This window comes from Equus asinus, chromosome 7 (genome assembly GCF_041296235.1).
Source record: "Equus asinus isolate D_3611 breed Donkey chromosome 7, EquAss-T2T_v2, whole genome shotgun sequence".
Lineage (NCBI taxonomy): Eukaryota > Metazoa > Chordata > Mammalia > Perissodactyla > Equidae > Equus > Equus asinus.
In genome coordinates, this window is record NC_091796.1 from 79659268 (window position 1) to 79784379 (window position 125112).

Consider the following 125112-nt stretch of genomic DNA (forward strand, 5'->3'; position numbering starts at 1 on the left):
CACAGAATGGGAGAACATTTTGCAATCATATGTCTCATAAGATACTTGTATCTAAAATATATAAAGAACTATTACAACTCAATAATAAAAAGACAAATAATCCAATTTAAAATGGGTGTACCATCTAAATAGACATTTCTCCAAAGAAGACATGCAAATGGTCACTAAACACATTAACAGATACTCAACATCACTAGTCACTAGAGAAATATGCAAATCAAAACCACAATGAGATTCCACTTCATACCCACTAGAATGGTTACCATCAAAGAGTCAGATAACAAGTGTCAGTGAGGATGTAGAGAAATTTGAACCCACATACACTGCTGGTGGTAATCCAATATGGCACAGCTGCAGTGAAAACAGTCAGAAGTTCCTCAAATGGTTAAACAAAGAGTTATCCTATGACCCAGCAATTCTACTCCTAGGTGTGTACCCAAGAGAACTGAGTTCATATGTCTACACAAAAACTTACACACTGATGTTCATAGCAGAATTATTCATAATAGCTAATAAGTAGAAACAATCCAAAATGTCCATCAACTGATGAATAGATGAATTAAAATGTGGTTTATCCATACAATGGAATAATATTCACAACAAAAAGAAATCAACTACTGACACATGCTACAACAGGATGAAACTTGAAAACATTAGGCTAAGTGAAAGAAGCTACTCACAAAGTACCACATATTGTATAATTCCATTTATATGAAATGTCTAGAACAGACAAATCTAGAGACAGAAAGTGGATTAGTAGTTGCCTAGAGCTGGGAATATGCGGGTGGTGGTGGGAGGATTGGGGAGTGATGGCTAAGGGGTGTAGGGTTTCTAGCTGAAATGTAATAAAAATGTTCTAAAATTGATGATGGACACAGCATGTGTGAATATACTAAAAGCCTGTACATTTTAAATGAATGAATTATATCTCAATCAGACTGTTAAAATAATATACTTTATTTAATCCAATACATCTAAAATGTTACCATCAAAGCATATAATCAATATAGAAATTGTTGATATATTTTACATTCTTTTTTCATAATCCAGTGTGCAATTTACACTGACAGCACATCTCCATTTGGACTAGCCGCATGTCAATCGCCCAATAGTCACATGTGGCTACTGGCTACCATTTTGGATAGCAAAGTTCTAGAACATCAAGGAACATCCTACGAACTAAAGAGTCACCAGATTGGTGGGGCCTTCCTAGTTATTTTAATCCTGCTCCTTCATGGAGTTCCCATGTCCCCAACCCCAGACTCTTCTACCACTGAACTCTCTGCCACTGAACCAAGGCAGAGGCTCAAGGACTGCAGCACTGTACGAGAGAGAGCAGTAGTGGAGAAGAGAGCTTAACCCTTTGCCCATCTGCTCCCTAGGCCTCCACTTCTGGCCCCACACTGGCTCACACACCGTTTGTATTGTGGGTCACAACAAGTTCAACTTCTGACTTTAACACTTATTAGTTGTGTGTCTCGTTTCTGATACTGGGATAATAACGGTACCATTCTCATAGAGTTTTTTGTGAAGATTAAATGTGATAATTAAGTAAACTGCTTTGGACAGTGTCTGGCATAAAGAATTCTTTAGTATTGGCTAATTATTGAATAATAATAAGAGGAAAAGGAAGATGGAGAAGAAGAAGAGGGAAATCATTATTCTTAATTTTGTCCTTAGGTTTTAGCAGAGTGCCTGGCACGGTAAATACTCAGGAAATCATAGTTCTCTGTACTGGAAGCTTACAATATGTCCAACAGCTGGTTCTCTAGTCTCTGCCTAAAAACTTCCAGGAAGTCCTATATCAAACACAACCCATTTCATTTTTCAGTAGTTCTACTCGTTAGAATCCACCTTCTTTTTTGTTTTTTGTTTTTTTTTTTTTTTGAGAAAGATTAGCCCTCAGCTAACTGCTACTGCCAATCCTCCTCTTTTTGCTGAGGAAGACTGGCCCAGAGCTCACACCCATGCCCATCTTCCTCCACTTTATATGTGGGACACCTGCCACAGCACGGTGTACCAAGCAGTGCCATGTCCACACCCAGGATCCGAACCAGCGAACGCCGGGCTGCCAAAGCGGAATGTGGACCTTTAACTGCTGCGCCACAGGGCCTGTCCCAGAATCCACCTTCTTATACTGAGCTGGAACCTGTCCTTCAGTAGCTTCCATCCACAACCTACCTTTGGTCCTCATCAGGGCAAGACAGTCTTCTCTTCAACATGACATCCTTCCACCTGGATTCTCTTTAAAGTCTTCTATTTTTCTAGCCTATTATATTCCAGTTCCTTCAACTGTTCTTCCCCTAATAGGTTTTCCAGCTCTGGCCCTTGTTTTTCAGTTTATTAGTGTCCCTCTTAAAAACGTGACACACAGAAGCATACTGGCCAGCACAGAAAACAGGGGACTATCTTTGTCTACCTCTGGACTGCAAAGGTGCCTAGCTTTTTCATTAGATCATTTCACAGCTGGCTTGTAGTATGCTTGGGTCCCATCTTCTGCTTGTACTACTGATCTTTAAATTTTTATTATTGAGTTATAAGTATGTACTATAAAGTGCACAGATCTCGTGTCAATTGGTAAGTCCTAAAAATGAATACACTCCTCAAACAACGCAATCACCTTAATATAGAACATCACCTCTCATGCCCCTTTCCAGTCAATCTCCTCCCTGAAACACTGGAGGTAACCGCTATTCTGATTTCTAGCCCCATAGATTAGTTTTGCAGAAAGAAAAATTATTTTTGAAATTCACATAAATGGAATAATATGGTATTGTAACGTTGCATTTTTATCTTAGTGCACAATGTTATTCTTATTAAACTTAATCATGTTAATTTCAGTCTTTTCTTACAGCTCGTCGTGAGCATTTCCATCTTGATTCCATCACCCATATCTGTTAATTTCCCAGGTTCATGCTATCTACAGATTCGATAATAATTCTTTCTGTCCTTAATCCAACATAAAACAAGAAGGATGGAGTCCAGCAGTACTTAACTAGAAACCTCCCTCAATTTCCAAGCGTAGGAGAGGAGAAACATTGTGGAAGCACTGGCCAAAAGGAAGCACAGGGAGATACTCCATGTTGATGGAGAGCACTGAGTTCTACTTGGAATGCATTAAAAGAGTAAGGTGATGACAGGACACCTGGAGGCATTGTGTGCTGGGGAGAGGGCTGGGCTGCAGAGGAAGGTCTGAGAGTCACATGCATAGAAATGAGCCGTGAGGTAGAGGGAGGGGTAGAGCTCCCAACAGGGAGAAGCCAGGGCCAGGCGGTCACCAGAGTTAGAGGGCCATGAAGGTTTCCACCATCATCTCAGGAGCCGTGAGTGAAAGTTACTGTTTGGTCTGGTTTTATTTTTGTTTTATTTGTTTTGATGAGTCCTAAGTGGAGTCTGGCACCCTATGAGGAAAATCATTTTCCTAGATTTAGAATCTACTGAAATTGTTCAGATTATGGAGGGCTCTTAGACTCTCTGCTCACTCCCCAGCCTCAAAGCAGTGGGGCTGTGGGGACAGGCCGAGTGTGGGGCTGGGGGAAAGAATGGTGGAACATGTTGGTTCTTGTCATCTTTCAGTCAGAGCACAATTCTGGTAAAGTAAAACTCACCTTATCAAAATGTTCCTTAAATGTTTACTTTTTGATTCAGCATCATAGGGCTTCTGATTTTTTTGACACATATATGGGCTTAGAAATGCAGATAAGCACACAACCTGTGACTGAGGAAAACTGAACCTCGATCTGCCATCATTGGCTGTGGGAACTTGAGCCTGTGGCAGGCCTTGTTGACCTCATCCTCATCTATAAATGGCTGAAGGCGAGTCAGAAATCTGTGCGGGTATCAGAATCACCCTGACAGCATTTAAAAAATACAGATGGTGGGGTCCTAGAAATTGCATGTTTTAGAAGCTGAAGTTCTGATACTGGTTCATAGACTGATATTTGAGAATTGCTGAATTACCGTAAGGCCTCTTACAGTTCTAATATTCTAGAAATATGTGGTAGGATATCCTAGCTGACCCCAAACAGAATTGATCCATGCATCTCATTTATTTGCGTGAACTAATATGCATATCAGTCAAAGGTAGAAAGGGCTTTTTGAGGGGGCAGAGAGCTTTAGAGAAGATGAAGGAATAGAAAGAAAGACAATGGGGATGGAGTGTCCGAGCATCAGGCATGGCTACAAGTTCATGGTAGACTGACATTTGATGGAAACTTCTATGATAAGGAAATGAAGAAATTAAAAAGACATGCTAGGGCCCCATTTGGCACATAATTCAGTGTAAGCAAGGTACTGACACCTCATCCCCAGTGGCTTGAACTGTGTAACCTTTGAGCATGAGGTAACTTAGGGCTCTTAGGTACCATCAGAGCTGTCATTGAGCTTGTAGAAGGGCTACATTTTTTAGCTTCCTCCATTCCCTTTCCACTTCTTGCAACCACAGCTAACTTTTGAGCCACTAAGCCCTGCTTTCCTAGCCTGGCCTAATCTTACACCTGCCCGGGTTTGCTTCTAGTTAAAAGAACCTGGGGTCTTTGTTGAAGCTTGTCCTGAGATCCAGAAAAGGGAAGGAGAAAATAGAAGAGGAAAAGTAGCTGACAGTCTGTCTGATAAGCTAAAATTCTTTGTCAATCATGTTGCTCACTTTGCAGGAGAGAAACTGAGGCACAGAGCAGTGATGTGTTCAGGGAACCACAATGGACACACAAATAGCATTGCTAACCTGTCCTTCAGTCCTTCTGAAATTCACTGCACAGAGACCTCAAAGTCTCCCTTCAGGACTGCTGGAGGTTGCTTGAATTGATTTCCTGCATCTGTTGCCAGGTGGCAATAGGGGAATTTTAAATAAAACTATTAATAGAAGTTATGCATTAAGGAATGTCTAGTGAATTCACGAATAGAGGAATTATGTCTGGTGATTAAAAAAAAAAATTCCTACTGAACATTGCTGATGTTAAATTGTGTATATATGCCAAGGCCAGGAATGTTTGATATGTCAAAGGCATATTGGTGATGTGGTTCCCTCTTTCTATTGGTCGATATACAAAGACTTTATTCAAATATGAGCCCAATAAATTATAAAGATCATTTAAATTTACAATGTAATCCAGTTCTTAGCACCAGCTGTTGGCATTCTGTCCTGGTATAAAGAATTTAAAAATCCCAGCAGCTCACACATCCCCCCACAGACAGCCTAGGACCTGGATGCGTGATTGTGAAGATCAGTGATTCTCAAGCTTTATGTGCCCGTGAATCACCTGGGAATCTTGTTAAATGCAGATTCTGATTCAGTAGGTCTGGAGCGGAGTTCAAGATTCTGCCTTTCTAACAAGATCCCAAGTGATGCTCTGCAGCTGGTGTGTGGACCACACTCTGAGTAGACAGAGAACAGAGTAGCCTGACTCCTGAGCAGGGGCTGACAGCCTGCAGAGTCAGCTCGTTCCCAACCCTGTAGCCAGATACTCATGTGACCGTATCTTTATCTAGTCACTCATTGTTTGTGAATCAATTACTATATTCTTAAGTGTTGCTGAGACTTTGGGTAATACACCACTCTAAACATCTTGGAAATCAGGATAAGAGCTCCATACCCCAACTCCTCCTGCCAACCTCTAAGTCCCTCTGTACAGTCACCCCAACTCATTCCTTATAATCCACACTCACAAACCTACCATTTAGTCCCCCATTGTCCTCCCTCTGAAATGATTTGATCCTATAATAGGAAACGTGTTGACTTTCATGTGCCAGAACTGTGTTGTGTGATCCTTATTGGGTTTGTAAACGTCACTTTATGAGGTAGTTATTAAACATCCATTTTACTGATGAGGAATTTGAGACTCAGAGGGGTTAAATAAATTCCCCAAGGTCACGCAATTAATAAGTGGAAATACCAAGATGTGAACCCAGGCCATCTGACTACAAAGCCCAAGTTCCTGGCTGCTGTGATGTGGGAAGTTGTCCTGGGAGGGTCAAGGGCTCTCACATCCTCTTCTCAGCCTGATTGTATCTGGTCCTAACCCACTCTGGCTACTCTCATCTCTCCTTGACCTGGAATGAAACTTCATCAGGTCCTGAATGTCCAAGATGAAAGTCTGGCTTAATCTTTGAGCAACTTCAGTACGTGAGAAGTTGGCCAGATTGATCTCTGAGATCCCCAGCCTCCCCTTCCTGGACCTCACAGTTCCCGTCTATGGGACCACCTTATAGCCCCCTCCTCCCACTCACTCCAGGAACACCTGTCCCCCTTTGTTTTCTACCCTCCTTTCCGCACATATCAAAGGTGGTCTTTAGAGAAAGATATGAAAACACTTATTAGCCCCTCCACATGTGTGAGTTTTTTAAGGCAGTTTGCATTTGAAGCCTATCACTTAATCAAGGCTGGAAAGTCTCAGGGAGCTTAGGTCTAAAGGGTAGATGGTTGTTGATTAGGAACAGGCCGGAAAGGGAAATGGAAGGAAGGGCATTCTGGGCAGGAGGCCCTATTCTTTCATATCACAATTTCTCAATAAATGTTTATTGCTGAAACACTGAAGAGGAAAAGGGTGCAATTATGTCCGCTGGGACAAGAGAGAGGTTTCCCTGCAAAACTCTGCCTCCCCTCCTGAGCCTTTTATGCAACTTGAAGAGAAGAGTAGTAGGCAAAAATGCTTAATATATAGTGTCTTCCCTCCTCATCTAGCCATACAGCTTCGTTTATCCTTTAATTGAGTATTTAAAAATAAAAATAGGGGGGCGGGACCAAGATGGCAGAGTGAGCGGTCTTCTTTGTCTCTCCCCCGTCGAATCCACAACTAATTGGACATTCACCGATTAACAAAGGATATCCAGATAGCATCTCAAGACGGCTAAGAGTCTCCTGCTACTATACATCAGAAGGTGGATGGACTTGCCCCTGGGAGGAGGTGGAAATAGGTGAAAACTCTCTGACCCCCGACCCCCGACCCCCGGACAGCCTAGTTCCTGCAGGAGGCTCTCTTCCAGCAGACTCTCCCTTAGCATCACCACACACCAAGGGCAGGAGTGTGCACTCACCAGCGGAGCGACGGTGGAAACAGGTGACAACAGCCCTACCCAAGCCCCCTGCGATTACACCTAAGCCCAGGGGGAATCCCCAGGGTCCCGCACCCACCGGCAGGGAAGGCCTCCGCTCGCCATTAGCAGGGAGGCCTCACCAAGAATCCAGAAGAAAGGGAAGCTCCCGGTGGGCGGATTCCCCAGCATGACACCAGACTACAAGCTACTGCCGGGCCCACAGTCTCCAGCGCACGGGTCGGTGCAGGGGGCACCCGGACTTCCCGTGGCCGTGCTTGGGGACACGGTTGGAGCTCCAGTGCCTGGCTCTGCAGCCCGGGGGGAGGCTCCAGGGTCCTGCACTCCCCCAACCCCCCCGCCAGGGAAAGCCTCTGCTAGCCATTAGCAGGGAGGCCACGCCCGGAATCCAGGACAAAGGGAAGCTCCAGGCAGGCAGATTCCCCGGCACAGCACCAGACCGCCAGCTGCTGCTGGGCCCACAGTCTCCAGCGCATGGGTCGGTGCAGGGGGTGCCCAGACTTCCCGTGGACATGCTTGGGGACTGGGTGGAGCTCCAACACCCAGCTCTGCAGTCCAGGGGGGATGCTCCAGGGTCCCACACCCCCCCAGCAGGGAGGGCCTCTGCTCGCCATTGGCAGGGAGGCCTCACCAAGCATTCAGAACACCAGGAAGCTCCCTAGAGCAGAGTTCCCCACAAGGCAGCAGCTTACAAGCCACTGCCAGGCCCACAGACTCTGGCTGTGTCCCAGATGAGGCAAGGGGCTCCCAGAGATCCCGTGAGAGTGGAGTGGGGCAGAGTGGAGCTCCGATGAAACGGCTATGTAGCCCAGGGGGGAAATCCAGGTTCCTACAGCAGCCTCAGCGAAAGCCTCTGCACAGCACTAGTGGAGAGGTCCCAATTGGCAATTGCAAGGCAGGAAGGCCCTGGGGCAAAAGTAGCACAGCTAGGTGAGCTAACGACAGACTACAGAAGATACCCATAGCTCTGCTGGGACCTATAGTGGACAAGTGTGATCTTGTGGGCTCCATTAGGGACAAAGTGGCAATTATAGGTGATCCTGCTACTGGCTGCTGGGAAAGCCCACAACACCGCTGCAGACCACAAGGAGGGAGCGCGTCTAAGTGGGCTGCAACAGTAGGCACCAGCAGCCTGAGGCCCCCTTGCAATTGCCCCCACAACTGACGAGGGACCCCACAGGACCACTGTGAATATGAGGAGGGGTCCAGGTCCAGTCAGTAACAGCTGACAGGGTTGCTGGTTGGTGCAGTCTAAACAGCTGCCCCCCCGACACACACCAGTCACAACAAGTGGAAGCAGCAACTAAACTCTATCTCTATGCGGAGGCACAAATCCACGCCATCAAGCAGTATGAAAAAATATATTAAATCTCCAGAACAGAAGGAAAATGATAAGCACCCAGAAAACAATCCCAAAGACAATGAAATCTATAACCTAAATTACAATGATTTCAAAACTGCCATTATTTAAAAACTCAAGGAGTTAAAAGAGAATTCAGGTAGACAACTCAATGAGTTCAGGAGCTATGTCACAAAAGAGCTTGACACTATAAAGAAGAACCAATTAGAAGTCCTGGAGATGAAGAACACAATGGAGGAGATTAAGAAAAATCTGGACTCTCTGAACAGCAGGGTCAATAATATGGAGGGCAGAATTAGCAATTTGGAGGATAGGAATATAGAAATGCTGCAGACAGAGGAGGAGAGAGAACTAAGACTAAAAAGAAATGAAGAAATTCTCCGAGAATTGTCCGACTCAATTAGGAGATGCAACATAAGGATTATAGGTATACCAGAGGGAGAAGAGAAGGAGAAGGGGGCAGAAGGCCTGTTCGAAGAAATAATAGCTGAGAACTTTCCAAACTTGGGAAGAGAGATGAAACTTCATGTGACAGAAGCCAATAGATCTCCAAACTTTATCAACACAAGAAGACCAACCCCAAGGCATATAGTAGTGAAACTAGCAAAAGTCAATGACAAAGAGAAAATACTAAGGGCAGCCAGGCAGAAGAAAATAACTTACAAAGGAAACCCCATAAGGCTATCAGCAGATTTCTCAGGAGAGACCTTACAGGCTAGAAGAGATTGGAATGAAATATTCAAAACTCTGAAGGACAAAATCCTGCAGCCAAGAATACTCTACCCAGCGAAAATATCCTTCAAATACGATGGAGAAATAAAAACTTTCCCAGATAAACAAAAGTTAAGGGAGTTCATCGCCACAAAACCTCCTCTTCAAGAAATGCTCAGGAAGAACCTCATTCCTGAAAAATCAAAAAAAGGAAAGGGGCTACAAAACCCAGAACAAAGGAGATAAGCAGAAGGACAATATCACAAAGTAACAGCTCTCCATCAGGACAAAATGCAAAAGAACCAGAAAAGAAGTGATAAAATGGCAACAGTAGGCCCCCACGGTTCAATAATCACTCTAAACGTGAATGGATTGAACTCTCCAATCAAAAGGCACAGAGTGGCAGGATGGATCAAAGAACAAGATCCAACAATATGCTGCCTCCAGGAAACACACCTCAGCCCCAAAGACAAACACAGACTCAAAGTGAAGAGATGGAAGACAATACTACAAGCTAATAATGAACAAAAGAAAGCAGGTGTTGCCATACTTACATCAGACAAAGTAGACTTCAAAGCAAAACAGATAAAGAAAGACAAAGAGGGGCAGTATATAATGATAAAAGGGACGCTCCACCAAGATGACATAACACTTATAAATATGTACGCACCTAACACAGGAGCACCAAAATTCATAATGAAACTATTAACAAAACTAAAAGGAGACATCAACAGCAATACAATAATAGTAGGTGACCTCAACACCCCATTAACACCAATGAACAGATCATCCAGACAGAAAATCAACATGGAAACTATAGAATTAAATGAAAAATTAGATGAGATGGACCTAATAGATATATATAGGACACTTCATCCAAAAACAGCAGGTTACACATTCTTCTCAAGCACGCATGGAACATTCTCAAGGATAGACCATATCTTGGGAAACAAAGCAAGCATCAATAAGTTCAAGAGAGTTGAAATAATATCAAGCATCTTTTCTCATCACAATGCTATGAAACTAGAAATCAACTACAAGAAAAAAGCTGGGAAAGGGCCAAAAATGTGGAGACTAAACAACATGCTACTGAACAAACACTGGATTATTGAAGAAATTAAAGAAGAAATCAAATATTATCTGGAGAAAAATGAAAATGAAAACACACCATACCAAATTATTTGGGACACAGCAAAGGCAGTCCAAAGAGGGAAATTCATTCCAATACAGGTTCACCTCAGTAAGCAAGAAAAATCTTACATAAACAACCTCAAATGGCACCTAACGGAATTAGAAAAAGAAGAACAAACAAAGCCAAAAGTCAGTAGAAGGAGGGAAATAATAAAAATTAGAGCAGAAATAAATGATATTGAAACAAAAAAGACAGTAGAAAGGATCAACGAAACAAAGAGTTGGTTCTTCAAAAAAATTAACAAAATCGACAAACTCTTAGCCAGACTCACTAAAAAAAAAAAAGAGAAGTCTCAAATAAATAAAATTAGAAACGAGAGAGGAGAAATCACAACAGATACCGAAGCAATACAAAGGATCCTAAGAGAATACTATGAAAAACTATATGCCAGCAAATTGAACAACCTAGAAGAAATGGATAAATTCCTAGACTCATACAACCTACCCAAACTGAATCAGGAAGAAATAGAGACTCTGAATAGACCAATCACAAGTAAAGAAATAGAAACAGTAATCAAAAACCTCTCCAAAAATAAGAGTCCAGGGCCAGACGGCTTCTCTGGAGAATTCTACCAAACATTCAAAGAAGATTTAATACCTATCCTTCTCAAAATATTCCAGAAAATAGAGGAAGATGGAGCACTCCCTAATACATTCTATGAAGCCAACATCACCCTGATCCCCAAACCTGACAAGGACAACACAAAGAAGGAAAACTACAGGCCAATATCACTGATGAACATAGATGCAAAAATCCTCAACAAAATTTTGGCAAACTGAATACAGCAATACATCAAAAAGATTATACACCATGATCAACTGGGATTTATACCAGGGACACAGGGATGGTTCAACATCCGCAAGTCAATCAACGTGATTCACTACATTAACAAAACGAGAAACAAAACCCACATGATCATCTCAATAGATGCAGAGAAAGCATTTGACAAGATCCAACATCCATTTATGATAAAAACCCTCAATAAAATAGGTATAGAAGGAAAGTACCTCAACATAATAAAGGCCATATATGACAAACCCACAGCCAACATCATACTCAATGGACAAAAACTGAAACCTCTCCCTCTCAGAACAGGAACAAGACAAGGGTGCCCACTTTCACCACTATTATTCAGCATAGTACTGGAGGTTTTGGCCAGAGCAATTTGGCAGGAAAAAGAAATAAAAGGAATCCAAATAGGCAACGAAGAAGTAAAACCCTCACTGTTTGCAGATGACATGATCTTATATATAGAAAACCCCAAAGAATCCATAGAAAAACTATTAGAAACAATCAACAACTACAGCAAAGTTGCAGGGTATAAAATCAACATACATAAATCAGTAGCATTTCTATATGCTAACAATGAACTAACAGAGAAAGATCTCAAGAACTCAATCCCATTCACAATCACAACAAAAAGAATAAAATACCTTGGGATAAATTTAACCAAGGAAGTGAAAGATCTGTACAACGAAAACTACAAGACCTTCTTGAAAGAAATCGACGACGACATAAAGAGATGGAAAGACATTCCATGCAGATGGATTACAAGAATAAACACAGTTAAAATGTCCATACTACCTAAGGCAATCTACAGATTCAATGCTAGCCCAATCAGAATTCCAATGTCATTCTTTACAGAAATTGAACAAAGAATCCTAAAATTCATATGGGGCAACAAAAGACCCCGAAATGCTAAAGCAATCCTGAGAAAGAAGAACAAAGCCGGAGGCATCACAATCCCTGACTTCAAAACATACTACAAAGCTACAGTAATCAAAACAGCATGGTACTGGTACAAAAACAGGTGCACAGATCAATGGAACAGAATTGAAAGCCCAGAAATAAAACCACACATCTATGGACAGCTAATCTTTGACAAAGGAGCTGAGGGCCTACAATGGAGGAAAGAAAGTCTCTTCAACAGATGGTGCTGGGAAAACTGGACAGTCACATGTAAAAGAATGAAAATCAACCATTCTTTTTCACCATTTACTAAAATAAACTCAAAATGGATCAAAGACCTAAAGATTAGGCCTGAAACAATAAGTCTTCTAGAAGAGAATATTGGCAGTACACTCTTTGACATCAGCTTCAAAAGAATCTTTTAGGACACCGTAACCCCTCACATGAGGGAAACAGTAGAAAGAATAAATAAATGGGACTTCATCAGACTAAAGAGCTTCTTCAAGGCAAGGGAAAACAGGATTGAAACAAAAAAACAGACCACTAATTGGGAAAAAATATTCACAAGTTATTTATCCAACAAAGGGTTAATCTCCATAATATACAAAGAACCCACACAACTCAACAATAAAAAATCAAACAACCCAATTACAAAATGGGCAGGGGACATGAACAGACATTTCTCCAAAGAAGATATACAGAGGGCCAATAGACACATGAAAAGATGCTCATCATCACTAATCATCAGGGAAATGCAAATCAAAACTACACTAAGATATCACCTTACACCTGTTACAATAGCAAAAATATCCAAAACCAAGAGTGACAAATGTTGGAGAGGCTGTGTGGAGAAAAGGGAACCCTCATACACTGTTGGTGGGAATGCAAACTGGTGCAGCCACTATGGAAAACAGTATGGAGATTCCTCAAAAAGTTAAGAATAGAAATACCTTATGACCCAGCCATCCCACTACTGGGTATCTATCCTGAGAACCTGAAATCAGCAATTCCAAAAGTTCCATGCACCCCTATGTTCATCGCAGCATTATTCACAATAGCCAAGTCATGGAACCAACGTAAGTGCCCAGCAACTGATGATTGGATAAAGAAGATATGGTATATATATACAATGGAATACTACTCAGCCATAAAAAAGGACAAAGTCGTCCCATTCACAACAACATGGATAGACCTTGAGGGTATTATGTTGAGTGAAATAAGCCAGACAGAGAAAGACGAACTCTGTATGACTCCACTCATAGGTGGTAGTTAACATATGGACAAAGAGAACTCATCGGTGGTTGCCAGGGGAAAGGGGGGTGGGGGGAGGGCACTAGGGGTGAAGTAGTGTACCTACAACAAGACTAATAATGACGTACAACTGTAATTTCACAAGGATGTTAACTTTCATAACCTTAATAAAAAAATAAAAATAATAATAATAATTCCACCAGGTACCACTTAAAGAGGAGGAAATCTATAACTTTCAACGGAAAGGCACTTGTTAGGAGAGAACAAGTTGGAGTTGCCTCCTTTACCCTCTTCTTGGCTCATTTGGTTATTTGGGCCTCTACACAGTTTCTTCTTCTTGCATTGTCACATAGTCATTTGGAGTCTGGCCTCTGACCTCTGGAGCCCTATCCGGAATGGGAACCAGAACGCAGAGCTTTGCTGGGGAGGCCACACATCAACCCAGTGCGTGCCCTGGCAGCTCCACCCATTCTCACTGTGTGGCTGATTTTTTTTTAATGTTTTTGAATTTTCTTCACTCCTCAACCCCTTGGCTTGTCTGAGTTATGGGGACCCCTGGCTGCTCCTCTAAGAGAGAAGTAAGCAAGAAGACAGTAGCAAAATCAGCTTTGGGGTGAATTTCAGGCAGCTGGAGGGATCTAGGATTGGTTGATGCCTTTGCACCTCTGAACAGATGTGTATTAGACTAGAATAGAATAGAAGAGAGAAGCGTGAAGAATGGGATCCTGGGGATGCACTGGGATCCCAGGTGTGGGCCAAGGAATAAGGGCCCAGACAGTTAGTTCCTCATCATCTACTGAAACATCTCCCCATTATCTCTTGGGTTGGAAACCAGGGCCACTTGACTGATAAGGGCCTTCCCTATAAGAACAAAGCACAAGGGGCCGACCCAGTGGTGCAGCAGTTAAGTTCACACATTCCGCTTCTCGGGGGCCCCGGGTTCAGATCCCGGTTCAGATCCCGGCTGCGGACATGGCACCACTTGGCACACCATGCTGTGGTAGGTGTCCCACGTATAAAGTAGAGGAAGATGGGCACGGATGTTAGCCCAGGGCCAGGCTTCCTCAGCAAAAAGAGGAGGATTGGCAGCAGATGTTAGCTCAGGGCTAATCTTCCTCAAAAAACAAGAGCAAGACGAACATGTTAGCATGGACATTTAGAAGGAAAATTCTGAAATTTTACATCGCAAATGTGGAATAAGAGTACAGTAAGCATTTGAATCAAGTCTTTAACCAGTAGAGCATCTTGCTAGAAAAACGAAAGTTCTCATTCATAAAATGTTTGAGCAGGGGCTGGCCCCGTGGCCGAGTGGTTAGGTTTGCGCGCTCCGCTGCAGGCGGCCCGGTGTTTCGTTGGTTCGAATCCTGGGCGCGGGCATGGCACTGCTCGTCAGACCACGCTGAGGCGGCATCCCACATGCCGCAGCTAGAAGGACCCACAACGAAGAATACACAACTATGTACCGGGGGGCTTTGGGGAGAAAAAGGAAAAAAATAAAAATCTTTAAAAAATTTTAAAAAAAAAAAAAAGTTTGAGCAATTACCTGGAAAAGAACTAGCTTAGTCTAGAAACAGCCAGGTTGAATTTTTTTAAAGTAATCTCTAGCTGTTCAGTAAAGTATTAATCATCTAGTTATCAGTCCCTGTGTTTGTCTCCCTCATTAGACACAAGTTGTTCAAGACCATGTGTCGTGCTCACTTTTGCATCTTTGATAATAGGCATACAATAATATTGGTAACCCACTGGCCTCTCAGCACTTAATAGCCAGGGTAAAGAGTTCACAATAAACATCAAAAGCAAGACAAAGTTGAATAGCTAGAACTACTTAGGCACAAAGCTTATGTCAAGGGAAGACCTATGCCCTGAAGTTGCCCTAATGAAAATCCAGCCTTTGCTCAGCCTCTACTGCTCTCTCTTTGCATTTCACCCATCTCGTTGTTGTCTAAGAATTGTAGCTTTTGCATCTCAAAGCAAAAATCCCTAATGAGCTATAATTCTGACCACAGTTTGGCCACTGAGTGTCAGTTGGGAAAAACTATATGGTCTATGACTCCTCCTCTGATAACCCCATACAGAGTGACCAGCAAACCAGTGTCGCTCATTCAGGGGTCATTTAGGAAAGACAGTCTTATGAGCAATGTGAACACTTCAGGAAGATCGGAGGGAGAATTGGGGCTTTCACATCACTGGCTTGAAGGAGTAGTTCCCAAGCTGGCTTCAAGACTGCTGGTAGGCCCTGCAATGCCATAAAAGAGATTCCTTCTGTCCAAAGCGAGGAGAGCTCAAATTCTTTCTCTATAGCCGCTCCTACCAGGCCAATGACCCCAGACAGAGCTAGTGAGGGAAGAGTGACCTGGCGACACCCAAGAAATGGATAGGTTCGCTGCTTCACAGCTAAAAATCACCCTTGCCTTGTCATGCATATAGCCCTGGAGTTGACAGAGGAGTTTCCTTTGCTCTCTGAAAGAGAACTCACAAGAAACATGAGAACAAAGACAGCTGGGAACAAGGAAACTAAACTCTGCAGGCGTCCCCTTCCCTTGCCCCTCATTTCTGCTGACTCACTCCTTCTCGCCTCAGAGATGAGCATCTTCAGCCCAGGCTCCCGAGTGAGGCTCGTTGACAGGAGGGTGATGACCTTCCCAAGCCTCAGCCTGGTAGTCTAGCTCGAAGGCAGGCTCTCTGTCATCAGGCCATTTTGGGAAAATGTAATTCACCTAGCTCTCTTGATTTATAGGAAGCTAAACTTAGAAGAATGAGCACTCTCAAGAAGCCAAAGCCAGAGAAGTAAATATCACAGACAAAATGCTTTCATTGCATAAACTTCCCGGGTCTGTAGAGCTTGAAAGGAGCTCATCTAATTGAACACCCTTACAAGGAGACTGAGGCCCACATTGACAGGGCTGACACTCAAATCCATTTCTTTTGGAGTCCAAGTTCAGTACTTCTTAATGGCACTAGTTCTTCCATGCCCTTCTAGATTGGCAACTTGTTTCCTGGGTTGGAAACTCAACCTTGGGACCCCTAAATTTGTACCTCAAAACTAAGAGAAGAAGGAAGGAGTGACTTTTGGGTTTCAACGTCAGGTCACTAAATTGAAAGAGAGCTGCCGCCACAATAAAAATTCTTCATGCCTCCTCTTTGGGGACTTGGCTTCAGAGCTTCCTGACCCCAGGAGCCATGGCTCTGACGTTAGAGGTCTTAGCACTCCTCTAAGCCTTAGGTCTCCTTGGAAAGGGGGTGACCCCGAGCATGTTTGACGGAGACATGCACTGGAAGAATTGGCAGGCAGAAAGAAGGACTGTGTGCCAAGTTATGTTTGGGGGCCTGGAACTGGAATTTTTGTCACTACTAGTAGAACAAAGCAGTAGTTAATCTGAGCAGATTCTGTCAGTTCTACTTGAGAATTTATCTAGAATCTGACCACTTCTTTCCACTCCTACTATTACCACTCTGGTCCAAGACATGAACTCTTGTTTCTCTAGCAATACTCTCTAACTAGACTCACTATTTCTGTCCTTGACCCCCACAGCCTGTTCCAAAGTGATTCTGTTAAAACTTGATCCAGATCATGTCACTTCTCTGCTTAAAACCCTCTAATGGCTTTTCTATCACTCAGAGTAAAAGCTGAAGTCCTTACTATGAACTACAGGATGCGACATGATGGGGTCCTGTGACACTCTGACTTCATCACCCACCACTCTCCATCTGTTCCAGTGACACTGGCCTCCCTGTGATTCCTTCACGGTGCCAGGCAGGCTCTGACCTCAGGGTCTTTGCCCTGACTGTTCCCTCTACTGGTAATTCTTTTCTCTCCCTATCCCCATCCCAAAAACCTGACTTAGCTCTTTCACTTCTTTCAAGGTCTTTAATCAAAAGATACCTTCTCAGTGAGGCCCTCCCTGACTACCCCCACTTAAAACATTAACTCACCCCACCTGGCTGACATTGTATATACCTCTTTCTCATTTTATTTCTTCTCCTTAGCACTTGCCAGGAACATATTACAGATTGCACTTATTTATTGTCTTTCTCTCCCACTAGAATGCAAACCCCACGAGAGTTCACTGCAGGATCTCTAGTAACCAGAACAGTACCTGCACACAGTAGGTAATCAACTAACATGAGTTAAATGAAAGAATGCGTGAAAGAGGGTTTGAGTGCTTAAACCCATGACATAGTAGCACTGACCTGCCCTCCAACTGGAAACTAGGAGTCAGGCCTCCTGAAATAAGAACATTTGAGCATCCCCGTCTCCAACTGTTTACAACTCTGTTTCCCCCAATAGGTGACGAATGGAGACACATTCCCCATACTCACAGCCCTTCATCCTGTCCCTTCCGAGTTTCCTTCCCCACCGAGGCCCATCCCAAGTCAGAGGCCCTCCTACCAAGTCCAGTGAGCCTCATCTTGCATAAGAGCAATTGTTCAACAAGTGGCAGCACCTACTGTGTATCAGCCACTATGCTAAGCACTTTCTATGGAGCACTTCATTTCATCCTTATGAGGTAGGTAATATTGCCATTTTCACATGAGAAAACTGAAGACAAAAGACCACATCGAAGACCTAACTGGGTAATTTCCCACTTTTTTCTCTTCTCTGAGAACTTTCCACCTACCCACAAAGGTGGGTTCTTGCTGGTGTGTTGGTACCAAGCATACACCACCACTCCTCAGGCCACAGTAGAAACTTGATCCCAGTGGAGCAGGTCAGTTTCTTTTTCCCAGAAATGGAGATTTGGTTTTAGAAACATTTGTCCTCACTGTTGGGCCCTTCACAAAGGTGGGACTGGAACATCAGTGTGTGGTCATGTGTACCATGAAGGCCAATTGAGAAAGAAGAAAGAATCAGATGCGCTGAGAAAAGCGGGAGCAGAGAACTTAGAAACTCCAGAGAAAGATAAAAAGGAAGAAAGAGGCCATGCCATGGTCCACAGTGGCTCTTCCACAGCTCCCAGATTTTCTGAGAATCTCTCTTACAAGAGTACTCCATTTTGATAAAATGAACCAAGTGGCTTTCAATTATCTGTAACCAAAGGGGCTTGACTCAGAGAAGTTAAGTAACTTACCTGATGCCACAGAGCTCCAGAAGGATGAAGCTGGAGCTCCAGGGCCCACACATTTCTGTAACTGCTAAAGCATTCAGACTGTGTCTTCCCCACAGAGGATGGCAGGGCAGATGTAACGCGTTCCCTACCAGATCATACTGTCCCCTTGTACCTTGTTTCATACCCAATACATTTTCCCAAGGGAAATTGAGGTATAGTAACCTCTGGGGCAGCTTCAAATGGGAAAAGAAGTTACTTAATGATGAGAATGCGCAGGAAGGAGGGGAGGGCAGCACCATTTTGATGGGTAAGGATGGGGCACCATGGGGTAAGTTTATGTTTTCACCGTGTCTCAAGTCTTTGGGGGAGCAAGTGGAACCATCTCCTTCCCTCCGTGAGACCCAGCTAGCAAATGGTGAGGAGGAGAGAGGCCAGGAAGGAGTATGTGGACAGCTTAGCCTTTGGAGCAGGGACTTAGTCCATGAGGCCTCCAAGCCCAAATGCCTCATCAGGGTAACTGCGTTCAGATTTGTCTCCAACGTGCAATCAAGCCAGGTGAAGCCCAAAGAAAAATGGGCCAATGACTTCTCTGGGCAGATCCATTAGCAGTAGCTGCTCCCTCGGAGCCACCTAAAGTCTGCCGCTCCTGGAGCTCCGTTATTGACTCTGTTTATTTCTCTAATTTGTCAAGCACTGTCTGCAGACTCGAGCTGGCCTAAGTGCTCAGCTTCTAGCCCGCCTCACAGGCTTCACCAATTTGATTAGCATACTCTGCACTCCATCTTTTGAGTCATTAATGAAAACACTGATGAATACTAGGCGTACATCAGACCCCTGGGAGACCTCTCTTCAGCTGTACTGTCTTCTTGCCTGGCCAACAACCTGGCAAGGATGACCCCTCTTTTTAGGCAGCTTTTGCCCATTGTTCAAAGTTTTTGTCCCCTATTTCAATTCATTAATTTATTCAATCACCTATTCCTTAATTATGCTAGGGCTAGAGGTTACCACAATTCCTGGAAAATGCGAATTCCTGGAAAATGCTTAACAAATGCAAGCTGTTACTCCTACGAGGTGCATGGAGAAACGAAGATGCACAGGACCGACCCCAGCCCTCAACATTAAGAATGGGAAGAAGCATAACACCTGCCACTTGCCAGTGCTGGGCTAAGTATTATACAGATACTATGCCACCTGTGCTGGACATTGTCCACCCTAGGGAGGCAGTCATTGGTAATGATTAAGAGTAAGGATTCTTAAGTTTTTATTCTGGTTCATCCACTCGCTGGGTTAAACATTTGCTTTAGATTTTCCCTCTGTAAACTTACCCCTAGGGTTGTTATAAGGATTTAAATTATTAAATAAGATAATACAGAAAAGGTGTTTGGTGCACTGCCCAGCACATAATAAGCATTCGGTCAGTGCCAGCCAGTGTAATTATTTCATGCAATACAACTGTCTGATACAAAGTACTGTTGCTGTGTTTTACCAACAAGAAGGCTGAGAGTTAGGGAGACTAACTAATTGCCCAAAGTCCTACAACCAATAACGGAACCAGGGTCCAAGCCCGAGTCTGTTTGCTGCCAAATCCCATCAGCTTTATTGTTATAACCTGGAAAGGAAGAAAACATGCATAAATAACTATTTTACAAGATAGAAAAGGAAATGAGACTATACAGCACAGAATATTTTCAGGACACACAGTGGATCCTCAGTAAATACTACCAACTGATAATGACGATTGCAAAATTATAAGTGCCATACTGAAGTTTTGGAAAAAAGCATTCTAAGGTGTCTGAGGAAAGAGAGACCATTTCTGAACAGGGGACTAGTTGGGGACCTTCATGGAGAAGTGCTCTTTGAGTAGGCAGATGGTGTGAGTTGGACACAGTGAGTAAAGGTCAAAAGGCACCCTGTGTAATGTCACTCACTACATGAGCAAAGGTGTGAAGATAGCAATGTTGAGGGTGTGTCTGAAATAAAACCAGCATGAAGTTCCATTTAGGTAGTATGTGGGATATGAAAGGAAATGGCTGAGGATGAACTAGAAAGGAAGGAGACACACTGGTGTTCATAAATGAGGCCTTGACCAAAAAACCAACCAATGCAGAGATATTTCTCCGAAGAGCCTCCTGCAACTCACACTGGGGAAAGAACACAGTAGGGATTGAAGCCGAGGTTGGGAATGAAGAATGGGATTTCTTTAATATTCAGACAAGAGTAATTTCCAGAACTCCTGTGCAATAGGGTTTACCTCTGAGGTGGAGGCCAGGCGGGGCTGACATGCAGCCAACACACGTGCGCAAACACAGGTTGTTAAAATATTAAAGTGTTTTGAACCTCGGGGACATTATGCGAAGCGAAACAAGCCAGTCACAAAAGGACAAATTCTGTATGATTCCACTCATATGAGGTATCTAAAATAGTCAAAATCATAGAAATAGAAAGTAGAAATGTGGTTGCCAAGAGAAGGGAAGGGAGAAGGGGGAATTAGTTTTTAGTGGGTGTAGAGTTTCAGTTTTGCAAGATGGAAAACTTCTAGAGATGTGTTGCACAACAATGTGAATAAACTTAACACTGTGAACTGTACACTTAAAAATGATAAATTTAACGTTATATGCTTTTTACAATAAAGTAAAACAAATATGTGTGAATACCCCCCACCTCCAGTATATGAAAGTGCTTTCTTTCCTTCCAGCTGGTAAATGTCGCTGCCCTGAGCCACCCAAGGCCCCTTCCCCTGAACCCCTAGACCTCCCTGACATCCTGCTATAAAACGATTAATGTCTGGCACTATTTTGAAAATCACCCCTGGGGCTGGGGGACTTGACTTGAAGATGCTTTTGCACAGCATTTTTCTTAAGTTGGAAAAACACAATTGTATCAATGAACGGGAGAGGCGGGCAGGGCGGTTGCTGGAGAGTGTTGAAAAAGCAAACAGACCCAACCATACACTCTGGCCTCAGATATTCCTCAGGCGAGATCCCTGCAAAAAAGAGTAAGCTCTGCCGGGAACTCTCTTCCTGCTGAGTCACTGGGGCGGCAGCCCTGCCCAGCCGTGCGACTGTGTTGTTTGGGAGTCTGGCGGTGCAGACCCTGAGAGGGTTCCCTCCTGAGCCCAGGGAGACCATGAGGGTCCATATCAGGACATCGGGCTCTGCCACCACGCTGGGCCCACACCTGACCATTCACCTTGTGGGCACCTGGTTTTCCTGTTGCTCTCAGCGTCAGAGATCCCTGATCCCTCCATTAGCTTGTCAATGCTGTGGAAGGTGCCAGAAAAAACAATCCTAAAGAGTAAGCTCTTGGCAGCTTTGGCTCAGTCATTTCTCTTCCTAATGAACCAGTGGAGAGCTGGATCTCTTGGTACATTATTGCTCCTTGCCCTGCTCCCAACTCATCATCTGCAAGGCAGTGCAGCTCCCTCTGAAGCAGGAGAGAGGAGGGAAGGCGAGGCAGAAGCTTGGGGCCTGTTCTCCCCTCTGCTGCAACTTTTCTCCTGCTGCCCCCAGCAATGCCCTCTCCCAGCCCTGCATTTCAATCTGATCACTCCCACTCCCCACAGTCACCTCCCCCAACCCCCAGCCCTTCACCAAAGAGAGCCAAGAACAGTGAGGATGGGATCCTGAGGCAAAGCCCTTGATTGGGCCAGGTCCATGGAGCAAATCCAGAGGTCAGACGTGAGTGGTGCTCCAGGATGATCGGTGTCCCCGAGCCTGGAGTGCAGGGCCCTGCGTGCAACGTGCCGCTGCTCGTTGAGAAGACGGCCCCACTCTTGAGCTAGGAAGCATAGGAAGGAGATGTTGGACCTTCACCACCTGCCCTGCTGCTGGGTGAAGATACTGTTTCTTTAATAAAAGTCAGAGCCTTTCATCCCTCCCATCTAACAAAAACTCAGAGGTCACCTGGAAGACCTTAACTCCGTCACCCTCAGGAGTGGCCGCCGTCAGATGCTCTTCCAAGGGGCTTCGCCTGGGAGGGGAATGGAGAGTCCATGAATTGCACTGAGGGCCTGAACAAGGGAGAAAGGGCACAGGAAAGGGAGGGGAGGGGGTTGTGAAGATTAATATGGTCCTTATTGGCACATCAGCCCTCCACGTGCTCCCCAAGACCTGGCTCTCACAGCAGATGGCACGGGTGGGATGAGAGTGAGAAGAGGAAACTCAAGAACTGGAGAGACAGGAAGTAAGCAGAGGGGCCCTAGAAGCAAGGAACACATGGAGGCTGAACTGAGAGAAGTGGTGAGCTGGACATAGCACGTCAGGGAATCATGATGGCAGGAGGAGCTGGGGAACCAGCATCACCCCCAATAGACAGCAGACAGTTGTGCTGACCCCTCCACTTGGATCGCTGATTCAAGGCCCACCAGGCAGTTGTCACTGACTTAAGCTGCAAGGCCTTGTAGCAATCAGTTCATCATCACAGCCTTCTTATTGACCAAGTTTTTCCAAAGGCATGAGATGCCAGTGGCCTCTCAATAGGACTCCCCAGGTGCTGGGGAAGAGAGGGCCAGGGAAACAGAGATGGAGCCCAAACACTAATGCTTCTGCCAGCAGGGCTCAGGGCACGCCTGGCAATGCTGGTTCTCTGGCCCTGAAGCAGGCAGCAGGCTGTCAGGCCAGGCACAGGCCAGGGGCCAAGAAAGAAAGAAGGCCACCCTAAGGCCCTGGGATCCCTTGTCAACAGGCCAGTGTCCTTTAAAAAACACTCCAAAGAAAACAGCAAAAGTGAGACAGAGGATTTCCTTCCTCCTCTGGCATGTCTGAAATCCCCTCTGGGTTCTTCCGGGAGCCATAGGTCTGTCTTTATAACAATCCTAGACATTGGTCAAAGTTTTTAATCCACCCTGAAAACAGGAAATGGAGAGGGAAGCAATATCGAAAAGATGCGTCAGAGTCTGTGGCTGTGGGAGCTTGCTGGTTCTTGTTACGGGGATAAAGCTGAGGAGACACAGATTTTTCTGCATTGCACATGATGGGGGTGGGAGAATGAAACCCACAGCCTAGAACTGGGGGTCAGGGGAGAAAGGGGTTAGTAGGAAGGAAGGCAGAGAGAAGCAGAGGCAGGTGAAGGAGGGGAATGTAGGGAAAAGGGAGAGGTGGGAAAGGGGGAGACTGGAGAGGGAAGGGGAGGTAGAGGAGAGGAGGAGGAGGGCGAAGGGGAGGTGGAGGAGGGCGAAGGGGAGGTGGAGGAGAGGAGGAGGAGGGGGAAGGGGAGGTGGAGGAGAGGAGGAGGAGGGGGAAGGGGAGGTGGAGGAGAGGAGGAGGAGGGGGAGGAGGAGGAGGGCAAAGGGGAGGTGGAGGAGAGGAGGAGGAGGGGGGAGGAGGAGGAGGGGGAAGGGGAGGTAGAGGAGAGGAGGAGGAGGGGGAAGGAGAGGTGGAGGAGAGGAGGAGGAGGGGGAAGGGGAGGTGGAGGAGAGGAGGAGGAGGGGGAAGGGGAGGTGGAGGAGAGGAGGAGGAGGGGGAGGAGGAGGAGGGCGAAGGGGAGGTGGAGGAGAGGAGGAGGAGGGGGAGGAGGAGGAGGGGGAAGGGGAGGTGGAGGAGAGGAGGAGGAGGGGGAGGAGGAGGAGGGGGAAGGGGAGGTGGAGGAGAGGAGGAGGAGGGGGGAGGGGGAAGGGGACGGAAAAGAGGAGGAGGGAGAGGAGAAATGGAATCATCATTGACTAGATCTGTCTTCACTTCTCCCTGCCTCTCTCATCCCCTTTATGTTCTGGGTCAGCAAGTTCTTGCCACTGACACTTAAATTCTCTTCACTTTATTGGCTCCACCACCCACCCCTCCAGGTCCTTCCTGCCTCCCCTCTTACTGTTCAGTGGTTTCCATTAGTCTTCTTAGTTTCAGTTTCTTCCATCTCCAGCTCATCTTTTCACCATCTAGGTTTACCTTCCTAAAGTAATTTTTCCATGACATTCTTCTCCGACTATACTGTTTTTGTCATAACCTTCTCTTCAACTCCCACCCTCCAATTTGGTGTAATGGACCCATGGGCTATTCATAGAGTAGATTTCAGGTTTTCAACGTCTGCACTATTGACATTTTTGGCCAGATAATTCTTTCTTTGGGGGTGGGGGATGCTGTCTTGTGTATGGTTGAATGTCTAGAAGCATTTCTGTTACCCAGTAGCACATCCCTATCCCTCTCCACTCGTGACAACAAAAGATTTCTCCAGACATTGCCAAACATCTCCTGGGAGACAAAATTACCTCCAGTTAAGAACCACTGACCTAGATTCAACTCCTGACTCTGTCATGTACTGTGTACCTTTGGGTAAGTGACATAACTCCTCTGAACCTTAGCTTCCCTAACATCAACACAGGGCTACTAATATCTACTTTACAGAGCCACTGTGATAATTAAATAAAATAATTCTAATAAGTAACACACACGTAACACAAGACCTAGCACATGGTAAGCACTCGGTAAATATTTGTTCCTTTCCCTGATCTCCATTCTTTCCTCCAAAAGACATTGGTAGCTATCATTGTGTACAGTACAAACCAGAGGTTCCACCACCATTTAGCCTCACCCTGTACATGTTAGTTAGAATATCCATTTGTCTGTTATTGTAAGGGATAAAATAATAGTGGATTAAACAAGATAGGAGTTCCTCTCTCAAATAACAGTCCAAGCAAAAGCAGCTCAGGGCTGATAAGGTGGCCACATGTTGTCAGTATCCAGGCTCTTTCTATCTTGTGTTTCCTGCCATCTTCAATACAAGGCTTCCATCTTGTGGTCTAAGATGGCTGTTCCAGCTCCCAGCACCGCATGTCTGTACTTCCAGCCAGGGATAAGGAAAGGGGGAAAGGGGAGAAGGCACCTCTTTCCCTATGTGGGCACAACTGGGAAGTTGTCCACAACACTTCCACTCACATCCTGTTGGCCAGAACCTAGTCACACAACCACACCTAATGGCAAAGGAAGTATCTTTGGTTAGGTGGCCAAGTGCTCAGCTAAACCTACTGTTACCATGGATGAGAGAACAGACGTTGGGAGGACGTACAGCAGTGTTGGTCTCTGTATATAGCCACAATTCTACTCGAGGAACGGCCCCTTTAGTCAGCCTGTCTCCCTCAACACCTCCAACAATCTCTCTACCCTTTGCTAGCCTTGTCTTTCACAGGGGCTTCCCCTCCCCCTTTTCCCTGCCAACTCTAATCCCGTACATCCTTCAAGGCTGGGCTCAATCCCACCTCCTCTTTGAGATCTTTCCCAATTACCCCAGCCCAGAGCAAGTGTTTGCTTCTCTAACCTTGGAAAGCACTAGTTAACAACCTAATTACCCAAACCTGAGGATTGTATTGGCTAGCATGGCCAGTTATTAATCTATGTGCTTCATCTCCTCTTAAAAGAGTCCTGAATTCCTAGAGGGCCCTAGCCCATGTTGTTTGCTTTTTCAAATTCCTACGCAAAGCATTGTGTTAGTTCGTTAGGGCTGCCATAAGGAAGTACGATGGACTGGGGGGCCTAAACAACAGAAATCTATTTTCTTACAGTTCTGGAGGCTAGAAGTCTGAGATGAAGGTGTCAGCAGGGTTGGTTTCCTCTGGGGGCCTCTCTGCTTGTCTTGTAGGTAGCTGTCTTCTCGCTGTGTCTTCACATGGTCATCAATCTGTCGTGTCCCAATCTCCTCTTCTTATAAGGGCACCAGTCATATGGATTAGAGCCTACCCATATGACCTCATTTTACTGTAATTGCTGCTTTAAAGGTCCTATCTCCAAATACAATCATGTTCTGAGTTGCTAGGGGTTAGGACTCTAACATATCTTTTTGGGGGACACAATTCAGCCCTTAACAACCATACTGTAGATGCTCAGGAAATATTTCTTATCTATTTGATTAAAACACACAGAAAGAGAAGGAACAATCATGCTCTAGTTAACTCCTGTGCCTGGGACCTCTCCATAATGTTTGACATGGTTACTTCTCCTCTTGCCCCTCTTAACTCAATATTCTCTTTGGCTTCTGTGACTCCACTCTCTCTGAGTTCTCCTCCTTCTTCTCAGGCTAACCCTTCTCCATCTCCTTTGTGAGTTCCTCCACCTTTGCCATCCTTTGAAAAGTCAGCGTTTGTTGGCATTGTTTCCTCTTCACTCTAAGCTCTTTCCATGGTGATCTCATGGACTCCATTGCTGCAATCACCATTTGCATGCTGACAGTTCTCAAATCCATAGCTTCCACCAAGACCTCTTGTGAACAACTCGTTCAAAGCACCAGCAGTTTTATTGGGACATCGTACTGGTGCCATCACTTCAGTATGCCCCAGACTGGATTATTTATCAATCCCCTCATTCTTCTCCACCATAGTGCACTATCGTCCCCAATGCACAATCACACACACTCATATTCTTCCTTCTCTGAAGATCCTTATCTCAGTGAAGGATATCATCATCTCTCTAGGACTAAACTCTCCCTCACTCCTACATCCAATCCCCAAATCCCATAAATTTTACCTCCTTAATACTTCTTTCCATCCCCTCTTCTACCAGTTGACTTTGGGCCACTGTCAGCTCTCACTTAGATTATGAAAATAACCTTCTTTTGAATCTCCCTGCCTTTAATCCACTCTCTCCTCTTCAACCAAAGGGAGTTTCTAAAGCAAATACAAAGATATCACTCCCCTGATAAAAATTTTTAAGGACTTATCACTGGCCTTACACAAAATTCCAAATTCCTTAGTCTGGCAAAAGAATTTTTCATGCTCTGGGCCCTTCTTCTCTGTTCAGCTTTATCTCTCAGCCATCTTCCTGTACACTATTATATTCCATGACCTTAGTATATTACATTACTTTAGTATATTACATTACTTTAGTATATTACATTACTTACAGTTTCCCAAAGAGTCCTACGCTCTCTTTCAGCCTGCTGCTTTTCTGCATATTTTTCACTCGGCCTGGTCTCCTTATCTTTCTCCTCATCCCCTGGCTAATTCTTATTCATGTTTCAGGTCTCAGTTTAGACATTACTTCCTCCAAGAAACCTGATCATCGTTTGAGAAATAACTCTTCTGCACCCGCTTCTCAGGAACCAACCTCCTCCAATCTTCACACACGTTAACACCCTCCCTGGCAGAGTTCATTTCCTAAGACCTGAGCATCTCTTGTACATATTTTTATTAAAGCATTTATCACACTGTCATTTACTTTTGCACTCCTGTCTCCCCTGCTAGTATGCAAGCTTCTGGAGGACAGAGGCCGTGTCTGACTTCTGTGCTGGAAATCTGTTTGTCCTTCCAGATCTCCACTCTACTCTTCTCTGCCCTGCCATGAGCCCCAAGAAGCTGACCCATACCGACTGCATCAATGGAGGTCAGCCAATGGACAGAAGAGAGGGAGGTCAAGGTTTTCACCAGCTGGACGAGTCCCTCAAACATAGGTCACACACAGCTCCTGCCAGGTGGCCATCTCCACATGGCTCTCTCCTTCTGGATTCTGGGAATTTTTCTCTCCTCTTGTCCCTTTAGCCCTAGGTTGATAATATCTTCCTGATGTTACCAGCTCTAGGGTACTACACTATCCTTGTTTTCCTACACTCTGTCCTCACCTTTGAATATAGTCTCTTTATTAAACTCCCCTCAAATTACCAATAACCTAATTTAAGTTTGCCAGGACCTGACTAATTTCCTCTTTGAATCCCTTGCAAAGAGTCTTGCACATAAATGTTGAATAAATGAAATGGGGAAAACAACCCAAGCCATTGGCTAGCTTGACTTACTCAACCACCATTTCACAAGGAGGGAAAAACAAATCCCAGTGGAGAACTTGGAAGTAAAGTGAGACAGTTTTAGTGTTGGCAATAATGATCCTTGGACTCTTGGCAGGAGGTGTGGTGGGGAATTGGAACGGTCTATAGGGCAGATGCCCTCTTACAAAGTGTCCCCAAGCCCACTGCGAAGCTGCCAGAGGGCTAAGCATAATCCCCCTGTGAGCCCCCTAAGGGAAGTCCATTTCCTGCAGTGACTGTGCCCCAGGTTGTGGGGGGAAGGCCTCTCAAACCTTCCTTTTCTTTCTTGTGGTCTCGACCCTAGAGAAGTGCTTAGAAAATCACTGGAAATGTTGCCTCCTCCATCCTCCCACTCAAATCTGGCAGCCTGAAATTCAAGCTCAAGAGGTGTGGGAGGGGATAGGCCAGCAGTCGTCAAAGCAGATAGACTGCACTATTAAGCAGAGTAGGGGGTCCAGGCCACAGCCTGGGGGCAGGATCCTCCGAGATGATTCATACTCTACACAACCCTGTGGTGTCCTCCCCTGGTCCAGGGCTATTAGAGCTGGAAGAGACCTCAGTGCTCATCACACCAGTGGAACCTGGAGCCCAGGGAGGGGAAGCCATTGCCCAGTAAATTATTGGCAAAGAACGTGCCAGGAGCTAGGTCTCCCAATGAACAAACCTATCGTCTTATACGCCACACAGTACATACACCACACTGCCTCCGAGGACAGGGGATGCTTCCAAGATGTCAGGTTTCAGTGGGAGGGACAGGTTCACAAAAGAGGAGGGGCAGACAGACCACGGGTCTTCCACTGGGTGACTCAGTGAAGGGAACTAGCACTGACTGAGCCGTGGCTGCACATCAGGCCCCGTGCACCACGGTGTCGGGCTGAAGGTGCTGTTCTGAGCACCAGCAAATGCGGACCTGACTTCTGTGTGACCCAGAATAGGTGACTCAACTTCTCTAAGCCTCGGGTTCCTTTTCTGTAAAGATAAAAAGAATACCTCACAGGATTTGGGGAGAGGATTAAATAAAATAATCCACATAAAGCACTTTAGCACATTTGAAAACTGGCAGTGAATAAGCACAGGATATATGTTGGCTATTATTTTTATCTACAGCAGTTGTCTTATTTAATTCTCACACAATTCAAGAGAGGGAGGACATAGGCTCAGAAAGTGAGTTACTTGCTCAGATTTGTCTCCATCCACATTCCTTAAACTCCTGCCAAGGGCAGACTCTGCTCCAGGCACTGGGAATCCAGCAGTGAACAAAGGCAACAAAAGGCTCTGCCCTCATGGAGTTTATATTGTAGCTGGGAAGACAGACAATAAACAAAAATCAAAGTGAGTTGCATGATATGCTAGAGGGTGGTAAGGGCTTCGAGAAACAGAGCAAGGAAGGAGATGGAGTGAGGAGTGGAAGTGTCACTGACGACACTGAGTAAAGGCTTGGAGAAGGCAGGGGTGCAGGCATGTGGATCTCTGGGGGAGGAGCATTCCAGAGAAAGGGAAGTATAAGTGCAAAGGTCCTGAGGCAAGTGTCAAGTATCAGAGGGACAACCTGGAGGCTAGTGCTCTGAAACAGAGGAGTCCAGAGAGGAGCAGTAGGAGAGGAAGATAGAAAACACTGTAATTTATGGCGCTGGAAGCTGGGATTTGAACTCAGAACTGATTCCCAAATCCATGCTCACGCATACCCCCTGCCTTGTTCAGCCCCATCACAGGCTCCCTAGATGATCCACTGATGTGGCTGGGAGGGTTGATTCTGTTCTTTCTAGAGAGGGCTTTGTGTGGTTCAAAGTCAGATACCAAGAAGGGGGTGAAGAATTCCATTTCCAAATAAGTGTAATGTCTCTGTCTTCGGAACAAAAAATCAAAATGTAAGCTTCAATATAAAGAGGGTAGGACAGAATATTTGCAATCAGAGCATCCAAGACATCCAGGACATGGTCACCCTAAGCAAGCACCAGTGCTTTTCAACCCAAAAGGTCCTCAGTGATTTAACCTTTGTCCACCTCTAATAAGGAGCACCTGGGAAACTCCTCCTTCGCTGGCCTGGAGAAGGGCAAATGGGGACTCTCAAATCCTCTATCAGCTGCAGTAGCAGCAAGGTCCAATGGGCCCAGAGCCCCGTCCTGACTCCCGGTCACTCTCAGGACCTTCCATATGCCTTCCTTTCTGTCCTGTAGGAAGAGGACCTCCATCTGCACCACTACCTCTGCGGGTATTGCTAGGAAGGCTCAAAGAGAACCTCTCGAGAGGGCTGGCTCCCACTCCAGATAATTGCCAGGTAAACACACAGTGTCCCTATGATGTAATGGGCCTGTGCTGACAGAGCTGAATGCAGGAAATTGCTCACTTTGGGAGGGGCAGGGACTCTCCCAGGCCTTTACGGTCCACTAAGTTGCCTCTGCCAAGGTGAAACGGCTCCCTCGTGACTTGGAAAGTGAACTATCTTCTACCATTTCACAAAGCATTTCACTTACCTGGACTGCGACGTTCCTCTTCTCTCTCCATGAAACCTCTGCAGCAGGGTCGTTTCTGCAAAAAGACTAGGAAAACAGCATGTATTTCAAAAAGGGTGAGAATTCATGTTGAAGGAGGTTGGGGGTTGGGGGAAGGTAGAGAAGAAATTCCTCTGGAGCTACATTAGGGCCTCAGGGTTACACCAGAGAGAACCCTGTGCCAGGGTCCAATACCGGTCATTTCCTGAAACCTCCATCAGCTGAGTGACCTTCAGCAAGTCAGGTCACGACCTTGGCCCTCAGATTTCTCATATATAAAATGAGAAGATAACTGCTAAGTTTGCATTCAGCTCTAAAATTCTGTGATTTCAGAAGAATAGATGGCATGGGGCCTTTGTAATGACTGGGATGGCTCATGATGGGCCCAAGATGATCCATCTTTGTTTCAGATCCAGAAACCCCTTTAGCCAAACATTTGCCACTGGCCAGACTGAGACCTAGACTGGGATTTTCACATAGGCAGCAAAACAAACACATTAAGAGGGGCTGGTCGTTTTTACTTGGAGCTTGGAGGCCCAGAGCAAAAACATACAAATAGGGCTAGGGACACACACACACTCAGCCCAGAATTATTTAATACCAGAAGATCACTATCATGAGCTGCATCAACAACTTGGCATCCCAGTTGGTGCCAACCAAGCCCTCTCGCTTAATTACATGCCTGGAGCACTACAATTTAAAATACTGGCAACCACATGCTACGCAATTAAAAACGAACTAGTAAACAGGCCTTCCTTGCACCCCTAATATTTTGTTAGAGTTTGTCCCTGCTGTTCTCCCACTTCCTTAGTAACAACGCTTTTCATCAAACAGCCTCAGTCCCCTGATGCCTGAGCCTGTGGATCACTCTCCAGCTTCAGTCAGGAGGCCCATGGTCAAGTGCCACTCAAACCAGTAGCTTTGCTTCCTCTCTGCCTGAGCTTCCAGGTCACTGTGCTTCCACTTTCCCCAGTTGAGGAACACAAGATTCCTGGACTGAGTTGGGGGTGGTGAGTGGATTTTGCATCATCAGTGCCTTTGAAAGTTGAAAGTGAGACTTCGGCATTCAGCCTCGATTAGCCTTCGTTTGTTGATTAGCTCCGCTTTTTCTGCCTTTCCATGTTTATGTGTGGAAATCGGTGCCTAAGAGACACTCACTGTCAGCCAGAATCACAGGAAACAGAGAACCAATTCTCTACATCATTCCAAGCAAACATTAGCCCCAGCTCCATGTTCTTATAAGAGCTACTAGCAGGCAGTTCTATGGGTGGCATGAAGATGTCCAGATTTCTTCAGTCTTGACTTTGTTTTTTTCAAACAAGTCCACCTAAGGGTAGAAACCATGTCTATTTCAGTCTTCACTGTAGACCCTGCATAGTGCCTAGCACACAGATAGTAGGTTCCAAACAACGTTTACGAAGGAGTGAAGGAATGAATAAATGTCAGAGGAGGACACACAGGAACCCCAGTCTAGAAGGGAGGGAGGGTTGGTACCACATTACACCCAATTCTCTAGCAGCTTGTAAACCCATTCAGAGAGCCAGCCCCCAGTTTATGTTCCAGCTCCTCTTATTGCTGACCCTTGAAAGAGCATTGCCGATAAAAACTTCACCTATGGAAGAGTCTTCTATCCTTTGTCAGCTATTTCAGACTGAACTTGAAGGAAAAATTAATTTGGCTTCAAGTTTTTCCAACACTCATTTATAACTCCTCACACAAAGCCCAGACATTCATACCATTTTGTCACCCAGATGCCAGCTAACTCTCTCAAAGGTAACCTTCTCTCCACCCCCACCCCAACAACTCCCAGCCCACCTACCTCCTCCCCAGCTCAGGGCTTCCGAGGACCCACAGGAAGAAGCTGCAGGCTGGGAGGTTTCTGTAATGTCCTCCTTACTGGAATGAATCTGCCTCAATTTCACTCGTACACCCCAGAGATTAATGTTATCTTATTAGCAACACAAAATGGGAAAGACTGAGCTGTTTCAGCTTAATCTGCTTAGTTTCCAAGGCTGCAGTGAGTTTCTCCAAGGAATGTGCTTGGCTTTTGTTAGAGAAAGGAAAAAAAAAAAGTCCAACGTATTATTTGGCATAAATCTGCCTATGTAATTTAGATTGTGAAAACCCACTGATTAAGTCCTGGTCCTGTCACTTTTTTTTCCTATGGAGTCTACAAATATCATTGTTATTAGGAAATCTCATGCTGTAAAACTCACCATTGCAAATCCCACTTTTATTCTTTCTCTCTCTCTTTCTCTTTCACACACAGTATCTGCTCTTTATTCTCATTAGCACCATCTGGTGGCAACGCAAATTCTCCAGTACTTTTTAAAAAAGTATTGCAGACCCCAAAGAGTACCTGTATATGTATGTGTATTATATCTATTATATTTATCTATCACCTTCAAAAATAAAACCAATAAAAATGTTTAAATTTATTGATTCATTTTAAGATAATTATAATAAACTCATTAAATATTTAACATAATGTATTTTAAAGAAAAATAAATACATTTTCCAAAACAAAAAAAACTCTATGAAAAAAGTATCATTATTTTACATTTTTGCACATCTCTTTAATGTCTGGCCAAATTCTCATATCTGCTTCTGCATTCAATCTGTTTCAATATCTCGTTTTGTTGATACATAAAGAGAATCTGGGCTCACACAGACATGTAGTTAGAAAAGGGAGGACTATTTTAATAGCTTTTTCGGACAATTGTGGGCATTCTTCTTTGATAACATATTGAAACTCGACAGTTATAGTTTCTTAAAGTTTAGTTGGAATGTGGAATCTGAAATCATATCCATGAACTTTTCATTCTATGTTATATGAAAATCCATTGGTCTATCCTGGACTTTGAATGGATTTTTTAATGCATAATATTGTAACTTCATTCTTGTCATATGGAAAATATTAGTTCACAGGGTTATGCAGAACTCCCAAATGTTGACACATTTCATTATATGACACCAAAAAATCACATTCATTAATACCACTACCAATCTCATCAGAAAAGTCTTTTAAGTATCAGGAAGCTGTCAAGCTCATGACAGACTCAAGTTTTCCAAAATTCTAATTTTCAATTGAAAGCTCGAATTTATCATTGAGAACAAATACTGCCAGTTGTTTTCACTCCATTCATTTTCGAGAAAATATCTGCCAAATACTCAAGCCCGAATAGCCATAGTTGGCTTGACAATCATTCTTTCGAGTGAAAATGGTGTTCTATGAAAAAAAAAAAGCAGCTAGCTGAGCTAGCAACTCAATCACATACGTGCTTTTCCTCAAGACAACCCTGTTGTACTTCCACAGAGGGCAGAAGCGCTTTGTGCACACTTCACATTTCATCACACAGAATGTTGGAAAGGTGTACTCATGAGTGAAGATGTAATTAAATTAGTAATGTTTGCTCTTTCATTAAGGACGTTCTTAAGTGAAACTGGCATCTCCCTTCTGTGAGCATATGGTGCTGAAGAACACAAGGGCTACCATCCAGCTTGGTGTCACTGCCACGACCTGTGCTAAGGTCCCAGGAGTTTTGCCCACCATAGTTTCTGTGCCACTGGTGCAGATACTGACATGGTGGAAAAGGGAAACAATGGCTTAATATTATTGGGAAAATAGTTTCCAAAAATGGTTGGTTTTCAATGTGGGTGTATGGACCACGTTTTGGAAACAGTTGCTCTACTGGGACAAACCCTCCATATGGGAGGAAGGAGGGAGGGACTGCTATATTCTGACATTAATATCATTTGCTCAGAGATGGAGCCAAGAAAAAGATCCCCTGTGCCCAGAACCGTCTCCTAAGCCTCTACCCCGACATGTTACTTTCCATGGTACATACCCTTTTCTGATTCCCCACAGACACATTTCTTTTCCTCACCCCAGGGTGGACTAAGTTGCACAGGTGGAATCCAGCTGGAAGCACCCACTCCACCTCCACCTATGCTAAAACTTTTCTGTTTCTCTCCCAGTTATCACCCAACCCTAACCCTTGTAATAAAGAAAAGGCTCCAAGAACAAAGTACCCTGTGAGGTGAGGAACTCAAGATAAGCAATCCGGCAAAGGATAAAAATCCCCTCTACATGGGCTGCTCCAAATACTTGGAAACCCCATTACCATCACCACCCAGTGACTATTTCCATCTTACTCATCTTTCAGGTCTCGACTTAGATATCATTTCCCACCTCTCTCTATATATATATGTATATAGTCATGTGTCAATTAATGACGGGGATATGTTCTGAGAAACGTGTTAGATGATTTTATCGCTGTGCGAACATCATAGAGTGTACTTACACAACCCCAGATGGTACAGCCTACTACACGCCTAGGCTACGTGGTACTGATCTTACAGGACCACTGTCGTAAATGCGGTCTGATGTTGTTGACTGAAACGTCATTATGTGGCACATGACTGTAGTCTCATAGTGCCTTAATTGTTGCCTTACCTGATTTTTCCCACCAGATGGTAAACTCCAAAAAGAGAGTAGTCATTTTCTGTTTGGTTCACTCTGGCGCGGGGCGGGGGGCAAGGGGAGGCTGTTAAAACACAGAGGGGATGTGTTTACACATTCTTTTTTTAAGTAGATTCCTCTGGGTGGTACATCCCTCTCCATTCACCACAGTCCCCCACTGTATCCTATTGTCATAAGAATGCATCACTGGATGACCTGCCTGGCCCCAAACAGAATTGGAATTTGCCAGTCACACTGCACCCCAGACCAGAGTAGGCCCTCAGTAAGAATTTACCCCAGGGACGATTCTTTCCTTGTCAGGCTGGGTAAAGCACAGAACAAGATAGGAGTCAGTATTTCTTTAGCAGGCCACCCTTCACTAGCCATGGCCCTCAGGACTGCCTTTAGCTGCAGGAGTTCCATTGTGCTTGGTAAACAGCTTCAGTGATCCCAGCATATTTGGTCTCACCAAGGAGACTGCGACCTTCTAGAGAGAGGAATCCAGTCTCTCTTCCTTTCTTTTCTTTCCTTCTTTCTCTTGCACAACTCTCTCTTGCCTCCCCCCACCTCAAATTTGACCACTTAATTTGTCAACCACTTAATTAGGTTATGGTCAGCTTAGACACCTGGGTAGGATACAGTCTGCTCATAAAGAAGATAATGCTCTCTCAAGCAAGAGGCCTCTTTCCTGGAAGATCAAGTCTTACAGGGAACAGGGAAGTGTACAGTATTAAGGGTGGGGAAAGGCTGCGGGCAGGGAAATTATGGTAGGAGTTTGGGAAGGTCGGCTGGGACCAGATCATGCTGGGCCCTCAAGGCCATACAGAAGAATGCGGATCTTCTCCTACAGACATTGCGGTATAACATGACCAGACCTGTGATCTATAAGCATATTTCCTAGGGCTGATCTTCCCTCCCCCTTTCCTACTTATCACAAAGAAGTCTCCAGTGCCTGTCATTGAGACTGCACAAGAGGCCCTCCTGATTAGGCGGCTGCAGTGTGACCAGTCTGAGAGGAGGAGCAGGGTAGAGCTGCAGACACCCACCCTTCACCACCACCCTACTCCCTGTGCCAAAACATGTTCTCCAACTTGAGCTGGTCGGACTAGATGGGGTGGGGACCGGAGGGCTCAGAGCATTAGCACATCAGTCCCAACCTTGAACGAAGCACATTCCGTAGTCAAGTTAACAGGGTGTGGTGTACTAGGCCCAGCCCCGTTCCCTTCGTGGAGGGGCATGTACCTGCGCAAGATCACGCTGCACACCCGCCCAGGACCTGTGTCTAGGAGACATCCATAGCACCTCCTCTGTTCACGCACCCTCACTAGGTGCTGCCTGCATTCTGCAGGTGACTCAGCATTCCAGCACCATCTCTCAATTGGGAGGAAGTGATGAGGAAAGGGGTGAGGAGGAGATTCCATTAAGACAGGGGAGCTGGACCTAGCCCCAACCCCAACTCTACCTTCCAAGAACAGGGCTTCTGGAGTCCCCTGCTGTGTTGCTGGGGGCAGGGGACGGCCTTGAAGCAAGTGGCCTGGGTGTCTGGATCATGGGCAGAGGAACCTGGTATCATGGGAAAGCACTCCCAAACTACTTTCACCATGGTTTTGCTGAAAGTAAAAGTAACACATATTCACTGTAAAAAAAAAGTCAAAAATTCTAAAAGAAGATTTTTAGATCATCTACAATACCTCTCCATAAAAAAAAAAACTGACTTATTTTCCATCTTTTTCTTATGCCTATCAAGGTGTAGATTTTTTTTAAAAGATGGAAAGGAAAGAAAATATATTTTCTGTATATAATTGAGATCAAGTTGTTTCTGAAGTTATTTGTATCCTGCCTTTTAACTTATGAACATTTCTCTATTTCCTTAATTATTCTTGAACAGTCTCGTTTTATTGGCTACATAGCATCGCGTATGGTTTTATCATAAGACCAGAGATAGGAAACTAGTGTGAGGTATCACCGGGGTCACTTTCAAAATAGGAAGAGACAGAAGTGCGCTGTGTGATATGAGAGGGCACCAGCTCTTGCCTTTGTGCCCCTCCATCCCTGAGGACTCAGCTCAGGTGTTGCCCCCTCCATGAGGTCAGTGAAAACCCCGCTCAGGCTAATGCCAGCCCACATTGGTCCCCTAGCACCATCATCGCACTGACCACATTGTATTCACCCAATTTCTTTACATTTCAGTCTCTCCCACCAGACCATAAGGTCTTTGACAACTGGCTTTGTCTGAGCAAGCTGAGACTCTCCAGTGTTCAGCTGGTACTTGGCATATAGAAGATATGCACTAAATTCCGCGCAAAGAAGCAAAGTTTAAGAAACCCCCTGTTGTCAGGCATTTAGACCATTTCTAACCAGTAAAGAGAGGCTTCATGCTCTCATTTTCTCAGATTCTATGTTGAGCGAGGAAGAGGGTGGAGGATGGAGAGGAGGTAGACCAAAAAAGTCTTGTTTGGGTCATTTGTATGGAGTCACTTGAACCCTCCTGCAAGTAATGTTGGGATGGCTTGTAAATAAATCTTTGTATCTGACTCATGATACAAGCACAGATGCTAGAATCAGACAAACCCCCAGCTCCACTCTTTGATAGTTGCGTGGCCTTGAGTATGTCACTTGACTCTCATCCTCATTTTCCTCAATATAAAAATGGAGATAATAAGGGGATCTACACTTATGGATGTTGAGATGTAAATGAGATAATGCAGGTCAAGTCTTAGAGCAATGCTTGACATACTGCAGCTAGTTTTTATTACTAAATGTTATTTCTGGGCCCATGCTATAGAATTAAAGCTGCATGGCCCAACTGCTTTCCAGAGACACGGGCCAATTTATATAAACGCATACAGCATATGGCACCTTTCATGGCATGCTCTCCAGCAAGAAGCTTGGTCAGTTTGCCATCTTTGCCCAATCTGCTTACAAAGGTTATGTGGGCCCTGGTCAAACCCACCTTGAAGTTCAGCAAAAGGCCATCTTTCTCCTCATAGTCTAAGCATCCAGCACAGACCTCACAGTCCCCCCTCCCCAGGAGGAAGGGGCTAGGAGGTGCAGAGTGACATGAAAGCTCATGGTATTCAAGCATGAGGTGTCCATATAGAAGTTAAGATGCCATTTTTCCACATGCAGCTGAATGATGAAATAAGGGACTAAAGTGGCAAAAAAAAAAAAACGGCCCCAAACAAGATTTTTTCTGTCTGCTTTCACTCTTATCCCTACCCAATACATAATCATGGAAAGTGAGAGCACAAAGGCTGCTTTGTGATCAGCTTGTCCCAGAAGAGGCCCAGAGAGGTCAAATGGCTTGCCCAAGGTCACAGAGCTGACAAGCGGCATTAAGAGTATCAAGACCACAAGGAATCCATGACTCACAACCGGAAAACCTCATCTACAAGCTACAACTCCAGTTGTGATTGTCCTCTTAGCCCCATTCTCAACTTCACCAGGAACGTCAGGGTGGATAGTGATAGGAGTGGGAGACAGCACATGCTTGCTAGGGGCCCTGAACGCCAAAATCCATGACTGTGCGAAAGTCAGTGGTGAGAAGAGACGAATCACGTGGGCAGGTGCTGTTCAGCACCACGCTTCAGAAGGGCCCTTGTGGTCCAGTGGGGGCTCCAGGACCTCCAGGGGGGCTCCTCACCCAGCTCCTCTTTCCTGCACCATAACTGTCTCTCTCTCTAGTTATTTTTTTCCTACATATGGAAATTCCCCAGAAACAGCCAGTTACTTGGACATCTTGTTTAAAGAAAAAGAAAAGAAAGGAAAGGACAAGTTTACAAAGCACCACGGCAAACCAGAAGTCATTGTTATAAGTTTTATTCAAGTCTGTGTGTGCTCTGGTGGTGAGACCAGGCTGAGATCAGCATTACACTGTAATACGAGAAGAGGTTTAACCATTGAACCAAGCCCGCTTGGCACCCCTCGTTAACAATTTACAGTACCTTGGAAAAAAAAAAGCCAAAGAAAAGGACCTGATAGAAGTTTCCTTCAGGACTTTTCTATTTTTAAATATTGTTGACAAATTACAATAACTTAAATCCCAAAGCAAAACGGGAATTCAAGGACACAGGGTCAGGACACATGGACAAGACACTGGAACAGGGAAGGCCCAGGGAAGAAAACTAGTAGCTAATCACAGAGGAACAAAATGGACATGTCTGAACTTTTGCTTCAGCCAGACTCAGGCTCTAATGGGGAGGAAAATTCCAAAGAAAGCTTTTCCGCGAACTAAGGAAAAACCATCTCAACCCCTTTCCTTAATCCTCTAGAAGATATAGATACAGTCTTAGACTAAATCTGTGTGAGCACGTGAGCGTGTGTGTAGGATGGGCAATGAGGAAAATTAGAGGAGAAAGTTGACAAGCTCATCATCTCTCTTCTTTGCTACAACTGGGTACCAAGGGCATGTGGCTTGATAGGACAAAAAGGCAAAAGCCTGCTTTCAAGTTCCCAAGGAGGAGCTACAATAAGGCTTCCAAACTCAAGAGACCAGGAGGGATGTGGGTTGAATCTGTGGCAAAGAGCCATAATGGGGCAACTGTGTGCTGGAAACAGGAGAGAGGCCCACAGGCCCCCAGGCCCTCAGTGGTCCTGGGAGAAGAGCTACAGAATTGACACATTCAACCCCTGTGCAGAACAAATCCCTGAAAAACTGTGGAGAGGAAATGGTGGAGGAGAAAGCAACCAGGAACAGAGAGGAAGTCGACTGAGCTTTGGGGAGGTTGCAAGTCCTGCTGGGTATGCCCAGTCATGAAGGCAGATGACAGGTTAGCCACGGGACACACTCCTCCTTGGACAAAGAGCCATCTCAAAGCCTAGGTGGACCTACGCTAGCCCGATTTTATCCCAGGGCTTCTAAACAGTGGCCTAATATGTGCCCAGAAGAAAATGAGAGACTGCATTGTAGTCAAGTAGATCAGCAATGTCACTTCCTAGCCGTGTGATCTTGGGCATGTTACATAACCATCTGAGCCTCAGTTTCCCCATCTTTAGATGGAGGTAATACCCCCCCAACCCCAGGATTATTGTGAGTTAAAAAAAGAATACAAACCTCTAGGATAGCACCTCCCACACAGAAGAAGTGCCATGGTTTCTCATAATTTATTATTAGTCCCCATCCCCAGGCCAGGATAAACCCATGCCTCATTCTGACAGTGAGGAAGAAAAGAGCCACAGCCAGCATGGCTTCTGGAACTGGAGGATGAGGCAAATGATGAGTAAAGACGACAGAGAATAGTAAATGTAGCGAAAAGGCTCCCGGGGGAGGTGACGTGCTGGCTGACATTACAAAGGTGACTGGGGCAGGCACAGTGCTTGGGGCTGCCGCCCTCGGCATGCAAGGGAGTGAAATGCCTCCGTCCACTTCAGTCCTTTCTGAAATCTGGAGAGAGAATGATTTATTCACTTCTCTGGAAATTCAAAGATGTCCCAAAGAGGATGAAGATGAGAACCTAAAGGATCCTCTTCAATGTAATCACTTTCCTTTCCGCTGAAACAGACACCCCTCTAAGTGGCCTCAGGGTTTCAAAGAAGCCGAATGGAACCTGGAGAACATCAAAGAAAAGTCAGCCCCCCCACCCCGCTACAGGTCCAAGTCTGCAAACTGTCCCCCGGCTTCACTGCTGTAAGTCAGCACGTCCCTGTTTAAATGCAAACACTCCCAGAGAGCTCCCACCTCACTCAGGACTGGAGGGGAAGGGCAACCAGAAAAGACCTAAAACCCACTTCGCCATTCTGACTAAGCACCACAAATGCATCACAAATGCAGCTGAGGGGCAGGGAGGGTAGAGACCTGGGGCAGGTGAAGGAGGCACTCACCAAGGACGCAAAATTTAAGGGGACATCGAAAATCGCAGGAATCAAGAGAAACCATATTTCAATGCAGCATTTTAAAATATTTAAATTAATGAAAAACACCACGATGAACACAGTATCAAAATTTTAAATAAAGGCAGGATCCATCAAAGCAGGTGTCTGGGTGTGAAGGATTTCAGGAATGTGGGCAACATATTACTTCTGAAACTCCGCCTTGGACTTCAGCAAGTACAGAGCAGGTAACACCATATCCATGGGGCCATCACGCCCCAAGACCCCTCTTCATAAACCAACCTGACCTCTGGGGGCAGAATTCCCGGATGCCCATCCCACACATCCCAGTAGAAAAGATCCATCTCTAAACCTCTGGAATTGTACTCCCGCTGTCCCATCCGGAGTAGCTATCTAGTTGCCAGGTCCACGCCCACCAAGCAGACTAGTAAAACTAGGCTGTGGGTGTTGGCAGGGGGGGTGGGTCAGACCAGCCAGGAGGCAAGACGGGTGAGGGAAAAGGTGAGTCTGTTTCCAAGAGAAACAAAGAGAGGCGTGGAAAAGCTCCTGGCTCTTATCCAGCTAGGCCCCGAGGCTCTTCTCTACTTCTAGCTGCAGTCTTGAGCTAAAGACCCAAAGCGAGGCCACAGGCAGGGGATGTAGGGAACCACAGGCGGTAAGGATCAGGAAGGACCAGTCCTTCTGGCTCCAGATTAAGAAGTGAGCCCAACCTTCGGAAGAACAAATGCGAGGGCTCCAAGGGAAGCCTAGGAAGGCCAGGGTGCTTCCAGAGCCCAAGACTGGAAATGGGCAAAGGAGGGGGTGGGGCCCGTCAATGTCTCATCAGGATGAACAAAAATAGTCAAGAGTCTGAAAAGAAGTCAACGGAGGCCCACCTGGCCTGCACAGCCAACCAGAAGCCAAGGCTCCCCCTTCTGCCTCTCGCCCTCCAACATCAGTGATAGCGAGTGACCAGGCAAGGAGGCCAGGAAGGGTCCAGGGACCGAGGAGGACTCCTGGAAGCAGCAGTGGGTTTTCCTTTCTGATGTGGATTTTTATTAATTTGAATTCCTGATCTAAGAAAACAATGATTTGTCTGAAAGAAGAGAGGCATTGCGAATGTGTTCCTAACAGTAACTGTAGCTTGACAGGGAATTATCCTCAGGCCTGAAGCCAAGGCCTGCAGCGGGTGGTCTGGTAGCTTGAACCAAATGAAACTGCCGACATTCGACTGGTTTTGACCTACAGCCACACACATACAAACACACAGCATTTTCCACAAAGGGCAACAATCGAGCAAGGTGAGGCTCATCAGTGCTGGACCTGGGGCTCCGGGACCACCCATTTAAAGTCAGAAGGGCTTCATGCTTCAGGGAGGGAAGGCAGCCTCCTTCTCAGGTCACGGCTGGGCCCAGAGGTCCAGAGGGGGGAAGAGACATGTGTGACTTCATACAACTCGTATGAGGGCAGCTCAGATCACCAGATTCCTGCCACCCCTGCCACCACGTTCACCTATGATCACAGTGTGCTGCAGGTGGCTCTCACCTCTGACCCAGGTCTACAGTCTCTGGCAGAGCCCTCAAGAGAAGTCTGGCATCTGCTTCTTACCCTAAATCCCTCAATAGGCAAGAGTGTTTCTGACCTGCCTGATGGAGCGGGGCCCTCACACACTTGAGTCCGAGGCACAGGTCTAACTAAACCCATGAGGAAAATCCACAGAGGAGCCTGCCAGATGGCCATCTCAACGCTGAAGTGTACCACTCAGCATCCAGTCTTCAGCAACCGCTTCTCTGTGCTTTGTTAAAAGCGACCTTGGAGAGTTAGGAATGTTCAGGACGTGTCTCCCTCCTCGTGGGGGAGGGATGTGTGAGGGGGCCTCTCATGTGGGGACTGTGGAGCAAGAGTGTTGACAACGTCAGGCCTAGATGCTCTTGGGGTGTCTCATCATGTCCCTGAGCAACCACGGTCTGAGGGAAAAGGTGCCTTGTAAGGAACCTTACACCATGACACATGTCCCAAGGGCCAGCAGACCCTTTCCCAAAGATTCTTCCAGGAATTGGCCTGATTCCAGTCTCTAAACAAGTCAGATCCTGGGAATGACTCCATGAAATCAGACCCCAAACTGTCATTCTGACATCGCCCATTTCCTCCTCTATAAGAAACTAATGGTGGGGATGATAGGCCTGACAAGTTAAGTGGGGGAATTAGGAAGGATGCGTTTAAACACCAGGTGCTACATAAACGAAGCAGAAGAGCATGTGCCTGACGATGGTCCCCATTAGTCATGCTAAGCCAACTCCAAATCACTCCTCTTCCAGAAGCCAAAGGAGAAAACAGTAGCTGAGTCCCCTAGAGGCAGAGATGGTGAGCACCACACAGCCAGCTTCAGCAATTTGTCCTTGTCGCTGGCAGAAAGCCACGGGCTTCACTGACCTGCTCTGATATGTACCCTCAATGCCCTTTCAGGGAAGGAGGTTATGGTTGCTTTTACAGGAAGGAAATCTGAGAGGGGGTAAGAGACAAGCCTGAGGTCAGACAGCAAAAGCAGAAGAGGGAACACAGCCAACCCGTTCAGGTCTCAGAGCCTGGTGCCCGATTCAGCAATCAGGCTAAGTAGCTTTTCCACTTCTCCTTACTTGAATCTTCATCTTTAAGCATTTCCCCTTCTCTACTAGCAAGTATATCTAATGTAGAAGGAAAATTATGTAATTTTGTAAAGGTCAGGAGGAAAGGTTAGGTTATTCTGGGTTGTCCAAATCCAAGATATCTTCCTCCTCCTCCTCCTCCTCCTCATCATTACTACCAGACCCTCGGGACACAAAAGGATGAGAAGCTAAGAGCATTCACCAAAGCCTCTTAGAAATAACATAGGAGGATAACTGGGACATCAACTCTGCCTCTTGCAGGGACCTGGATCCCCAAGGGGGGTAACTGGAGGATAATTGTGTTTAGAGTCAGTGGGAGGAGCCGAAGGATCCAAGGAGAAGAGGCAGAGAACAGCATGTTTCCCATCACCATCTTCCACGCAGTGAGCACCTGCGAAGAGCAGAAGGAAAGTGTCTTTGAGGAAAGGGAAGAGGGGAGGCCAGCTACTACCACTGCAGAGGCTTGATCCCCAGCTTCAAGGCTGCTCCTGACCATGATCACAGAGGCACGGGAACCTGAGTGGACAGAAAGCAACACAAACCTGTTACTAGATGGAGCCTTATCCCACCCCAGCCTTGCCCCACAGAGAGAGTGTGGCGGGCAGAGCCCCATCAGAGACCAGGTTTGGAGGAGCTAAGAGATGGTAACTACTCCATCTTCGTGGAAACTCACAGAAGCATCCAGAATAACCCTGCCTCTGCCTCTTGCAGGTACAATTCTCTTCACAGAGACCTAGCCTTCCCTTGTCTTTCTGCCAGATGGAGGAGTAAGAATTGGGTTCAGCTTCTCACTCAATGACAAGTGGCTGTCATACAGTTTACACTACATCAGTGACACTACCACTTCCAAGACAGATGGCTACAACCTAATCAAGTGACAAAAAGAAGAAAATGAGCAAAGGAAAAATCCCTGCCTCACACCACAGAGCACTGTCCAGAGCCAGCACAGTTTGCATCATGCTGTAGGCTGCACTCCACCAGAGGGCCATATAGCGGAGCCAAGGCTTTACACCTGTGTTGGTGACTTAGGGACTGCAGCCATGGAGAGTCCAGGGGAAGAGCGAAGAACAGACCATTTGTGTCCCTCTCCCCATCAAGAATGAAGAGGAGTCACTTGGTTGGCTGGAACCGCTGACAGGATTCACATTTTTTTCCCTCCAACCTGAGAAGTGGGGGATGGGGGCAAAAAATCACCTCTTACATATTGGCTTCACAGAACCAAGAGGAGAGAGTCAAGATGCAGTTACAAAACCCTGGGCAACAGAACCACTAGTGCCTTCCCCCAAGACTAGGTGGGGTCCTTGAACCAAAGTGCCAGTAGGCTCATAAATCAAGGAACAATTTGAAAACCAAGGTCACCCTTTTTTCATCCCCAGGGTGGGACTTCTGTCACAGTTAGGGCAGTGACCAAATCCCTCACTTGTGTCAGCTTCCCTGCTCTCCCCATTCTGGCATCCAGGCAGCAAACACAGGGAACCTGCAGGTTGGCCTCCAACATCTCCAGAGAATATTCCACGATAAAAGACAGTGGAGCAACACTGAGAGTCTGGAAGGGAGAGGAGCGTGACCTAAGGACTCTGCTCCCAACCAAGCTGTTCTTCCCACCCAAAGACAACTGTGCACACCCAACCCAGGAGGCCTCAGAGTAAGCGGAATAGTAAAGATACATATGCGAAAGCTCCAGAAGAAGATCTACATTCAAGTTAAGGAAACATATTCCAGAAGAGGTGGGGTTGGCCTCTGTTGTCCTTCCTCCCAGCTCATGGTCCAGAGCCCAGCACTAGGGGCTATCTGTGCACAGAGACAAGAGGCTGTGGTCAGCTGCCAGCACCTGGGACTTGAAGGTCACTGTAAATCAGTAACTCACTCAGCACCTTACAAACATCATTGCCTCACCATATCCACTTATGGAAGGGACCACTAAATGGCTCTGTTTTACTTCAAGGGCATCCCAGAATGGACGGCCTGGCTGAGAAGGAATCCCTACAGTTCCACCTCCCGGTGTCCAGGACTATAGTGGTGCAGGCTATAGTGCTGCAGTGTAGAGACATCTCCCAACCAAACACATAACCCAAAGTCCACTAATTCCAGGGACTGGAGGAAAGATCAATGAAGGGTATAACACACAAACATCAGACAACAGAAGAGACAAGCACAGGGACTTTGTCTCTGGCTTCCGAACGGGCACCAGTGAGTGAGTCTCCCAAGAAACTCTTCCTGGGATGAGCATGTGTTTGTATCAGAACCTGGTCTGACCATGGTCGACCCTAGATAGGAGATGGGTGATGTCAACACGTTTCTGCCCTTCTTTGAGTGTTTCTAAAAGGAACAAGGATAAACAGACCCTGTTACCCTCCTTACTCCAACTCGACTATATTTCTCCTAACTCCCTCCCCTCCCCAAGTTCTCACTAAGGCAGGTCCCCCTACCTCTGGTAGGCTCAAATAAGTAAGTAGGGCACCTGGAAGGGCAGGGAGGGAGTGCCAGCTCCATCAATTCCTATGCCCCACACTGGGGCACTATGCCTTCAGCCCTCCGGCTGGCACATAAGGGCTTAGGACACAGAAAAGCTCACATCCACACCAACAAGAGTCTGATTCATGGGTGTTGGGGAAGAATGTGGAAGAGGAGTAAAATCAATCACAGAACATCCACTCCTGGTGTTTGGGAAAGCTGAACTCAGCACTAACAGAGGGACCCAGGACAGGCTCCGGGCACACCCAGGGGGCTGAGGAGAGGGAGCAGCAGACAGATTTGGCTGAGTGACTCTGCAGGGTCACCCTAAAGGCGAGGAAGACTGTGGAGGATGGGGACATGCACGCACCCCTCCCTCCCCTACAAAGCCAGAGCTGATGGCCACAGTCCCTCCAGTGGACTTGGGTAGAAAGGCCCTGCAGGGCAAGAGACTCTCTGAAGTGGCCCTGTTTCCATCCCTTCCAACTTCAAAGTGCATTATCAGTGCAAGAAGTAGGGCTGGATCCCAGGGGGTCCAACTCTGAGAGAGGGCTGTGCCAGCCAGCTCCCCCAGCTCCTCCTGCTTCCCCCTGGCCCACCCCTGACCCTTTCATGCTAAGACCAGAACTCTTGCTGGATCTCATAAGGAGCAGGCCTGTGTGTGTTCAGTTCAGCTCTGCACAGTGGCACAGTGCTGTCCTGACTCTGGCCCTCTGCGTCCAGGTCCAGAAGTGTCCGCTCGGCTGGGGGCACCGGCCCCGCCTGGAACGGGAGCAGGGCTGGAAGTCCAGGCCGCTCCTCCACAGTGCTGCTGCTGCTAGCAAGGCAGGAGTCCAGGTTGCTCGGCGTCTCCGTGCTGGAGCTGTTGGCTGGGGAGGCGCTACGGGCATGGCTGGGGGACACAAACCACCAAGGGTCCAGCCGTTGCCGGTTGGCAGAAGGACGTGGCCGAGGCAGAAACTCCAGGGTCTTGGGTCTCTCCAAGGTAGAGTCCTGTTGTGTGTTCCAGCGCCTTGGAGTTGGGGGAAAGACCACATTGGGGTCAGGCAGACGGGGGAATTCACCTGGGTCTCGGCTGGGGCTGGGGGTTTTCAACATTCCTGGTCAGAGAGACAAAGGGAGAGGCATCAGATGATGGCATGTTTCTGGGCCAGATATACTCTGCTCCCTCCCTACCTTGCCATATCCCCTATTCACTTGGGAGAATATGGATGACAAATATTTAATGAGCAGGTACTATGTGCCATGCGGTGTGTTGGGAGGCACTGGGGATACATACAATGTGAACTAGAAGGTACCTGTATCTGATGATGATAATGGGACATATGGAGGTCACGTCTGTAATGAAATAACTTAAGGCAGATGTTGGCAAACAAGACCCATAGGCCAGCCACCTTTGTTTGTAAATAAAGTTTTATTGGAAAACAGCCACAGCCATTGTCTGCTCTCCCCCTAAGTCATCAGAGTTGAGTACTGTAGTTACAACGGTAATGACCCACAAAGTCTAAAATATTTACCATCTGGCCCTTTACCAAAAAAAGTCTGCTGATACCTGACTTAAAGAAATGTCTGTTGATTTGCGATTCATCCATTTAATAACCATGTGACAGGAACAGAGCTAGGTATCAGAAATCTAAAGATGAGTAATATAGAGGACTCTATTTCCAAAGAGATCACCTATTTGAGTATAACAAAATATTTAAAGATGGGAGGGCAAGCTGAATGGTAAAATACAATTGTCATTCACAGTCAAATCTTGTTGAAAGGGTATTGCCATCCCCTCTTCTCCTACTGGATTAGAGACGGTTTCTAACTGAGACCTAGGTCTTCTAGGAAGCAAAGGACAGTGGTGGGAAAGACCTAGGATGAAAGTGTGTGTGCCCACCTATCGCAGGTGTCAGAAGGAGCAGGTAGGCAGACGCACAGGCAGAGCAATCTACCTGGACACATCTCCAGATCTGAAGAGTCAGGCACGAGCAAGGCAGGAGTGGTGAAGGGCGTGATGCCCAGGCGGAAGCTTGCCTTATGAGTGTCTGTACTAACGCTGTAACGAGAGGCTAGAGCCCAGCTACATGGCAGAAAATACCCTTCCTATGTCAGTGTAGGATTCCTTCTGGTAAGTTTGGTTTCCTCTTCAGGGAACAAACAGAGCTAGACTCCTGCCGTTCCTGTACCCTGAAAGCACTGCACCATGCACTCCAAGACCCAAGGCCTGAACATCCCACAGAAGTCCCAGGTATGATTCTTCCTGGAACCTGCTTGTCTTCTTTAACTCCTCAGGGAAGAACCCTTGAGGCACACGACAGAAAGAAATTGGCCACTTCCTCTACCCCAGATGAGAATGTGTTGACTGGCTAAGTCAGAAGGGGAATGGAGTCCACTCCAACATCTCTGCTCCTGGGGAAGGCACAAAGGCAGGAAAGAGAAAAGAGGAGGAGGACAGGACTCACCTGCTCCAGGGCTGGGGCTCAACCCATTGCTGGAGGGGCTCCTGCTGCCTACAACAGCCGCTGGCTTGAGGGCCCCATCAGAAGGAGTCCTCCGGTGACTACCAGGCTGCGACGGGGCCGTAAGGGTGACATGGGTGGGAGTCAGAGATTGGTTGGGGTCTCGCTTGAAGCGCTCCACTCGGACATTGACCAAGGGGTTGTGTGTGCAGGGAGTCAGGGGCGGGGCTTCAACCGGGCTGATGGGCATCTCATACACCACAATCTCATCGCTGTCTGAACGCAGCAGGGAACGGGTGGAGTTGCACTCAGAGATGGAGGAGAGAGAGAGCAGTGTTAGGGAGGCAGAGGGGTCTCCTAGCAACAGCATGGGCTCTTCCTTCTTGAAGAGCTTCCGGGATGGGGGGCTGGTGCTCCGACGAGGACGGCTGGCCCTCTGAAAAAGACCCTCACGCCTCTTCTTCTCTTCCCGGGCTGGTGGCTCAGGCTCCTCCGGGGGAAGCGGCTGGCACTTGCCAGCTTCCAGAAGGTCAAACCCTAGGCCTGTGGCTGCGAGAACAGCCCCGCAGCCAAGCAAAGCCACCTCACAGCGGCGGTGGTGGGTACCACCCCGCTTGAGGCTGTTAGTTGGTGTCAGCTGGGGGGTACTGGTGGCTGAGTTGACTGGAGTGAGTTCCTCATGGACTCCATCACTGCAGGGGCCATCACCATCCTCTCCACGAGGGAATGGGATACAGAGGTAGGACTGGTTGGCTGAATGCTGTAGACGACTCTCTCCACTTCTTGGGCCTTCACTGTCCTCATCCTCTGCGAAGATGAGGGGAATGGCAGGGAAACAGGAAATGGAAATTAAGCAGCAAGAATAAGAATCTGGTCCTTCCCCTCAAGCCCAGTCCCCCTGGCTTAGCATTATGGATGCAGAGGTCAAAGACTATAGGGGTGGGACAAGGAATTGGGCATTGAATCAATAGGGCTTTACCCCTCCACACTCAACTGTGGCCAAAATGGAGAAATCACTCTCCACTCCAGAGCCTGTTTTCCTGTTTTCAGAAAAGAGGATCTGCTAATTGGCTACTCCTTTCACAGGGAGCCTCAACACAAGACATGCAGTGTGAGTTTCCTAGAACATTGGATAGAACAGAAACATCTCTAATTTTTCCACCTTAAAATTGGAAGGGACCTTGGATTTCTAAAATGTTACTCTAGAGACTTGTTTTAAGACTAATCTCCTATAAAGCATTAGAATCCCCAACATGGGTGAAGGCCCATCTACTCTACAGACTGACCTACTATGACCTTGGAAATCTACAGAGATAAGAGTACTAACTGAGAGAGAGCCTGAAGAAGACCTTACCCATCCAGTAATCACAGACAACACTGAGAAGCTTCCTTAGAGGAAGACTGTGGTGTCTTCTACCACCATCTCCTGTTTTGCAGACTCCCCATGTTAAAATCTGAGGAAATGGAGCCAGAAAAGGGAAGTGCCTGATTCAAGGCTTCATCCTTCTGCACTGCCCTAAGGAGACTATAACTGGCCCCTTAGGATAGGAAGCCAAGGGCAGGCTCTATGGCAGCAAAAGTGATCAGGGAAGATTCAATAAAATGGGAGAAGAGCAAACTAAGGGGGAATAAGGTGGAGGACCAGGAGCTGAGTAAAAGGAGAAAACCCCCATGAAGTAGCACTAGGGGTCTTCAAACAGTCCTAGAAGCTCAGCCAAGAAGTCCCTGAGGGAGAGAGTCAAGACAAGGGCAATGCTTACCCATCTCCATAAGGCTGGTGAACCCTGGCAGGGCTGGGCTACTCCTTGGGCCCTTCCCCAGGTTGGGGGCACTGGACGACCACTGCTTGTATCCATCTACCAGGGATTTGAGGCTGAATAGAGGAAATGAGGAAACGGTTAGAACTGGTTACTTATCCTTATGCTACTCTCAGCTCCATGGGCCTTTGGAAATGTCTCTCCTATCTGCTTAATTACACCAAAGCCCAAAAGCCTTGGGATACAGGCCAAACATTACTGAACCCACCTGCTTCATTAACAAAAGTGCACATGCTCTAGGGAAAGAAAAGCAGTGGCATGGCCCATCCCCTTCACATGATGCTCTGGAGCAGTGGAAAGATCTAGTGGGCAGGCTGGCAAGAAGACAGAAAGAGTAAGGACTGCCCAGCACTGGCCAGGGTCTTACCTGAGGCAATCAACCCAGAGACACTGAATACAACACACAGGTGACCTCAAAAATACTGCAATGCAAAGACTTGCAATGCAAGGCAAGCATTGGACAGACGAGCTAGCAGAGATGGGCCAAGCTACTCCACTCACCCCATTTATTAATTTCTCCTTCCAAGCTTATGGCATGCTTAGGCAACTTTCGAAGCCATCTACTTTTCAAACACAAAAATCAACCAACAAAACTGCACCAACCCAGTGCACTTTGGGCCAGACCTATGTGGCTAGTACACAATGCTCTAGTCGAGCCCTCGGTTTGTCTGGGAATGGAGAGAAAAACGACAGCAGCTCACTTTCAAACCCCTGTAATCAGCTCACAGTGACAAGCCAGTACTCTGAGGATATAGACTGGGGACCCCAACAACCCGCTTATAGGATGCGGGAATCAGAGACGCAGAGGCACTGATCTTTTCTCTGAAGGACAGTAAGAGGGAAGACTGAGGAATCTGTGAGTTCTGGTTGCCTTGGAGCTATCAGATTTATAACCAGAAGTGGCTCTTATTTTAGGGCTAGAAAGAGCCGTTCAACTAAAGCCCACTCTTCCCAGAGTCCCAACCACTCTTGAGGGAGAAGGACCAACTTCTTCCCTGACCTCAGATCTCTGTTTCAAGTGCTACCAGAAACACCAATGAATTAAAATACATTCCAGCCACCATTGGTTTCAACCAAAATACAGAGCCAGAGATAGGCAAGGTGCTAAACCCTGGAACTTCCAAGTGATAATCTTATAACCTCACCTCTAACTCTGGATCCAAGGAAATCCAGATCAGCAAAGTCAAAGCAAGTGCTAAAGATCAAAGGACGAATAGCCATGTCCTATCTCCCTAAACCTAAGGGTGCCAGGAGAATGCCAAAAACAGGAGCGGCCAGAGAAGTGAGGAGGCAAAGCCAGACCAACACAGGACTCTTCCCAAGGTGCACAACAGTATGGCTTTAAAAAAAAGTCAGCACAGCCCAGGCAATGATGAGGCGTGGTTCTACGGGGTGCGCTGTGAGAACAAGGATGTGGAAGGGCGACTATTACCAGTACATGTGATGAAGGGTGAGGAGTAGACTCACCCCAAGTGGAAATGTGGAGATTCTGAAGGGGTACTGAAACCATTAGCTTTCTCACGTCTCTGAGGGGATCTTCAACAAATAAAGAGAATCAACAGGTAAGCAACAGCCATACATCCTCTTATCCTCTCCCATGTGAGAACCTTCCAGGCTGGACTCTAGCTATGTCCCAGCTGCCCTTCCCTTGATCAGTCAGCAAAGCCCACATCATGAAGGAATCTGAACACGATGGCCCTGCGTGAGCTGCCACAGGCCCAGGACCTCCCAATCTGTGGGACAAAGGTCCCTTTGCAGCCACAGCCTAACTGCAAAGGGCCTGAGAATCCATAGATACCTGAGCTGTCTACAGACAAGTGCATATTTCCTAGAGATATGCACAATTTTTTCAAAAAGATGGAGATTCAAATTCACTGAACATTACTGAATTCAATATAGCTTTTTGTGATTACGTATTTTCTTCAATCAACAGGGACTAAAATTAGAAATATTATCATATAGAGGCTCTCAAAAATTTCTAAGATTAAAGAGGTCTTTATTCAAGACTGGAAGGAATATACGTTATTTCTTCAATAGGAATTGAGAATCATGAAAAATTGTCACATATTTTGAACTGATTCAAAAGTTTCGAGGGCAAATCTACATAAGGAGGACAAAAATTCCAAAGTTAATATTTTGTAATGCAAAATAAAGTCAATTTAGTAGCAAGACAAAAAAAAAATACCTTTAAATGAAGCAGAACCATAGAAACTATTGGGACCCACAGCCAACCTGGTAAATCCTATTTGGAGTCACACTAATGTCAGAAATATCAAGGGATTCATGGTGACCGAGTTTCTCAGCCCCAGCTCAACCCGATGCTAGCTCAGGGCTCAGACGACAAACTGAGCACCTCTTGCTTCTATAGAGCTTAGTACAGCAGAGCAATCTGCCATCCTCAGAGGATCCAACCACTGAATTCTTCCATAGCTTAGACAGTCTGCCCTACACATCTAAATTTTCTATTCCAAGGTATCTAGTGATTTCCAAAGCCTGGTTTCAAAGAGTCAAGCCTTTGTGACCCAATCAGTTATTTTCACCTCCAGCTCAGATCTGATATGGGGAAAAAGATTTTGGACATGAAATCTTAGTATTCAGAGAAATACCAAGGCCAGTTATAGGTTCAGGGCACCTATAAGGTTAATATTCAACCTTAGAAGCTCTTTGAAAAGCCACTAATAAAGGTGAAGGGTGTTAATGCCTGTCCTCACACTTGGAAAAGGAAAAAAACATGGTTCCAGATTCTAACACCAAGAGTAAGAAGTGTAAACCATCACTTTCACTCTTCAGGGATGAGACAGAACTGCACGAGAGGCATGCAAGAATCCTCACAGTAAATACTGACATATGCTTACTCTGCGCCAGCTAACCTGCTATGCGCTTCCACAGAGGAACTTATTTAATCCTCACGTCAACTCCACGACATAGGTACGGATATGAGCCCCAATTTATAGATGAGAAAACATAAGGTCCCACAGCAAGGCATGGTGGAGCCAGGCTTCACACCCAGGCAGTCTGGGGTCAGCATCCAAGCTCGTCACTGTTATACTACAAGTGACTAGCCTATGAAGGACCAGGGCTCAGGAGAATTTGGCCCCTATAGGCCACAAGACCACAGCGAGAACACAAGCACATCCACAGCACCAAGGCGTGCCTTGTGCTTTGCCCAGAGGGGGCGCTCACAGACATCAGTATGGGAATGGGGTGGGACCTGAAAGAAGTTCTGGTGGCCCTGGATTTACACCCAACTGCAGTACAGGTATGGATTATTCTGCCTGCCCCTGCCTCAGGAGGAGCCTCGAGTGAAGAGTCCCGTGAGGCCTGCTCCTCCATCTCTTTCCTCTGAGTAGGCGTTTTCAGGGGAGAAGCCAGGTTTAAGCAGACACACGGCAGAACTCTACATTTGCTTAATGTGTGGGCTACTTACTGCTCTGAAGAGGATGCCCCCAGGGACCAGCAAGCTATAACCCGTGGGCTCAATCCTGCCCATCACTTGTCTTCATAAAGTTTCACCGGAACGCAGCTGTGCTCATTCATTACACATCGCCCATGGTCTGTGGCTGCTTATGCACCACCACAGTAAGTCGAGCACTGACGACCCAGACCACAGGGCCCATAAAGCCTAAAATATTTACTATCTGGCCCTTTATGGAAAAAGTATGCCGATCCCTGTCCTAGGAGGTTCCAGGGAACAAGGAGATTGGGAAACTCTGTTATAAAGATCAAGAAACTTGCAATTTCTCAGAAAGCAGTGAAACACACAACAAAGAAAAAGGTATTATGTATCCTAGTGTTAAACGGTGCCCCCATCTTTGCGTGAGAAAGAATTTGCCGTCATCTGGCTCTTACCCTTCGTCTCCGGAGGCAAGCTCCCTCTGACCCAGTGTGCCCGGCCCCCACGTCCGTCCCTTCTTCTTGGGGGCCCTTTTCTCCTCCTCCTCTCCCTCCTCCTTTGGGATGACAGAGTTCCGGCCCCAGGTTTTGCTGCTTTCACCTGGTGTCACTGTGAATGACAGAGGTTGGATGGGATCTGGAAAAGAGACAGACAGGTCCCCCCAAAACTAGCCTCTCCCCCACAAGACACACACACACACACACACATACACACACACACACACACACACACACTTGGAACTGCAGAGAAGAAATCAGACCTCTTCAAAAACTCTGTGATAGAGTGGAGGCTTCCAGGAAAGCAATGGAGTTCTCAGCCAACAATCGTTTAGCACTCCCAAAGTACCAAATGTGGAAAAACTTCCTATAGTTTCTTAACTGCAACGTAAGCTGGAGCTCAGGCCAGCTGGACATCAGAGTTCGAAACAGATCTGACTCAAGGAACTTGTTTCGTTGGGTGGAATTCAACTGGGGGTGGCGGGGCGGGGGAGGAGGGAGGTAGGAGGAGGGAGAGAAAAAAGACAAGGGGCAAGGAAGATGTGGAAGTACAGAAGTTTTGGTAAGAAAATGCTGGAAAGGAAGAAAATGAGGATTTCAAGATCATGGAGAAGGAAGTCAGGAGTGGGAGAGGGGGAGGGAACAGGCCGAGAGAAATACAATAGGTGAGAGAGGAGGAACATTCTTCTGACACCGATACCTTTGAGCAAAGATTGAAACCCAAATGTATCAGACATTAGCCTATATTGTAAATGAGTTAAGAGAGCCAGTTACCAAAAACAGGGAGCTCTGAGGACTGAGGCAAAATACTGAGCACAGGGAAAGGGGACTCCACTGATTTGATTTGATTTTTCAAGGAAAGCCAGAATCCAGTTTTTTTTAATGAAATCTCTCTATCCTCAAATTAGGAAAACTAATTTATTCCTACACACATATACATATGTATGTGTATACATATAAAATTCTTTCAAGAAACACTGCCATAAAAATAAAATGAGTCCACAAAATCATTCCATTTGCAATAACATGGATGGACCTTGAGAGAATTATGTTAAGTGAAATAAGCCAGTGAGAGAAGGATAATCTGTGTATGACTCCACTCATATGAGGAATTTAAAATTTGGACTAAGAACAGTTTAGTGGATACCAGGGGAAAGGTGGGGTGGGGGGTGGGCACAAAGGGTGAAGTGGTGCACCTACAACATGACTGACAAACATTAATGTACAATTGAAATTTCACAAGATTGTAACCTATCAATAACTCAATAAAAAAAAAAAAGAACACGAGCTGAGCTCACCAAAAAGAAAAATAAATAAAATAAAAATAAATAAATAAAATGAGTCCAGGGGCCATCCCCGTGGCCGAGTGGTTAAGTTTGCGTACTCCGCTTTAATGGCCCAGGGTTTCACTGGTTCAGATCCTGGGCGCGGACCTACACAACGCACATCAAGCCATGCTGAGGCGGTGTCCCACATAGCAGAGCCAATAAGGACCTACAACTAGAATATACAATTATGCACTGGGGAGCTTTGGAGAGAAGAAGAAGAAAACAAGATTGGCAATAGATGTTAGCTCAGGTGTCAATCTTTAAAATTAGTCCAGATCTGGCTTATCATAAGTATTTGCTAAGTTTTCTTAGGACCTACGCTTTGAAAAAGCCCTTCCTTGGGAAGCATGGACAAAAGAAAAACAATGATGCCCCAATATGGCAGAAAGACACAAGGTCCCCAGGCCAGGGTACCAACCTGAATCTACATCACACACCAGCTCCCAAATCCGTACATCACTAAAGATCCCATCAATACCCACAACCCCCCTCACTGGTATATGACTAGGAGTAAAAGGGGGAGGAGGGAGTCGTAAAGCTAATGGTGAGAGACAAGGGGCAGGGCTAAGGGTTTGCGTACATATGTGCATGTATATACACATTGTCGAGGAGAGTGGCAGAAGTTATGGATGGAGCAAGCCTGGACCAATCGGTGGCTGGACAGAGCAGGGGACAGGTGCCCGTGTGTGTTCTGGCCCCTAATTTGGGAAACAGTCTCACACTGGATGGCTCGAAGACGAGGAATGATGGTGGGGCTTGCAGGAGGACTGGAGCGGCTGCTGATAAGACTCTTCCTCTTATCCATGGTGGGGGAGGCCTGGACCGTGAACTTGTGCTGGAAATCTGCTTGGCAAAGACAAACACATGCATGTGCATCAGAATTTTCCCAGAATCAAATTCCTATAAGAAAACTGACACTTCCTGGCAGGCTCGAGGGACAGGCCCCTATTTCCTGAGAAGCCTCTGTTCACCTGGTAAATGTTCTCTTTCGGAATCATCTTTTTCCCAAAAGATGGCAGGGTGGCAAGATGAACATATGAAAAGAAGGAAAATTCATTATCTGGGCGAATGTCACTAGATAGTTTTCATACAGCTTCTATATAATGTATATAGGCGTGGCAACAACACAGAATAGTTTTTTTAGATCATGATGTTTGTTGATTATTCTAGGCAATCTAACTTAAAATTCTCTGTTTCATATTTTCTATTAGTACACACCCCCCTTTTCTCAGAGACCTAAGCAAGGAGACTGATGCTTCTCATTAAGTGTAGGCAGAGCAGGGTAACAAGAAATATCCTTGGTGGGAACTGAGGGAAGTGAGGGAGATGGAGCTAATGGTCCAAATCGTGATGTTTTCCAAAGGCAGTTCAGGCATAGCATAAAGAATGCAAAACTTACAGCTCTGAATTTCTGAGTTTCAGTCTCCTCATCTATTAAAGAGGTTTAATAAACAGCTGCATGCTGTACCTGGGTCTCCCCACTCAACTGTGATCTCTCTGAAGGTGGGCACTAACGCTTTTATATGGGCTTCCCCAGTATGCAGCAATACGCTGACACATGCTAGATGCTCGAGAAGTGCCTAAATGCCCCCCAAAAAGAAAAAAAATGTGCCATGAGACCAGTAAATACATCCCAGGAACACACTCACTGAATTCCACTAAATGATTCTCTTGCCTGTACTTAAGCCACCATCCTAGTGCTTAAAACCATCCGCTACTGCTCCATTTATGTCTCTTCCCTTGTCCCTTACACTTCTCATAAACGTGCTTCCTGAGGTCTTATAGACTCAGAATACAACGAACAACTTTTTTATCTACATACATACACACTTGAGCACTCACCTTCCTCCCTGGGTACATTACACCCCAAAAAGATTCTAATTCTTTACTTCCACATTTCTTTGCATCTTCCCAAGGCCGTATATATACCACAAATGTACCCTTATTCAGCCGATGTGTTTCTGAAAGGTTATGTGTAAATCAAATTCTCATACGTTAATCCTAATCTCAACTGTACTCGCGGAACTAAATATCTAAAGAAACCCTGAGATAAGTTATTTTGCAAAGCCAAGAGTTCTCTTGTCTCACACATACACACCCTGGAATTTTTTTTCTCCAGTTACATGCTTCCTTCTCCAGGTTTGCTTAAGTGAGATGTGCCTGTGTGAGCACCCATGCCTCTAGCAGCCTGGACCACGCTTGCCTGTCAGGTCCATCAGTGGTTTGCTTTAGGTTTACTTAAGTGAGACGTGCCTGTGTGAGCACTCATGCATCCAGCAGCCTGGACCACGCTTGCCTGTCAGGTCCGTCACTGGTTTGTCTTCCCTTCATATTCTCTGTTTAGTCACACCCAAACATTTCCCTGCAGTGGGGGAGCTTTTCAGCACGCCCGTCATTCCACCAAATAGAATGGCCCATTTCAAACCTGGGTCTCATGTTTCCAAGCTTTGTCTATGGCCCCAACAGATCCCCTCCGCACCAGCCCCTGGCCCTGCTTCCACTTCCCAGAAGGTCCCTGGCCACTGACCAGAAGGGAGGCTGATGCGGTTTCCATCCTTGAGCTTCAGCCGGCTCTTCCGGAACTTGCCCTTGCGTTTCTTCACCCGGGGCTTCTCCTGGCACAGCTGGTGGATGATGATGTTGAGCTCCCGTTCTAGGATGTCAATCTCCCGCTCGGCCAGCTCCTGCTCCCGTCGCCGCAGCAGCTCCTCCTGGTTCTTCTGCTGGAGTGCAGCCCGCGTCAGCTCCTCCTCCCAGGTGCGGAGCTCCTGCAGGGTGAGTAGAACCATCAGGGAGAAGAGTGGGGTGCTCAGTGCAGAGGGGTGAGGTCCGAGAGCCTCCAGAGGGCTGTGCCCACAGCAACCTGGACAGCACTTCAAGTCCTCAGTGGAGATGTGGGGCTCAATAGTCAGCTGGTAAATGAACACCTGACCATCCTGAAAGGAAGGCTCAAAACAGCCATATGGAGGACATAGCTAGAGCAGCCACAGGTAAGCCCTGGAGACAGGGGCTGATTGTTCCCAGCTCTCCTTGATTACCAATTAAAATTGCCTGTGATTGGGCAAAAAATAGAGGTCTGGGCAGAAAATATAATCATGTACTTAAATTTTACAGACTTGGTTCTATTTTAATTTTTTTCTATTATATAAAGGATTTTTTTTAAAAACCAGAGCCAATGTAATGTGATATAGCTTAAAATGTGCCCGCTGGAAATGAATCACCCCTAGGTAACACCTAACATTCAAATAAAAATAAATATATTTCCAGGGTGGCTGTTCAAAAGGTATGTGATGCATGTCATCTAAATCTTTGTTCACTTGGTGAGCAAATCCACTGAGCCATGTGTTCTGAACTCTCATCTTATCTTAAAGGACAACCACTTGCTCTGGATCGTGACAGCACAGCAGAGAAGAGAGAACATTTCCTGAAGTCTTTGCCAGGCGCTTGCTCTAGAACCACTGCCACACTAGGTGGGCAGAACCTCTTCCCCGTCTCCCCTTCCTTCCACATGAATTTATAAATAAACCCAGCACACAGTTCCTGAGAAGAGGTGGGGGAGATAGGGAATCAAGAAACAGGAGAAAAAACAGGAAAGAGAACAAAGCATGTATATAAAAATTTAAAATCTGGAATCTAAACTGTTAACACTGGTTACCCTGGGCCTAGGACAGAAGAGGGGGACCAGAACTTAAGAAACTTTCACGTCGGGGGCTGGGGGCCGGCCCCATGGCCAAGTGGTTAAGTTCGTGTGCCCCACTTTGGCGGCCCAGGGTTTCGCCGGTTCAGATCCTGGGCACACTCATTAGGCGATGTTAAGGCGGCATCCCACATACCACAACTAGAAGGACCACCCACAACTGAAATATACAACTATGTACTGGGGGGATTTGGGGAGAAAAAGAAAAAAAAAGAAGAAGAAGATTGGCAATAGTTGTTAGCTCAGGTGCCAATCTTTAAAAAAAAAAAGCTTTCATGTCAATAACCTGACCGAACCATGTCTAAAAAGTGGGAAGGTTTTTCAATAAAGCAACCAGAGCAACACTTCCATGGTCGAAACTTATTATTTTCAATGAAATGCTCCACTATAAGAAGTCATTCTGGACTAAAACAAAATACTGTAGAAAAGGAACCTAGAGCTAGAAAAAAAAGCTGAGCAGCAGGTAGAGAGCAGAAGGAACAGAGACAAGATGGGAATAAAATATTCTGATGTTAGGAGCTTTTCATCTGACTTGTCCTCCATTCCAAAGAGAATATCATAAAAGTGATAGAAAGGAGAGAAATGAGAAGAGGATTAGCACCTTGAAAATTGTCTGGTACATGGTAGGTGCTCAGTAGTTGCTGAATAACTGTTGAGTCAATGAATGAATGAATGAATGAGAAATAGAAAGAAAGAGAGAGAAGACAATTTTATAAACGTAATCCTTCTTTATGGGAACATAGATTCATCGTAATTGCCTGAGAGATGAGCTTGAACTTTTGAACTTCTCCTTTGATGAGATAAGCCCCAAACAGATTAACTGTTGGGTGCCCTCCAAATCTTTGGCTTCTCTGTCCTGTTACTTTGCTTTCACCATCAGGAGAACAAAAACACATGGAAGAATCAGAAAAATTATTCCTGGTTGGTTGATTTTGCTGTTAAATGGAAAAGTTGAAAAGTTCAAGCTAATTTCAGCCTTCCTAAGTCCTCTCTCCTGCATGCTCTTGTCTAAGGGATGGCTTAGGTCTAAGCCCCTTCCTTTAAAGGAACTCAAACCCCAGCTCAGAGACCATCCCATCGTCAAATACCTAGAAGCAGTAGGTTGAGCCAACCTGAAGAATGAGCTGAATCATATGGGCAACCAGGACAGCCATGGACTACTTCCCCATGGCGCCATATACCTAGAAGATCCACAAACAAGCTAAATCCCCTTCTTGTGAAACACCTATTTGGGGATCAACTTCACGGTATGCAAATCACATTTTCCACATCTAATGATTTAAGAGGAATCTCTCCAGAGAGAAAGCTCGTTATTCATCTTACCCTCACTTGCCCAACTACGAGCCTTATAATAGAGCAGCATCATAGCATGGTGGTTAAGAACAAGGATTCTGGAACAAACTGCCTGAATTGTGTCCTTGGGCAAGTTAACATGGGCATCATATGTGATAGGGAGTTAAGAGCACCGACATCACAGGCTTGTGTTATATAAGACAATTATCATCTTATGTAAGATTACATAAGAATTCATATAAATTACTAGTAACGGGGCACGGCACATAGTGCATGCTCCACAAATGTCAGCTCTTACGAGAATGGGTTTAACTTTTCCTAGTAACTGACAAAATGCAACTTTCATTTTTCTTACTGGCTGGTACCCTTATAATTTCATCAATCAAAAGAAAGATAATCAAGACTGAGTGATTCGGCAATCTAAAACTTGGCCAGCAACTCTGGGGGTTCTTCTAGTTGGAAGAGAATTAGTAACAGGAAGAGTCTCTTTTAATTGTTCTGCTCAATGGTCAGTGCAGGTCCACCCCTCTCCTCCTGGGTCCCTGAAGGATCATCATAAGCTCACTCCATTCCCCTACAGAATGCTCGTTGACTTGCCAAACAGTACCGGGTTTAGGATTGCTATGTTGCATAAAAAGAGTTTAATCTCTTCAAATCAGCTCTGGAAATGAGTTTTAAGTCATTTGTTTAGGGAAACATCAATGACATTGGAAAGAAGATGGTTTTGGCATCAGAAGACCCAGGTTCAAGATTCTGCTTCCCCACTTACAAGCTGGGTGACTTTAGACAAGTCACTGACCCTCAGCTCTGAGATGAAAAAGACAGTAACATGCCGTCTACATGCTGGTGGCAGGGGCCATAAGACTCCTCGATAAAAAGGACGAAAAAGTCTCATGAGACCTTTAAAGTGAAAGAACTTGGAAGCCATAGAGACATAGCCAATTTTAGCTACTATTATGATCATACTGCTTCCCAAATTCCCATAGTGGGGAGTGAGAAGGGAAAAAAGAAATTAACCAAGTCTGTCTATGGACATGCCTTGTGCCCCTGGCTGCAGCCCTTAGATTTAGTCCTGCCCCTGCAGTATAAGCAACATAACTGCTTTGATTAGCTTCACCAGCATGGACACAGGTGGATAATGACTGTTAACCACACACCAAGGGCACAGAGAGGGGCCATCAAGGGGGCTATTTAGGGAATGGCCACCAAAACAAAAGGTCAGATCTCTAATAGGCTAAGAGTCTCTGAACTCCCCAGTTGGTTTGGGCTTTGAGCTCTTCAAAAAACATGAAAATGCCAAATGATTTCAGACCCATGGTATTTTTAGCCCATATGCTGTTTCTGGTTTTGATACCAAAGACACTGGCAGGATGTCCTGATAACTGTTCTCAATGTTGAAGCATCCATCTAAATCAAGTTAACCCCCTTCTAGAAGTTCATTGCAGAACCAAGAAACCTTTCTAGAACCGTCTTATATTTCAGCTGGCAGGGTGAGACAGCCTACTGGTACCTGCCCAATGGTGCTCTTCCTCCAGTTTGGACAATGAAGTAGATAATCCACAGGAGAGCTTTGGACTCATGACTCTCCCTACTTACTCCTGCCACATCCCAAAAAGAAAGAAAAAGTCTCTATCATTTCAGGTCACACCTGAGGCCTAGAAAACTCTCTCCATGTAAAGCTGGGAAGGAAAGAGCTGCCCTGTTATTGCAAACCAAGCAGGAAGGTGGTCGTGTCAGAATCTATTCAGAGGCCCCAGTGGAGAAGGTCCACTGATTCAATGCATGCCTCTTTCTTTTCTTTCTTACCTTTTCTTTGGCCCTGAGTTGGTCAAACATCTCCTGAATCTCATGTTTCCAGTCATCCTGCAGGCAGTGGAAGGAGTCTTTGGGCATTTCGAAGAAACCAGACTCCTCTATGGTAGTTAGCTGGTCCAGGATATTCGTAAAAGATGGTCGTGAATGGGGGTCAGGGTTCCAGCAATCTGCATGGAACATGTGAGTAGACAAAAAACATGAATGAACAGAGGCAAACATATGACTTAGGATACTACGTGACTTCATCTGCCAGAAAACTACGTCTCATTTCTCCTTTCAGAAACAGAGATTGGGAATTAGGTAACCCCAACCAGGGCTCGGGAAGCAAAGCAAGCTGCCCAACATCACAGTCATAAAGAGTGAAATTGGAAATAAAAGGCAGCAGCTCTGCACCCATCCACTTCTGAGTGCTGACTCAGCACAAGACAAGCACGTCCCAAGAGGTTTCCTGTGTGAAGCATGACAACCACTATTCATCAGGTTACAACATCACTCCAGGCCTGACAATAGGCAGCCACACACTGGGCCTCAACTTCCCAAAAACAATGAGCTACCCTTCCCCCACTCAGTGGGCTGATGAGAAGGCAAGGATAAAAAGCACTGGTGTGGGAGTCAAGAAAAGTGAAGTCTGTCTACTCTCAGATCAGCCAATAACTAATGGAGTGGCCACCTGTCCACTTAACCTCTCTCAGCTTTGGATTTCTCTCTTACACGATTATAGGGTTTGACTAGATGACTTTTAGAGTTCCTTTCTTCTCAGATGTTCTTCATTTCTATATGTAAGACACTCAGAGATCCTGACATAAAAGCTGCAATACCTTCCTAATTTTGTATTAAATAATAATGTACTAAAGTACTGGAGAGCAGGCTTTAGTTATTAAGTTCTACAGTCACTGTAGATGGGCAGAAGGGACATCTGTGACATCAATGTAGCAGGCCGGTGACATCATCTTGGGGAAGCTCTTCCAACTGCCCACAGGATTCCTCCTTGAGTGACTAATACTTCATCTCCTCTTTCAGTAACCGATCCTGTGGAACTGGCCAAAATCTATCAAGTGCTGATAGGAAGGTAAACTGTCTCCACTTTTGTTCCAGACAGGGGTCACTTACCTTCCATGAGTTTGGCAAAAGGTTCTGGGCATGTAGAAGGAATGGGAAGGGCAAGCTTGTTCATGGCCACTCCATAAGCAACTGCTAAGCCATCGATTCCTCGGAAGGGTACCTCCCCAGTCAGGAGCTCCCACAGCAGCACCCCATAGCTAAGGAGAGAAGAAGACAGAGGCCACAGGATAAACCAGGGGTGCAACTTCACTGGCACAGCTCAGGAGGCTTTGCCAAGCACTTTCTCCAACATGTGGGGAAACTAACAAAACAGACGCGCTAACGTAATATAAAAGGGAGACCATAGGCCTACTAGCTAAAAGCAAAAACTCTGCAGTCAGGCACACTTGGTTTCAAACTCTTGTTCCTCAAAATCCTCAACTGCAAAGTGCAAATAACACTAGCAGTCTCACGAGGCTGTCATGAAATAAATGAGCTCCTCTAAATCGGTGCTCAATGGCCACAGCTATTTTGTTGTTGTTATTGTTAACATAACAAAGTGTGAGAAGAGGCAGCCTCTCAGGAATAAATATTTTCTGTTTTAAGAGAACTTCAGCTTTAGTCACAGATATATATTTTTTAGCTTTAGAAAAGCAGAGAGCTGAACTCAAAACAAGCAGATTTTATCCTATAAAAGATTTCTTTAAATGCCCACTGGGTTGAATAGATTCCTGCGCTGGATCAGCGTGAGTGAGTCCTTAACAGAAACCTCTGTCTAACTCAAAGGGAAAAGTTTCACATGGGTGGCCTGCATCGGGACAGCAAAGCGGTGTGCCAGCTGTGAGGGCTTCAGAGTTCACACTCTCCCTTTCAAGTCCACATGAAGAACTCCTTTCCACCCGTCCTGTGAGTCAGAGGATGGGGAGCACAAACCTTAGCAGAATAATTCTTCTATGAATTCACCATCAGAACCAGGCAAAATCACCTAACGTTCACTCCTTCCAGGAATAGGCAGGACAAGAAACCATAAGGCCACGAACAGCTGGAAGAGTGGCTCTCCTTATATTGTCAACACAAATCTTTTGTAACACTTATCAGTAGTTTACAATCAACAAAAAGTCGTATTAATTAAAAAACAACAATAAACCCAGTATCTATTTTATCATGATACCTTGTATGTGCAGGGTGCTAAGACATTTACAAATGCTATCTTGAGTCTCTACCACAAACTTGCAAGGTAAGTATTACCATCATCTTGCAGATGAGGAAAGCAAGTTTTAGACAGGTTTAGCAGCAGTTATTAAGAGCATACATGGAGTAAGTCATGGTGGACCCTAGACCAAAGCCCAATTCTTTCTCTCTAGAATGCCTTCTACCATTTCTCTGTTTCATAAACTCTAATCGTCTTTCAGATCTGTTTCAAATGCACCACTATTTCTTCATTCATTTTAAACATCTACTAAAGATTTACTATGCATCAAGCTCAATGCCAGGCACCAGGATACAGCATAGACACAGATCTTACCCACAAGGAGATTAGTAGGAGGAACAGAAAATAATCAATTAGAATACAGAGAGATGAGTCATGACAGAGATACTATGAGGACACAAAGAAGGGTCACCTAATCCAGACCAGGATCGGAGCCAGGAGATAGCTGGACCTTGGCTACTAAGTGAAGGAGGCGCCAGTGCTCCAGAGACAGGGGTCAGGGTGTACAAAGGCATGGGCTTGCCCTCAAAGAATCCCAAGTGGCCTGGCATGGCTCCAAAGAAGAGCAACGTCCCAACCAATGTGCCAGGGCATCCCGGAGGATCCCTACAGACAGGCCCTCAGAGTGGCCTTGCCAGTCTCCCTGGACAATGGCTTTACCCCAGTAAGCCCTCCAAATACTATTAGTTTCTTTATGCATCTTGACAGAAAAAAAGCCTGGTAGGACAGTTGCAGGTCTAGTCCTGTCTAGACAAGGAGTTGGACTTTAGTCTGAGACTGATGGGAACAATGCTGGACACTTTAGGAAACCCTCCCTGACACCCTCAGGTGTTACTCAGCCCTTTTTTGGGATGCCATGTACTGTAGTTGTTTGTTTACCAGCCATTGGGGCTCCTAAAGGGCATGTTTTTAATCTTTGCATCCTCAGGGCCTGGCCAGGCTCTGGTACACAGTAGCCTCTCCTATGGTGAGTGAGTTGGTGGGTGGGTGTGGGAATGAGCGCACAGTCAGATGGTCCTGCAGACTGCACTGGGTCCCTAGAGCAGGCCCTGAATACCATCAAGAACAGCACGACTACACTTCCTGCCAAACCTTTCATGTTTGGCACTCACCCAGATGGTGGTCATGCTGGGCAGCTTCTACCAAGTGACCTCTCAGAACTCTGAGCACTGCTGACTAGATTCCCATGTTAGAAGGACTCTCATCCTCAGCTGCCTGCTCTTGGGCAACCCCCAGGTCCCAAAGAACCCCTTCCTTCCATCCAGGCAAAGATGGCTGGTGTCCCAGCCCTAACTACTTGGAAAGACAGTAGAGTGTTTCAAAGATCCAAACGTGTCCTGTTTGTGTCCTTGCATCCCATCCCTGATGGTCTTCACACTGAGTGGTAGGTGACCCATGGACATGTCTCAGGCCATCGGGAAGATGGAGGAGCCAGAGACCTTACCCTCCCAGCTTCAAGGAGGGCAGCTCTGCTCTCACCTGGCTTGTTTCTTTGTTCATCTGCATTCCATTCCGTCTGAAGGGCTCTACAACTAAGAGAAATGGGAGAACTGCTGCTCAAGAAAGACGTAGACAGGCTTGAGGTAAACGCCTACACTACCACTTACAGCCGTGTGACCCTGGGAGAGGAAGCTCACCTCTCCAAATCTCGGTTCCCTCAACGGTGCAAGCAAGACAGCAACCCCCACCTCACGGAGTAGCTGCAAGGAATAAATAACAACAACTACTCCTCATCCAGAAACCACTACCTATGGCGCGTAAGCAAACTGTGTTTCCCCTTGGAAAGTGTCTGCCGAGATGTAGGGAGAGTCCCCAGTGGTGGTGAGAGCTGTGCCAAGGGACACCAGCATCCAGGGAAAGAAGCCTTTCCGGGGATGACTGGACCAGTCAAAGTTTTCCCCTGCCATCGTTCCTCTTTGCTTTTGTAACAGCAGGTGGGTGATATAAATGAAGTCTTGGCATTCCCTTGGCAGGAAGAGAGGCCAAGAAGGGAACGGGAGAAATAGAGGTAAGATGGGTCTGAGCCTCAGGGAGAGTGGGGAAGTAGAAGTCCGCGGAATTTATCTCAGGTTTAACTTTGTTGCCCTCCCAGGATTGAGAGAAGACAAGAGGTCCTTTCAAGATCATTTACAAGCAGCCTGGAAGTACCAGCTCAGTTAAAACTTGGCCTTGGAGTCCCTCCCCCGACAGGGAACCACCAGCTCCCAAAGTGCTGCCAGTGATTTCCCAAGAGTCCTCACAGCCTAACCCAAACCTTCAGGAATGCACCCTGTGTCGATAAGGAACCACCTCAGAGGTGCGGAAATCCTCTCCACATTTGGTAGGGTCAGGGGTAGGGGACGGGTGTTTTATATTTTTCAAAGTGAGGACAAGCACCAGAGCGGAAAGCAAAACTTCCTGACCAAAGGCACAGCAATTCCACACCTGAGCTGGACCAGGGCTGTTTTTCTTATGAACCTACACTGTCTCTAAGATGCATGCTCTGAAAGGAAAGGCTGTCCCTTGAATAAGCTCCTGCACTTGGTAATTGGCTGTGACCTCACATTCCAGGAACAACACTGACTGTTTAACAATCTTTGGCAAAGACAATTGAACTACCATATGTGAAAGCACTTTGTAAATTGTAAAGTAACATACAATTCTTCTTCTGGCTGTTGTTAACCAGACCTCGTTCAAAATGATGATATATTTATTAACATATATATTACTATATACATTAATATAATTATTGACATAAATATTTATTGACATGGTAATATGCTAATGCTATATTATATTCAAAAAGCAGCTTATAAAACAGAATAATCCCATTTTAAGGGATGGGTAGATAAGCATGTGAACAGGAATAAACGCACCAAAATATCAATATAGATTATCTTTAGAGGTGGGTTGCAGGTGATTTTCTTTTTCCTTTTTTCTTGTTTATCTATATTTTCTAATTTTTTCTATAGTGAACATGTTTTACTTCTGTAATATTAGAAACTTAAAATGATTAACAAAATGCCTCCACTTCATCCCACACACAACAGGCGAGAAGTCATTATAGGACGACGGCCTCTGGCTGTAACCACCTCTCCCTGCACAGCACGCCCAAAGGAAAAGATTTTGTCAATTACTCTTCTTGAGGTGGTCCAAAATCTAAGCAGATTGGGAAACTTACTAGAGGATGTGGGCCATTATCATCTTACCCTCCATCACAGTACGTGGAGGAGGCCAGAGAACTACCTCTGAAGAGCAGTAAGACAAACTCAGCTGGCACTGGGCACCCAGCAATAACAGAGGCCCAGAGGTCTGGATGAGTTCCAGGAGGGGAGAGGGTTGGACTCAGGCTCAGCCCAGTACCTGGCACAGAGTAGGCATTCAACAAACATTTCTTGAACAAGTAAATGAATTACAAGTCAACTGGGGAACCAGCTTTGTCCCGAGTTCCTGGGCACATTCTGGCCCTCTCTGGGATATCCTGCTGGGTCTCAGGGATGGCGGGCCAATCATTCTGGAAAAAGCTGCCCAAAGGGCAAGAACAAGAGTATACAGAAGGTAATACGGCTGCAAGCACAGAGTTTCAAGAGACACATATCCAGTAGTAACAACAGCTTTACTTCTACCACCTGCGTGAACTTAGGTACCTGACTTAAACCATCGAGCCTCAGTTACCTCATCGGTAAAATGGAAATGATATCTACTTTTGGGGATTCTTGCGAGGAACAAATGAGATAGGATACAGAGCATTCAGCAGAGAGCCTGGCCCTTAAGCATTTGTAGGTGGTACATACTGTTACCAGTGTATGTGTATTGTGCAAGTAGCAATGGACACACGTTTTCCTCTGGTAAATGTGCGAGATCATCTGGAGCCACTTAGACGACTCGGCTTGAGGAGGGTAGAATTAACAGCCCATTTAGTGGATTGCATAAACTGTCTCCCACAAGGAAATGCTGTAGCATGAAAGCTAAGAAAGCTGCGAGGGAGCAGGATGAATTATGTCTTCAAACCACATTCATCAATCAAGCTGAGTCAGGAGGCTTAAATCCCAGGAATAATTCTAAACTAGAGACCCACCAGCAGAGCAGGCCATGTGACAATTCCCAAGACACCTCATCCAAAGTGCTGTTGATTTGGAGTTTACCTCCAAACTCTCCCCTTCAGAGAGCAGAATAACTTCATCAGATGCCTCTCACTGAAGAGGCTCCTCAAGCCTGCTTTCAGGACCTGTGGTCGAAGGGTAAGACCTGGAGGTTAGTCTTGGAACAAGGACATCTTGGGTAAAAGCTGAAAGGTCTTGCCTTGTTCCTTTCATGATGGACAAACCCCTGCAATGGCCTTGCCCTTCCTTGTCTGCCATTTCTGTCACCATGACAGAGAAGACCCTACATTAGGTATTTGAGCTTTCCTTTCCCACTAAGAATGTGCCTGGATACTGGAGGCAACTCTGTCCAAATCAACGTAGCAGCAGAAACCTTTAAAGTGTGTGACCACACAAGCTGAATGATTTCAAGGCCAGGCTGGGAGAAGAGGCTAGCAGGAATACAGGAAGAAGAAAATAATCATGTTACTGAGAAGTCATGGTTTCCCATGAAGAAAGGTAAGATAAAGTTGAGTGTGGCTGATTGTCCCCCCAAATCCATGGAAGAGATTCTTCTTCCATAGTAAGCCCAGCTAAAGCCTACATTTGTCTGCTTCCTTTGCAGCCAAATGTGCCCACGTAACCACACAATGGGGTGTGCACAAAGGAGATATGCACAACTTCTGGGTAGTCTCCAGATTAAAGACAAGCTGCTTGCTGTAGATAAGCTCTCTCTCCCCTTTTCTTCAGACTATAATGCAGAAGTAACAGTCACTCTGATGGAACCATTTAGCTAAGAACACCACCCTGAAAGAATCTGAGTTCCTGAATGATCTCACAGGACACAGCTGCCCCACCAGCCTGGACTGGCTGGACTACTCCTTGAAAAAGAAATACACTTCTACCTTATTTAAGCCATGACATCTGTATGTCTCTTTGTAATAGCAGCTTAGCTTAATTAATATACTAACTAATCTCATTAGCCTATGGTCAAGCAATGAATGTGTTAGGTTGAAGCATATTCAACTGCTGTTTTTGTAGGTCAAAAACAGTTGAATATCAGTGTACAGCTCAACCTAACGAGATCTGGTCAGAAATTTTCAGAAAAGGATAACTTTACCCTGTAGTTAATGTGTGGTGAAATTAGATTAAATATACGCAAGCTACAAAACATCATTGAAAGAAAATTAAAGGAGGCCTAAACAAATAGAAAGATATCCCATGTTCATGGATTAGAAGATTTAATGTTAAGATGGCAATACTCCCTCCAAAGTGATCTACAGAGTTAACACAATTCCTGTCAAAATCCCAGCTATTTTGCAGAAATTGACAAAATGATCCTAAAATTCACATGGAAATGAAGGGACCCGAAATAGCCAAATAGTCTTGAAAAAGAAGGAGGAAGTTGGAGGACCCAAACTCCCTAATTTCAAAACTTACTACAAAGCTACAGTAATTAAAACAGGTGATACTGGCATACAGATAGACACATAGATCAACAGAGTAAAACTGAGAGTCCAGAGATAAATCCTCACATTTATGGTAAATTGCTTTTTGAAAAGGGTGACAAGACAATTCACTGAGGAAAGAATAGTCTTTTCAACAAATGGTGCTGGGACAACTAGATAGCCATATGCAAAAGAATGAGATTGGTCCTCTACCTCCCATTGCATACAAAAATTAAGTCAAATGGAACAGAGACCTAAATGTAAGAGGTAATATTATAAAACTCTTAGAAGAAAAATAGGTATAAGTCTTCATGACCTTGGATTAAACAATGGTTTCTTAGATACAACACCAAAAGCACAAGCAATCAAAGGAAAATAAATTGGACTTCATCAAAATTAAAAATGTTTGCGTTTCAAAGGACACTAACAAGAAAGTGAAAAGAAAACCCACAGAATGGGAGAAAATATTTGCAAATCATGTCTGATAAGGGATTTGTATCCAGGATATATTAAGAACTCTTTCAACATAAAAATAAGAGGACATATAACCCAAGTTTTAAAATTGCAAAGGATTTGAATAGACATTTATCCAGAGAAGATACACAAATGGCCAATAAGTACATGAAAAGATGCTTAACATAATTAATCATTAGGGAAATACAAATCAAAACCATAATGAGATACCACTTCTGATCTACTAGGATGGTTATAATCAAAAAGACAGACAATAACAAGTATTGAGGGGATGTGGAGAAACTGGAACCCTCATATATTGCTAATGGGAATGTAAAATGGTGCAGCCACGGTAAAAAACAATTTGGCAGCTCCTCCAAAAGTTAAACAGAATTACCATATGACCCGGCAATTACACTCCTAGGTATATACCCAAGAGAACTGAACACATATGTTCACACAAAAGCTTGTACACAAATGTCCATAGCAGCATTATTCATAATAGCCAAAAAATGGAAATAACCCAAATGTCCATCAACTGATGAATGCCTAAACAAATTGTGGCATATCCATACAATGGAATATTATTCAGCTATAAAAATGAATAGAGTACTGATACATGCTACAACATGAATGAACCTTGAAAATATTCTACCAAATGAAAGAAATCAGTCAGAAAAGACCACCTACGGTATGATTCCATTTGTACAAAATGTCCAGAAGAAGCAAATCTATACAGATAGAAAGTAAATTAGTGGTTGCCAGGGGGTAGGGATAGGGAGAATTGGGAAATGACTGCAAACAGGTATCAGATTTCTTTTTTGGGTGACACAAATACTCTGGAAATAGATAGTAATTGTAGTGGGTTGAACAGCGGCCCTAAAAAGATATGTCCATGTCCTAATACCCAGAATCCTTATTTGGAACAGAATCTCCCTTAGAGTTTCTGGAGGGAGTGTGGCCCTGCTGGCACCAATTTCAGACTTCTGGCCTCCGGATTATAAATTTCTATTGTTTTGAGCCACCAGGCTTGTGGTAATTTTTACAGCAGCCCTAGGAAACTAATAACAATGGTGATTGTTGTAAAACTTTGTAAATTTACTAAAAATCATTAACTTATACATTTTAAAGGCTCAACTTCATGGTATGTGAATAATATTTCAATAAAGTTGTTATTTGAAGTACACACATGCATAACCATACACATGCAAGCTCCTTTTACAACACGTCAGGAAGCAACAACTTCATAGGCTAAGTAAAGTGCATGATAACCTATCGTCCTTTCTTTTGTATAACAAGGTGATGCTCCTGCCTCACAGTCACGAGAATATAAACTCTGTAGATGCTGATCCTCCCATCAGTGAGGACAGGATTTTTAGATCCATGTCCTTGTGACCTCGTGGGCTGACATTTACTAGAGGGACGGTTGGTCTAACCTGTGACTCCGCAGTTTTGGGGGTATGCTTCGGACCCATGTTTTCCCAACCTCAATTCTCCAAATCCTGAAGTATGTGTGCAGCCAAGACAGACCTGGGGAACACTGACCCTGCAGCTCTGGACCTTACCTCCACACGTCGCTGCCTTTGGAAAACATGGAGGCACGAATGACTTCAGGTGCCATCCAAGCATATGTCCCTGCCGCGCTCATCTTGGTGGTTCGGTGCCACTCCCGAGCCAGGCCAAAATCAGTGATCTTCAGAATCTTGTTGCTCAGATCTCCATTCTCCACCTTTTGGAGGATCAATACTGGGCAACAAAAGGAATAGAGAAGAAACCAGAGAGTCTGCATTAATCACAGGGAAACCACCAAACACAGAGCCCTCCTTCCATCCTCTAGTCCTGAACCGCAGGCTCCATCATGCGGCTACCACGGGTTGATGGTAGGAGCCATTGTTCTCATACACCTACGATGCATAAATTTTTGTGCCAAGTATTTTATAGGCATTATCTTTAACCCTCAAAACAACTTTATGAGGTAGATAGTACTCTCATCTCTGTTTTACACATGAGGAAACAACTAGATCCAAAACCACCAGAAGCCAGGGCATTTCCGCACAGCGTACTTTCCTGGAATGTGTGTTATAGATATAGTCTCCCAGCAGTAGTGAAATGTTTAAACTCTCTCCTGGGAAAAAGTCACTACCACCTCATGGCATGGTGAGGTCACCAATAGAGATACAGCACTGTTAGATAAATTTTCAAGGCCACACAACTAATAAGCCAGGGCTGAAACCCAGGCAGCCTGACTCAAGAGCCTTCTCTGTTGTCTTTACACCATTCAGCCCATTCACACTCTATGAAAGAAGAGCTGTGAGGTCACAGCTGACCCTTCTGAGAAGCAGCTCCTTGGGCTTTCTCTCTGCCAGGGCACCCCGGGCTACACCCACCCTCAGATCACAAGGAATGGAGGTACATGTTGGATTTTCAAGGTTTCAGATGGTGTCTGGACAGTTTCCATGAACCTCTCCAAGTTACTTTATTTAAGCTCTTAAGAAAGCATGTCTTTTGGGCACAGAGATTTCCCCTTAATCCAGGAACTCACGCCCACCCTTTGAGAAATGGCTGACAAGTTGGAGGGGTCAGAGTGACACACATGTTAACACCCGTGCTGCTCTCTGTGAACATGGCCCAGGCAGGAGGAGCTAGTGCACTGAACTAGTTATACTCAGGGCCCTGCCTCCTACATTCTAACACCAAAGCACCACAGCGTGGGAGCCATCTTGGCTCTCCCAGGACAGCAGCTGAGGCAGCTACCTCACCCACTTGACGGTTCCAGTAGTAAGTGTGCCCTCGTGGGAACCAATCTCCCTCAAAAGAGCAAAACTGCAAATTGACTCAAGTGCTGGAAGCTAAGTCAAGGAACTCTGCCGGAGTGGGCAGCTAGCAAGCTCTTTGGACGTGTGGAAGCCAAGCCTTCGTGTTCCCAAGTGGGACGGTTGCAAAGGCCCAGTGGCAGCATAACCTCTGGTGGGCCAGACACTGAACCACCCGGGATTCAGAGCTCAGTACACAGGTTTTCAGCGGAGGAAGAAAGACTCTCTGCCGTTCAAGCCCAAATGGGGAGGGTACGGAAAGGGAACGATTTTAGGGTAACTGCCTTAGGCAGGTCCCTCAAGTCGCACAATTGGACTTTTCCTGCTGCCCCCAACAAATGTCCACTGAACTGTTACATATTGAAAGGACTTAGGCCTATGTGCTTCTCAGAAAATCAGCCATAAAGAGGGATTACAAGCAGCCATAGGCCTGAGAGCACAAGATAAAACAGTGCCAGCCACTCCCTAGATCTAATGGACTGAGACTCCTTCCTCCACGCCCTCTCCCCACCTCCTCTGACACACACCCCCCACGCTGAGCTGCCAGCATCCTGAATGGGTCCCGGCCTCTGAATGCTTGGGCAGACTGAAAAAAAAAACCTTTCTCCATCTCTCCAGATTCTTCTGTGCCCCTCTCCTCCTCTCCTCGGGCAGAGATAGACAAATATGGACCCAGACTGCTGGGCAAGTGACTCTAAAGAAACCCACCGTTCCTTCTACAGAGGTGGCCGCCCGCTCCTGACCATTTCTTTCTGAGCCGCCCTTAAACGGAAGATTTGGAGGGAACCCTATCCTTCCATATCCAGTGGGGTTCTGTCCCGCCACCCCAGACCCCAGAGGACTGGCAGGGGCAGGGGGAGGAGGAGAACAGTTTCATGATACTGTGTGGATCCAGCTGAGCTGCCTCACTCTATGCTGGAAGGGGAAGCAGCGAAGTTTACATTCTGTTACAGGAAATAGCTGTTTTAGAAACGGAATGGCATATTGAAGATGATTTTTGAAAACAGACTAATCTGTCAGATGGCTTAAAAGGAATGGCAGAATGATGAAGATGGGGCAAGAATCAGCCCAGGGACGTTGGTCTGAATTTAAATGACTTTAGATAGCACAGGTCCAGCCTGGTTCCATCTAACGCCACTGCTCCCTGCTGCCTTACAACCAGCTGACCACGAACATTTATCCCAACAGGTTGGGTCCCTGAAGCCATCTGAGTTAGAAATCCCTGGCCTAGGGGTCCTGCCCTCTGCAAAGAGGAGAGGCTGTGTAATCAGAAGCCAGCTAGTCATCCTGGCAGATGGTAAGAGCCGATGCTTCTCAATAATGGTTTCCTGAAACACTGCTATCTACTAAGCATCTATTACTATAAATAATTAAAGCAACAAAGTATGTGAAAGCTTTACCTTTTTTGTAGATTTTTCTTCATTGAGATAAAATTCACATTTTAAAGTGAGCAATTTAGCAGTACCTAGTACATTCACAATGTGGTACAACCACCACCTCTATCTAGTTCCAAAACATTTTCATTGCTCCTGTAAGGAAACCCAGTACCCGTTAAGCAATTATTCCCCATTCTCCTCTCCTCCCAGCTCCTGCCACCCACCAATCTGCTTTCTCTCTCTATCAGTTTACCTATTCTGGATAGATCATATAAACAGGACTATTCAACGTGAGACACATCTGGGTATTTCACATAGCATAACATTTTCAAGGTTCATCCACATTATAGCTTGTACCAGTACTTCATTCCTTTTTATGGCTGAATAATACTCCATTGTATGTATATACCACAATTTGTTTATCCATCTGTCCACTGAAAGACATTTGGGTTGTTTCCACCTTTTGATTATTGTGAATAGTGATGCTATGAATATGTGTGTACATATACTTGGAGTATCTGTTTTCAATTCTTTTGGGTGTATACCTAGGAGTGGAATTGCTAGCTTATATAGTAATTCTACATTTAACTTTTTTTTTGGGTGAGGAAGACTGGCCCTGAGCTAACATCCATTGCCAATCTTCCTCTTTTTTTGCTTGAGGAAGATAGTTTAACTTTTTGAGAAACTGCTAAACTGTTTTCCACAGCAGCTGAAGATTTTACAGTCTCATTAGTAGTGTATGAGGGTTCCATTTTCTCTTCAACCTCGCCACACTTATTTTCATTTTTTTTTATTATAGCCATCCTAGTAGATGTGAAATAGTATCTCATTGTGGTTTTGATTGGCATTTCCCTAATAACTAATAATGCTGAGCATCTTTTTGTGTGCTTGTTACCCGTTTTTATATCTTCTGTGGATAAATATCTATTTGTTGTTTGCCTTTTTGTTGTTGAGTTATAAGACTTATAAGTTATAAGTATATCCTGGATACTAGACCCTTATCAAATATATGATTTGAAAATATTTTTTCCCTTTCTGTAGGCTGTCTTTTTTACTTGATAATGTCCTTTGATGCACAAAATTTCTTAATTTAGATGAAGTCCACTTTATTTTTTCTTTTCTTGCTCATGCTTTTGTTGTAATATCAAAGAATCCACGGCCAAGTTCAAGTTCATGAAGATTTACCTCTATGTTTTCTTCTAAGAGTTCTATGGTCTCAGCTCTTATATTTAGGTCCCTGATCCATTCTTAGTTAATTTTTGATATCATATGAGATAGGGGTCCAACATCATTCTTTTGCATGTGGATATCCCATTGTCCCAGCGCTTCTTGTTAAAGAGGAAAGCTTGACTCTTTACAACAGAGTGAAGCACAGTCCTCTCCCAACATGGTTTCCCTGGTAGGAAAGAAAGGTTATATTCACAGCAGCTTACTTACCTGAACCACTGCAGTGAGCCCATTCTAAGCTTCTACCGCTGACCAACTGCAGCAATAGCAAATTATCGTGCTTGACTTCTTGGAAAACTTAGGAATGTTTTATCAAAATCTGCTGAAGTCTATGAAAGCATATTGTGTAAACCTCCCCTCTCATGCGTAGGGTAGTGGAACAAATGCTGAAAACAACTAACAAGTGCAGGTCAATGGGGGCCTGGCTAAGACAGGAGGAACAGAGAGGAAAAGACGCATTAGAACTAAAGACCTAGTGAGTAACCAGATATAGGGGCTTGATGGAGAAGACAGAGGTCGCCAGCCTAGTACACATGGGTACCCAGTAGAACAGTAGTGCCCCTCATTGAGAAGTTGAGAGACAAAGCCCATTTGAGAAAGCCACATTGAGCATGGGACATAATGATGTTTAAGGTGACATCAAGTTTAGGCTTGACGTTTTCCATGAGACCCTGGACAAATTTCATGAACTCTGCACCTCTATTCTCGCTTTTGTAAAATGAGGATAAAGACTAATAAGATTAATAAAAATGATACGGCAATGAAGCACCCAGCAGAGAGCATGGCACATAAATAGGCACTCAGGACACCACAGCTATTATTATTACTAAGTGTCTTGTAAGTAAGTGGAAACCATGGAACTCAGCACTCAAGGTACTAGGCGTGAAGCCTGGCAGTCTCTGATACATAATAACCATGCAATAAATTTTTACTGTATAAACAAATGGAATGGTTGATTAATTAATAATGATAGCTACCTATTGATCACTTAGTGGCATGCTGCTCTTTACATACATCACCTTAGTTAATCCCTAAATTAACCCTATGAAGTAGGTGTAATTATTTTCTCCACGATAAAACACACACAGAAAGGTTAAGTTAGAGAGGCATGGAGATGGGATTCGAAAACAGATCTCTCTTTGCACGCTGTGCCATCCAGGGGACAGAAAAGAATCCTATGCGTCTTTAAGGCTTATCTCAATTTCTGCCAGATCCCTAAAACCGTCAGTCATTAACTAGCCTTCACCACTCTTCCTTTTCCTGAATTATTCCTTCAGCATCCAAAACCAATACCATATAATTAAACATTATATTTTTTATGATTATTCTTCATATGTATTTAATAGTCATTTATTTATTTATTTATTTATTGGTGAGGAAGATGGTCGCTGAGTTAACATCTGTGCCCATCTTCTTCAATTTTGTATGTGGGACGCCACCACTGCATGGCTTGATGAGTGTGCGTAAGTTCACGCCCAGGATCCAAACCTGCGAACCCTCGGCAACTGAAGCAGAGTGCACAAACTTAACCACTACGCCACAAGGCTGGCCCCATATTATATACTTCTTTTAATCATTCCCCGCTGCTGCGTGAATGTGTGCCTCATCATTTTCTCTAGAATGTGATGGAATATGACTCCCAGAAGGCAAAAACCTCTCCTTCTTCTGGAACCCAAGTCGTTCCCCCTCCAGGAACCAAGCAGAGGACCAGGCTCTCTGGGGGAACTGACCCCTCACTGGTCACTTCTTTTACTGAAGGAGTATCTGTGCATCTTCTGAGACCATCAACCTCCCCATTCGATTGTTGTTGAGTGCTGGGCAGCATCCCCCCAATGCTACCCATCCCTGAGGCACTAAGGGGAGCCGGTGTGTACCAGGCAGGATAACAAGACTGGAGAAAGAGGAACACCTCAGCCAGGGGTCACTAGTGACTAACACACTCAAGTGGTGCCAGGTGGGGTGGGGGGACACAAGGCAAGATGAGCTGGGGACTCTGCCCATAAGGGCCTTCTACACACCATATGGAAAGATACTCCACAAGATGGAACATCAGGTCAAGACAAAGCGTGCAGCAATAAGGGCCCACATTTTGCTACAATTAATAAGATAATCAGAGTTTTCTAAACCTCAGTAACCCAAAGACATTATTCTTGACTATTTCCAGATCAGGACACCACCTATATACCATTTATTTAACATTTTTCTTAAAATTGACTTTTTTCAAAATGGCTTCAAGAAATTTTATATCATTATTATAAATGGAAAAGACAAATATCCTTCTAATATTAGGTAACTTGTACAAATAAATAAAAGGAAAACAAAAATAAACATTATTAAGTTTCAGTAGATCCTGCTACTGCTCATAGCCTGAGTCTAAAGCCTGCTGTCTCCGTTAGAAACAAAAGATTACAGGTGTAGAGGGGAATAAAGGCAGACTAGCACCAAAATGAATCTTGACCTCCAAGAACATGGAGAGGTTGAATGAGTTTCTATGGGATTCAACGGTACTGAATACAGACCACCTAAATGGCCTCAGGGCCATCCTCTGCTAGGAATTCAGAAGAAGAAATGAGTCAGACAGGGTGGCCACAAAGGGCTCGTGAGAATGACCTAACACCATTTAGCTGGAGGCCAGGCTCTCAAAACTTGGCATACCTGAGGAGACTCTCCCATTAGGTCCTAATGGTAAATTTAGCTTTGGTTGATGATTTATCATTTTGAGATTTCGTATTTATTATTCATCTCCATTAGCATAAGGGGCTCCGATTTGCTAAATGATCACCTTGGCACCAAGGCTTCTATCACCATGCCTTCATTTGGTTTAAATGATTCAGCATCATCTCTCCCAGATTAAGCAACTGGCCTAACTCTGTTTTGAGGGTTGTGTTTTGCTTGGTTTAGTCTTTTTTCTTTTTAAGTTTATTGTCAAATGCATATACACATAAAAGGGTGGATAAAACATGTTTGCATGGTTAAAAGAAAATAAGATGAAAACCCATGTAATCCCATCCAGTCTCTGAGAAGCTCCACGTGTCCCTCCCTGTCACATCCCTTTCCCTCTCCCCAGACATCTCAGTCTTGACTTTTGTTATGCGTTCCTTTACTTCTCTTTATGATTTTACCACTACGTATACATACTAAATAAGATATTGTTTAGTTTTGAAAAGGTGCTTTTGACAAGTCAAAAGTGGTTGTGTATACTAGTTTTCTAGGGCTGCCAAGCAAAACTAACACAAACTTGGTGGTTTAAACAACAGAAATTCACTGCCTCACAGTTCTGGAGGCTAGAAGTCCAAAATCAAGGTGTCACCTGGGCTAGGCTCTTATCAAAGGCTATAGAGAAGAATCCTTCCTTGCATCTTCCAGCTTCTGGTGGCTGCCAGCAATCCTTGGCATTCCTTGGCTCAGGGTAGCATAACTCCAATCTCTTCATTCGGCTGTCTGCCCTCTGTGTGTGTGTCTCTCTCTGTGTATTCACATGGCATTCTCAGCTCTGCGTGTCTGCAAATTTCCCTCTTCTTATAAAGATGCCAGTCATTGGATTAGGGCCAATCCTCATCCAGCATGACCTCATCTTCACTTGATTACATCTACAGAGACCCTATTTCCAAAAAAGGTCACATTCACACCTTAGGACTTCAACATGTATTTTTCAGGGGGACACAAATTTACCCACAATATGGAATAACAGTAAAAACATTGCCTTTGCTAGATGAAGCCTCACAGAAGGAAATAAGCTAAACATAGTGTCTGGTCATAGTCCCAGAGAACTGACAAGAGCCCTTTCTGGGAAAGTCAGTAAGCGAGATCATCTATGAGTTGGAAAAAGTGGGTAGATGACCACAGTGGGAACATCTGGCACTTGGGCAGCGGAGATGCAAATACTAGACATCCACCAGAAATATCGTTGGAGGAGCAGGCTTCTCTGTATTTTCTATTTCTAAATTTACTTTAGCCTATCTCTGGTTCTCAGGGTTGGGCAATGAAAACACTTCTGTCTGCCCAATTAGCAGGGCAAGGAGGGGTGAGCAGGAGCTTCATCAGCACATGAGCAAGACAGCCAAGTGCAGATAAGAATCTGGACCAGCCTCCCCCAGGTAGTCAGTCCTCAGGTGAAAGAGATGGAACACCAGCAGCAGGTGAGCTGGTGATGACAGCCTGAGTGACCCTGCCCGATCTCAACTGCCCATCATCTTCGTCTACTGCACAGCCGTTCTCCTGGGATCTCCCTTCAGTCCTCAGAGTTTTCCTTCATCTCTCTCCTGTGTTAATTCCTGTGTCCTGCATCCCACCTTCTCTCTTTGCTGGTCTCTTCTCTTGCTTTGGTGGTGTGCATTCTCCAGCAGCTCCTTAGAAACCGTGAATGGAAAGCACATTTTTTTTAGTTAGAAAATGTCTATATTCCATCCCCATACTTGGTATAGAAATGATTGGAGATCCTCCTTCACAATTTTGAAGGCATCGTACATTATTTTCTTGCTTCCGACATTGCTGTTAAGAAGCCTCAAGCCATTTTGCTTCCTGATGCTCTGTAAGTGATGGGTCTTTTTCTTTCAGGAAATTTTCAGTCTCTTCTTAATCTCCAAGGTTCTAAAATCTCAGAGGGATGTGGCCTCGGGTGGAAACTTTGTGAGCACTTTCAAATCTGAACACTCGTCCTTCAGTTACAGGGAGTTTTCTTGAAGTATTTTACTGTTAATTTCCTCCTTTATATTTCCATTTTCTCTCTTTCAAGAACCTCTATTATTCAGATATTGGGCTTTCCAGACTGGTCCTCCAATTTTCTTACCTTTTCTCCTGTACTTTTTCCATCTTTTTTTCTTTTTGCTCTTCTTTTAGAGACACCATCGCTTTATCTTCTAACCCTTCTATGGGTTTTTCATTTCCCTATCATGGTTTTAATTTCTAAGGGAGCTCTTTTTTGTTCTCTGAATTGTTTTTTTAATGGAGTGGCCAGCCCAAATGTAGCCGTGGAACAGCTATTTTTGTAATATGCACAATGTCTCTTCTTTCACCCAACTGCATCACTGGTGGCTCTTTGTTTTCTCCCAGTGTAGTATGTTTCAGCTACTTTTTCGATTTGTGCTTCAGTCTCTAATGCACCTTTGCTCAGAGTTACAGCAATCCGGTGGCTGTCTGTTCATGATTAAGAAACAAATTGTGCTTATGTTTTTTTTTTTTTTAAAGATTGGCACCTGAGCTAACAATTGTTGCCAATCTTTTTTTTTTCTTCTTCTTCTTCTTCTTCTTCTTCTTTTTCTCCCCAAAGCTCCCCAGTACACAGTTGTGTATTCTAGTTGTGAGTGCCTCTGGTGGTGCTGTGTGGGACGCCACCTCAGCGTGGCTTGACGAGCGGTGCCATGTCTGTGCCCAGGATCCAAACCAGTGAAATCCTGGGCCGCCAAAGCCGAGCATGCGAACTTAACCACTCGGCCACGGGCCAGCCCCTGCACTTATGTTTTAAAAAAGGAAATCCTTACGTTCTAAGGTGCATACCAGAAAAATTTACCACAACAAGGACAGGATGCTGCAGCTTTCCTTCAAAACAGTCAAAGGAGGGAAATGAGTGGGGTGACAGAGGAAGCACGATCACCCGCAAGGTGGTCATGGTTGATGCTGGATGAGTGCTGGGGGGTTCCTTATGCCCTTCTCCTTACTTGTGTGTATGTTTTCCATAATAGTAAGTGGGCCAGGTGAGGCAGCAAAAGCTGACTAGAACTCTGAGCACACAGGAGGGATGTGTCAACTGTGAGCTTCACCACCGGGAGATCCGGGTAAGCCTGGACAAGGTATCTGAGGTCACTTCCTTGAGCTGGTCAGCTCCCAGAGAGCACTATTCTTCCAAACCACTGGGAAAATAAAGGTCTGGCTGCCAGTGTGCCAGGAATCCAGTCAGGAGGAGGCCGAGGTGGTCTCGGAAGGCAGACTTCAGGATATAAAGAGTTACTTCCTCTCCACTTCTTTTTAGTACCCATAGCCTCCAGTGTGCAATCACACCCCAATCCAGAAACCGTCTCACCCCTTCTAAAGGGAAAGGAAGTCAGGTGGCTGCATGGAGTAGAGGAGGAAGAGATCCATGGGACCCAAATGCATTTCCTACAAGTGCTCCTCAGTCTGTTTATTTTAGCACCCGCCTTGACCCCAGTTCCAGAGGTACCTGGTGCTGCCAGTTCCCAGACTTTACAGGATTCTGTGGTTCTTTGGATTTTGATTAGTTCTTTGCTTTCCCCACTGTCAGCTTAGAATTATCTTTCTCAAATATCCTAAATCAGCTATCGCTCATCTACCTGTTTTCCAGCTTCCAAAACTTGGTTGCTGCTGTCTTCTCTCTTGTTGGCCTCGTGAGTTGTCGTAGTTTTAGCTGGGTTTCAAGAGAGAGCACAAGCAGATGCAGTATCTGTATGTGTTCGATCTGCCCTCCTAGCCCGGCATCCGGCCTTCAGTTTTGTTTGTTTCCTTCAGGACAGGGAGAAGGAAACTGGCAGAGTCTGTATCCAAAGGGACCCTGCAAGGGTTTCCACATTTCCTAGGCTTGGTTCTTCCATCTCTCCCCATATGCAAAATCTGTACTCCTGCTTGTGACTGCCACAGCTCGGCTCAACCTTCGGATCTGTGTCACAACATCCTCTCCCACCTTAACAAGAATAAGCTCGGAGCTGCCGCAAGGCAGAAAGAAAAAGCAACAGACGAAGACCCAGAATATCTGGGTTCTGGCTCCACGACTGTGTGGTCTTCACCCATCTCTGACATTCTCTAAGTCTGTAATTCCCTGAAAGTACTGTCGGTCTTTCCTGGGGCCAGCCGAGCTCCACCACCCATCTGAGCTGAAGAACAGCTAAACCCAAGGGCAGAGAGGAGTGAGGCAAGGTGATTCCACCCAAAGAAAAGCTCCATTCACTAGATACAGTCAGGCCTTAGGGCAGCTGAGTCAGCACTGCAGACATTTGCTTCCTGCGGCCTGATGTCTCCAGTAGAGGAAGGAAGAAGATCTCAGGCTCCAGTCCCACTCAGCAGCCCAGAGTGCCAACAGGCTGGCTGCTAACACAGAGCAGGTTCCCTGCTGTGCTGACTCAGCAAGAGCCACATGGAAAAGCCTGACTCATGGACCACTACCGTGCAGCGAGGGCACGACCAGCATGCAGCCCCCAGCCTCTCCTGCCCCTGGCACTCGGCCCACTCTGTTCCTCCAGGCAAGGCCAAGAGTGGCCAGACTTGCTTACTGAGGCGAGTGATTCACCACCTAGACTCCCTAACTCTCCGGCTCAGCAGAGGTGTGGTGCTGCCTAGAGATGGCAGGGAGATGCCAGGAACAGCTGAGGCCCCAGCCGGGTTCAGCACCGTCAGCAGAGCTGCACCAAGTGGCACAGCACAACCAGCAAAGAGAACTGTGCTTCCTGACAGGCACTCAGGGACAGGAAGCCAGAAGTCCCTGCTGGACAAACGACAGAAAGGTGGAGAGGACTGGGTCCTTGGGGACTTAGGGTCCATCCCCTCTCTTCCTACAGAAGAGGAAACCAAGGTGAATGGAGGTGTGAAGTGCTCTCCTGGCAAAACCAGAGGACACCCAGCACAGTGACCTTCTCCTAAGACCCAGAGGTCACAGGAGCTCAATAAAGATTTGTCTTGAATGAAGGAATGAATACAAACCATCCCAAAAGGTTTTGGATTAAGTCAGTTTAGACAGTGGTCCCCAAATACCTGTTTGAGGGCTGGCTACATCAGAATCACCAAAGATGCTACAGCAATGGTTCCTAACATATTAAAATATGTCCTTTCAGGTTAAAAGAAAAAAAAAAGCCACTACTACAATGGTAGATGTACTTTTAGTATGTGCTGATTAAGAAAAGACTAACCAGAGCTCATGTTTCCAGGGGCCTTGGTGCATGCTGTGCCCTGATTAAGTGATTCACATCCATAATATTATTTAATTAACAACTCTGGAAGGCACTTTCAGATGTGGAGGTTCCACAGGCGGTAAGACAGAGCCAGGATATAACCCAGGTCTGAATGAAATCACAGTCAGGGCCCCACCACGCCACATGAAACACCCAATAACAAAAACACTTTTCAATGAATTGGTATTTTATCAACACAGCAGCACCTACAAACATCTGAAAAACAGAAATACGAATATTTGCACTTCCTACAAACATATTTAGATTCAACGACACCTTGCAGTAGCCCCCTGCCCAGGAGTCTGCAGCCCACCACCGGGAACCTCTGAGCTCAATGATCGACCAGAAGCCCGTTACGCAGAAAGAAGCAGGGTACCGCCCCTGAGGGAAGGATGTACCTGTCCACCATCACCTCGCATCCAAGGAGGTATCTCAAGGCCTTGGACTCCAGAGGAGGGGATGGGAGAGAATCTCCAAGGAAGGGTTAACAGGAGGACAGAGTCAGCAGCATTCGTGAGAAAGAGAAAACAAACTGAAAACACAGCAGAAACAAACTGCTACATTAGCAATCCTGGCAACTGGTCATGGAAGGACTAACAGGGATTAATGCTAGGAAGAGAGCCTGAAAGCTGTGACCCAGACTGCTGGTCGCCCTTCAGTGGTTATTCTCCCCTCTTCCCACAGAAATAGAATCCTCATTTCAAGATGGGCCCCTGGCCAAGTACAACATTAACCACATCTTCCAGTCTCCTTGTTCCAAGCTATGGCCAGGTGACTAAGAAGGATCATGCGGCTGTTTTCTGTCTTAAAAGGTATCAGCTCAGGGCCTTTGGCCCTTCTTCTTCATCCCTTCCTATATTGTGCTGCCTGGAATGAATGTGATGGCTGGAGGTCTAGCTGCCATCCTGGACCACAAGGATAAGACCATGCCCAAAAGTTGGCAGAGCTGTGAATGGAAGGAGCCTAGGGCTTGTGGAACAGAGTTGCCATGCCAACAAGGACTGTCTTCTGCTAGACTTTTACGTGCAAGGGAAACAGATTTCTTATCTCAGCCACTGCTACTCTGAGTGTCTGTTTCTCATAGCCAACCTAATCTGACCAAGACAAAGGTCAATTCCACTACTACAAAATCTCTTTATAGCAAAACAGAAACAGACGTATCAAAATTGAAAATCTAAACCAAAAGCAACATTTCAGTGAATAAAATCTCCACACAATATAGCCAAAGATTTGGACAGCCTCTCCAAACTTCTATAAAATGAATCAACTTGAAACATGTTTCAGCTGCATATTTTTTCAGTAGTATGTCATGTTCTATAATAAGTGTTGATTTAAATGTTTCAAAAAAAACAAAAGCCCACATGCATAAAGGGCCATATGCATTGTGCTAAGTAAGGGTGTTTGAATGTAAATTAAAACAGCATCTCTCCTCAAGAAAACCATCAGCCAGGAGGAAGATCCAGGGAAGAGCAAAGGATAGAGCCCGAGGCCTCTGTTTTTATTATAAGTCTTGTGATATAATTTGGCTTTCTAAACTAGATACTATATACGTAATCTAAAAATATATATCAAAAACACACAGCAGGCAATTTAATAACATATGAGACTATATTATAATAAAACAATAGTATACAAAAATACATAGTGTGATCATATTTCTTTTTGTTAAGAACACGCTGTCTATCACATAGAAAAACACCTGAAGGATATATATCTAAATGCTAATAGTGGTTATCTCTGGGTACTAGGATTTGGGGGGATAAATTTTCCTTTGTCATCTATATTGTTGAAATTGTCTACTATAAACATGTATTTTTTGTTAATATAAAAAAATTAAGTCTTTTAAAAATAATAACAATTGTGACAATAATAATAACATGCCTCCTATGTCCCAGGCACTATACTAGGACCTTCACATACGTTACCTCACCAGTCCTCAAGGCAACCGTGCAAGATGGGTAGCATGCTCATTTTAGAGGTGAGAAAGCTGGGTGAGAAAGCTTAAGGAACTTTTCCACATCTAGGAAGAGAAAGAGCCAAGATTTGAATTCTGCTCTGGCTTCTATGCCTAAGCTCCTTCGACTACACCAAGCTGCCTCCTCCACTAGGGCTTCAAACGTTTAGCCATTACATCTCCACAATACCTTGTACAGCTCTACAATGCTGCTCTCTCCTATGCCGCGGTGTACGACCCACACTTTCATTGTATTCGTCTTGGTGCAGTCTCAGATCATAAATTAATTGGGCAGGAAACTCACCTAATCCTATGTCCTGTATGGACAGAGCCACCACTAAGAGTGACTTCCTCGCAGCACTGTCAAGTAGAAGGCTACTTCTCACTGGCAGGGACAAGGAGGGAAAGCTGTGTTTAGAAGAGAAGAGAACTGGCAGAGAAGCCACCAAAGCTAGGAGTCAAACCTAATTCGACCTTTAAGTCCACTGCCCTTTCCGCTAGAACCCCGGGGGGTCTCTGCCTCAGACCAGACCGCTGGAGTGCTACTCTCTATCTTTCTAAGGAAGGGAACCAGCCTTTTATATTTATCTGAGAGTGCTTTACAAGTGAGGACTATAAATATTTGGGAAGCTCAAAGACACCCAAACGAGGACAGCTTTGGCAAGGTGTGGTGGCAAAAGCTTGCTGGGGGGCAGCATCTCGCCAGGCAGAATTTAGGGCAAACGTGTGCTAAAAGCACAGTGGCTGAGACAGGACATTAGCTTGGGGGTTGGAGAAGGTGTCGATGGGCAGGACAAGCAACCCTCCTACAGCAGGTCTAGAACCATCTTAGAAGTTATGAGTTTTACTTTGAGTCATACAGGCCCTGCCAACTCAAAACCACCCATCACCTTCAAGTCACTTCCCTCTAGAGTCTACCTAGGCAAACAATCAGCAAAATCAGTGGGAGAGCTGAGAAGACAAAACTTAAATGTTCAAACCTGTGAGGATAAGAACTAATAAAGCGGAGGAATCCTAGGATCCTGAAGTTCCACTCTCTCCACTGGACTTTCATCCTCAAGAAAGGTATGTATTTGGTGCTGAGCAGTAGCAGGCAGGCCCAATATGGCTGTTCAGTGGAGCCCAAAATAAAATGTTCCCAATCCAGGATCTCTCTTTTGATTTACAGAATCTCCCATCAGCCTTCAGACACTAGGCTGTAAGAACTAAGAATCACCTTGACTGACAGATCTCTAATTTTCTAGCCATCTCTAGGGCCCTGGTGCCCGGTCCAGTGCCTATCTCACTACCCCTTTCATAGGAGAATCTTCAGTTCCTGTCCCCACCCACACCAAATCACCATCTATGTCTCTTTTTCCCTTTCTAAAATGCATGCCCTGCCCAGTGATTCATCCCCAAACCAGCAGAAAGGGCCTTTAGAGAGTGGTAAGAAAGGTCGAGGCTCATACATCAGAAAGGCAAAGAATAAGCGTCAACTCCAAAAGCTCTGGACCTCAGCTCCACTATTCACCAACAGCCTCAGTCAGCCTGTGAGGAACATTACTCACTGCTCCTTCATCCCAGGAAGGACCATTCTCTACCTTCAAAACCAGAGGGAAAGTTTAGAGAGGAAGATTCTCCTTGCTCCATTACAGCCCAGGGGTCAGAAAGTCTCCCCTGTAAGACCAGCCCAGTGCTATTAAAAGTGGCCAGCGTATACTGGCGGGAGTTCTGAAGTGCAAGAATCAGCCCTTCACCAGAGGGTCACATGCCCCAGCAAGTTAACTCTTAGGATGCTGGGCTTTGACCAGGGACCACAAGGCCCCACTCAAACTGCAGCATCCACCCTCCTCTCTGGGAAGAGGGCACGACCACCAGGCATGGAAAGCGACCTGAGATTAGCTAAAGCCTCTAAAATACAACCAACATCCAGGATCAGAACTATCAGCAGGAGAGAATCCAGGCTGTTACTCCAAGAGACCAAGACTCCTCTCTGCTAACATTCCCACCTGAGAATCTACTTCTGTGGCCAGTGAAAGATACCAATGGCTTTAGTTATTAGAAAAGGTCAGCAGTCACCTACACAGGCAAAAGGGAGAGGAAAAGAGGGGTGAAGAGATGATCCTATAAAGGAAAATAGGGTGGAACTTCCCTCATGCTCACTTCTCCACCCCTACTCATTCTGGTCATAAGTCCACATCTACAACCATTACCACTGTGAGGATTTATGGGGCACTAACTACAAGCCAGGCACTGTGCTAAGCATTTTACATGCACTGTCTCAATCAAAAACCTCATGAGATGGGTACCGTTTTCATCTCTATTTACAGATGAAGATGCTGTGAGTGAAGTGAGGCTATTCCTCAAAGTTACATAGTCAGTAAGTGGCAAAGCTCAGACAACTGGCTCCAGCTCCCATACTCTTAGTGATTATCTTATTCTACCCCATCTGCCCATTTTGTTTGAGCATCTGCTGTGCAAGATTCTGGAAACAACTGATGCAGAGAGGAAGAAACTCCTCGAAAGGAGGTCACAGAATATACAGCTGTTCTTTGAGCTGTAAAGAAAGGATAAGGATTGGTCCAGGGGAGAGAATCAGAAGGCCCCTCTCTGGAGAGGGAATAATGTGATTCCAGGCCAAAGGGTTTGAAAAAACCCTGACACACATAGGGAATAGGAAATAGTCTCCTGTGGCTGGAGCAAAACCTTCATGAAGGGAAAAGGGAGAAGATGGAGCTTGAGCAAAGGATTCGGGCAGGACTGAAAGACTACAGGCCACACAGAGGAGCCTGGAATCTACTCTGGAGTCACAAGCAGTTTTTAAGCAGCAAAGTTGTGTGGGCGCAATGAGACAAACTGAACTGAAAAAGTAATAGACAGGCATCAAGGACACAATAAGTAATCTATTACAATTGTCCAGGGGAAGGTGGTGAAGAATGAACTAAGGAATTGGGGATGAGGATGATGGGACAAGAAGACGGAGTAATTAATTACTCCGGAAGAGAGTAATTAAGGAGAAGGTGCAGTCAGTGAGTCCTAGGAAATCTCTCTGGCTTTGCATCACTCATTGTTTCAGCTGGGTACCTGTACGTCATCAATCTAATGGGAAGGTAAGGGTGTTCAGTGAGTACACCGGGCTTTGAGAGGTCACATTTCCTCTACGTCTGCATCAACATCCATCCACCCACTCTTCCCTTCCAACAGGGACTGAAGCTTCCCATCCCCCTCCAGCCTCTCCACAACCACCTAGGAACATGGTTCCTTCATTTCCAGTTCTGGCCACCAACTCACAGGTTACTAACTGCCACATCTGGACCACATGCAGTTCCATAGTCCTGATGTGCTGAGACCAGACACTATTTGCCAAAGCAGCTTAATCTCGCATTCCTCTGGGACAACGAGCAAGCCCCAGATATCAGCACACTGTGCTTCACAATGTCAGCCAAGGGCAGGCAGCAGAGAGCTCAAGGAAATGGCACAGGCTAAGAATGAGGTCAGAGGGGACAGAACTGATAGATGAGCTTCCCAGGGCTGGCTAAAGTGTTGCTCTGGAGAGCCAGTCCTCAGACAGGCAGCTGGGCCTTAAGCACAGTGTTCAGACGGGCTAGTTAGTTAGCAGGACTGTGACACCGGGGCCGTGATTCAAACCCTGAGAATGTCCAAGGTTTCAGGCCATTCCCAACTCTGCCTGGACATCTTGTAAATATGTGCCATGGGGAACAAGGGAAAATCAGATGTATACATGTGGACCGGGGCTTGAGAAACTCAAAGCCCCAGCCGTCTTCATAACGTGCCTGCATCTGTGCTTCCCACAGATTCAACAGCATGAGGGGTGGATTTCTGCTGCCTTCTTGGGCTGGAGGATAGAAGGGGACATGATAGGGAACTAATATATTTACAGACTAACAATGCCTGGTCTCAAGGAGCACAATTCATCAGTCTTTTTAAGTAATTTTTCAATGACCCCTTTAACCAGCCCGAGTTTTCCATGGAACTTCATTTTCATCTCTTCTTTGGATGCTATACCCCTTCCCACCTCCCTCATGCTGCTGAGTAATGGTTTTCTTGTAGCCAAGTTCTTGTGATTAAAACAGAAAAATCGGTGCTTGCCACCTCACTGGCCAAACCTCCCAGCATGTGTTTGCAGGACACCTTGCTCTCTCCAACATCCTAAAATATGACTACTTCAAAAGACGTCAACTTGGGCACCTGCAGCCATTGCCATCTTGTGCAAATCAAGCCCAGAAAACACAGCTGGGACTGTAGCTCTGAGCTCGTCCAGACACAAACGTCACCAGCAGGAAACAGAAGTCAGAGGCAGAGCTTTCGTGCAGCCACTTTGCTTATTAAAGAACATCTCCTCAAACCCCCAACCGCCCTGAGCTTTCCCACCGTACCAGCTCAAAGTGGCTGAGCAGAGCTCCCAGATCTCTGTCACGCTTCGGAAGCATCCAGCAGCAAACTGGATAAAAATACTCAAAAAAGAGTCAGCACATCAGACCTTTGATGATTGCGTCAACAAAAAGCAGTTCTTTCTCGGCATGTGGGCACGGTGTGCTGCTGCTGCTGCGCAGATTCTCAGGACCGTGCGTCCCCAAGTTCTGCCACCAGAGCTCCCTTGACAGGCATGGTGGGTTGCATTTTCAAAATGGCACAACATGTCCCATCATGTGACCTTGATGTTCCTCCCACTGAGAGGTGGGTCTATGTCCCCTCCGCTTGAATCTGGGTGTGCCTGAGACTCACTTTAACTTACAGAATGCAGAGGAAGCGACACTGCACGACTTCTAAGCCAGATCAGAAAAGACAACACAGCTTCCACCTTGTTCATTGGAACACTTGTGCTTGAAGCTTGGAGCCACCATGTAAGAAGGCCAAGAGCCCTGACACAGCCAGACTCGTAGAGGGGTTACACATAGACACCCCCATGTGCAGTCCTAGCCTTCAAGTCCTCCCAGCCCAGGCACCAGATATGTGTCTCAACAAGCCTTTCAGAAGATTCCTGCCTGCAACTGCAGCCTCACCTGGAGCCTTCAAATCTTCCCAGCTCAAGCCCCAGACACTGAGAAGCAGAAACAAGCCATTCCTACTGAGCCCTTTCCAAATTCCTGACCCAAAGTCTCCATGAGCATAATGAAATGGTTCTTGTTTAGGGTGGTTTGTTCCAAAGCAATAATAATGGAAACAGTTGGTGACACACTTGTGAATCGATTCTCATATCTGCTGCTACCAGAAAAGCAGCGGCTCTTGGAAGTAGTATTTTTTAAAAAGGAAAAGCTTCCTTTTATTGAGCATTTACTTTGTGCTAGGCATTAGGCTAAGGGCTCACATGCATACTTTCGTTTAATGCTCATTACAATGATATGTGTAAAAACCAGGATTATCCCCATTTTACAGAGGAGGAAAGGGCTCTGAGGTTGAGGGCCTTCTCCAAAGCCAGATGTGTCTGACTCAGAGCCCCTCCCACTGTACCACACTCTGCTCTCCAGCCACTTGGAGACAGAAGCTGTTTCTATATGGCAGACTCAGCTACTCGGGAGCATGGCTTTCCTGTTCAATAATCCAGGTCCAGGAATTTGCTAAAGAACCCAGATGACGGGCACAGCATCAACAAACATGTGGCCTTGTCTGAGCTGGGGCAGGCCTCCTTCCCTGGAAAGTCACTGCTGTGGCCCACCACCCTATAACCAACTCCCTATGAATTCCACTTCCTTCAGACCTAAATCCTCCATCAAGGCCTTCAAGAGAATTTTGCCTTCTCTGACACCATCTCCTGTACCCTTGGCACACTATTCCATACTGCGTCACACTGTTCTGGTTGTTTGGGTGTGTTTACACAGCATGGCTCCTGAGGATGGAAAGCATGTGGTGGAAGCGACACCTATGTTACATATATGATAAAGTGACCTACCACATTTCCTACAGCATCTAAACAAAAGTGGCACATCAGTTTCTCGGGAGGACCTGTTGGGTTGAGAATCATAATCCACGCACAATGCAAACACTCCAGGCTTTGTGACCTGTGCTTCACCCAAGGCACCACAGAGGAGAAAGGATTTGAGGGCAGAGGAGGAAGCAGCAAGATCCACCACAGATACCCATCATCATCACCTTGCAGGCAAGGGAGCCCGGACCACAAAGCCTCAAAACAATGGGAGTTGCCATTTTGAACCCTAAATCCTTAACAGTCCTGGAAAGCTTAGAAACACAGATTAAAGCTTCCTATGACTCACTCCTCAACCTCTCAGGTCTTAAGAGTAGGGAGGGCCCAACCTCGAGTACCTCCTCAGGCTAAGACTAGCTTTGTTCTGACTCACCGACTTTCAGTCTGCGCTACAGATGTCTTTTCTAGTACCTTCCTTTCACCTCCATGCCCACTGGGATGGGTAAGACAGGTTCATGCCCACCTCCAAAGATTACTCTACAAATCCTATTCTCCGTGTGATGGAGTTGAGGATCTTACTGTGGTTGGGCAAACTCAAAACCATGAAGATTCTCAAGGTGGTTCACCTCAGTTTCCAGAGAGAAGCCAGTCTGTTCCTTCCTTCCCTGCCACCTAGGAAGGTAGGGAAAATGGGCACACTCAGAAACTGCTGGGAAAACACTTAAATGCCTTATTTCCTGCCCTCAGGGAACCTCCACGTGAGGAAAGGTCTTAGAATATCTCCCTTTACCTGAGCAGGCACATTCTTACTCTTCCTGGAAGGTCACATTGGTGACCTTCCCATCCCCAGCCTCTCCTCCAATTATTCCATATCAAATCAAGCACCAAAAAGCTTGTGAGGAGCCTAAAACTGACTGGATTCAGTTTATGCAACCTAGAGCCATGCATATGAGCCACTCACACGTTAGAATCACAGGACAGAGATGTGTCCAATGCGGGGACAGGAGGGAGGCAGCATCCTAATGTAAATCAAAATTAGTTGGACTCTTTACTTATTTTTCTCAGGCATCAGAGGCTCCAAATGGTCCACAGCAACACTTCTTCAAACCCATTGCTTTACACAAAGAAGCTCACAAATTTCCTGCTTAAAACTCCTTTTAAAAAAGTGTCTCTGTCAGGCCAGATCTTCAGGATTCTAATCCTTGTCCCCTCCCCTTTTCTCCCATCACAAAAGCTCAAAAGTACTAGTAGAAACAAAGTCAAGATTCTTGAGAGAGGCAGGAGAAGGCAACAGCTGGGAAGCTGTTACACCAGCAATCAATCCAAATCAGGGAAGTAAGGAACAAATGGTGAAAGTCAAATCTGTCTCTCATGATATTAATCTGATGATAAAAATGTAGGTGGGCACCACAAAACATGCTGAGCTCTCCTCCACGGAGAATGGCATTGCCACACTGGTCCAACGTGATCCACCTGGTTACAAACTCAGCCCCAAAGGCAACGCCCCAGGAGGGCCTGCTGACCTCCAAGATGACAAGGAGCTAAAAGCTGTGGGGCTCTGCCATTAGCAAATGTGTCCAAATTATTTTTGAATGTTTACATTACTTTTCTGGCTAAAAGTTTTAAAATTCTGTGAAGGAGCATCTCTGAATTTATCTGAAATTTATATATACTTTCCTTGTTCAAACAAAAACAAAACCACAACACAAACGCAAGGAAAAACAAGGGTCCAATAAAGTGGAAACTTCTGTTATGGTCTAACTTTTGGTCAGCTGTATGTAAGCATAATTTTGGTTCAGGACTAACACTAACGAGAGGCAAAGCTGAGGCTACGGCTAGGGGATGATGGCTGAGGCTCATATTGTACTATTGGAGGGGCCCAGGGGGAAGTTAAAATGAGACACTAGCTCCTGTGCATCAGGACCGTCAGCTCTAGAGGTGTCAGGGGCCCCTGGGTTGGAGCAGTGAGGAATCCCCTCCCTGTAATTCCAGATGTGGGGGTGATCTGCCCTACAAAGGCCCCAGGACCAGGTGTAAAGTCGGGGGCCAGCCCCATCACACCCACACTCTGGTGAGTCACAGGGTCCATTCTGCAGAACAGCTGCTGGAAGAGGGTCTTCCAGTGCAATCTGATCTCAAAGAACAGAGCAGAGAGAACACCACACAAATGCTCAAGAACCTGGGACTCAAGTTCAGGCCTCACCACTCTCTAGCTATGTGTTCTCAGGCAAGGCATTAAACCTCTCTGAGCCCCAGTTTCCTCTACGGTAGAATGGGGGCTACTACACCTCTGCCTAGAGTACCTTAGACAGATACCATTCCAAATAAAATTCTATAGCACCAAATACAAAATATGATTATTCTTCATTCCATCTCTAGGAATATCAGGGGAAAAATGAAGGGTCATTTATTGCTATCACCATGAATAATAAGCTAATGAAAAAAATCAAATGTCATGTTATACTAATGATCTTAAATCATCTGAGAGAAGCTTATGCAGAAAAAATTTAAGTTGATTTTCCATTACCACCCATGGGACTTGATGAGGCATCCTTCCTTGTCACCAGCTGCCAGGCACTTGGGAAGGACAAGCTAATTTTATGATTAATTTAATCCAAATAATTAGAAAGGGTAGGCCTCCCATGATGGAGGAGCGAGAACTGTCAAGGGCAGAGAGATTGTTATTAATCCACCTGGGATTTCTACCCCTAAGCATAGGTAGCCAGGATTGCTTGTCCTGGCTTAAGAAATAAAACTGCTTTTCAATCTGATTTAAAAAATGAGCAGAGGCCCTGAACAGACATTTTTCCAAAGAAGACAAACAAATGTCCAACAGGTATATGAAAAGATGCTCAACATCACTAATCATCAGAGAAATGCAAATCAAAACCACAATGAGCTATCAACTCACACCTGTTAGGATGGCTATAATCAGAAAGACAAGAGATAACAAGTGTTGGAGAGGATGTGGATAAAAGGGAGCTCTTGCAAATTGGTGAAGCCACTATGAAAAACAGTACGGAGGTTCCTCAAAAAATTAAAATAGAACTACCATGTGATCAAGCAATTCCACTTCGGGGTATATACCCAAAGGAAATGAAATCACTATCTCAAAGAGATATCTCCATTCCCATGTTCATGGCAGCATTATTCATAATAACCAAGACATGAAAACAACCTAAGTGTCTGTCTATGGGTGAGTGGATAAAGAAGACGTGTGGTGTGTACATACATATGTATATATATGCATACACACACACACAGACACACACAGAGGAATAATATTCAGCCATAAAAAAGAAGGAAATCCCACCATTTGTGACAACATGGATGGACTTCAAGGGCATTATGCTAAGTGAAATAAGACAGAGAAAGACATACTGTATGCTCTCACTTATATGTGGAATCCAAAACAGCCAAACTCATAGAAGCAGAGAGGAGAGTGGTGATTGCCAGTGGCAGGGGGTAGGGGAAATGAGAAAATGTTGGTCACAGGGTACAAACTTCCAGTTTGTACTGGAAGATGAATAAATTCTTGGGATCTAATATACACCATGGTGACTATAATTAACAATACTGTATTATATACTTTAAGTTGCTAAGAATAAGTCTTAAATGTTCTCACCACATACAAAAATGGTAATTATGTGAGGTGATGGATGTGTTAACTAACCCTACTGTGGTAATCATTTCACAATATATATGCGTATCAAATCATCATGTTGTATACTTTCAAGTTACGCAACATTATATGTTAATACCATCTCAGTAAAGCTGGGTAAAAAAATTAAAAGTTTTTACTGTTTCTTCTTCCTGAAAATTAAACCACCCAGAAGAGCAGTGAACATTGTTACCCTTCTCCATACACAGTGAAGAAAATGATCGAGTTCATGTTAGTGAGCAGGAAAGACGCAGTCTTCACTCCTCAACTTCGACCTCCGGGCCTTATAAGCAAGTCATCCCTGATTTCTCAGATAGTGTATAGATCCTCATTCCACCGCTGTCCATAATACTTTGGACCTAGCTGGAAAGCCTGGCAGAGTAACAGGTCCCCCTGTCAGGGTCTGGGGGTGACTGAAAGCAAGAACACTGTCATAAGCCTCAGGAATTCCAAGAGCAGGACTTTAAGCACTTAATTTCTCACAACTCAAGGTTCCTTTAAGCTCTAATCTTCTCAATAAACATAAAAGAAAGTTAAGAACGACTGGAAACTGAAGACCAGCAATATTTTCCCCAACCACGGCCCTTTTCTCCTTCCTCTTAGATTCTGAAGGTTAACAGAATGCAGAAACAAAAAATACAGCAAGGGTCCAGACAGCAGGTACACTATGACTAAAATGGCAGACGAGGATGAGGTATATAGACAAGAATAAGCAAATCACATATAGTCATGAGCTGCATAATGATATTTGGGGCATAATGATATTTTGGTCAACAATGGACCGCATATACAACGGTGGTCCCATAATATAGCACCATATAGCCTAGATGTCTAGCGGGCTATGCCACATAGGTTTGTGTAAGTACACTCTGTGATGTTTGCTTAGTGATGAATCACCTAAGGATGCCTTGCTCAGAATGTACCCCTGCCGTTAAACAACACAGGACTGTAAAACAATAAAAACAGTGGCATTTGCACAGGGGAATCGAGGATAACTTTTTTTCTTTTTTCAATGATACTTTTCCAGTTTCATTGCCTTACCAGGCACATCAGGTTGTAAGCAGTCACAAGGATTGGCAGAGAAAGGTCTTAGTTACAAGATCAGTCACTGGGCGACAGGCCCCAAACCTCTCCCAGCTCTGTTCCCAGGGATGGTAGACAGAGCCCTCATAGGTGGCAATTCCAGAGGCAAACATCAGGCTTAAGACTTTCCAAGCAACTCCAAGAACACCTTCCTCTAGGGTCCCAAACTCCTGAAAAGTCTATGAAATGGATACATAAAAGCCAGGGCTTGACAAGAGCAAATGCAGCTTACTCAATAAAGGAGCTTGAGTCTACCCAGAAAGGAACCAGGGAAAGAAAAACAAGATTTCATAGCAAAACTGGAACTGCTGCCAAAGATCTGGACTGCCATACGCAACGTCCTATATTATGCATGATTCAAGGGGGGCGGGGTAGGGAGCAAGGGAAGACAGAAGAAGAAAAAACAGTACCACTTCTGCTGTCAAGAATCTTATTGGAATTCTTATGTTTTCATAGAAAAAAACATATCAAAGGAGACCAAAAGAAATCTTAATTTCATTTGCTTCTAAGAAGTAAACTTAGGGTTTAGGGTAGGCAACAAACCAACATTTTTTTGTATTTCAATGTTGCACTAGTTTGACTATGTGTATGTATTACATTTTGAATTTTAAAAATCTAGGGGCCAGCCCCGTGGTCAAGTGGTTAAGTTCATGTGCTCCGTTTCGGTGGCCCAGGATTTCGCTGGTTCAGATCCTGGGCACGGACATGGCACCGCTCACCAAGCCATGCTGAGGCAGCATCCCACATGCCACAACTAGAAGGACTCACAACTGAAAATACACAACTGTGTACCAGGCGGCTTTGGGGAGAAAAAGGAAAAATAAAATCTTTAAAAAAAAAAAATGTATAGTGCAATTGGAGAGAATACAGCTAAAACACTGAAAATCCAGTAACAAGAAAAATCATACTCAAAAGTGCAGGCTCACAAATTGCGGATCTAAATACTAAGGGAATAAACATAGCTGCTGCAATTGTAATAGTAACAATAAATATATGGAGCACTATGTGCCAGGCACTGCTAAGAGCTTTACCTAGATTATTTCATTTCATCTCACTTCTACCCCATAAAATGAGATAGGTGGCATTATAATTATTCCCACTTTATACTTACAAGAACTAAGGCACAGAGAGTACAGCATTTGCTCAAGGTCCCAGTGAGCAAGAAAAAGAGCCAGGACTGAAACCCAGCCTCACCCACAGCTCATGCAGGCTCATCTTCAATGGAAAAGGGAGTTCATATTCTAAATACAGGCTGTGAAGGAGAAGAGTTCAGGCATTGTTGGAAACTGTCTTGTGGGGAGAGGTTAATGCATGAGAAAAGGCACAGGGCTGGATCTGTGATGATCAAAACCACAAACATTTCTTGAGAACCAACTAAGTGCCAGGCACAACAAGTTTTGGAATAGCTGTAGGAAATAAAGCTCTTAGCCCCCTGGCGTAGTGGTTAAGTTTGCGCACTCCACTTCAGGGGCCTGGGTTGGTGGGTTCAGATCCCAGGCGTGGACTTACACCACTCGTCAGCCGTGCTGTGGTGGCGACCCACATACAAAAAAGAGGAAGACCATCACAGATGTTAGCTCAGGGTGAATCTTCTTCAGCAAAAAAATAGATAAATGAAGCCATTATACAGAGATGGAAACGGGGCATTCACACTCCATTCTCCTTCCAAAAGAATATGATCCTCAAGTAAAATCTCTTCAGCCCACCTTAAAAGAGACTGTGCAAGAAGAATGCTACGTTGATTTGGAGAAGCCAGGAGGGGGATGTGAAAAAAGGCAACCCCTTTGACCTCAGCAGCAGACTAGTGCAGCAGGGAAGGGACAGAGAGAAATATATGGCCTTCCTCCTGGGGCAAAAGCATTTTAATTATCAGCTGAGAGCCCAGCAGAGCTATAAAACTGGCCAGCTGTCCCACTCAATAAGGCCAAAGGCCATTACAAGATGAGGCAGCATTTCTCAGGGGGCCGAGCATTGCGAGCTAAGGCAGGTCCAGAGGGAGGCAGAGGCACAGGCCTTCCACAAGAGGCCCAGGCACAGTTAGGAGGGCCTGGTGGGCTCGATCCCCGTCTGCGGCTTCTGCTGAAATAAGTCTGCCCATTTCAGTGGAAGCAATAAAACTACGCCTGGCTGACTTGAGAGAGGCAGCTCAGTGCTACCTAAAATGCTCATACTATTTCAAAAAGGGAGACCCAACTCTATCTTGTGTACACCTAAAATAAAAAGGAATAGAAAGAATTTTCTCCTACTCCTTGAAAGAGAATAGAAAGTGCAGCCCATTACTGAATGTGGTTCCTGTGTGATTCTTGGCACATATTACTTCACAGCATCTTAAAACAATACTGCTCTTTTCTGTATTGTCCACATTTTGCAGATGAGATTCCTGGACCTATGAGAGGCTAGCCACAGGCCTAACATCAAGGGCTCAAGAAGTAGCCTAAATTCAAGTCTGTCTGACTCCCAAGCCAGTGCTCCTTCCATTAAATCACAGTGGTTCCCAAAACCAAGCTGAAGGGGGAAATGCTTTCTTCTAAAATCGAAACCTCCAAGTCTCCTACAGAGAGCAAAAGTCCTGGGGAAGTTAGGAGAGAAAGGGATGTGCAATGCACAGCTTTAACATGTCTCACTTCTATGTCTCACTGCCACGGTCTAGTGGACAGCACGAACTCAAAAGTCTTGCGATTCTGCTGGTGAGTGCGGACACAGAGGCACACAACTAAAACCACCTAAGTGGTCTTGAGCCCCATCTGGAAAAGCTTCATGTCAATTCAGAAAAGTGGGTGGGAAGCAAGAAGCAAAGCTCTGAGATACCAGGATGCCCCTCGCTCAGCTGCAAGGACAGAATTGGTATTTGACTGACTGCCTCCTGCTTCCAGGATGAAGGCTGCCCTTGGTTTACTGTGAATACCCATCATGATTCATGTGACTGGAGCATCTTCTCTCAGCAAGGCCATCTGTCATGCCCCGGACAGCAAAGGGGGAAGGGAGCACCTGTGGGCTCCTGTTAACTGTTTTCTTAATAAACCGCTTGATGAAGATTCCCCATCAGCTTCAGCCCCTGCAACAAGAAGCCCAGAAGTGGGGAACCTGGGCACACTGGAGCCTGACAGAGGTTCAGACAGACCACACAGTCATCACCTACTCCCAAAACACACACATTCACACTAAGTCACATAATGTCAGTCCTAGGAGAGACCTCAGAAACCATCCCATCCAAACCTCTCACTTTACAGACAAGGAATCTGAGGCCCAGAGAGATCACAAGATGCACACAAGGTCACACAGCCGGCCAGTGCCAAGGGCAGCACCCAGGCTGCTATTCGGTCCACGGCACCAGTCTAGCTCTTACGCAGATGCCCTATTTAGGAAGTTCTCTATAACGGTAGATTCATAACCTCTGACTCTCAGATTAGTCAAAGCTATGACCCTCTCCCCCAAGAATGAGTCTACACACGTTTTGCATAGATTCCAAGGGGTTCAAGGGCGCTGTGTTAACAATCCCCCCTTAATAAGAGGAACAAGTGTGGTTCTACATGAAGCTGATGGGAGTATGAAGGGTGAAGAGAAGGGGACTTAGGGAAGAAGCTCCATTTTTCTCCTGACTCAACCAGACCACTGACATCACCACTTTGTGTCTTGGTTGCTCTATCCATTAGCGACCCTGAGCTCCCTCATGGGAATGAGGTAAAGCACCACGTCAAGGAATGGAAAATTTTCCAAGAGATGAAGAGGAAAGGAGAGACAGGCAGGCTCTTGTCATGTCTCCTGAGAGATCCTGAAACACAAATCTTGACCAAGTGACGACAGTGCCACAGGCCACCTGTGAAAGTGGAGGTCACTACTTGACTCTTAATAGGTTTGCTTGGGAAGGCATGTGGGGTAGCGAAGACATAATTTTTTTGACTTTCAAGGCAATAATGGCTCAAATCAGAAGAAACAAAGGGGAAGAAACTAAAGAATCATCTGGAAATTAAGAGCCCACATGCCTTTCGAAGCCCTTCTTTCCCTGAACCCGACCCTTCACTGACACTGTTTTCCCCAAGCTAACAGCTCAATCACAATCCAGAAATAGTACTGAGATCCTTCACACAACACATTCCTCTCCTCTGACTCCAACACAGGCTTCATAGGTGCCTAAATGTTGCCCACGGCCCCCAGCTACTTCCTGTCCCACTGGGTAAGCTGCAGAGAAGCCCCCAGAGTCACCCAGTGGGAAGGAAAGGTAGGCGGCACTCCAGAGCAAGCTTGGGGGAAATGAAGGCAGATGTTCCACAAAGAGAATACTTTCCCTCGTGAAGCCTTCCCAGTGACCCCTCCGCGCCTCCAACCACAGGACAGGACTGAGGCAAGAGAACGCACAGGGAATGTCAAGGGCACCGTCTCCTCCAGGAGGGCCATATCTCACTGGGCATTTGCGTCTGCTGGTCTCCCCACCTAGAACCTTCCTGCTCCACCTCCCCTCACCACTTTGTCTCATTAACGCTTCTTCACTCCTTCAGAGCACCTCCTCAGGAAGTCCTCAGGCATATCCCCTTAACAGCCACTCTGATGGCACCAACACCTCCCCTCCACAGCACTCACAGATCTCGACTTTACATTTTCGTGTGACTCTGTTTTCACTTAGGTCCTTCTCCCTGACCCCACAGGGAGCTCCTGGAGGGCAGGCCTGTGCCTGTTTTTGCTTACCATTATACACCCAATACCAAGTGCTCAAAGGGACACACAAACGAGAATGATCTTTGTGCAAGAGATGGCCCCAAAGGCCCAAGGGAAAAGAAACAAGCAAGGTTCCTGGGCGAAGTTAAAGAACTGAGAGAGGTCCCAGGACCTGCAGGTCAGAGCTCGTGGCCTCGTGGGCTCTGCCACTGAGACACGCCCACCGGCTGGCTGCTCGCTTCATTCCACCTTTATTCACTTGAGTATTTATTCTGACCTGCAGAACATGTCTCTGTATTCATGGGAAATACTACCCATCAACTGAAGACTCCAAACACTCTGGAACATGCCTGGTGGCTGCTGGCTGACCACAGGTACAGTCTCCTGCAACCAAAGGAGAAATCCAATTCACTGAGCAGTTGTACACTGTAGCCAGGAAAAATTCTCAAAACACATCTGTCATCCTCCAACTCTCTGTGAAAGGGAACTTGGAGCAAAGAACCACAAGACCACAAATGCGGAGAACAACAGGGAGAGAGATTCAGGTGACCTGAGCCAGGTACTGTTGGAAGTATCTCATCTGGAGATGCGTTCATGAGGCACAGAAAGTCATTTATGCCCCTCTCAAAAAGGACTGGAAATTGGGTTCTCTAGCCAACACTCTGCTGCCTCCCAGATCTACCCTGGGAATGTTGTATAGTTTGTTTTATTCTCCTAGAGTAAAAATTGCTTTTACGGCCACTCCTCATCCTTTCCAAGGCAAGTCCTTTCTGCCACCTCGCTCCCAGCCAGGATGCCTGTCCCCTAGCAGCTTCATCCTAAAGGCGGGAATGTGTTCTCCCTCAGTGTGCAGGAACAAGGACACTAGAAAGAGTGGAGCCACAGGGGGTCACAGGGTTCCACAGCCTTGCAGCCAGCAAACTCTCAGCCTTGAGAAATCCTACACAGGAAACCCAGCCAGGAGCCGAGGCCAGCATCCGGTCCAGGGCTTACAACATTACAGCCAGCCTGAAGCCAAGGACGAAACAGCAGCTCTGTCCTCCTCACACTGCAACAACGCAAATCTTCTACTTCCTTACCTTGTGAACTCCGAGAAAAGGTTGGAGATGGGCACAAAGCACCAGGAGCACAGAATGCAGGCAGACATGCTACTTGGACCTCCAGTCACAAGGGGAGCAGCCAATCAAACAGCTCAACACAAGTGGGATGGGAGCATGAGAGAGAATTCACAAGTTGGGAACAAAAGGAGTGCTGAGGTTGGATGTAACAGACTGGTGGTGGATCCAGGCAGCAAGAGGTGGTGGCCTGCTCCAGCAGCACCTGGCAGCTGGAAACCGGCAGCAGTGGAGACATCAGGGCTGGCACCCAGGGAGAGTGTGGAGAAAGAAAGAGGCAGAAGCCTTGGAGGTTGGTACAGAACACACTGTAAAAATGTCGCACTCCGGCATCCGAAATAGGTTGATGAACTCAGACAATTAGGAAGGATCAAGGGCCTAGGCATTATAATGAGGATGAAAAGCACCATGCAAGGGAGGCATCAGGGTCAGCCTCTGACCAGAGAAAGGGATGTTTACATTTTGAGATCCTGCAAGTAGACCAATTCAAGTGATACGTTACTCCCTGAGTTATTCATTCATTCATGTGCCTGGAACTCTGCGAGGCACTAAAGACACAAAGTCTATTTGGAGACGTAGGCGATGCTCCTGAAATCACAGCCAGCAGAAAGAGGAGGCCAGGGGATGCCGCTTGGTGGCCCCAGCGCAGCGTTCTGTTTTGTTTTTCAATGGCCACGAACACCACAGGGTGGAGCATCCACTCACTTCACCATCATTCCCACCAAGCCAGACAGCTTTACACTGGCTGCTTCACACATGTACTCACCCTGACTGGAAGGCATGAGAGCTTGCAAACACTGGTCTAGCAGCTCTAGGCCCTTGTCACCCTAATATTCTTCTACATACTGTCAGGTAATATGTGGTTAGCATCAAATGACTGTTTAGCATTGACTACAGTGATAGGCTTTCAGGAAGCAGCAGCAGCCAGCTTTGAGGCGAGCACAGGAAAGTGGGTAGGGTCTGGATAGGCAGAGAGATGAGACGAGGACACCCCTGAAAGCAAGGTCATTCATGCAGCAAGGGTGAGGGTGAGGAGGGCCTGCAGGTTGGGAAGTAGAGGGTGTGTTCTAGGGCAAAGAGGAAACCAGCTTGGCTTAAAGGGGAAGTCCCGTTAGAGGAAGACGAGGGAGATAAGGCAGCAAAGATCTCCACTGAAGGTTAAGTGGACATTTGAAAATAGGAAGGCGGGTGTGGCTAGTCCCAAACCAACTTCACTATTCCCCTCTGTACTTTCAACTACAAAATTAAGAATGAGATGATCATACATCAACAAAATGTGGATGCTATGGCTCTGTGAGCAGAGCAATATTATTCCTACTTATATAAACTAAAGCACCTTAGGGCCGCATGTGAAACACCCCAGCTGCCCCACAGCAGTGTCGTGATTAGGAACACAAGCTGAGGGACCCGACCTGGGCTCAAAGTCAGGGCTTGTGACTGGCAGTGAGAGCTGACCCCTCCGAGCCTCAGTCTCCTCATTCATGAGAGAGAGACATGCATAGTCTACTCTGCAGGCTTGGCTGTGAGAATCAAATGAATCCACACAACATGTGTAGACAGTGCCTGACCTAAAGAGAGCACTCAGCAAGCACTAGTTGTCGCCATTATTATTATTATTATACGGGGTTTGGTTTAAAGATAGTATATCTAAACAGTAGAACACTGTAAAAACCTTCAAATGTCTTGTGGTAGGATATTTATTTACATAAGAAAGTGGCCACTTCTTAATAAACTGACAAGTGGGGGAAGGGAAAGCACATGACAAGCAATATGTTTATTGGGATTTCCTGTGCACAATTTAGGGGTGAAAATCCTAAACGCACAGAAAAATCGGGAAAATGTGCACTGCTTTTACCTCTATGTTTTTCTATGTTTTCTAAGAGGAGAAACGAAGTTATTTAAAAATAAAGTAAAAGTAATAACTACCTTCACTTTGCGTACGGCTTTTCATTTTCCAAAGCTTTTCCATATTATCTCATTTTTACTCTAATTTAACTTAATGGCTACTATTAAACTACTATTCTGTCAAATGCCTTCAAGCCAGGCTACCTACTACACTAAATCCTGAAACCCATCTATCTACCCCTAAAAGGACAATCTTTCCTCTAAAAGACCGTCTTTCACAGACACCTTTTCTAAGAATCAAATATCTTAGTTTTCCCTAATCTGACAGGGCAGAGACACATAAATCAATTTTTATAGTCAGGGGCTTTTTACAAGTAGTTTTAAGAAGTGACGTTTAAGGTAATGATGCAGTGTGGGAAAGCAGTATAAACCATTAGTTAAATCAGGGGTCTGAGCCACCCGTCCCAGGGCCTGGCTAATCTTTTCAGCGATATGATGCCAAGTATCTGAGACAACAGTTCTTCCCAATGCACGTCCCACATTAAGATTCCACTGTATGACTGCCACCTGCCCCCTCACCAGCACACGCTCCCTCTTCCTTGGTAGCAGACCCTGATTAGTAGCCAGGCCCACTGCCACCAAGAATAAAATCTTCCATCTCCCAGCCTCCCCTGCACTGGCCTTGGCCACGTGACTTCATTCTGGACCATTAATGCAAGCAGACGTGTTGTGCTGCACCTCTGGGAGGTTCATGGGGGCCAACTCAGCCACAGGAGCACCTTTTTCTGTGCTTCTGCTTTTCCTCCTCCTTCAGGACTGACTTGGACCAAACAGCTGGCATTTCAGCAGCCATCTTGGACCGTAAGGCCACCCTGAAGAGGCAGTCATATACTGGGAAGACGGAGCGAGAAACAGGAGGCTGGGTCCCTGATGACACTGTGGGGATGCCCTAAAACCCTTCAGACTTCTTTTCAAAGACAAATGAACATACATCTTGTTTTAGCCACTGTTATTCTGTTTGGTTTTTTAAGTTATATGCAGTCAAACCTAAACTTATTGTAGATTATGTACCACCATAGGATGTGTTATATACTATACACATTTCACTGCCAGTAAAATGAGTTTTTTAAGTAGGTGACCAGGATAACAAAGCGTTTTAATAAATCACTTTCTACTGTACCTTTTGTAATAGCTAGATGTTTATCGCCAACTATTTTATTTTTTCCAAAAAGAGAGCCCCCATAAATACATACTCTTTTCACTAGTGATTCAAAGTCAACTAACATATAATTCATAGAATTCTGCCCTCACATGATAGTGACCAAAACCCAACTCTCTGGAACAGGTCAGTGTCCCCAGGTCCACAAAACAGAAAGAAGTTACGACTTTCAAACTGGAGGCAAAGAAGTGGCATAACACTTCTAAAATGATTTTCAAGTCATGCATACACAGCCATGGAATAACAATGGTTGCATCAAAGCTCATATCGGACGTGCACAATCTCACTCACAGACCAATATCAAGGAGCCACCCTAACTCACATGTGAGATTTACACGAGCAGGTGTCAACATCAACACCAACCACGCAGCCCCATGGACCATGCAAAATTCTGGGCATCAACTGTAGTGACAAGGTCCTTTAAAATACTGTCCCCCGTGTAAGTCCAACTCCTGTCACAATACAGTGCACTTGAAGGCTCCCCCTGGCAATCCTAAAACCCACTTAAGGACAAAGAAAGGACCAGGGCTTTGTCTCCTAGATGACAGAATGACATTCAGGTCTCTTGCTGTCTCCTGCAAACAGCAGAACCTCAGCAAGTTAGTTTTTTCTTCACAAGAGCCTAGACTTCCAAAGACAAATCTCATAAAACATAAAACCTTGTATTTACAGCTTGAAATTACACCCAAACTTAAAACTCCATAGAAGAAATCATTAACTTTTACAATTCCATCATCCTAGCCCAAGTTTTTAAACGGGCTCAATTAGGCAAGGTTAGAGCACTCTGCCTAGCTCTCCCAGCATGATAGGGATGTAAGTAAAAAGAAAACTCAGCTTCTATAGCACATTTTCTACCAACACACCTACTTATTCTCACCCCATCATCCCGAGCAGTCTCTAGGCAGACATTAATGATGAAAAGGGGCCAGTAACAGTTTTAATTTATTTAATACATTTAAAGAACAGAATTTGGGAGGAAGGATGAGAATAATCATATGATAAAGAAATAGAACAATGGCAGAAGGAAAAGAGAAATAAGATTTTATTTTATGGAACTTAAATCCTTCAAATGCATTACATCTAAAATACACGTTTCATACTCTCGCAAGGATGAATTTTTCTATTATTTAGGAGGAAGAGGGTGTAGTTGGAAGAGACAAGGGTAATAAAGGCTATTGTAAAGTAAATTGGAAAGTTTATTTGTATATGTATAAACCATATATGCTTTAAAAATGCCTAGAAGTATATGACACATGTAACAGTTAGACTCCCCGAAGGAAAACATTATGGGTTACCTTGCTCTTCTTTTTGTTTATCCATACTTTCTAATTTTTTTTTCTTTTTTTTTTTGAGGAAGATCAGCCCTGAGCTAACATCTGCCACCAATCCTCCTCTTTTTGCTGAGGAAGACTGGCCCTGAGCTAACATCTGTGCCCATCTTCCTCTACTTTATATGTGGGACGCCTGCCACCGCATGGCTTGCCAAGCGGTGCCATGTCCACACCTGGGATCCGAACCAGCAAACCCCGGGCCACCGAAGCGGAACGTGTGCACTTAACCGCTGCACCACTGGGCCGGCCCCTATACTTTCTAATTTTTGTACAACAAAAACACTTACTGCTTATATAATTTTAAAACATATTTTTTAAAGTAAATAGATTCACAATAGCATTAACAGAAAAACAAGCCACATCTAGAACAGCTTAGAACAAAACAAAGTCTGAAAGATTTCTGGGCTCAAAGGTGAAGGATGCAGAGTGTGAAGTTCTGGGGGCCCACACCCCCCACAGAGTCCTAACAGCCTCCTCTCTGGACAGGATGCTCACAGGAATTGTAAGCACATACCCTTTAGCAAGTTGCGTCCTCTTCACCACTCAGTCTAGGCCAGAGAGAGCACAAATTACCACACAAAAGAAGCATATTCCCAGTGCCTGCTGATTCAGTCAAGGAAAGGGACTGAAATTTCTACCAACTCACCATTTAATTATATCTAACACTTGCTTTACGATCCAGTTTATGGATTCTGGATGTTTAACAAACAGTTACTTCTCGGCTCCCTCTTGTTAAACACTAGGTAGTTACAGCAATTAATTAATTTCACCCCTGGGCTATCAGGAGGTGTGTAATTCTACAAGGTCGTTTTCTCCAAACTGACACTGTCACCTGAATCAGCCTCACAGCTTCAAGTATGCCTCCTCTTTTTATAGCTCCTTCTCCAGTGGGAACTCAAGTTGCGATATTTAGGTAGAAATGCACACGAGTGGTATAGGTTTGCTTTTTATCTCCTGTTCCCCCAAAGAGGAAATCTTCTTTTGTGATGACAGACACACTTCCCTCAAGTAGAACAATAAATCTATATTTTTTTTGCACAGTGTATGAGAATTACACATTGTCAACCCTGCCTGCTAATATGAGCTCAGAATTACCCCAAACCCCTCGGCTGTCTCATTCTCTGCCTAAACCAATCTTTCCTGGCACGCATTCCACTCCTACATCTCAACTCAAGGATGGAAGGGTTTTAAGCTAGGAGTTTCACTGCCCACTAAGATTCCGTTAGGATTCCACTCCAACCAAAGCCATGGACTGGGGCTGAAAGTGCTGTTAACCCCTCCAGCCCCACCTCTTCATACTCACTGTTGCTGGACTTAAGGTCACGGTGGATGATGGGGACAATGGCCTCATCGTGTAGGTAGTTCATCCCTCTGGCAATCTGCACGGCCCAGTTCACCAGGATGTCCGGGGGAATCCTTTTCCCAGATAACACTCTATTCAAAGGCCCTCCACGGGCAAACTCCATGACCAAGCAGAGGTTGGGCTCCTTCAGACACACCCCCCTCAGGGCAATGATGTTGGGGTGCTTCAGCATGGCAAAGAGCTTGGCCTCCTGGCGAACATTCTCTATGGTCTGGCTGATGTCCTCATCGGGGTCATGGCGAGCTGCTTTCACGGCGACCTCATCCCCTATCCAGAAAGCACGATAGACCTTCCCAAAGCCCCCGATGCCGATAATCTCTTCCAGGGTTAGCTCTGCAAAATCAATCTCTAACACTGAGAAAGAGAAGAAAAAAAGAAGCAAATCAAAAACATTCTGAAAACACCGTTGAATCACCCATTTACCTGGATGGGTAAACACAGCAAGTGCCTCTTCACCTGGCTTTTCCGTCTCCCCATTGTAAGGTAAACTCCATAAGGGCAGGAAATGTGATTAACTTATTTTCTGTTGCATTGTCCTTAGTGACTAGCACATGGTAGCCATTTGATAAATATTCATGAAATAATTTCCACTTGGAACATCATGCAGAATCTTGTATGGAGATCAACCATTTTAACTAAAGGGAACACGGGGGGAGATCACTTTTATGAGACTTATTTAGGTTTTACTGTGTACTAGGTGGTGAGAAGCATAACAATTCAGTGCCAAGGCAGATACACAATAACCAAACCATAGTGTGAAAACAGCTTTCGAAGTGGCATGATCAGAAAATTAGGAAAACCACTAACTCCCACCATGGGACAGGGACTAAGAGGGTGACTGGGGAAAGGATTCTCAGGAAGGCAACATCTGAAACGGGCCCTAAAGAATGAGTGGGAGGGATGTCATCAGGCAGTGAAGATCAGGGTGGACAATCTAGGCAGAGGGAAGGTCATGAGCAAGAACATGGGGCATGAAAGTACATGGCATATTAGGGACTTCAGGGAGTCCAGTGCAGCTGGATTATATGCATTAGGATAGGAGATGAGGTTCAAAGCCTTGTTGGGGTCAGCCAGGTCACGAAATGTCTTTAAAGCCATTCTGAGGGGCTTGAACATCATGCTGTAGAGGATGGAAGTCACGTATCTCTAAGGAGAGTGGTGTTAGATCAGTGATTTAGAAAGGAAACCAACTCTGGCAGCTATGTGGAACATAACTTGGAGGACAGAGACCCAGGCACGTGAACCTCAGGAGCAGTGAAGACAGGGAGTATGGAGTAAATTGGAACACTTTCAAAGCTTGGTTCTACTGAGACCTCGTGTCTAAGACACGCAGGAAAAGAGCCTCAAAGGAGACATATTACTCCAACTCCATCCCTGATGGTCCCAGTATCAGAGCCAACCACTCGTCCTCCTTCCCAAATCCTGAGTTTGAATCTAAGGTATGTGATTCTATTTTGGGCTCTGTGTGGAAAGGCTTCCATGTATGGATAATAATAGCTACCAGTGATTACAAATCTTGCGCTAGACATGGTGTTGCTATATGACCAAAGTGCTATTTTATGTTTCTTTCATGAAACCCTGTTCTCTATCTTCTTAGTCTCTTTGTCTTTACCTGGCTGACTCACACTCACCTCTCAGGTCTCAGCTTAAACATCAATTTCCGAGAGGAACTTTTCCTAACCTCCGACTAAATGAGGTCAGGTCAGACTTCCATAGAAGTCTCTATTTGGCAAGACTCATCAAGGTTATAATTACTTGTTCAATACCTGTCATCTTGCTAGAATACGAGATCCATAGAGTGGGTTCTGCCTGCCTTATCCACCACTGTACTCATCACGCCGAACATTCAGTAGGTGACCAATGGACAGTGAAGTAAAATGGGGAAGGAAAAAAATCTACCTCAGTAGGAAATAAACCAAACTCAGATCTGAAAATAAAAAAAATTGAATTGGACCTCTTGAAACAAATACAGAGAATAGTCATACTTTGCTAAACAACTAAGAAAACAAAGACACACTGCTGAACTTTTGGCAAGACCAAAAGAGGAAGTGCCCACTGCTGGCTGTTCCATTCCTTACTCAACCAGTTACACAATGCCTCCAAGCTCCACTCAGATGCTGGCGGTGCTGAAACCTCTGTTCTTGTTTAATCCTAGTACTTCTCCTATCTAGGGCTACCATTTCATTTGTATTTTGTGATACAACTGGCATTATACAAAAGAAACACTTGAGAAAAGTTAGCTGGACAATCTGCAGGTATACAAAAAGTATAGGCCATCTTGACTCCAAAAGTTCCAATTGTTCAAGCTTATTACCTCATCTAGCACTCTTCTTCAAGAATAAATGGTATGGCAGGTCTTGCAGCAATCAAGATCCATTCTAAAGTCCTTCCAGCATGGATTTCAGTACTACAGAGGCCAGAAGGATAAAAACTACACTTCCCAGACACCCTGATAGCTAGAGTTCTGGTTGCAGATTAGGTTCTGCCAATTAGATGCACAAGCTCTGGAAGGCAGAAGTGGGATGGACACCATCTTCTTGCTGCTTCGCCTGGCCAGCATGGCTGGGGACGAGTGGGGTTTTTCTCCAGCAGCATGACCAGGTCCAATCATTAGTTCTGTGGATGTGGAAAGAAATGTTGCAAGGCCAAGTGGTTGCCTAATCTCTGAACAGCAACTACAACAGAGCGTTCTTGAAGTCAGCAGCTTCATTGGCAACTCCTGATTCTACTACTTCTGGATTAGAGAAGTAGCAGCTTGCCTGGTGGGCCAGGTCTGCAGTGTTCTGGGAGTTGTTCCCATAGGTCCAGCTGACAGCTCCTTCTCCTTGCCCTTAGAAAAATTCTGTAAGCACCTAATTTCCTGTGCTAAATCACTTTCTGCTTAAAATAGCTTGAGTGTTTCCGGGTCCTAAAATGAATCCTGACTTTTTACTAATCCTTGCCTTATCTCATCTATAAGAATGAGAAAAATATGGCTATGTTAAAGAGAGATTCGAAACTCTCTTGGAGAAAAATGTAAGTTATGTTAGGAGTCTCCTTGGTCACGGAGGGAAGAAACATTCATTTTCCTACCAGTTTTCCCATTGATGAAAAGATATGTGCCTATTTAACAAATCTACATTTATACATCTTATTTCCTTAACTGAATATCTGAATTCTCCTTAAATTAACTGTTGTATCTTCTCTTATATCCTCCCTTCTTTCCTCTGGTATGAAGCACAGTTGTGAACACACTGGAAATTTAAATATAGGTATATTTGAAGGAAATTCAAATATTTATTCTAAATGTATGAGAACTTAAAAGATGTGATTCTGAACTAGGGTGCTGAAAGGACAGCTCCTCGGATGGGATTTCACAGAAGACAGAAAACCCCTGTGGGGAAGAGAAAGCAATAATCTCTTTTTCTGAGTAAAACAGAAACTCTCATGTTCTTGCTATTCAGTTAAGGAAATATTATGACCAGCCTTCAAGAAAAGTATAGCACACAGCTTTCAAGCAGAGAGAAGACAGAACGGCAGCGGGAGAGGGAGAGGACGCTTTTTCTTGTAGGAACTAGACTTTCAGTTGCAGCTGAGAGGATGTGGGGCTCTCCTTTCCTTTCCGGCCCCAATCAAGACCTGGTTTTAAGTAAGAATCAGGTCAAGTTGCATTCAGCATATTCTTCAGCTTCTGTGGAAGGACAGTTCCAGGAATATCAGGAACAAAACCTTGTTTCTTTCATTTTCGGAGTCAAGATGTTATTCTCTCTCAATTGTATCCTTGGCAACTAAATGTATAGGCACATTCTGGTGGGTTTCGGGCAAGTGATGGTACATACCTCACTCATTTAAAAATCTTAAGTACATCTGTAAACACATCCTTTTATTTCTAGTGGATGCAAGAAAAAGAAATATAAATGAGTAATAACCTTAATTTATGCCCTGCTTGAAAACAAACACAAGTCTCCTGTAAGAGAAAGTTATTTTTAATACCTAGGATTACATATCTCCCAAGATGATAAATTTGGAACTGTACATTTTTCATCTTTCACTAAAATAAAGAAGATCAGCGAGCTCCTGGGTTATTTATATTTGTCAGCCCCATGGATGGCTAAACTCTAATACCCACATTGGAGGGGATAAAAGTACTATTTAAATGTTAGGTGATTTATAATATCAATATTTTAGCTTTCTTTGTCACAAGATTTAGTCATTTCCCCCTCTTCTGTTCTAAATAAAGTTTGAAACGAAACCTACATTTTGAAAAGCAATATTTAAAACTAGAATAGGGGCCGGTCCCATGGCCGAGTGGTGAAGTTCGTGCACCCTGCTTTGGCAGCCAAGGATTTTGCTGGTTCGGATCCTGGGAGCGGACCTAGCACCGCTCATCAGGCCACGCTGAGGCGGCATCCCACACAGCACAACCAGAGGCACTCACAACTACAGTATACAACTACATACTGGGAGACTTTGGGGAGAACGGGAAAAAAAGAAGAAGACTGGCAACAGATGTTAGCTTGGGGCCAATCTTTAAAAAAAAAAAGAAAAATTAAACTAAAACAGAACATTATAAGTTGTCTTAGTGTCTTCTATTCATGAACTAAAGTCAGAATTCATGCCTAAAGGAGAAGTTCAAAAGGACAACCGGGGAAAAGTTGACAGTGGCTCAATTTCATTGTCTTTGGAGACAAGGTTGTCAATCACCTTTACTTTCTGAGTGACACTAACTAAACTGGTGGACACAGCATACAGACCAGAGATACATCTGTCAGCAACTTCCCATGTTCATCTGTATCAAAGCACTGCAATGAAGCTATATATTTGCATCACCAGTCTCCCTCATGGGTGACTTACAAGCACCTCCTTATCTCATCATTTCTTTATCCTTTGGTATTTAACACAGTCTCTACCTTTCACTAGGCACTCTGGTTTTTGACTGGAATTAAATTTTCTGAAATATCAAGAATTCCAGCCAAGATCAGAACTCCTGGTGAGACTAAATAAAATAACTCACCGGGACCTTCCAATGCCATGTTCTTCAAGTCAATTCTTTCCATAAGCACAAAGTCCTTCTTACTTTCTCATCATCCGAGTTCTAGATATAGGAATCTATTCTATCCTGGGCACCTAACGGAGAAGGAGCCTCTGTTGTAGCATACTGTGGGTAGGTCTGGCTTTCTGTGGATGGGCTCTTCCAGCCTCAGTCATATTCACTCCTGACTGCTCTGACAGGCAGGAGCACAAGATAGTAAAGAAACTGAGCTCCTGCTCATGAACCTCACATAGCTCTTCTCTGACATTAGCGGCCCGTCAAAAAAATCATGAAACTTCACCCACAAAGAACCTCGAGATCCGACTTATGTTTAAAACTACACTGTTTTCTAACATCCCAGGCCATTCTTCCAACATTTCTTCCAATATGTGACCAAGTACATCTTCAACACTGTTTCACACACTGTGCTGGTACCTTTAGCCTCCATGTTCCCAGTACTAGCGCCAAAAAGGTAACACCTACAAAACAACTTAAAGTAATGTGTACCCTCCAGACATTATAACAATCAAAATGTAGAAACAGGAAGTTTTAAACTAAATGAAAGGGAGAGAGAAACAAAGGATTTGAGCAGCAATTTGACAGTCAAAACACCAACAAAAAAAGGAGAGTAAAAAACAAGGAAAGATACCATAATAACATAACTGTTCCGGTGAAAATAAGTTACAGGGCCAGAAAGATAACCGTTACAAATGAAATTTAAAAACTAAATGTCCAAAGTTGGCCCTTGGTAACGATTTGTTTAAATCAACTAAGACGCAAAGTATACAAAATATGGAATAAACAAGGATAAGTATGCATTAACAATACTTTTTTTTTAACAGGAAAGAAACTACGGAAACCCTCAAATACAAAAAGTGTAAACTCCACCAGGAGATATTTATATCTTTCTTCTAAAACCATCTAGCATCATTAAGAGATTCTAATGGCAACTTAACTCCTTTGAAAAAATAAAGGAAATTTCATTACAAGGCGTGGAACAGGGGGCTCCTGGGAAATTGGTGAAAACCAGGACACTGGAAGAAAGGCCCTGGGAGGGACCCTGGGGCATGGTCCCCTGAGATTTGACAAATAGCAAATATAGGCAAGGATCTAGGGTGAGAATAAGGCAGAAAATGTATTGTCTGAATATGCTGGGTGTCAAGGGAGTGGGAGTTAGCCACTGTATCTTGTGCTCCTGGTGTCTCATGGGGGAATGACATACTTTTCCCTCTCTAATCATTTCTCCACCCTCCATACACACACACACACACACCCTTCTTAGCACATTATTCGGTGAAACCCCTATAGGTACAACTTCTGAGATACAAGATTAGGATCCAAGAAATCAACACGACGTTTCAAAGACACTTCAGTCTTGAGTTCACACAGGCTTCCGGGACTTGGGCACCAGCCCAGCCCTGCGAGACACCCCCATCTCCTTCAAAGCAAATGCCTTTAAGGGGCGGGGACAGGCGATAGAAAAGGTCGGGAAGGTCCCTGATTTGGGAACTAAGGTTATGACAGAAATCACAAGCTTGCCTGAAATCCTTACAGATTGGAGGTGGGCGTGGGAAATGGGCAGATGCTCATGCTGGGGCTTCATGATGTGGAAATCAGGAGCTGCTGCTGAGGTGGTCAGATGAAGGTTAAGAAGCCCAAGCGCCTGAGGTTCCAGGCAAGGCCTGCAGCGTCTCGGTCTTATCCATCGCAAAGCCCCTGCAGTCCCAGCGCGCACGCACACGCCCCCAGGTCAATCATTCCCCACCTCCAACCTACCCCCAAGGAGAGCTCCCCTCCCACCGCGACCATCCCCAGGCCTCCACTATCCCCCTCCCCGCCGGGTTCCGGGGCTCCGCCTTCGCCTTACACTGAATGGGCGGGTAGCAACTGGGGTCCTCGCCGCCAGGCTGGCAACGACCGGAGAAGGCGCTGCGCGGGGTCACGTAGTTGCTGGGGAAGATGCCCACCCGCTGGTTCAGCTGCCCGGTCCACCAGCCCTCGTCGCCGGACACCTGCGAGTCCTTGGACAGCACCTCCACCACGTCGCCCAGCCGCAGGGTCAGCTCGTCCTCGCCCGCCGCCTCGTACTCGAACACGGCAGTCCAGTAGGGCAGCGGCGCGTCGGAGCCCAGCTCCCCCGGGGCCGCCGCCGCCTCCTCCTCCTCTTCCTCCTCCTCCTCTGCCCCGGCCCCCGCTCCATCCTCCCCCGGCGGGACGGCAGCGGCGGCGCTCGCCAGGCAGCCGAGAAGCGCTCTGGAGGGCTCCATGGAGCGGCCGATCCATAGGGTGCGGGGCTGCCGCCGCCCGCAGGAGCCGCCGCCGCCTATTGTTCATGCGGCTCCGCAGAGCTGGGGGGACCCCCTCCCCGACGGCGGCCGCAGGTAGGGCCCGGGCTGGCGGCGCGGGGAGAGCCGGCGCGCTGGGGCTGGCGCGGCGCGGCTGCGAGTGCGCCGAGCGCGAGGGCTCAGCGCGGCATGGGGGCGCGGCGGGCCCGACCCCCGCCTTCGCGCTCGCCCCGGGGCGGCCTCGCCACCTCCGCCGCGGGTACCTGCTCGCGCAGCCGGTGCCCGCCACCGCCCGTCGGCCGCCGCTCCCCTCTCCGCGCCGCGCCCCGCCCACAGCGCCGCCGCACGCCCGGGACCACCTGACGCGGGCCTGGCTCCGCCCCAGCCCTGCGGACCCGGGGGCGGCACCGCCCGCAGCCGGGCCCGCCCCGCGCCAACCGCCTCCCCATTGGCCGCCGCCGCCCGGGCCGCAGGTTGCCCCGCCGGCCGCCGGCCCGCCCCTCCCCGCCCCCTGCGCCGACGTCGCCCGCCCCCGTCCCCGCCCCCTCTCACGGGCTCCCCTCCTCAAGCCCCAGGTCGACCCATTTCTCTCTCTTATTGGCCCGCGCGGCTCCATTCATTGGCCCAAGGTACCTGTCCATTTCTAGGGAGAGTTCAACACCTCCCGGCAGGAGGAGGCGGCGGCCTCATTGGGTGTCCGAGGAGGGATGGGTGGATCCTGAAAGGTAAAGCCGAGCCCTCATTCGGACCGAAAAGGCTGGAGGAGGCCTCTCCCTTTGTTTGCTGTGCATGGGCGGGGGCTCCGCTGGGCAGCACCTGTGTTCTGGATCCTTAAGTGAGCTTTTGAGAGTGAGCAGAGGAGAAGCGAGCTGGGTCGCACCCCCCGGGAGGGTTCTTTTTTCTCCAGCTCCCTCTTACAGGTGGATTCTCCCCTCTCATGAATCTTCCTCTGCCCCGGTCCTACCAGGTGGATCAGCTTCCGCTCCCACCCGACGGAACTGCACGCCCCTTCTTCCACCTCCGTAACCTTTTATCTTCTATTTCAGGCCTTTAGGCCCATTGGAATGTATCTTGGAAGAACTCTTTAAAACTACAGTTCTCGCTTTATGAAGACTGAGCATAGCCCGCCCATTCCCGGTTCCTATAAAGAAGAAATTAGAGTGTGTCGCTTTTTAGAATTCAGAAAATCAAGCGACCACCTTAGTGGGGCTTCAAACTGAGGCTGGGAAGGCTATCGATGAAGTATTCTCTCTGAAGAGACTCATGTTTTCTACAATCGTGTGTTCCTTTTGCTTGAGTAAATTGCGCCTTGGGTCATAGGAACCTCTATAAATCAGATTAAGAACCAAAGTAGAATATACATTCTAGCGATGCTGCGGTTCACGATCAAGCGCTGACCTTTTCCTTCATCCTTTTGTTATCCTCCTTTTCTCAAACATTAAGAAAGAATGATAGGTGGTCCCTAATATTTCTTCTCTGCTTTAAACCTATCATAGCAATGAGAAGATTCTCTGACATTCAAAACAAGTCAGTGCTGAAAGCTCTAGCCAGATCACCAGCAAACTGTTACCTTTCCCCTTCAGTGGTAGGAACAGGTATGATTCCATTTAGCAAGAGTTAGTGCTTCACTGAGTATTTTTTGTTTAATTTTGGTTTGGGGTCCATTGTTAGACAAACAGAAGACAGTGGGGCAATTTGGAAAGAGAACCAGGGCTGGCATCTTCAGCTCTGCCCCACCCCTCCTCCACCAGCTGCATATCTTGGGCAAGTGCTTAACCCTGTAGTCCAGTCCACATCCTTAAAGTGAGGAGCATGGACTGGAAGATCTCCTGTTTTCTTGTAGGCCCCACGTTGTGTGGTTTGCACTCCAGTGTGGCTACACCATATACATTTGAGGTCTTGAAGAAGAGAGGTGAAGAGTGCTGTTCTGCAGAGCGTCCAGAGTATGTCTTGAGAGAGCATTTCTGAATAAAAGCCCTAAAACAATGTTCAGATTCTTATTGTATATAGAATCAGGGAACTGGAAAAGATATGGATGAGTCTTCGAGTAAATTCTCTAGGTTTTGTTCGAGACAAAACTATTCTATCCCTAAGCAGAATAGAACAGGACAGTGAGGGGTAGAGGTACTTGTGGAGTTGGTGGGTTTTTGGGGATTTTTGTTTGTTTGTTTGTTTCTTTGTTTTTGCTGAGGAAGATTAGCCCTGAGCTAACATCTGTGCCAGTCTTCCTCCACTTTATATGTGGGTGGCCACCACAGTGTGTCTGAGAAGTGGTGTAGGTCCACGCCTGGGATCCAAACCTGCAAACCTGGGCCGCTGAAGCAGAGCACAGTGAATTTACCCACTACACCATAGGACCAGCCCCTTGTATTTTAGCAAAGACCATAAGAAAAAAGATTTTCATGATAAAATTTTAATTTGGAGGAAAAATGAATTTTACAGTAGACAGACAGAGAGAAACAGAAACAGGGGAAAAAACCACCCACTAGAAAGATATAGAGAAAATTGTCAGCAGTGGAACTCTTTCAAGTAGAATTATGAGTACTTGGGTAATTTTTATTGTCATTTTGCTTACTGGTAATTTTGCCTGTTTTTCTATACAGTTTTATGCATCTCCACTCCTCCACCCAGAGGAGAAGAGGAAAAACTTCTTGCTCCCTCTCAGGAGGGAAAGTCAAACTCCCCATGTAATTTAAATCTTTAATACCATACCATGTGTTTAGGACCTGGTGAGGAGTCATTCATCAAACATTTCAAGAAGTCATTCGGTAAATATTTGTTGAATGGATAAGTGCTAGGAATTCAAATGAGGGAAGATCCTTCAGGCTAAGAGCAGGGTTTTATGGAAACGGCAGAACCCAACCCAGTCCTGGAGGGGTGTGGGGTGGGGCAGGGAAGAACCCACATTCAGGAAAGGAGGGGGAGTAGGGCACAGCCACAGAGGTGGGAAAGCCTGGAGAAGCCCATATGGAGGGAATAAAAGGAAGAGAAATGACTCTGAAAAGATGGGCTTAGACCAGATGGTAGAGGGCCTTTAATGACTTGATTCACACTAATAATTATTGAATTGATTATTTGTAATTATTTAATGTCCAGTCTGTTCACCATAAGGGCAGAGACCCGTTTGTCTGGTTCTCCACAGTACTCCCAGTGCCTAGAGAGCGCCTAGTCCATAACTGGCTCTCAGTACATGTTTGTGATTGAATGGCCAACTTGAACGCCAGGCCAAGAAGCCTAGGTTTTGTTCAGCAGATAAGAAGTTATCACTGAAAGCTTTTGAGCAGGTCACTGAGGACGAGGATAGATAAGGAGTGGATGAGGTGGTGCTTAAGTTGGGCATTGAAGGATGTATACAATTGATAAGTGGAGAATTAAAAGCGTGGAGATGGAAATTAACATAACGGATAGCAATAACAGAAATACCAGCCTGAGAAGAGGAGAGAGGGATGGGAAATAAAATTCACTAAATAAAAGAAGGTCAGATTGCAAAAGACTTTGAAAGCCGGGTGGAACTACCAAGACTTCACCACTATTAAGCAGGGGTTGATAAATGTTACCCCAAAAAGGACCATTTTCTCTGCCACACTGGAAAGTACAGCGCAAGGCAGGGAGAAAATAATAGTAATCAATGGTGCAGCTTGGTGCTAGACTTATGTCAGAAGGTCCTGATTTTTCCTCTCTCTGTCCATTAAAAACCCTGTGCCTTTGGGCAATGTACCTGTTTGACCCTCAGTTTCCTCATTTGTAAATAGGTGTAATAATAGAACCTGCTTTTTATAGAGGGTTATAGGACTAAATGAGACAAGCCATAAGAAAGCTCTCAGGATGCTGCTTAGCACTCACTAAATATTCAACATATTTACTTCCCTCTTTCCTCTGCCCATCACCCCCAGAAACACTCTAGGAAATTAATTAACTAATTGTACCCTAGGGAACTGCAGAAGCTTCGTGACTGGGAGTTGAACTAAGGTTTCTCCCTTAAAAAGGCAGGGAGGGGGGGAGGTGGAGGGAAAATGAAAGAAAAGGCGGAAAGAAGAAGGAAGGAAGGGAAGGAAGAAGAGAAAAAAGCCAGGCAGCATCCATAGACTGATGGTTCAAGGCTGGGGCCTTGGGTTCTGACTGATTCTGAATCGACACGGACTATTTGCCATAATGCAGGCTGACCGCCTGAGCCCCAGAACCCTCATGCGGAAACGGGATAGGAAACCTATCTCCCTGGGCTCCTGGAATGATTAAATAACATGAGGTATATTGTGTGCTTAGCACAGAGTTCAGCAAGTAGTAATTATTATTATTATTCGAGCCTAAAATATGATTTAGTAAATGAATATCACCCTCGCCTCAGTTCTTCTGGGAAATGTGTGAAATCAGTACTTTGGTGCTAGAATCCCTCAGGCAGACGCTGAACTTTCCTAAGACAGTCAGCTCGCCCCTCTGACCTCTGATGTCCCACCGTTTCAGGAGAAGAGCCCTGGGTCCTCACTCATGAACTCCGCTTGGGTAAATATGATTTCAGTAAGTATTTTGGGAGGGCGGGCAGTGGGGCTGATAGAACAGAAGCTTTGAGCCGAACCCTCAGGTTCAAATCCTTGATCAACTAGTCCCTTTGGACGAGGCACTTCATTCCTCTGAGCCTCCGCGTCGTTATTTGTAAAATGAGGTGGTTGTGAGGATTAGAAGTAAGGAGTACCCCCAGCAGTACCCAATACGTAACAGGTGCTCAAGACATTGTAAATGTCCTTTCTGCAATTGAGAGGGGTTTTTTTAAAGATTTTATTTTTCCTTTTACTCCCCAAAGCCCCCCTGGTACATAGTTGTGTATTTTCAGTTGTGGGTCCTTTTAGTTGTGGCATGTGGGATGCCGCCTCAGCATGGCCTGATGAGTGGCGCCATGTCCGTGCCCAGGATTGGAACTGGCGAAACCCTAGGCCACCGAATCAGAGAGCGCAAACTTAACCACTCGGCCTGGGGCCCGCCCTCTTGAGAGTCTTTTAATTCCTGTTGTCTGAGAGTTCATGGGGCTTGAAACATGAAAATGGTAGGAAATCCTCCCCCATTTCTTCTCCCTCCAGTCTCCTCTGAAAACCTCGGTTCAGAAAACCACTGTCCTATGGCAGCTGTTTAGAATGCCACATCTCTGGAGAGCGAGTTGCGTTTTAACAATGATCAGAGCCTTTAATCAAGGAATGAAGGTCAAAGAGAATCCCTGCTTCATGCAGCCTGGTTGTGGAGCCAGCCGGTGTGGACGGCTCTCCAGGAAATCACTCCTCTTATGACCGCGCTGGGTCTGCAAGGACTTCAATTAAGCCTTTTAGTCAAGGACGCCAAACAGGTCCAATCAAAAGAAGAGAGATTCCACTAAAGAGAAAGTTATCCTTACAACTGGAGTTTTTGAAGAACATGTCATGACTGGGAAGATGATCATATACAGTGAGAAAAAAATAAAACTCTCCGTTGTAATCTTAAAATAATTCTAAAATTGGTAAATCAAGAGAAAGAACTGTATGTGTAATATATTCCTAATTTTATGGAAAATATATTTCCATTAGTACTATTGAAAGAAATGTATCAAAATATGAACAATTCTCTCCAGTCTAGACAATGGGATTAGGAGTGATATTTTTTTCTTTATCCTGTGCTATTCAGTCTTTTCTACCATTACAATCTTCTGATTCTCTAATCAGAAAAGTATGTTATTGTTAGTTATGATCATGGAAAATGTTAATGATGTGGAAAGGTGCACAACATAATGATAAATGAAAAAGTAGCGAAGAAACCCTTTATACAATATGATCACAAATGTGTGTGTGCGCGCGGGTTTGCGTACGTATCAAAATCTTATTAGTCATTTCTGAGCTGAGTGGTGGAGTGTGGGTAATTTGCATTGTCTTCATTTTCCTTTTCTTTATTTTCCATACAGCTAAAATAATCACATAGTTTCGTAATTCGAATAAAGAACCACAAAATCGTCTTTATTTTTTGTAATAATGAAATAAATTTCAAACTGAAAGCCTTATTGTTACTTGGAGAGATGGTAGACGGGGGGGAAAAACTAGAACCCGAGGATGAGGATAAAATAATATTAATAACAATAGTGATAATGGCTGCTATGAATTGAGGGCTCACCATATGTTCACAGTCTTCTTTATTTATCAGAGTCTTTAACAGCTCTTCCAAGCAAACGAAAAGGTCCTTGGATATAAACAGTCCATTCCTTCCCCAGCCTTCCCACCTCCTGGAGGAAACCCTCTTGGATACGTGCAGGCGGATCTGTGGCTACCTACTTTTAGAACAAATTTCGCGTGGCTGTGGCCTCCCTCACCGAACACTGGCATCCACTTGTTTTCTTCTTCAGCTTTTCAAAGCTTGGTCTTTAAATCATTAGTGGAAAAGGTGTAGCTGAAAGTTTGCTTTTGAGATTTATACCTTCTAATCTGAAAAAAAAAAAAATCAATTTAAAGATTTTGTATTTGTTATTTAAACAAACCAGTAAGATCTGATGAATGAACAACTCTCACGGCTGTCCGTGAAAAACGTGTCTTGTGTTAGGCGGAGCTGTTGCATTACGGGCTCGGCACAGCAAGGCCCTCTTAGACACGATGGTAGGCAACTGCGCCACCGTGTGGTATTGAGGGGTAGGGCAGCTTTTTCTTTTTTAATGACATTTTTTCTAGTTTTACGCTTTAAGTGCTGAAAGTACCCTTTGTGGTCACTAGGTGGAGCTCTTTCAATTTGTTGTTGTGGAGACCAAGCCAGGCAAGTGCTGTCTCTAGAGCTCGAACCCAAATCTTCAGAGCGATCCTGTTCAGACCCTGTCTAGCCACACAACTGCTTCCAATTCTTCAAGTTAACTCGAGGATGTCTGCAGCCAGCTGCTGGGAAACCTTAGATCTATCTAGTGCAAAAAGGCAATTTTACATCCAAGGAGACTGAAGCCCAGAGGGGATGAATGACTTGCTAAAGGGTCCACAGCTAATTCGGAGTCCCTCGGTTTATTCCATTCATCCGTTTATTAACCAAATATTTATGCATGTGTCTGTCAGGCACTGTTTAGGGCACTGGAGACACAATAGTCAAAATACGCAAAAATCTCTCCATAAATCTCATGTTCTCATAGAGAGCACAAACAAGATAAGCAAGTAAAATACATAATATAATATTAGAAAGGGATAAATACTGAGAAGAAAAAAAAGAAGGGGGAGATGAAATGTGAGAAGGGGTGACATTTCAGCAGCCAGAGAAGTCTTTCTTAACAAGGCGACTTTTGAAATGAAGATCTGAAGCAACTGAGGAAACCAGCCATACACATGTAGGAGAAAAGCACTGAGACAGAGGAAACGACAGTGCAAAGGCCCTGAGGCTGGATCATGCTTGTGTATTCAAGAAAAGAGCCAGGAGGCCGACCTGGCAGGAATGAGAGTTACAGGGTAGGAAGAGGTAGGAGAGGGACTGGGGGGCCAGAACGTGTGGGACTTTCGGGTCAAAGGACTTTGGCTTTTGCTTTGAGTGAGATGGGCGCCATTTAGGAGTTTTCAGCAGAGGAGTGGTGTGCTCTAACTGACCTTATAACAGGAACAGTCAGGCTGCTAGGTTCACAGTAGACTAGAAAACAAGGGCAGGGATGTGAGATGAGGAGGCCCTTCAATAAGCCTAGCAGCAGGTTAGGCACTGTGCGCCACAATGGTTTGGTGAAAGATGGTCAGAATTTTAAAATATATTTTGAGGGGAGAGCAGCTAGCTTTGCTGATGGATCAGAAGGGGTATGAAAGAAAGAGCAGAGTCAAGGACGACACCAAGGCTTTTGGCCTGAGCAACTGGAAGCGTAGCATTGCCATTGGGTAAGGGAGAATGGGGGGCGGGGGGGCCTCTCGGCAGCTCACCGTTAGACAGCCTAAGTCTGCAATCACAGCTCCACACCCAGGTGGGGATGGCAGGGAGGTAGTGGATGACATAGGTCTGGAGTTCAGCCAAGAACAGTTAAGTCGTAACAGTCCAGTTAGCAAAAACGTTAACTCCATAAAGCAACTAAGGGCACCATAATGATTAGTGCCAATCTTCCTCTATTTGGTATGTGGGATGCCACCACAGCTTGGCTTGATGAGCAGTGTGTAGGTCCACACCCAGGATTGGAACTCGGGATCCCCAGGCCACCAAAGCAGAGTGGGGCTGGACTTCAACCGCTAAGCTACAGGGCTAGACCCAAGGAACTTTTGTTAAAGGGTCTGCTTTGCATAGTTGAAGGCTGCTAACCTTTTGCTCACAGACAGGCGACACGAGTCTCCTGACACTGTTTAGCTCTTTAGGATGCCGTTTGCGGGTTCTCTGGATTATGAATGGAGGCCCACCTGAGGTCAGTAAGAGCCCAAGCAGGCGGCTGTCAGGCCAGCAGAGCATCAGTGAAACTCTCTTGCACTTCCCTTGGTACTGCAGGTGGAGGAATCCCAGTCTGAGGACTTCCTTTCTCTGCTTCCTTGGATTCTGCTGACGCCCAGGTCAAGTGAACTGCTTGCAGCCGCATGATCTGTCTGTCTATCGTTTTATCACCTGCCCTTAACAGTTCCCACCCCCTAGCTCTGGACATGATGGAATTGACATTCTTTCTTTTGCATCATGTCCTCTCTTGGGGACAAGGGCAAAGGATGGCAGAGTCACTGAGAGCTTATTGAGTACCAGGCGGTAGGTTGGGTACTGACCCACATGCCCTCATTTATTGTACAAAGACGATGCCACTGACCTACCAACTACGCCACACATGGTAATAACAGCCAACGTTTAAAGAGTGTTTTACGGTTCCAAAAATACTTTTACATATAGTCAAAAAGACAATTTACTTAACCTCTCTGTTAAGCCTGTTTCTTCAACTGCAAAATGGAGATTAACAAAATCATACCTACCTCCTAAAGCGTTTTTTTATAGCTTTATTGAGGTATGACTGATATGCAAAGAACTGCACACAGTGTGCACACTTCGATGAGTTTGGACACACGCAAACACCCATGCTCTAAAGTGGTTTTAAGGATTAAGTGAGATAATATATGGGCCGCAGTAGGAACAGTGCTTGGAACACAGTGAGCCCTCAATAAAGGCAGGAACGATTATACAGTCACTGGCCACAGAATGATGTTTCAGTTAACAACGACTGCACATCCGACGGTGGTCTCGTAAGATCAGTGCCGTAGAGCCTAGGCAGGTAAGTAGTCTGTACCATCCAGGTTTGTTAAGTACACGCTATGATGTTCGCACAACGACGAAGTCTCCTAACAACGCGTTTCTCAGTACGTATCCCTGTCGTTAAGCGATGCATGACTGTATTACCTCTTTGGGCCCTCAAAAAATCCTAACCAACTTCACTAATAAGGACACTGAGGCTCAGAGAGGCTGTTCGGTGTGATAACACAGCAACAAGTGGCAGAAGCACACAGTCATGAGTAACGTCAATTCCCAAGCTTTTCCCACTTGGAATCTATTTCCTCCACGAATATTGGTTTTATGTCAAATAAACCAAACTTTCTCCCCAGGTCTCCTGGTGTCCACTGGCTTTGTCTTTGTGAAAGGACACTGGGAACAACAGGGCAATCACAGCAAAAATAACTAAGCGTTCTTGGGCACATCAGTGTGTCGGGCCTGTGCCAAGCATTCCTCAGGCCTTTCCCGTTTCATCTTCACCAAAACCCTGTGCGCTCGGTGCTGTTCATGATCCCTTTATGTAAAACCTGGGGCCCGGAGCCAGTAAGCCACAGGCGCGCTGCGCGCTGGAGCAGAATCTGGGATCGGCCCCAGGGTCGGCACAGGAGGGCTTTCACCCGGAAGCAGTTCATCTTTGTGCAAAATCCGCTGCACAGTAGACGCTCCCTGTCAGGACTCAGTACGGATTCGGGGAGGCGGATTGCCTCACACCCCTTTAGGATAACCTGACCCCAGGACAAGCCATGAGGCGCCACACAGTGACCCCTGGGGCAGCCTCGCCCACCCCTCATCCCACCACCCTGCCTCTCCCCTAAACTGAGAGGCCTTGCCTGCTGTCCTCCCAGCCAGGGT

General features: G+C 45.6%; 1 protein-coding gene and 1 long non-coding RNA gene across 5 annotated transcripts; both read right to left on the minus strand.

Moving 5' to 3' along the window:
• Positions 1-29077: 29077 nt before the first annotated feature.
• Positions 29078-32511, minus strand: LOC139045706 (uncharacterized). The gene is made up of 3 exons (XR_011504656.1): positions 32330-32511; positions 30493-30558; positions 29078-29319 (listed from the first exon to the last, which is right to left on the minus strand). It is a non-coding gene; the product is annotated as an uncharacterized lncRNA (long non-coding RNA).
• A 9334-nt stretch (positions 32512-41845) lies between these two features.
• Positions 41846-115205, minus strand: MAP3K9 (mitogen-activated protein kinase kinase kinase 9). Of its 4 annotated transcripts, none has more exons than XM_014830175.3 (12): positions 114657-115205; positions 107719-108132; positions 71946-72126; positions 63278-63426; positions 62159-62334; positions 57890-58130; positions 56083-56205; positions 53993-54173; positions 51611-51679; positions 50087-50199; positions 48330-49133; positions 41846-46979 (listed from the first exon to the last, which is right to left on the minus strand). In XM_014830175.3, the coding sequence occupies exons 1-12, from the start codon at positions 115054-115056 to the stop codon at positions 46495-46497; spliced, it is 3336 nt and encodes a 1111-aa protein (XP_014685661.1). In that variant the 5' UTR covers positions 115057-115205; the 3' UTR covers positions 41846-46494. The 4 variants fall into 4 exon arrangements, with proteins under 4 accessions (XP_014685661.1, XP_014685663.1, XP_014685665.1 ...); XM_014830177.3 differs by having other exon boundaries at positions 46019-46979; positions 53993-54146; XM_014830179.3 differs by lacking the exon at positions 51611-51679 and having other exon boundaries at positions 46019-46979; positions 53993-54146.
• Positions 115206-125112: the final 9907 nt, after the last annotated feature.

What these genes read in the sequence shown, in the direction of transcription:
- MAP3K9 (XM_014830175.3), bottom strand. Translation starts at nt 115,056, where the DNA reads ATGGAGCCCTCCAGAGCGCTTCTCGGCTGCCTGGCGAGCGCCGCCGCT. An exon ending in CTTGCCTCCGGAGACGAAGG is followed by an intron (nt 51,680 to 53,992) that starts GTAAGAGCCAGA and finishes TATTTGTTGAAG; the next exon opens with ATCCCCTCAGAGACGTGAGA. An exon ending in GAGCCCCAGCCCTGGAGCAG is followed by an intron (nt 46,980 to 48,329) that starts GTGAGTCCTGTC and finishes CTCTCTGACCAG; the next exon opens with GAATGTTGAAAACCCCCAGC.